Raw genomic sequence first — 139111 nt, forward strand, 5'->3', positions numbered from 1 at the left:
GCTTCCTACACGACATTGTAAAAGTGCCTGAGTTATAGAATTAGACAAAAGAAACATTTACCATTCCAGCTATTAATTACGTTTTGTAAAAAAAACAAATACAATTTTGTCGAAATTAAGATACTTAATAGGAATAATTCTGACGTCTTTGAAATTTATAGCTGTTGCCAACTCAATTCAAAATTTCATGAAGTGGATTCGAGAATAGTTCAGATTTTTTTTTACTGTTTGTTATGCTAATATACCTATACATTATTAAAGTGTTCTAAGAAAAATATAGACGCTATTTAAAAGATGTTTACTTAAATGATGTTTGTTATAATTTGGATTTTACTGAAAACTCAATCCAGGGTTGGACTTAAAATCTAGACAATCTCTGTGTTATACCTAAGTATAGTATTTTAATTACAATTACATTGTAAATTTACCTATTAAGACAGGCTATATCACATCTTGTAAGGATAATCTGCGTAAACCGCATCACACCCAAAATCTAATTCATAATCAAAAGATTTCCTAATAAAATACTTAATCAAACTCATTGAATGAAAAGAAAAACTAAAAGGCAGCCTCATTAAAGCGTCTATCTGGCGAAAGGCTAACCGTAACCACTGAAATTTCAAACAGTCTCAATAACGTTTGAAAGAAGAATTGTGCTTTATATAATTACTAACACTTGTCTGAAATAAACTTTTTCTTTTTCTTATACAGATTTTTCATCTTTCCAATTAACGACAACTGTTTGTAACATCATAACATGCACAATCCCTTAAGCGTCATATAGAGTTTACACTGTATTTAAATATGTAATTAGTTAAATAGAACCTGATCCATTGGTTTGGGATTTAGCCTTACCTATTCGATATTATATTTGCAGCAGAGTTCGATCATATTTCTTTCGCCTGACGAAATTTTTTGGCACATTGGTCCAAAATATTGTTTGCGTCACGATATTTTATACAAGAAGGACTTCGATTTTGTACAAATTTAATGAATTCCCGTTTCCATTTCGTTCCCTACTAATAAACAGCAGAATATTATGGACCTGAATGTATTAAAATCAGAACCAAGTTCGCTCCTGTCTTCATATTGTACATACAAGTTGAATACCGATTTCCAGTTACCAAACAATGTCTTGACTTACAATAAGAGTTAGGTATATTGAAGTTCCTTCCTACTTTAGAAATCACACTTAAGGTAATTGTAACTTATATAGTGCATGATTTTTTATACTCTGTAAGTAGTTAAATTTTAGAGTTAAATATCTTGTAACATTACTTACTATTCTACACCCACTTTACCTAAGAACCACTTAACTTATACTATAACTTTTGAGAATTAGGATATACCCTATAAATTTTGACGGTACGAAAAATAAAGTGTTTTTGAGAGTAGTATATATAAAAAAATTATTGTAAAAAGCGTTAAGTACCTAGTAAAATACGACGCAAAATTTCATTCGTTTATTTAAAAAATCCGTATCACAAATGCCTTCCTGTCCTGTCTAATCCTAATATCTTGGAATTTAATTTTTTTCTAGGACTGTTTTTGAACGTGGACGTGTTAATTTGTTAGTGTACCTTACCTTAAGGTTTATTTACGTGTTAACAGGCATGGTAGCTACTTAATAGTGGGACGCCATCTTGCCTAGAGAAGCCTTTTGGTGGGTCTTGATTATGAAAAATTTGTTTGAAATTTAAATCCAATATTTAGCAAGTTAAAAGATAACGATTCGTGCAAGTCACGGAGACAGTCTGTTCACATTTCTTAATGATATAAGAAGTAAAACATATAAATAAAACACATCCCAGACACGAAGACGTGGCAGGTTATTCTCCGTTTGATTCATGACCCTATCCCCCAAATTACTTCTGCGCAATGCGCAGTAAAGTGTAACGTTGGACTTCGGCGCCCAGAGTGTGGACTATTAAATAAAGTGTCAAGTTTGACTTCGACTTTCGAATACACAATTTAGATATGACTTTTATTCCTTCTAGACAATTAAGCAACCCACCACTGCCAAAGATCGCAATCATTTATCATAGTGAATTTAAAGCAGTTCTTACTAACTTTTTATATTTAGGCGCCAAAATTCAAATAGCAATCGTGTCATAATATAATGTGTCAAAGTGGCGGTGATACCGCCGCTAGCGGGCGCGAGTTGTATTGGATCGCTCGAAAGTTCATAATGGGTTATCAATGTTGATAAAAGAAAATATTGTTTCACGAAAAAATAGACCCCGTTTGTATTTATTCCTCAAATAATATTTTTAGAGCCTAAGAAATGTGGAACGTAATTTTAAAATCTTATTTTAAAGATGCTTCTCAGTGTTTAAAACCATATTATTTACAATATTTGCGGGAATCATCGGCAAACATTCACAGGAAAATCTACACTGTGGTAAGTTGATTAAAAGTTTGGAAATATTTTAGTTGTAAGTTGAGTAAAATTTGATTTACATTCAACATTGAGATTGAGGTTAATATATCTAGTTAATTTTCAACAGGCTGCAGTGTGCATTTATAGGTTCGTATTAATTAAGGCTACATACTCTTAACATATTGTGACTTACTCAAGTGCAATATTTAACGGATAAACGCGTGAATTTATTTTATTGTTGATAACCAAGTTCTTTTAAATATTTTTAATAAGTGTAAAACTACTGCGAAGCTAATTATATTTGTGTATGTGCAAAAGTCTTATTATAATTATTATTTTAACTGTTGTTTGTATTGCGTTAGTCACTTATCAGTATAATGTCAATGCTTTTCTGACCTCAAAGGTATTTTTAAGCCTCTATCAAGTATCTTCACAGTATTGAATCATATCATTTGAAAACACATTTCGGAGCAGTGAAAATTAGATTAAATTATTAATTTTTCAAATATTTTAGGGTAAATTTCATAATAACAGATTTTTGAGTACCATGAATAATAAACTGATGAATGGAAATCTTCGGGACACAGACCCAGAATTGTATAAAATTATTCAAAATGAGAAGCATCGCCAACAGAGTGGTTTAGAGATGATTGCGTCTGAAAATTTTACATCAATTCCTGTTCTGCAATGCCTGAGTTCCTGTCTTCATAATAAATATTCCGAGGGAATGCCAAATCAAAGGTAAAATACAATATTTTTTGTATCTTAAATATAGTTTGGCAACCACCAGTGATGTGAAACTTCAGTTTCTTTTAAATTATTATTTTATTATTAGCTTGTTTTTATTATATGCTAAATTAACACATGTAAATGTTACTTTGCATATGATAAAATACAAAGGGTAACATATAGTAAAAATAAGTTTAATTTTATTATTATAGGTATATAAGCATAAATGAAATCAAAATAATTATATGTAGGTTTATTAAAATATCTGATTTATTGGTGTAGATACTATGGAGGCAATGAGTTTATTGATGAGATAGAAATCCTAGCCCAGAACCGAGCTCTAGAAGCTTATCGTTTGAATCCCGAAGAATGGGGTGTTAATGTTCAGCCTTACTCTGGTAAGTTGAAGTGTATATATAGATTATAAAATACACTGAACAATTTATAAATTATCTTATAACGTGAATATCATTGTTTAAAGAAAAGCACATATTTACAATCTATTGTTATTATTATTTTTAAGACATTCTTTAACAAATATATATGCAATAACTTAATATTTGAAAAGTAGTTCAAGGTTTATGTAAATGTAGAATAGTACATGACAACATGTAATATTGTTCTTTAATTATCACAAGTGTTTATACAAGTTGTAAACAAAATTATAAGCTACCAAAATATAACAACCATATATGTAAATATAAACACCATATGAAACTACTGACTAAAATTAATCACTGGTAAACACACAAAAAAAAATTAATTGTTTGAAACTGAAACATATATTTACACCATCTGTGATAAAAAAAATATTGTATATTTATTAGTTAATAATCATTCACAAAAAAGTCAATACCTATTAAATAACTATTTTTCTTGCATAATAAGTTTTTTATAGTAGGTTAGCGCTCTCTTATCAGTTATTTCTTCAGTATTAAACAATAAAATGTATGGAAATTCAACCTTGAATATTAAAACTTAATTTAAATACATATTGTTCTTATTTCTTAGAAGCAGCTATTAAACTAAATTTCTAAAAGAAGCAATATATACAGATTAGTACTTTTAATATATGACATCTTAAACAAGTATACATATTTTCATATGAATTTTTCAGGCTCTCCAGCAAACTTTGCTGTGTACACGGGTGTTGTAGAGCCTCATGGAAGAATCATGGGATTAGATCTTCCTGATGGCGGCCATTTAACCCATGGATTTTTTACCCCCACTAAGAAAATATCAGCGACATCTATGTTCTTCGAAAGCATGCCTTACAAGGTAGAGTGTCCTAACATAACTAGCAAATGAACACCGATCTTCTGATCTCTTATCACCAAAAATTTATTCACATTTTTAATATTTTATTATCTTATTTTAATTTTAGCCATTTATTCCGACGCGACTTATAGTGTTCCAATGGGAGATTATTCCAACTCCAACTCAATTTCCTGATATTATAAAGATATCGTATATATATGACCAGATAAGATAGGCTATGTTTCTCAATATATGTTACGTAATCTATGTTGATTGCCATACCATTACATGCTCCATATTAGGTAGTAATAGAATGTTGTTGATTACTAATAATGTTGAGCTTAAATAGCGAATGGTAAATAATCTCAAATAAGCCCGGCTGTTTTGTTAAATACAGAGTGCTAAAATTAATATTTCGAAAGGGAGTACCTTCATTTTTTTAAAGTACCTAGGTTCAATAAGGTTCAACTTTTCTTCCAACCATAATTTTAAAGTCTAACAATTAATTTACCTTTATGTTATGAAAAAAAAAATTGTTTAGCTTCTTGATGTCCGCAAACAACAAACAAAGCGGTTGTTTAATTTATTAACCCCTTGCAAAACCCTACCCCTTAAGCGGGGGCGAGTTTATTTTAAAAGGAGGTCGCAGTTTATTGATACATCATAAATACAACCCACATATAGGAACAAAAGTATGGTTAAAAATAGCGCGCTTTATACATATTATTATAATTTTATAGTCTTTTGCATGGATGGCGACATTAAAATGGTTAAGAAACGACTCTTCTTGATTATTCATGATTATTCTTGGAATGTGTTTTTTTTTCGTAAGTAATTTCAGCCACACTGAAAAAAATATTATTTCTTCGTAGGTGGATCCTTCCACAGGCCTAATTGATTATGACAAATTAGCCGAAACGGCAAAATTGTTCAAACCACGCCTTATAATAGCTGGGATTAGTTGCTATTCCCGTTGTCTGGACTATAAGAGGTTTAAGGAAATCGCCAACGAAAATGGCGCATTGTTAATGGGTGATATGGCTCATATTTCTGGACTTGTTGCAGCAGGTAAATAATGGTGTATAATATTGGTTATATATAGGGGTTGATAAATACCAACGGATTTTTTTTTTAATTTTACGAATTCTTCGTAAATTCGCAAAGCTGGTTTTTATGGAACACAGTCCAAATGGTTCCGATTACTTCAATTGTTTAAAGCTCTGCCAGGAGGCTCGCGAATACGTTGCAGGCATATTAAGAATTGCTACATAATTTTTCCTAATATGTTTGGTAAGTTTGCTTAGTTTTTGACGTCAAGGGGATATGGAATAGAATAGAATTTCGTACACAGCCCCGACGACTGCTAGTTATAATCTAAATTTCAATCAACACATCGCTTATGGCATATCTACATAGCACGAAAGCAAATCAAAATCAGGTCGCTTGGATTTTTTTTTCTACCATTTAAACAGGTCACAGCAAAGTAGGAACTCTATTGTTTGAGAATCTCGCCCACAACATTTAGGCTAAAACTTGTTATTAACGCACCACAAAACTAAAACGATTTCCACATTTGCCAGTTTTATTTAAAAACTCTAAAATTCAAAAGATTTCTCATTCAATATACGTATGTAAACATTTTAAAGTTACATTAAATAAATCTTTGCATTCAAAATAGTTCTTACATATTACTGTGAAGACAATTTAATTGATTTTTATTAATCGCTTCGCAATTGCTATTCATTCACTTTACTATAACTGTGATTAATTATTATTTAATTTAATTTTACTCAGTTATAAAGCAGAAAACATAAAGAAAAAAATCTGAAATAATAAAACTATTGTAATTTATCAATCAGTCGTTATTTATTATGTTACTTAAACTGCGTTTCAAATATTTAAACGGTATCGAAACAAATTTTGTACACCAAACTAAACCAGTAAAAACGAATAAACATAATGATAACATATGAAGGTTTAATTATGTTAGAAAATAATATTTTTCAAATTCTAACATTAATCGTGATACTGACTATATATACGTATTACAATGAGAATAAATATAATGTATAAACATAATTTATATACAGATTTTAAGCTGGGATTTCTTTCTTATTCGGATAACATATATATATGGAGTTTTAATTTTACAGGCGTAATACCTAGTCCTTTCGAATACTGTGACATAGTAACTACGACCACTCATAAAACCTTACGTGGGCCAAGAGCGGGCGTCATCTTCTACCGCAAGGGGGTTAGGTCAGTGAACGCGAAAGGAGAAAAGATTATGTACGATCTTGAGAATAAAATCAATATGGCGGTGTTCCCTGGACTTCAAGGTGGACCGCATAACAACGCGATTGCAGCTATTGCGACGGCAATGAAACAGGCTACCTTACCAGAGTTTGCTGATTACCAACGACAGGTAAAGTTCAACGGACGATTTAGATTTTTTGCCACGATATTTGAAATATATGTTAGAAGTATTAAACGTGGACAGTTAAACTTCTTGGTATGTAAACATTTTAATCGCGCACATGATTTGAATTTATTTGATAATTTTTGTACCTTAAAGAACATTTCGTATAGTCAAACCAACCTGGCCTTATAACCCAAAAAAATGCTGAAGTGAAACTTCTTTAGAATCGTTGTGATTTCAAACCGGATGCAACAGAAAAAGCTATACTAAAAAGAGACAGAAACATAAATTCTTAAGATTTAACGTGGGAGAAAATGAGATAGGAGTTCGTTTCGTTTATCTTAAAAAAAAAATTGTATCATTAAAATATACTGTTTTTAAAGAAAAGTTTAATACATTTATATGAATATTGATAGTAAATTTTTTTTATTTATATATGATTTATTATAAAAACTACTTTTATTCATATATTTAATTCCTTTGACATATGAAGAGCAGCCTGTTTTAAATATTGTGTAAAACAAAAATTTAGTTTAATTGACGGAGAATTTAGCTGCCATTTACTCTCGTCTGTTCTATGCCCTTGATTAAAGAGGCTGGCTTATTTCTATTTTCAGGTAATTAAGAATGCCCAACGTCTCTGCGAAGGTCTTATATCTCGTGGATACAAAATAGCAACAGGTGGAACCGATGTCCATATTGTGTTAGTGGATGTTCGCAATGTCGGCTTAAGCGGCGCACGCGCAGAACGTATATTGGAACTATGCAGTATCGCCTGCAACAAAAATACCGTCCCGGGGGACAAGAGTGCCTTGAATCCTAGCGGGATTCGGTTAGGTAACTATTTTTTTTTATAGAACGGGGCAAATGGGCAGCAGGCTCACCTAATATAAGTGATACCGCCGCCCATGGACACTCTCAATGCCCGGGCACGCGAGTGCGTTGCCGGCCTTTTAAGAATTGGTACGCTCTTTTCTTGAAAGACCCTAAGTCGAATTCTATTCAAAGTCCTGTAGTTTGGCTTCTATGAAAAGTCTTTTTGTTATTAATTGTTTCTTAATAGGCTTATGAGGTTGCTATGGTACAATTCGAATTTGTAATATTTAGCAGCTTCTTAGGTTATGACAATGAATGTGTCCAATCTTCTACAATGCCAGAAATTATATATCTTATGTGGGTTACAATAATTAAATAACCATAATTATTATATAATTGTGGCGATGATGTAGTCCATAATAGTAGTCTTTTTGTTTAAATAAAAAACTGATTTATAAGTTTAATTAATTAATATAATGTTCGTTGAATAGTGCTGTGTTTTGGATACGTAATAATCAAGGCATATATAATTACTTTAGCAATTTACGGCAATTTAAACCCCTCGTCATCAAAAGTAAGCAAAGTTCTAAAAAAACATATGTATACGTATGTAACGTACGTATATATACGTATGAATCCTTGAAAATGCATTTTGTTTTTAAGCATAGACAAGGTGTGGGTAATGTGTGTAAAAAAGTAACTACTGTTGACGTAATCACCAAATAAGAAAATCAAAGTATATAGTGATTACGTAATACTTAATTGGCCCGATGTACAATAATATTTTCACCGATTTTTCAAATACGTCAAAGCATTGCGTGATTGTGTTATCGCAAAAACTAATCAACTGTAACATAAATATGTCATTTAATCAACCTAACTCAATAAACAATATTATTTTCAAGTTTATTAATAATAAATATTGATAAGGAATGAGATGTTGCTTAGAGGAGTTATCTGAACAAACATACTTATATTTTACTGGCAAATAAATCTAATGCCGTATTTATACTTCTGACTAGTTAGTTTACAACAAAATTTAACTTAATGTTATTAAAACTACTCATTGAATGCAAACTAATGAACTATGTTCTAAAATAAATATTATTTGAAACACCAATAAGTGTCTAAGAAACTAAAACTACCAGCTAACAACTAATATACAAAAAAAAGTAAAATACACACATGCTTAACCAAATTGTCATTCGTAAATATTTGAAGTGAAACTTCTTTATCGGCGTTGAGAAAAAACCGTCACATTTTTCGGTTACGCGCAATCTTTTTTGATTTTGAATTCGAATAACAAAAATAGAAAATAACGTTTACAATGATATTAATAATTCTATTACAATTGATATATTGATATTGATTTCTTTAATAATCTTAGTAGTATTAAGGTATTATGAAATAATTGTATTATTTGTATTCATATCATTGATAATAAAAGCCTTTTGTTAATCTTTACCTAATTTGACTTTGTTTTTCGAAAAATAAGGTCATAAAAAAGTTTCACTCCTCACGTGTACACTAGTTTACACACACATTTTTTTAAATTCATAACAATTTACTTCCATACATCAATATATCATTTTCATTTCAGGAACACCGGCTCTAACTACCCGTGGCCTCAAGGAGACAGACATCGATCGAGTTGTTGACTTTATAGACAAGGCGTTAAAACTCGCTGTCGAAATTACAAAGATATCTGGACCGAAACTTGTTGATTTCAACAAGGTGATTGAAGAAAACACTGATGTTAATGCTAAGGTGCAAAATTTAAAGGAGAGCGTTGAACAATACAGCCGAACCTTCCCACTGCCTGGATATGAAGAATATTAGTTAATAATAATTTGTTGACCATTCTTTATTACTATTTTTATGTAATTAGCACTTAGGGGGCGTCCATAAATTACGTGAGGTGTTTAAGGGGGGGAGGGGGTCGAGTCAAATCTCATCTAATCTTACGTTGGAGAGAGGGGGGGTCTCGGCAAATATCACGCAATTTTTTTCTGATTGAAACAAAAAAATTATACTTACTATTTTGGTCCGTTTAATCCAGATTGTACATCCTTAAGATTTAATCTTAAGCGTAATCGTAATACGATTAAGATCACTAGTCGTAAATAAAAGCACGAAGCAAATTTGTTTTTTTTTCTTTTTACAATAACAATCCAACGCGTTAACGTAAGAAACTCACATTTTGAAAAATCTCACGTGAGATTGGGGGATGGGGGAGGGGGTTGAATAAAATCTCACGACATCTCACCAGGGGGGAGGGAGTTGCAGAAAATAAAAAAAACACCTCACGTAATTTATGGACGCCCCCTTATGATTATATTGTTAATAGAGGCTGCACCTTATTGTTAAACAACTTGCCTAATTACACTGTTTAAATTAAAGACATATGATTGTCACACTGTTAACACAATTTTGTATGAATATAATTTTAGTTGAAATCATGTAATTTAGACTAATTTGTTTTTTTTTCTGATAACGGGTTGTCATATATTTAAATCACTCTGTATAAGATATGTTATAAAAAAATGTAACTTATATTTTGTTGAATCATATATCATCCATTACAGTTGAACCTGCAAGTGAGGATCCTAAGGACCCATTTATTGGTTGTTATCAGTATAGAAACTGCAGTATGCAACAGACTAGCAAATTTATTCTTTGAACAAAATCATTTACTTAAAACAGTCTGAAGAGGTTCTAAAATAATAACAATAAATGTTTTCTTAGCCTGGTATGTAATACCCCTACATCACCCATCTTACACACTGCCAATGTTTATTCATTTTAGGTCATTAAACATAAAATTTCAAAGTTGTTACATGTTCCATTGAAATAAATGTAAGGAATCTCTTCAATTAGTAATAAAGCTATTTTTATAGTCGTAATTATATAATAATTATATATATATTTTTAATAAATAACTGTATCTCAGTACTCATTTTATTTAAAAAAGCCAGATATTGTTGATTTTAATGACTTCGAGTTATAAAAAAATTTAAACCGGACTCCTACATAAGTGTAGAACAAACGAAGGAATACGTTGATCCATTATTTTCTTACGCCATCCTAATGCATAAAAAGGAAATAAATCAATGTTTATAGTGTAGGTACGTAGGTTCACTGGCACTGTTTTTTCTTTCAGCGAATATTGTCTTTAATCAATAAAAATAAAATTTTTAAAGGTTCCCAATACTTGTCGTGTAATTATCAAGTATAAGTAAAAATATAATTTAAAATAATGATAACAAACGCAAAACCAAGACTATATTACAATTGTTAAAAGCTGAATATTCATTCAATGGACTCAGGACCCCAATTTTCCAAATTTAATTTAGTTCACTTGATTTGGACCATTCTATTTAATACTTTTATAATTATGAAATAAAATTATTGTTCTTAACGCCTGAAACTTTTTCAGTTTGAGTTGCAGGCCATATGTCCAAATGTACTTTCTTACTTATCTAAAGAAACTCTTGCGTATCTTCCTAGCATCCAGTAAAGTCTGTGCTGTACTTGAGCTGTAGCTGTTGGTTTTTACATTTGATATGTTGTAACACCCGAAACTAATAATAATATGAATCCACAATCTTAGATTGAAATAAATCTTAGATCGGGCCGTGACAGTCTAACGATCTTCTATCTGCATCCCAATAACCAAACCCTACGAAGACAATCCATTTTTGGCAACAGTTGATAGAATGCAATCTCTTCACTCTTTACACTCATATTTCATAATTTTCAATGTAAGCCAAATAAAGTAAATAAATATAAAATAAACCGTACAAATAATATTAAAATATACATGTCTATGTTTAAAACATACCAAATAGCTTTTTAATAATATTAAATACTGGTGTAAGTTAAAATCATAAGATAGGATATTGGCACACTAAACTGTAATTTTCATACAAAGGTCCTATCCACAGTCCACATACACCAATCCGACATACCATGGATAGCTTGTATCGACAGATGGCTATCCGTCGATTGGTTATTGTCACACTTTTATCAATATTTGGATTAAGATGTCTATCTCAGATGGTCAAAATGGATTGAGATAGGTCGTTAATGTACATGGTTGAACTACTATATTTGGTCTATACTCTATGGATGTTATATCCAGCACGTAGTCTGTTGCGTATGACGTTTGTCGACCATATATTTTTGTGAAAATTGTGATTGTGTTGTTTTTGTACAAAAAATGATTACCATTATTAAAATAAATGATAACAAAATAAACGAAATCTTGTAGTTGTTTCAAACATAAAACCTTTTACAACTTTTACTACATAGCATAAGGTTTTCGTATACTGTGGCGTATTACTGAATTCGTTAAAACTTAGAATTAGAAACAATTATTTTTTTATACTGCTATTTTTAGTTAATTGTTACAAACATTTTACGTTTATTATGATATTAACTTATACATGGGACACACAAAGGATTAAAAACTGAACGATATTATGTATACATTTGTGTGGGGTAATAACCACCTGGGCCTCAGGAATTTATGGAAAGTATGTTTAGCACGACTGGTATGGTAGCAGCACCGCAGCAAGCGACGGGCCAAGTCGCATCAAACGGTAGCACCACCCTTCCTAGGTCACATCATCAGAGACCAGGTAACTAGGATTTCATGTCACATTTGTTCAAATTGTAAATGTATAACATATTTTGACCATAATTATTGGTTAAATACATGGTTGTTGTTTATTTTGTAATCATCATCATTCATTAAGTTTATTAATACAACAACTATATATGTTATATTTAATCACCTTAAAAAATCTTCCAGGCCGTCCACCTGCAGCTCCTAAATCTTATGACTACTTGTTAAAAGTTTTACTTGTGGGGGATTCTGATGTTGGGAAACAAGAGATTCTGCAGGATTTAGAGGATGGTTCTGCTGATTCACCTTTTTGCAGTGGCAGTGGTATGTACATTGTTTGTTAATAATATTTTGATATATTGATTCATGAAAATTTGAAAACAGTAGGATCCATTAAAATTATGCTGAAATCAATATACAATATATGCTATAAATATGATTTAGCATGGACAGGTGAGCTGGTGGATTTCAATTTTGGTTCTATTAAAAAATATCTACCTTTACTTTTATACCATCGTCATTAAAATAATATGTATGTTGGTCAATTTTAATTGTAGCATACAAAACAACAACAATCCTCTTAGATGGCAAAAGAGTGAAACTACAACTCTGGGATACTTCAGGACAAGGCAGATTTTGTACAATCATTCGTTCATATTCAAGAGGTGCTCAGGGAATTCTACTTGTATATGACATAACAAATAAATGGTCCTTTGACAGTATTGACAGGTGGCTTGAAGAAGTTGAAAAGGTAATTAATTATATGTAATCAGGTAAATGGTGCTGTGAATATTATATTTTATAATATTAATTAGTGCTTTCCAACTAGAAAATCTTACACACATTGCAAGCTACAAAAGTGATGTAGATTGGTACTTGGGTAATATAAATATATCCAGTATGTACTTAAATACTTAAAATTATCAGTCCTGTTTGACTTGTTTAGTAGTACATTCAAGGTTATGATAACAGTTTTTAAATACTTCACACATTGCAGTAATTTTTCAGAAGAATAATAATGTGTTTTTTTCCACATGTTTATTTAAACATTTAATTATTGTAAATATGTTTTTAATTGTTAAAAGCAAATTGTGACAGGCTGTTTATTTAAGATTATGTGGTTGTCACTTTTTAATTGCATTCATAGTGATTTTTAAAGATGTCATATTTATGGATTACATGAGAGGCTTACAGAATTTTAATATTATTTTTTTATAGTTTATAATTTATATGGCATCATTTAAAAAACATGTAAAGTTCCTCTTATATAATTGAAATCAGGGTTTGATGTAATTTGTCTTTACTAACATCTCTAATTAAGCCCCTAACCCAAAGGAAACTAAGACATCCTAAATATTTTATACCAAACTGGTTTGAACCTACCATTCAGTGTGCCTTTTGGTAAAGGCTTTCAGTTCTTTCCAGTGTTATGTGCCCTGTATCAGTGTACATATTTTGTTTGTATAATGTTGCTGCGTTTGCTTTCACATACATGTATATTCTAGCACGCCCCAGGAGTACCAAAGGTGCTAGTGGGTAATCGGTTGCACTTAGCATTTAAACGACAAGTACAAGAACGCGACGCTGAAATGTATGCAGCTAAAAATCACATGGCCTTTTTCGAAGTGAGTCCGCTCTGTGACTTCAATATAAGGGAAAGTTTTTGTGAGCTCTCGCGGATGGCTCTACATCGTAATGGCATGGAGCGATTGTGGAGGAGCAATAAAGGTAATTTCTTACTATAGTTTATAGTTGTCATAACCATATTAAATAAAATATAAATGATTGTGGTTTTGTGTTTAATCCCTAGCAGCACAAGTATTGAGAATAGTAGGAAAGAGCAAAGCATTTCATCAACTTGCTTTAAATATTTATCTATAATTTAGATATAAAAAAATAATCTTTTGCATATAGTCCCGTCAATTTAGACCAAAAAATGAGAGTCAAGTTACATAAAGTCCCAACAAGCTGAATTTCAGTGAAATTGTTCAAATATTTGCCGAAAAACGCGAAAAACTCTTTTTTACCTTTGACCTTGAATTAATTTTTTTCCTTACAGGGGAATGATGGGGAACTTCTAGACATTGTTTATAATTATGTTTTGAACAATTTCACAGAAATTCAGCTTGTTGGGACTTTATGTAACTTCGAATGTCTAAATTGACTCGATTAATAAAGAATACGGGGTTACGGACAATAGCTTGGCTGTGATAAAGCAATCTCTTGTGAAACACATTTCAAGATAGAAGAAACCCTTATTTAAAGACAATTTCGTTTCCTAATTATAAGATAACTCCAACTTTATTTATTGGTTTCTGTTATATAACATTTGTCTTATGTTCAATATGTAAAGTGAAGCAAACTTTAACCATATTAAAATAACCCTAATTTTCCATTGCCAAGTCCAAACTTTATATGACCTTTATATAATATTCTTACAATTAATTAACAAATGTATACAAATAAATGCTGTTTTCAAATGTCAAATCAAATGCTATTTGCAAAGAGTAAGTTTCTTCTTTATTCTTCTCCACACGAAATTACCTGTTGGAAGGGGCAACTAGAATCATCTTTATATTTTATTTAACGTTCAAAAGTGCCATTTTAGGTGGTCTAATAAATGATTTGACTGACTTTTCATGTGTAGACTAGACCTTTTACAGACCACTATAAACGCCTGTTTAACCACATGGTAACCATTGCTCAAGTTACCTACAAATTGTATTATATTTTCAGTCCTCAGTCTCCAAGAGCTATGTTGCCGTGCGATCGTAGCACGAACATCCGTATATGGACTCGAAAGACTTCCCTTACCGAGCACGCTCAAGTCTCATCTCAAGTCGTATGCGATATCAGCCGCTCCTTCGAGACATCGTGCTAGGCCCTCGAAACACTCGCATCATACACGACTCAACTGTACTGGGAGAAATTCTTGCAGTATCACATAATGGTTAGTTAATAAAATGGCGTCATTATTTAACAAATTATTAGACTTTCTGGTAGTTTTCAAATTTGTTCAAGTTTCCGTCATTCCTAATTTTGTTATAGAAATGCATGACATCAATGATGTATTAAAAACTTTTCATAACGTTCTCGAAGTTTTTAATAAGAACAGATTAAATATGAGATTGACCATATTTGTATAAAGAATTTGAACTTTTTATTCCACTAATTTGTCTAATGTACAATATGTAAGCGTTTGCGTCGAAATGTATATGAATATTGTATCCCCATTTTGTAACACCCTGCTTCTCAATCCTAATATATGTTGTAATTGCAACGTGTAATTTTTTGTTGTTTTAGGACACGTGCGTATTAATTGTATTAAAATATTTTATAGACTGAATTTGTATTCCATCAATTATCTTAGAATTTCTTATTTCTTGTGACAATGACATTTGCATTACGATCACTATTTTTCAGTAGTTGCAACCACAATTTTTGTCTATGAATTTTGATGTTAGGTATACTTCAAAGTTAGACATAGATTATGTTCTTTGTATTTTTTTTGCAATGTATATCATTGGCGAATACTAGCGAAATATGCGAGATTCGAATTGACAAAATACTGGCTGTAATTGACAACGGATTTGTGACTATTGTAAGCTATTTAGGGTACTTAACTTGTGAATATGTGTTATTTATTAGTATTATGTGAATATTTTGTAGCACGGCATTTCGCCCTCTGTCCATATTATTCAAACTTGTGTATTGTCATGTGCCTAGTGGTAAGGTTAGACTATGGTGCAATTTTTACAAAACTTCATAGCTTCATTGATTCAGCCGTGGTGCATATTTTTGAGCCCATAAAATAATAACAAAGTCCATTATTGTAAGCAAAAAAACACCAATTCTCTTTAAGTCATGTAGGGTTAGTATAAATTTTAGCGAATTGTCGAAAATGGAACTCTTATATCGAATAATTGTGACTCTTCATTTCGCTTCCTTGATATACGAAACAATTGACGCTGCCATTTAAAATGTCAAACAAAAAAAACAAGGTTTATATTTTTTTACGGATTATGTTATATCATTTTCGACAAGTCGTTGAATAATTTACTAACCTCGTGGATAAAACTGCACATTCAATTTTAAATTCATGGGGTTCAATTATTTTTTACGCCGTGTGTATCTTTAATACTGCGCAAAACTAATAAATTTTGTTAAATCCGTCCCTAGGTAACGATTTCTTAACTATCTTTAATAAGTTAAGAAATATTCTTTCGAAAACAATGTTGAATGAACGCTAATTTCTGAAACTGTACCCATTGCATGTTTAATAATTACCCTTTAATCTATAGGATAAGTTTCATGAAGTACATGTATTTATTAATCCTAATTCCTAAGTCATAATTTTAATCAATTTGTATTCATCAAATTTTGTAGGTGCGAAAATTACTCAAACCAAAAATATTTTCATGTTATTTTTTTGTAAATAGTTCCTTCAAAATTATTTTGATTTGTTTATTTATATACCCTTTAAAAATTAATAAGTTATCTTTTGTACATAGTATGGTTTCATTTGAACTATTTGTGATAATTTTAATATAATCCAAATATACTTAAACCAGCTAAAAGTTCGGTGAATACAGTCATAACGTTATCACTTCTATTGTAAGTTGTGAAATAAAACTAATTTAATAAATATGTGTTATTTTATTTAACAAAGCAAAAGAGAAAGCTCTCTGGAAAACCAAATTTCATGATATTATGTTTTCGACCAGTCCTTTTAAAAAGTTTTAGAACAATCGAAACGATTTCATAGTTGGCATAATTGGGAAACTAATTTGTCAGTCTAAAATCTAAATCATAGTTTACGTTGGGATGTCCGTTGTATCCTTCTTTACACTTCGTTTTTTGTATATTAGTTTACAAATGCACGAACTATAAATGATATTTAATATAAATCTATCACTGAAAATAACAGTTTCTTATCCAAAGCTTTCAATGTTAATGCTGTTATAAGCGAAAAAATTAAAAATGAAAAGTGCAAGCAATTAAAGAGAGACCTATTTTCGTGCATGTTTGAGAAAATATGCGCCACTACCAAGACACTAGACGATAATTACAGTGTGCAAAATTTTGCTGACACAGCGTTACCATGCGCGTTGAAAATAAATCGATAGAAAATCACATGCGTACTAGATTGCTTAAACATTCAACGAAACTATGTTTTCACTCTCACTATCATTGCTGTAGTGCTATAAATAAAACAAATGTTTACCAGAACAAAGAAATGTAACAAAATTATGATTCGCTTAAATAATTTCTTGTATGTATTTAATCTACGACAAGGCACAATTTTAATTGCCGTCCATCAAATCGTGAGTATTTAGTATTGAATAAACTAGAGAAAAGAATCTTAACAAACAATGCTTAAACATTTTTACAGGCGCTATCTTCGTTTTTGCTTATAATATTATTAGTTGGTATATCTCATCTTGGAGAAATGTTACAATTGCTTGACAATGATATGAAAGATGACGAAGAGAGACGCGGATTTTATGGCGTAGGATATGGCGACCAAGTCATATTTCATGAAAGTGATGTAATAAGTACAAAGAACCATGCAAGATTTGTAAAAGCGCAGCATCTTGCATCAGGTTTGTTGTAAGACCTAATTGATTATTAATAAGTACATATAGAAGTTTAATAAACTTTCATATTTTTTCAGTAACCGTCGTTATTTTGTATACAAGTACAATATTAACGGCTATTTACCTTATGTGTTCAATATCTCTATTATACGGTGCCGTGAAATATAAGAGAGAATATGTATTACCTTGGATAATGGCAGCTTGCATCGCAGTAGTATTACTTATTAACTTCATCATTGTCTTCGATGGCTACCCGTGCATCATAAATCTATTCGGTGGTCATAATATTTACCGTAAGTATCGTAAGAGGAAAAGTTACTTACAACTAATTAGATCAGTTTAAATATATTCAATACAAATATTAGAACCTATACTACAATTGCCTCACTACGGGAAATTAACTAGGTGGTTTTAACATAATGCATATCCCTTTTTATTATTAGTACCTGGATGACCGGTATTTTTTTTATAAATTGTGTTTTTTGGAAATTATATTTAAGTACGAATTACATACTAATAAAATGACGAATGAATAATATTTTTCAATCTTACCGACAGAATAATCAAAAATAAAACACGAATTAAATGACATTTTCTAAAAATGATTCCTAGCTAGAACGATTTATCTCCCCCGAATCCCCCGTATACTAAATTTCATGAAAATCGTTGGAGCCGATTCCGAGATTCTAATTATATATATATATACAAGAATTGCTCGTTTAAAGCTATAAGATATGTACATAAAAGGTTCAAATGTACCTACGCTGAACCCATTAAATACATAATATAATATTAATCAATTAAGGGGCTCATGACAATTTCGTTTTCAGATTTCGGTTGCACGTTATTCGTTCTAACATTTATTTACGCCATTTGCGCAGTCAGTAGTTTTGCACTCGAGACTGGCGGACGTTGTCATGAAAGTATCACCAACAACGACGAAAGAGGGGAGAGGTTGCTACTCTTGGATCATGCAGCTCATTCCAGTTTACTCTCAGCGGCGCAATTAAACAAACTTTCGCATGGCACTAGGACACACTTTGTTTAAATCGCCTTTAAAGAGCTTTTAAATAATCAATATTTTAATAAAGATTATTATCGTTAGTATCGGTAGATAAAATATCTAGCAGATAATTATTTGGTTGTGTCATGCACAAGTATGTCACCAGCTTTACTGTGATTTGATATTAGCTGGTATTAAAATGTGATCGCTTATTATAAATGTTTATTTAAAATTAAAAGAATACATAGGTTCAAATTATATTTTTCGTATGTTAAAAATTACATTCAGCTATGTGTAAATGAAGAATATTTATTTAATTTGGATTTTACACCTCATAATTCTGCTAAACTAAAATAAAAAGATAAATAAAAATATTGTTTTTAATGAACAAACACTGTTGGTAACTTGGAAAATAATAATAATTACAATGTAAAATATTACTAGTACAACTATTATGCTCATAAAATTAATAACTACAAAATAAAAAATATAATATACCTTTGAGCAGTTATCATAGGATTTAATTTAATTACTTATTTACTTTGTCTTCTATAATTTATCTTATTCAATAAAATGGAAGACATTTATTTAGGTGAACAACCTATACATAGTCATTTCATACAAATCTTAAATAAAAAAAAAAGGTATATATCTTAATTCATTATTCTACAATACTCTTAAATCATTTACCAATACAAATTTTAGATTTGTTTCACCTTAAATATATAATGGTAAATGAATTGTTTTTCTATATACCTATTCAATAAACTATGTCAACACTGAAAAAGCAAGAGAATATGGCACAATATACAAACAGGCCTTTTTTCAACCCCAACGACCATTCTGTAATGGCCTCTGAATTCCTTTAAAACCTCTAGCTAAAATAAACTTTTCTGAAGAATCTGAGCGGCTTGCTTTTGGTTTTAAAATTTTTATGTTTTTGTAAAATCTTTCTAAATCCATTTCTAAAATGGGCACTTCTTTTCCATCCCATACTTTAAAAAGTAGATTTCCATCAACTTTTGTAACAAGAGCAGCAAATCTAATTGCCATATAACACAGACCTAAAATTCTATCTTTATCTAATTCTCGTATACCTGTGGCACTAGGGGCCATGTCTGAAAGCACTAAATCAACTGGCTTCCCATCTAAGATATTTACCACTTTATCGTGAGCATCTATTGTGGAGAAATCCATATTACTTAATATAGTTGCACCCTGTAAGCATAATAAAAATAGTAATGGTTTTAGGAACAATATCAATATTAAAAGTTAATGTCATTTTTTTTGTATTAAGAAAAAAAAATGTAATTCTTATACCGGTATAGGAAATATTTGCAGCTTGTCAATTGATAACACAGTCCCCTTTGGTTTCGTTGAATCGGCACCATCAGCATTAGTTTTTTGTACTGCAACTTGAGTCCATGAGCCAGGTGAAGCTCCCAAATCAACAACAGTGAGACCAGGATGTAAAATATTAGTTTTCTCATTCATCTCTAATAATTTAAAGGCACTCCGACATCTAAAATTAAATCATTGAATTACTGTGATGTTTTACACTCTATCATAAAGTAATATCTATTTATAACAGTAGCTAGTACAATATACCTGTAGTTGTTTATCTTAGCCTTTTCTACGTATGGGTCTGCTCTTTGACGACTTAACCATTGTTGTGAACTTTTTAATCTCTTGAGGCACTTTATCAAAAAGCACATTTTGGAAAAGTTTAGATCTCGTCGTGTTATCGAACTGGATATAATCATATTTTGAACCTTAATCCTTAAGAATTAAGATTCACTTTTTTAGTCAAACAAAGGAAATTGTGTTTATTATTATACAACGTATATTTTTATCAGGCACTTTATATCGCTAATAAACATTAAGTAGCAGTTTTTAATTTATTGTAGATACATCTTCTCTTTATTAAAAATGCTTTAACTGATCAAATGTATAACGAGTAGAATAATCATATTCCAATTATTACAGAAATCATATTTTGGTTCACACTTCACAGATCAAGTAGATATAAAATAAAAAATTGCATTCATAATCGTGTTATGACAGCTGTGTGCTGTCATCTGTTAACCTCAAGTCTCAGATAAAGTAGATTTAGATGAGACTGAACAGATTTACATTTTACCCCAGGGTTGACTTGAGACTTGATGATCTGAACCTTAGGATAAATTATTAAATTATATATGTGTATGGATAAATGAGACAGATTTTTACATAAGTGTTTTTAACTACAAAATCTTTTAACAATTAAAAACTGTTATTAAATAAGTTACATCCAGAGCTAATCTTTTTCTTAACTAACGTAATATGTACATAGTACGTTTAATGAATTTATGGCAATTTTTTAAGGATAATAATGTCGTCAAAACGATTGCCAACTTAACTTAACAAACTATGTGACTCGACGATATCGATGGCGTCAGAAAAAGGCCTACATGTTCCTTAGTTTTCCATTTAAGTGTGGTTAATTGTTCTTATTATAATTATAATAATTTTATCGTACCGCTTAGGTCCTAAGCATTAGACACAGTTTATAATCTTTTTACATAGCACACATAGTACAGATAGTCTGTCTATTATTAAAATTAATTAGTAATCTGTGTGTACAACAGATTTTGGCGGGGAGATTCTTTTTGTTTGTTTATTTAATAGTGAAATTTTAATATTATATTAAATATGTATTAAGTATTACAATTTCTGGAATAAGCCTATCAGTAATGATCTATTTGCTACTGTTATTCCTTTTAATTATATTTAATAATAACTTCTACAGGGCAAATTATTTATGTGCTGCATAGAATTTAGAATTATGTGAACCATCAACCAGTGCTTAATTTATAATGATATTGTTGTCTAGAATCGCATTTATCATAAGTGAGCAGCATCTACATTTTGAGTGCGTTTATAAATGCTTTCTTAATCAGCTACGGGGTAAGAACACACAAACTATGAAGTACCTAAATGTTGCTGAAAAAAATGATGCAGCAAAAAATATTGCATTGCATTTATCACGTGGAACTTCGCGAAGGGTAAATTATACGTTTATAATACATATTTTATAGTAATATACGTAATATGAATAGGATAGGTTAGGTTTCCTAGACTATAATAGCATAGGTTATATGTACTTGCAAAATATTTCACTATAAGTATGCTATGTTGTAGTTATACTGTGTGCATTAAAATACAATTTTATTCTTTTGTTGTTATAGAGGGAAGGTTTATCGCAATATAACAAGATATATGAATTTGAAGCTGAAGTTTTGGGGCAAAAAAGCCAAATGGTAATGACATCTGTGTCGGGTCACCTTCTTGCTTTGGAATTTGTTGGTGCTTATAAAAATTGGCAATCTTGCAATCCCCTTACACTTTTTGATGCTCCAGTTTTCAAGTTTTGTCCAGAAAACTATGAGAAAATTAAGGTACAAAGTATTGCATACCTAACCACATATACTTTTTTTAAAAATTTATGAGCTTTTTGAAATTTAATTAAGCACTTTCATTAAAATTAAATACATATAATTTAGAAGTTTTACTTATGTACATACTTAGTTTAGTTGAGCTTATATGAATTATATTAAAATAATTCCAGAAAACATTAGAAAGAGAGGTCCGTGGTTGTCAAGGGCTCATTATATGGACAGATTGTGATAGAGAAGGTGAAAACATAGGTTTTGAAATTATAGAAGTATGTTCTGCTGTTAAGAATAACTTGAAGATTTTCCGTGCAAAGTTCTCTGAAATAACAGCAATTTCTGTGAAAAGAGCTTTACAGAATTTGGAACAACCTAACAAAAATATTAGTGATGCAGTTGATGTGCGTCAGGAGTTGGACTTAAGAATAGGTAAGTTTTTCATACTTTGAAAAAAAATGTTGCTAATGTATGCGGCCTGTGACACTTCAATGACGTATGTAGCTAATAGTACCATTATTGCCTTAATATATATATTAAATCTTATTATGAAGCCGAATATTAGTAATTGATATATAAATATGGAGTAAAAATGAAAGAATAATAAATTTGATATTATATCTTCAATTTGAAATACTCTCTCAGGATATTGCAGGTGCTGCATTCACTCGGTTCCAAACACTACGTCTCCAAAAGGTATTCCCAAGCACTCTTGCCCAGAGCCTTGTGAGTTATGGTTCTTGTCAGTTTCCAACTCTGGGATTTGTGGTGGAGAGATATAGAGCTGTTGAGAACTTTGTTGCAGAACCGTTTTGGAAATTAAAAGGTGATATTTTACAATATGCTAACTGTACTGGTTTCACTTGAGTTAGTTACGTGGTTATGAGATACAGCCTTCCTTGATTTGAAAGAAAAAAAATGTGTGCCGTCACGGGACGCCTGGCAGATGTGAAACATCGACATTATTTTGTTAAAGTAATAAGCAGAAAAGAACAGATTGTGATAGGAACTAAATATGTCATAATGATCAAATAAAATATTACGATTTTTTTCCAGATAACGATGTCTATTTGTTGAATAAACATTATTTTCATTAAATATTTTTAATGTGAAATTTACTACTGCATTTAGACTGTATATCATATAGCGTGGCGACGCGTCGCCACGGCATGCGTCGCCACGCCAGAAATCGGTTTTACGTGCGGCTATAGATGTTTCACATCAAAAAAATCATCATCTACCTATCAATAAAAATTCATAAAAATATGTCAAGCTGTTTCTGACATAGTTATGAAATTAAGAAAGTTTAAAAGTTCGGGATGTAAGGGGATTAAAAATTATTAAAATATTATTGTTGGATGATGTTTCTTTATGTTGAAATAATGAAGAAAAATTAAATCCCGTAATTTTTTTAAAATAAAAAATAAATATATTCCTAAGGGCCTGTTTCACAATGTATGGATAAAGTACCCAATAGCTATGCAACACATAAATTATTCGAAAGATAAAAGTTACGAATAAGAAACTTCGCGTTTCATGACGAATAGTGCTATCTGACAGTCGTGAAACTCAACAAACATTAGTTTATCCTACCAATAAGTAATAAATAGCTTATTTGGAATTTATCTGGACACTGTGAACCTTACCAAATTTAAAATTAAGATTAAGAAAATTAAGAAAAAGAGATTACTAAGGTTTTTCGCTATATGAGTGTTATTTGAGCATGTCTAAAGTCCATTGCTGAGCAGCCATGACCCGCACAACTTCAAGCCAATAGACAATATTTAAATTTCGATCGATATAACGATTAAAGAACTATATGTTTGTAGCACCCGTATTTTTATAAAAAAATTAAATAACTCTCTATAGTAGCTTATCATTAAAAAAAATCAAATATACTACTACACGCAATACTCGTCGAGCGAGTAAGCTTATAGCCGAAGCCGCATATAAATTATTTGAAGAAATCTATTAGGTATGAGGATGTGCAATTATTTAATAAATTAACATCTAAAATTCGCAATATTGGTGCGTTTGACAAATTCAAAAATCCATTAAAGATGCATGTTAGAGTGAATATAGTAGACTACAATTGGGACGGCTAATGGCGTGTATCTCGCTCGTATTAAGTTTCTCATATATAAATAAAATATATTTTTATAATGAGAAATATAGTCCTTTAAACATAAATTTCCAGTAAATCACACAATGAATGGCTTAAGCGTCGATTTTAATTGGGAAAGGGTGAGGCTGTTTGATCAAGAAGCTTGCCAGGTATGTATTAAATATTAATTAAAGAAAAATTAATATAAGTTCTGATGAACTATATGAATTTCTAAAGCTTCTCATTTTGCATCACTTGTCCACGTCATATCTCTATCATAATAACAAAATTCATGTTTTAATTGTTTATAAAGATAGAAAGAATCTCTTTAATCAAAAATGGACCCAAGCCAACTTTAAGTTGCTGTCACCAGCAACACTGAACACTGCTTTGCTACCAAAAAAAATGATTTTGTTTAGATATTTTCTATATGTCGAAGTTACAACATTATGTAGTCAAATCGCGACGGTATTCAAAAGATTTTTTTTAAACAGAAACTTTATTAGCGAATTATAAAAATAGTACATGTGTTATTTTAAACGATAGATATTAGACTCCTATTTAAACGGTGGTCGATGCTAGACTGAAGTTAACATGATTACATTCTCACAGCTAAAAACCCTTACATGATAAAAATTATGCAAAACTAAACATTCGTTGTATCATTTGTACTAACGCTTATGGTGCGTTCTGGGTATATGCGTGACAATGTAACTATGTAGTGTCTTGCGTAACTTATTTATTTTAATTACCCTTAAAAGGGTAAAACAACCACAACCTTACGAAGTATTTTACGATTAGCCTGAAATATTTCTAACAAGCGGTCAATCCTGGCTTCGATGTCATGTCAATGTAACCTCTGTATTCATAAAAGTAGTCATACGAAGAACGGCACGGGTCAGCTAGTTGAATATGTAATAGATTATAATAAAATATAATGAAAAAGTTGTGGTAGATTTTTCTCAAAAAATCAAATATATCTAAAAATGAAAGATCGTGTGTCAGGCCCAGAAGTCTGAACCCACTTGCCTAATAAAAAAAAACAAATCATCATAAACAAATACAACATTTTGAGGCTGAAACCTAAAAGGTAGCGTCACTGGTTTTAAAAAAAAAAGTATTACTCTTGTATGTATAAATCAAATACGGCCATTATACTTCGCGAAGTTTCGACTCAGAATATTACACAAATAGTCATGCGTTAATTAACCTCGTCCATATACATACTATAAGCCTTTAATAGCTAGCTAATGTTTAGTTTTAATTTCATTTCCAATACATTATTTAACAAATTTAATTAAGGATTCAAATTTAAGGTTATACACGAGATATGTACAGAGAGTCCTCTTGCTACGGTAACCGATGTCAAAACGAAACCTAAATCAAAATGGCGACCTTTGCCGTTAGACACTGTGGTAAGTATTTACTTAATATTTACACCATTTACCTATGTAGGGCATTCTAATGCAACCTGTGACTTAAGTGCCTTTTCTTTTTTGTCAAACTTTGTTTACTGTGTGAAAAAAAGAGGCAGAAAATATGTGTATGATGAATGTCGTTTTCAAAGTCTGCATGCTTGTCTTTAGATAATGGGTATAATGAAACGAATGTTGTCCCTAATTGATTTATCATGACATCTAACGCATTGCTAATTTTCAAATGCTATAATAATACAAAATAATGGAATAATTCGCGTTGTTTCTTTTTTTACTATTTACGTACACCAAAGATTCGAAAAAAACTACAGATTAAATTTAATAGTAGCCGAGCTAAATTCCCGATATTTTGTACATATAATTTGGCGATATTCTACACTATTTAAAATGAATAATATGTTACATTGGTAAAAATGCTCTCATAACATTTTAGGAACTTGAAAAACTGGCGTCAAGAAAATTAAAAATTAACGCCAAAGAAACTATGAGATTGGCGGAAAAGTTATATACCCAGGGTCTGATAAGCTATCCTCGTACAGAAACAAACGAGTTTCCAAAGGAAATGAACCTGGGGCAACTGGTGGGTCTACACACCAGCGATCCCAATTGGGGTTCGTTTGCGCAGAATATTTTGGATAGCGGTGGACCTACTCCCAGACAAGGAAATAAGAGTGATAAGGCCCATCCGCCTATTCACCCCACAAAATATACTAATAGTGAGTTTTTTTTTGTTTTTTTTTCTGCTTTACTTGTGTAGTGACAACTAACATCTTGCCCGCTCTACGCCCCTGACTTGCGAATTGGTAGTAAATGTAAATTTACAATTTTATTTTTTTGACGTTCATAAATGTACTTGTTTACCTAGATGAATAAAGATATTTTGTTTGTTTGTTTCTTTGTTTGAACAAAAATAATTAAAGAGCATTCTTTCGTTTTCAAATTAAAACCGAGGGACAGTTTATAATTGGCCAGTGACTGCTTAAATTATGTACATGTCCTGGATACAAATCCATTGGCCGGGTTATCAAATTTTTTAATAGTTTATTCCATGACCTGAATACAAGTCATTTGGCATTGGCTGATATAGGATTAATATACTTAAATTAGCCTGTGTTGCCAGATTTAAGCGGCAACGAGCTACGCCTATACGAGTTCATAGTTCGTTCGTTTCTCGCCTGTTGTTCCAAAGACGCACAAGGCCAAGAAACCACAGTTAATATTAATATTGCCAACGAAGTATTCTCAGCCAATGGGCTTATGATAACCGCGAGGAATTATTTGGACGTATATCCATATGATAAGTGGTCGTCTAAGGAAATTCATGTCTATCAGGTTTGTATGCCCCATATAGCATATGGATTTTTTTATACGAAAAAACAAAAACTAAACCCTAACAGTTTATTTAGATATTTTTTTTCGTAACTTTAAAATGATCTATAAATACAATAACAAATAACTACTTTAAATAAATACATAAATAAAATATGAATGCCATTTTAGTCGGGACAAACATTCAACCCGTCAAGTATAGATCTCGTGGACGGAAGTACGTCACCGCCAAACTTGTTAACGGAAGCGGATCTTATAGCGCTCATGGAAAAACATGGCATTGGTAAGTAATTAAAATTATTAACATCAATAATTCATAAAATAGAGCTTTGGCCATCAAACTTCATAAATTGTTGTATTTCAATTATAAATAAAAGACCTTGTCTGCATCAATGGCTTTTTATCTTGGGCAGAGAAAGATTGCTTTTAAATTACGATAACAAATCTTAAAGGGCCGACAACGCAATTGCGAGCTGGCTTTGATTGTCCATTCACTTGTGCCTCCTGCACGTCTGCCCCTATCCTATAAAAAAATTCAATAACATTGTGGGATTTCTTCGTTTTATTAGGCACGGACGCAACACACGCAGATCACATTGAGACAATAAAAAATCGATCTTATGTAGCATTAGCAGATGCTATACATTTCGTCCCAGGCCTGTTGGGTATGGGACTAGTCGAAGGATACGACGCGATGGGTCTTAATATATCAAAACCGCATTTGCGAGCGCAACTTGAAGCTGATTTAAAAGCGATATCCGAAGGAAGAAAGCAGCCTGATGCTGTTTTAGCAGAACAGGTATGAAACGTATGTAACAAACCTTAAAAAAGCTAGCAGTGCCACCACCATTTAAGGTCAATTGGTACTTGGCAGAATATACCAGCTTCCAAGGTTGTCTTCCTAATTTCCCCGACGCTTGAGGTGCAAGACCTCATTTTGAATAATCTATTTTTTTCTTATAAAAGCTCACGAAAGGCCACTGCCACTGTCTGTGCTGCCTGCATTGAGTAAATCTTCTTGATCAATTAATAAAATTCTTCAAATCAATTGAATTCTTGGTTATTAAATTGACACAGTTCGAAAATAGTTATATAACTTATACTATGGTATTAAATTTATTTCCGAGATTTTAAATGCCTGGGAAATTCTCATGATTGCCATTGGAGATTTTTACGATTTACTGTGTCCATCACGAAATCGTAATCAAATAACTTCAGCATTATGTACTGGCGAAAAAGCGCTAAAACTTTTGGAATCTCACCTCAGCGATACAATTCAAAAGGTAAAATGTAAATGAAACGTAATTAATTAATCACAACAATCGTCTGTTATTATGGGTATACCGCAAGGCTTCATACTTGGTCCCTTCTTATTCCTCGTATATGTGAATGACCTACCATTTCTTGAAAAGGAGCTTCACAAGATAGTTCACTGGTTTGGTACAAATAATCTAAAGAAAAGAAAACAAAATGTATTAAATTTGTTACGGCAAATATAAAAATTAGTAATGCTCAAATAATTATTATGAGGAAATAGTCTTTGTAGATAATGCGGTATTCTTGGGAGTTAGATTAGATAGTAAACTCCAGTGGGGCCAACACATAGAAGGTCTTTCGCATAGGCTAAGTTCTGAAGCGTTCGCAGTGAATAAGATTCGCGATTTTACGACTGAAAATACAGCAATTAAAAAAAATTAAAATACTCGTTTATTTCAGCTGTTTTTATAGTATCATGTCATATGGAGTTATTTTGTGGGGTAATGCTGCTGACATTAAATCGATATTTGTAGTACAAGAAGGGTGATCTGCGGAATATCCCTACGTGGGTCAGTCTTACAAATGTTGTGTAAAACAAAAATCTTGGAGATTAAAAAGAGTGGCGGAGAGTTTTTTGCCTCTTCTCTTCCCTTCTACGCCCTTAATTTGTGAACTGGTAAAATTTGAAGAATTTAACATGTATTTATTTTTTAACGTTCAAAAGTGTATATTGCGCTACTTACCTATATGTATAAATGATTTTGACTTGATTTGTCATTTCTCCAATAATGTTTCTCACGGTTGTCTGACATTACAGGTTGCAAAATACAAAGAAGTATACTTAACAGTTACAGCGGAAGCAAATAAAATAGATGGCGCTCTTGCTGAGAGATTTTCCGAAAGGCCGTTAGACTATACACCTAGTGAGATTGGCTCTAATAATATGCCCTCTGGTAAATATATATACGCGACCACTATTTACTAATACTTTGGCTTACGACAAATAATTGAACCGTATTTAAATTTAAGACCTATGATATAGTTGTGCTGTGCGGCGTGCTCGATTTTCTCTGTCTGTCTGTCTCTCTCTCTCTCTTTCTCTCATAAAAAGCAAGGCAAATATTTTTATTTTTTTTTATCATGCAAATGTTTATCACCGGTGCTCGAACCAATACAGAATTACTATAAATAAATTTTCAGTGTTCAAATGTCCGAAATGTGGTTCGGATATGATACTGCGACAGAAGAAAAACAATGCAGATGAATTCTACATGAGTTGTATGTCGTACCCAAATTGCAAAAATGCTGTCTGGCTGCCTTCTATTGTTAAAACCCTGCAAGTCCTACCAGACACATGTCGTACAGTAAGTAAATGCTTTATTAAATAATTTTCCCCAAATCATATAATATAATAATAATAAGTACATAGTAGTACATTATATATTAAAGGAAAATTTTAATATAAGAAATTCGACAAGTTTACCTTACCTTAATAGCGGGTTTAATGGTCGCCTAAATAAGGATTATAAATAAAAATGAACCGCAAAGTATGTTGCTTAGCGCAAAACTAAGTCGTCTGACCAATTCGCTTTTGTAGAGAAACATTTTAAAAATTGCTTTGAAAACGTCTATGGGGTTAGGTAAAAGAAGAAAAGAGTCTACAAATTCTTAGAAGACCGGCATCGCACTCGCGAGCCCTCTAGCATCGAGAGTGTCCATGGGCGGCGATATCACTTAACATCAGGTGTGTAACCTGCCCGTTTGCCCCATGTTCTATAAAAAAATGAACGCCTTATTAAGCTACTGGGCTGCGACATATATACACATACATAATATATTTAATAAAATAAAGATTGCCGAAATAACTAAATGATTTTTTTTAGTGCGGGCCGAATTACAAAAAGGTTAAATTCGAATGGCGAAATAACTCAATAAATCACTTATACCCATCACCTTACACTGCATGTATTGGTGGTTGTGATACAACTTTCTTAGAACTGCTAAGAATAAACTTGAATAGTGTCCGATCTACACAAACTGATAATAACCAACATTTATCCAATAGAACAACAAATGCTAATACAGGACAAAGTATACGTAATACAAGTCAGAATTTACCTAATATAAGACAAAACTTACCTAATACAGGGCAAGGTATACGTAATACGAGTCAGAATTTACCTAATATAAGACAAAACGTACCTAATACAGGGCAAGGTATACGTAATACAAGTCAGAATTTACCTAATACTAGACAAACACAGCCAAGGCAATTTACTCCGCCCCTTAATACAAATAGAGGTCAAATACCCACACAAACACCTAGATTACCAGTACCGAGAAATGTGGGAAATGGTCCACGATTCCCAAATCCAAATCCTGGCGATAGTGATGATAATAATGTTATTTGTGGGTGCAATAAACCGGCCATTTTGTTGACTGTCAGAAAGCAAAATGCAAACTTTGGTAAGTTTTCAATCGAATAATCTAGTATTTATACTTAATCTGATTTCTTATAAAATTAATCTTCTGAAATTTCTTTCACATTAGTTTTTATCAATCCATATTTTGTTCTTTAAAATTTGTAACTGTATCATAGCTTTATTGATACGTGTAATTCGTCTTGTACTATTGAAATTAAATTCATCTTTTTAGGTAAGAAATTCTACAAATGCCAAGCAGGCAAAGATAACAATGGTTGTGATTTCTTTCTATGGGCACCGGAATCGGTAGATTCCAACGTTCAAAGTGATGCCTCATGGGGCACTTCAACACCTGGAGATTCTTGGGGTACTTCTGCCCCGGGTAGTTCCAGGGGTACTTCTGACCAAAACGATTCTTGGGGTACTTCTGCCCCTGGTAATTCCAGGGGTACTTCAGACTCCGGTATTTCAAGAGGTTGGGGCGTCGCATCGAGTTACAATAGAGATGACTTTCAACCCAATGAAGATAATGTTATGTGTGAATGCCGGCTTCCGTGTAAAAAGTATGTACGAGTTTCTATGCGATAACTAATATTACTATTCTGAAAGAAACGAGATAAAATTATAGATTTCCATTTATCTTTGCGATAGTTTTGTCAAGTACGAGTATCTATACAAGATAATATTAGATTAAAGGGTTATTTGATATTAAGTGGAATAGAGATAGATTGCTTTCTGAATGAAATAATTAATATCGTACCAATTCTTAAAAGGCCGGCAACGCACTTATGAAACGTTTGGCAAACTGAATGTCCAGGACGGCGTTATCTTGACATCAGATGGGCCTCCTGATGTTTGCTGCCATTATATAAAATTAAAAAAATATATTTTTGGAATTTCTATGAAAATCTAGGTTATCTGAAAAACCAGCGTGGATAGCTAGATTTGAGAATAGCATGTTCTATCTATTTCTATAAATATTAGTATTTATGATAACGTAATTTCTTAATTACAATAATTTCTAATGATATTGTAAAAAAAATTGCTGTCGCAAATTATCTAGATATACATAGAACAGTAACCAAAATTGGTTGCCAGCGAAGCTCTTTATCGTGTTGTAAGGAAATAACCCTATATCATTTTTTCTATCTGATAGGATAACTGTCCACAAAGAAGGTCCGAATAAAGGGCGTCCCTTTTACGGCTGCCCCAAGGAGTTCAACAAACGATGCAATTTCTTTCAATGGGCAGATGGGGAATCTTCAACCAGCTCGGGTGAATTTTATTTTCTATGAGAAATACGTCCATAGACGATTCCGTAATGATTGGATGTTTGAATAATGATTGATGTTTGCGTTTAAAAAAAGGGAATGTATGGTTTTATGAAATCACGGTAAAAGTGAAACTTTTTTTCACATTACACATATTTAACTAAAAATTTTTGGAATAATATTCCATTAAGGGTATACAAATCGCTTTACCAATCCTAATATTATAATTGGAAAATTGGAATGATAATGGGAAACCAAAAAAAAAATCACTTTAATAATTAACAACATTTACACTAAACACTGACAGTAACAAACAAAATAGCGTGGAGCACTGGCACAAATTAATAATATTAGTCTAATATCACGGTCAGCTGCTGCGAACTATGTGCGCCGCCATATTGGCCTAGGCTGCTATGACGAGCGCCTTTCACTTTATCCCTACTCCGCGGCCGACCGTCACGCGACATGCAACACACAGACGAAAAAGTTTGAGTTTCACTTTAAAATATTAAATAACGAATTAAATTATCATTTAGAAAAATTAAACCGACTTGTTAAATTTTGCCAAATGCATGTCAACCGAATGCGATGCGGAAACATTTTAAAAGCTACTGAAGCTATTTTTATGAACATGGACTATTCCCTGAGTTGTTTCAGGAATTAACCTATTTAAAACATAAACATCAGAGCAGTGGTGGTCCAGTTGTTTTAGCGTAGAACCTATTCGTAGAGGTGTTCATTTCGATCCCCGGCTGTAAACCAATGGAAAAACGTCCTATAGTACTCAATTTCGCGTACATGAAAGCCGGAATATCATTATCATACGTATTTCTTTGAAGCCTAAATATATAACTCTCACTTTTCAATTTCAACAATTATCTTACACATACATACATAGATAACCGTTTTTTATTGATCGTTATTTAAATAACTGATTGTCTCAATGTTAAAAGATAAAATTAACTACATTACCAAAATCATTATTTATTCCTTTTCTCTTTTGTTAATAGTCGAAGCCGATATAGTATCTTATCCATTTTTGAATTATATATTTCATGGACGAATTGCTGTTTGAAGCGAAAAAAAAGTAAACAAACGAATTTAAACGCTAACTTTTTTAAAATTTAAATCAAAAGAGTTTTATAACATAGCAATTGGTCAAATTTGTCAGTCAATATTAATATTTTGCAGAATGGGGAAACAGTACCAATAGAAGAGGTCGGGGACGTGGACGCGGGGCCAATTCTAGTTCGGATAGTCGTAGAAAGTGTAGCGTATGCCGACAAGAGGGACACACAAGAAACAGATGTCCCAATAATCAATAAATACAAATTCTCGATTGAGCATCGTTTTTATGTATTAAACGTATTAATAAAACTACTTTTGGTATTGTTATCGTTTAATTGAATTGTACCGCTAAGAATAAAATATTACTTTGTTTTCTAGTTTTTTTATTTATTTACATCTATGGATAATACAAAATTTATTGACGACTCAACATACAAGTACTAACGAGGAAAATCAAACGTAATTTAATTATTTGTTAATTTTAGCTTTATTATTTTTTGTAAATTGTAACAATATGTACGTTACCTACTACGTATTAGTGCGAAGTTCAATGACAGGTTGGCGTACTTAAAACGTCTTCTTAAATCTTAATATATAATTGAATTGAATTCTCAGGACAAAGTTTCATAAAGGAGATAAATGTAAAACACAATTTCACCATTTATATTTTTTATTTCTCTGTTTCAAAGAGCTCATACTCTGAGATCGCTGTAATTCTGCCTGTTGCTCAGCTTCCACGGTCTTATCTGTCATCATATCGAGCAACACCTCGAACTTTAGTCGCAACATATTATTCTCTTCCTCAAGCTGCTCCAATTCTTTTCTTAATCTCATATTCTCTTTGTGAGTTAATCCAGCCTTTCCTGAAGCTACAGAATACGAATTTGAATTGAACACGTTAATAATCGACCGTTTGAGATGATAATATAACTTCAAATAATAATCGCGAGCCCTCTGGCATTGAGAGTGTCCATGGGCAGTATCACTTAACATCAGGTGAGCCTCCTGCCCCCTGTTCTATAAAAAAAAGTAGTCGGGAGACTTATAGTAAAAACTAACAATTACGCAAAAAGCCCATCAACTAGATGCCCTCAAATGATGTTATAAATAAATACACAATAATAATAATACAATCTCATGTAGAGCTGAGAGATTTTAGAATTGTAACTTCCAAGAAAGAAGTAAATATAATGTCTCACCTGGTATCCATTGCCCATCCTCAAAGGATATTTCGAAATCACCAAATTTTAGTTTAAGCGGTTGAATGTCAATAGATAATTCTTTTGCAGCATAATCACTACCGAATTCATTTCTTATCACCGAAGTATCAAATTTTCTTACCGGAATACTTTTAGGTGAAAACTTGTTACTAAATAATGGCATTTTTATTGAATACGTTTTCCAACGCAAGCCATAACAACTAGTATAAAAACAATTGTTCATTCAGAAAGTAAAGCAAGAAACATGTTGTCATGGTAACGAAATAATAAAACAATATATTGCTATTGACGTAACAAATTTAGTCGTGTTTCTTTGCAGAAGTCGCTCCCATTCATGTATTGTTTTTTGGCTACAAATCATTAAGATTTACGTGTGTTATTTACTGAACTACACTACTTGAATAATCCTTCTAAGCTATTAATTATCACAAGATTCCTGAATATTAAAAATCGGTTAACATGTTACATACGAAATTCTATTTATACATAGGCGATATGTTGGTCAAATAACTTTGGCGAAGATCTCAACAGACAGACAATTAAAATATCGAAGTATAATATATCAGTGCCGGATTACCCACGTACCAAGAGTAGCAAATGCTACGGGCCCCGCGAATTTGGGGGCCGTACCCGAATATAATAATACCCGTAACTGTAATAAATAAATATTAACTTATATAGCAGCTTGCCTCAATTCCACTTAAAAAACAAAACTCGAATCCGTCACGTTTAATATTAAATATAAGTAGGTATTTTACAAACATTGTTGAACACTTCCAATAAAGACTTCCTTAAATATAGTAACACTATGCTTTGCTTAATATTGAAAGTGTAAATATCTCTAAATTTGCTGATTATAAATTTTTTTTAAAATATTTGTAGCGGTTTTGTTTTATTTAATACCCTAAACTTGAGAAGCAAATTCTATCAAGGGGCCCCCTTAATTCGGCACTTTTCAATGTATAGTTAGTTATACGTTACATTTTTTTATCCAGGGGTTTCGTGTAATGCGAAGAGCGATGTTGTTGATGGATGGATTAAAAGAGGCTGATCCCCTGATCGTTGTAATGATAGATAAAAATGCGATCATTATGAAATGTTATAGAACATGCTAGGTATGTTCTAATAGTATATTCCATAATTGTACCAGTACATTATATTATCCGTAGAATAAACTTGGCTTATTAAAAAATATCCTTTTTACGTGGATAGTATCGCAATAAAACAACAGATACTTTAATACTGATATATTATTTTTAAAAAGGTAAAACATCTGAAATACGTATATAAGAAAAACTGTAAACATTCAAATAACGTAAACAACTCTCAAAATAAAAACCTATCTGTAGTTTATGAAATGACATCATCTCAATTTTATCGTTTGTCTTGATTTATATTGATAAAAGGATCGTATGTTGGTCACGCCTTCCACATATCGTTTTTGTCTAGGCCCCAGATACCATAATGTTAATTATAAATACATAGTTAATATGAAAGTCTCGAAATGTTTTAAACAAACAGTTATATAACGAAATTAATAAATATTTAACACGGCTTATAATTACTGTTTATAAAAATATTATACAAATATTCGGATTATTTTATTACAAGATTATGACATCTTTCGTTTGTCTGTGATAATAATTTTTAATCTTACAAATTTTTACTAGCAATACTACAAATAGTCTTTTATTTCAGTCAGTACTTAACTGTACTCATATTTGCTCAAATTTAACCTACTAAATACTTCAAATAATAATTTAATACTTCGGAAATTTAAATAAAACGATCACACAGTTAAAGATACAACACACATACATTTTAAATATAAATAAATCAACGGGCTTAGATAAATGATTTTTGTTCGTCGTCGATAAAATTACAAAACTCTTAAATGATTCCACATTGAATAGCTTCATATAAGGCCATTCAAGTATTACGTAAGCAGATATTCAGCAATTTATCTCCTCCCTCTCCTCCGCCTTCCTCTTGTCAACAAAAGTAAGCAAAGAACTCATAAATAATAGAGAAAAACGTATTCATTTTGTAGGAACCCTCGAATATAAATCGTTCGTTTCGTTTTCAAGCATAGACAATACTATGCTTAGACCATAGACTTAGTATATACTAAGTCTATGGCTTAGACATATGCATAGACAATGACAATGGTAATTAATATGTGTAAAAAAGTAAATAATTACTGTGGAAGTCATCACCTAATAAGAAAAACGCAGACGGCAGACCCCCCATTGTGCTTACCTAATACTTAAACGGCCCCTAATGCAAACCTAAGCCAAAACAACAATTTGTATAATCTATAACATATTTTTTTATTTAGAAATAAAATTCAGCGTCGAGACTTATACATATGTTATTCCCACTAAACCTCGACTCTAAAACTTACTAAATAAAAAATATTTATATTTTCGTTATTACATCGCAAGAACAACAAAAAATTGAAATATTTTAGAATTGAAGTTCTCATACAAAGTTCATGTGTTTCATATAAAAAAAAATTAAACAAATTTGTTGGCAGTGAAAAATAATACAGAACCTTTTGAAGGTTTACGTTTTAAGTCTACACAACATAACAGCTGGAATGATAAGAATTACCGCACCGATGGTGTAGGTGACAGCTGCGCCTGAACACCAATATACTGAAAAGAATTGAAAAATATGGTTAAACATAAATTTATGTTCATGAACTTTTAGAATATTTTTGATGTAGTACCTAAAATCAGAAACCAAGTTAAGCCAAACGAGAATTACTTTGAATTTAAAACTTCCAATTTCAGGCCAAATAAATATTATATGAAATTTTAGTTCTATACATTTTTCCTATCAATGTTTCCTGGAAAAGTTATTTAGTATAAGCGGTAAATTATGCAAAAAAGAAATTGTATACTGGCCAAACTAAGACTTAATTAACGTGTTGTTTAAAGTATAAGCTACGTTTGAATGCCATTGACGTTGGTAAACCAGGCCGAAACAATCTAAATATCTCTTTGATGAAAATAACTTTTTAGTAACCTAAGGAGAACACAAATGAGTGTTTTATTATCTATCTATAGATATAGAAATGGGTCAATAAAACAATATTTAAAAAAAATGTACCTGTAGAAGCAATTAAAGGACCGGCGGCGCGAGCTAGGGCTCCGAGAGATCGTAATGTGCCCAAAACGGCCCCTCGGGAGTCTTCAGGTGAATGAGACGCCGCCATGGACGTCATACAAGATACCGCAAAAGCCGTTGCTACAAAATATTATTATTATTCGTTTTCGAAAAAATTGTGGATAATACACTTAATTTTAGAGTGTGAATATAATCTTTGGGGTAGTTGATTCGATCCCCGGCTGTGCACCAATGGACTTATTATAAACGCATTTAACACTCGCTCATATCCATATGCAATTTATCACATTGTTCTCCAGAAGATAATGAGGAAACTGTCATGCCTTAGACCCAAATTGTGCAGTTGAATTTTTATTTTGAGTCAGTAGATTACAATGTATTAACATGAGATATTCAGGAGATACATCAAATATTCAGTTTGAGAATACACATTACAAAATAATTACTCATCCAAGCCTCTAATTACCCAAGTAAGCATTAGGCCTTTAAGGAGTCGCAATAACAAACATAAGGGTGCGACCACATCTGGCGAATGAGCCGCGAATGTGCAGCTCGCGAGCCGTTTGCGAGATGCTCGCACTCATTTTTTAAAACAGTCACCAGATGTGGACGCACCGTAATAGAATATTAACTAACAACTGAATGAAAGCCTTTTGAAACCACCCATAAGGACAGTTTCCCGATATATAATAACACTAGCGGATCCGACAGACGTTGTCCTGTCTACACGTCTTTAATTTGAAATTTTTTTTTAATAAGCTAAAACATTCTGGACCATTTTGATGAAAATTATTATTCAAATGTTATGACAATATCTAACGATCCAGCACATGGTCTACAATAACACAATGATAACAAAACTTTTTTTTAATTTGATCGCAGCGCTAACCGTCGGGACAGACAGAAAATTCGAATATTATTTAAAATTTGACACTGCGATGTCTGTCGGATCCAATGTAAAACATTCCAAAATCAACAACTACTAATTAATTAAAAATTAATTAAAAAAACATTGTCCAGCGGACAAAATTGTGAATCTAAACCATTCCCAGATCCCCTTGAACACACACAAAAAATTTCATCAAAATTGGTCCAGTCGTTTAGGAGGAGTTCAGTCACATACACACGCACACAAGAAATATATATATTAAGATAAAGATCAAATTCATTTTGAATATTTTAGTTAATTAATATTAAATAGGTCATATTTTCCAAAACCTCACAAGTTGTATTCAAATAAAACTATTAGTAAAGTAAACTTTGAATAATATGTAAGCCGAACTATATGATTAGAAAATATATACTTACACAGAGCAAATATTACAAGCCCCGCCCATAACCAAGCGAGAGGGCTCATGAGAGCTGGTCGCTGGACAGCGGCTAGTGCGACACATAAGAAGGAGAGTGGAGTCAAAACCAATGCAAGTTGAGCCGCGCGTATAGCACCGCGCGCGCCTAGACGCCGTGACGCACCTCCTTGTAGGACACTCATAATAACACCTGCAAACGATATATAATTCATAATAAAATAGGTCGTAAAAGCTTAAATTGTACGCGTGAGCTACATATATCACCATTAAATAATAGCTTATAATAACACGCATTTATATCAATTAAAAATGAAAGCTCAATTAATAAAAAACGGATATAGTATTCTTAATTGAACAACCAAGTGCGTTGGAAAAGACAGACTGACTTGTATATTTTATATGTCTATGTATAGACAGGATACAGTTAACATAAACTACACTAGATGTCGCTACGTTACACATTTTGATATACAATCAATAAGTATTATCGTTCAATTTCTGTAACACAGTTTCTAAATTGCCTAAAAGCAAGAATATCTGTTTTTAAAATCACTTTTAACTCAAGTATCACATTTATTCTTAACCTGATTAAGGTATCTAATTAATATTTATAATATATTTAAAATTAATTTCCGGTTTTAGATCACATTAAAATACAAGAAGAATGAAAAAGATACATAATGTGTTTCCGTCTTAAACATTAGTTAGTAATCATGTGACGAGAAAAATATGATGATATTTATATTTCCGCTATTACGTCGCTTTATGTATATGTATGTATGTATGTAAAAGTCAGAGGCGCTACAATCTTTTTAGGTCTAGTGCTCAGATTTCTGTATCTGTTACATGATCATTTCAGCAGATCAGATCAGATCAGCCTGACACGCCGTCCACGTATTCGGTCTCAGGCCATATTTGCACAGCCGAGTATTCGAACACTGAAGCGACTAGGCCAATACTGCTTTATGTATTGATGTATGTATATTATATATGTATATAAAAAGGCAAATAAATCATAGTTTCTCTATGCGTGTTTATTAAATAACATTACGACATCTATTTACTTTAAATTCAGTTCAAACGTTTTTTCTAATCGTTCGTGTTTGAGTACTTTTCAATATTATCATTTACAAACTCAAAACAGTGATAAAATTTGACATTTATAAGTGTACGTAGATGACGCAAAACTTTTAAGAGAAACCATATAAAAGACCAAAAAAACGAATCAATAAAGGTTGTTTACCCGCGAGTGAGTCAATGACCTACAAACTCCACACAATACAATACACGTTTTTACTTACTTATCAAAATTAGATGCATTTTTAACCACACTGAATATTGTAATATGTAAAATGTAATATTTGTTTTGAGTCAAATAAAGGATTTTTATTTTTTTTTTATTCCTCACATATATTACGAGCTCTGCAGTCATAAAAGCATATGAATGTGAAATAGCACGAATTATTTTCAAAGGTTTACTAAGATTTAATTACGTAAAACGGCGGCCTTGATTGAAATTTGCATTTGTAACGAGTATCGTAATTCTGATAAAATACTAAAGGGCAAATACGTTTCGCATGAGTTTAATAAGAACGATTTATTTATAAGGAAAAGAAGCAATCTCTTCCAGGCAATCATGCTACACATTTTGAATGGGATCAAAGACATTTATATTTGACATTTCACAAAATTATTTACATATTTTTTATTACTACGAAATACATGTCACAAATGCCAAATCGAATCGCATTTACAATAAATTTTAGTCTACAAAAAATATCAGCAAAAAACTTACCTATCACTAGAAACATTTTACCCTGCTGCATGGCAGTGTATTTAAATGTATGATGCGTCAAAAATGTGAGAGTAAACTCAAGTCCCGAATAAATAAAGAGATAGATAAAGTAAATTAAACCCAACTTATACAGAACTTTGCTCTGTTTGGGAGTTAAGTTTTTCACAGCACTGAATCTCATTAAATGCCACGGGGACACATAATCAAGGGATTTTGATAGGCTTAGAGATAGTGACGTTCTTTTGTCCTGAAAGAAATTAATGTCAATGAGATGACTAAATTTACTCATACTAATTTATTATGTGATAAATCCAAGAAGATATTTCAAAATGAGTTTGTTTGTGACCAAAAAATTAAAAAAAAAAAAGCCAAATACATGCTCGTTTTGCTTATTAGTAAAATTCTGAATTGAGTTGATTTATGGGGAAAATATTTTATAGTTGAAACAGACCAAACGCTAATCATCCAATACCTATAAATATATCTCTTATATTATACCTTATGTTAAAAAAAACCGAAGGTGTCAATTACTACATTATTAAAAATACAAACCTTTGATAATGTTTCTGGTATACAAAAAGTGACAAGAAGTATATTTGCAACAGATAGGGACAGAGCATACAGTGCAGGTCGTTCACCCCACATGCCCCAGGAATGATCATTGTTTTTTGCAAACCAAGCACCAGCCAAAGGACCCACAATAAAACCAATTGAAAATGCCAAACCTATTAAAGCCTGAAACAAGAATTGTATTTTGAACAGATTTGTGTTTACATGAAAAACATTATAAAAGATTGGTGGTATACTATAGTTGTAGGAGGAAACTGTAAAAGATAATAGGATAAATTATTCTTAGTCCCTATACTAAAAATAACTAAGCTGCCGATATAGTAAGATCTCTATTTCACAAGTTAAACTATATGCAATATACCCATTTTTAATAAATAAAGTATTAAACCAATATGATTACATAAGTTACACTTTGTAAGAAATATGAACTGGGAATTAGGAATTTCCAACCAAGTATAAAATAAGAAAAAGTGTTTATAGTAGAAGTCTTATTTTATGTTAAAGTTTTACTCAACTTACCATGCCTCTAGCTCTATTTTTATCAGTGGAAACATCAGTTACAATTGCCATGCTAAGACTAACATTGGCCTTACTTAAACCACCAATAAACCTAGCTAACACAAATAGGCTGAATGAACTAGCATAACTCCATAAGCCATGAGATAAGGCTATTCCTATCTGAAATTAAAAATAAATTATCATAATTATTTAATTTATTAATATAAGCCTCTCCTTGTATACATATAACATTTTTTGAAACAAGAAAAGATATATTGTTCTCAAATGTATGATAGAATATACAAATATTCTAAACATAAGAGATAAAGGTTTATAAGATTTCAAAATTTAAGTTGATAATGATGATAACAATCTCAAGATAAATAAACTATGTCACATAAACAGTGAATTACGACTCACCAGACATAACAGTAATAAAGGCTTTCTTCCATAAGCATCAGAAAGGCTTCCTACAATTGGGCTTGTCAAGAATTGTAAAAAACTATACAAAGATCCTAGTGCACCTCCAAATAAAACAGAGGCAAATCTCTCAGGAGCACCAGTTATTTTCTGAAACCTTTGAACAGCATTTAAAAGAGAAGAGTATAAAGTTGTTTTATGACCTTCCTCTTTATTATAATAGTCCAAAAGTGATGGTAGCAAAGGCAAAATCATCGTAAATGCGAGCAGGTCCAAAAGAAGAGATATAAAAATTAAACCAATTGTGCTGTTGTTGGAAGGCTGATATTTGGTTACTTCAGACGTCGCTTCCTTTTTGAGGGATGAAATATCGTTTGCATCGTGAGCATCATACTTTCTCTTCCTTAAATCGCCATTTATAGGTACTTCTTCCTTATAAATAAAAATATGTTAGTTAATAACAACAGAAAAATAAATAATTTTAGGTTTATTATTGTACTAAGATTTAGTTAGGTAATCACTTTCTATTTCACAAAATGTTTATATCGAAATATAACTTCAGAATAAAGAAAATTACCTATAGTTTAAGATTTAAACATACCATTTTTACAAAGTGAAGAACAGCTTATTAAATTTTAGATTTATATTAGTTAATATTTAGTATAGCATTTACAAGAAAACATTGTATAAACTTTCACTTTTAACGTTTAGGTACTTTCAAATAAGATATTGGTCGTACTTGTACACCAAAGGAAACACAAAATATACTAACTTAATACTACAACGACGGATGAACACTGACGATAGACGAATTGACGACTGACTAGTGACTAGTGACTACTGACTACACTTAATCGTAGTGTTATGTGCTGATTACTAACTATGTTTAGGCGAGTGTGTATATCATTTTTAATGGTCTGTTTTGATATAGTATAAGTTGGTAATATATCTTCGGTAATGGGCTAATATGCAAATTGCAAAATGGCGTAAGAAATTCAATTTCTTGCATATTCTTGTCACTTTAAAATTATGAATGAGCTATCGTAATGAATAATGACAAACAAGATGTTTTATTGTTTATTTATCTGTATTTGATTCAAATTTTTTTTCTACCTAAGTAATAATTCTATAATAGACAATTTTAAGAGATTAGAGAAGTTACTGTACCTGTCTTTCTGAACTTAATTAAAATGTTCAAATTGCCATCAGTATTATACTTTAAAGTTTATTAGTATGTACTTTAAATATATTTAACAATTTAGATTAAAGATTAACTGCGTTTTCTTATTTCAGATTTATTTCGACTAAAACACTTGTATCCCTGGTCTTGTTATAAAAAAAAAACTGGCTGCGCTTGATTTGCAGCGCCATTTTGTTTCACTACAGTAAAACATATTTTGCGAGTGCTAATATTGGGTTATATTAACTGTTTAATATAATCTATTATGGGTGAAGATAAAGGTATATTTGTATAAAATATTTCGTAAATGTCCTTTTGTGTAATAAAATATTAAATATTATCTAAATATTGCATATTGCAGACCGCCGACGGAGATCACGTTCTAGAGAACGACGAAGGACTCGCTCTCGGTCTAGAGATCGCCGAGAAAAGAGAAAAAGCAAGTCAAGATCACCATCGAAACGATCACGTCGCCGCAAGCCTTCTCTTTACTGGGATGTACCACCACCAGGTTTTGAACACATTACGCCATTGCAGTATAAAGCTATGCAGGCGGCCGGTCAGATTCCAGCAAACATTGTGGCGGACACTCCGCAAGCAGCTGTCCCAGTTGTGGGATCCACTATAACACGCCAAGCGCGGCGATTATATGTGGGAAATATACCGTTTGGTGTGACTGAAGAAGAAACTATGGAGTTTTTCAACCAACAGATGCATCTTTCTGGGTTGGCACAAGCTGCTGGCAATCCAGTTCTGGCGTGTCAAATCAATCTCGATAAAAATTTTGCTTTTCTTGAGTTTAGATCTATTGATGAAACTACCCAAGCTATGGCGTTTGATGGAATAAACTTTAAAGGACAGAGTTTGAAAATTCGTCGTCCTCATGACTACCAGCCGATGCCTGGAACTGAAAATCCATCTATTAATGTGCCTGGTGAGTTTTTTAATGGCAACACCTTGTTTGCTTCCTGTAATTTGCTTTTGCATCTAAGTTGTTTTTAGAAAATTATGCTACTAACTGGACCTACTACCTTTTGTCCTGACATATCATGTATTAATGTAATTAGGCATGATGATAATGAAACTGTTGGCATGTTTTAGTGATAGAGTAAAATTATTTTTTTAGTGTTCTTTTTTTGCAATTTTTTGGCTTCATGATAGCATTCCTGTATGAAGCACTTGAAAACACTTCTTGAGGAATTATAAAATGAATACTGCAACAGATTATTCTCATATTTAACTACTTACTCCTACTCAAAGAACTCTGAAATCATTGTTATATAGGTAAACCATCTCATACACAAAACATATAGTTAATTGGAAGTTACTAATCAATGGTACTGTTGAGTTTATAAAAATATATTCTACACTAAACACATTTAAATTAATCTAGTAATATTATGTTATGTCAAAACCTATGAAACATCTTTTTTAAATAGGAGAGAGGAATTGTCTCATTTCATTGCCTGTGAATGTGGCTTGGTGCTTTACTGGTATCAGTTTTATTATTAACATATCACATTTTACATGTATGTTCAACTTTGGGAAATATTTTTTTACAGCGGGTGTCATAAGTACAGTTGTTCCAGATTCACCACATAAAATATTTATTGGTGGTCTTCCTAATTATCTTAATGAGGACCAGGTAAGTTATATAAGAATCATCATATTATCAGTATGTATTACAAAACGGCAATGTTCAAATGTTCATGTGAAAATAATGTTGAAGAATAGATTTAAAAAATACATATGAGAAAATAAGCAGTATTGGGATAAATCCAACTTTTGAGCTGTTCTTTTGGTTTGTGGCTAAAATGTAAAGTTTATTCAAGTTAAAACCTTTTCTACATTTGCATTGTATGTTGCAGGTTAGTCACAAAGAACATCTTTATAAAGTGCAATCCTGTGGTTAGGAATAAAGGAATTTAGTAATCCCAAAACCAATCGCGATCTTTTGTCCTATAGCTTTATACCTGCGAAAATCGAGAGACTAGTTTAGGTCCCCCTTAGGCCATAGATGCCGCTGTTATTTCAGGCGAGATTCAACAGTTGACAGGGCTACGGTGCTGCCAGCAGTTAGCCGCGATATAATTTCCGTTTCAGGTATTTCAGGTACCCATGATGAGCGTGCAATTGCGTGCGCTCAATACATTCTTTTTACATCTCACTGATAAAGTTTGCTTTTTGCCCCTCCCTAGCTTAGATTTGGCACATTCGCGGCCCTCGTGTCACTGTTGTCTCTCATTCTCACACATACGTCTTGTTTGAACGAGACGCCGGCACAACAAGGCAAGTCTCCTAAGTTCATATCTGATTATAACTTGCGCTTAGGACAGTCAGATTACTATTTCATAGCCATTGTCGATTACATTAGTGAACATTTACGGGTACAAATTATTAGTTCTGGAAAAACTAGATTTTATATAATTATTATTTACAAGTATTATGTACATCTGGTGTAATTCCCAAAAGAAATTTTCATTTAATGCATAATGTGACACAGGTGAAAGAACTTCTGATGTCCTTTGGACAATTGAGAGCCTTCAATCTTGTAAAGGATTCTTCTACGGGTCTCAGCAAAGGATATGCATTTGCTGAATATGTTGATATAACAATGACAGATCAGGTAAAAAAAATATAATCTGGATCATTTGTTTTAGAAAAATGTTTCTACATGTTCAAGTAAATTAATTTTTCAGGCTATTGCTGGTCTTAATGGAATGCAACTTGGAGACAAGAAATTAATTGTGCAGAGAGCAAGTATCGGCGCGAAGAATTCAACATTAGGTAATTTTAAATTTGCGAGTTTGCTTCACATCACACACTACATACACATGCACACTTGGCTTAGGCACCTAAAGACAGGCAAAAATGGCTTAAGTTGGGCATTAGGTTTTGGTCCGGATAGTAGTACTAATGGCAAAGATGAATTTTTGTATGATGTTTAATATAAAAAAATTCTTTATAGCTATGACGGGTGCGGCTCCTGTTACTCTACAAGTAGCTGGTTTGACGTTGGCCGGAGCTGGTCCGCCCACGGAAGTACTGTGCTTATTGAACATGGTCACGCCAGATGAACTGCGTGATGAAGAAGAATATGAGGATATCCTTGAAGACATCAAGTAAGTTATATCTTATTGTGTCCAGAAGGTGACCAACTAACTGGTGTTTTATATAATTTAATTTGTGTAGAAATGTTACCTTGTCCAAAAGTTTACAAGTCATTAAAAAATATATTTGTTATTACAATTGGTTTCTTACTGGTCTGTTTATAATGTACTTTTTTGTTTTCAGAGAGGAATGTAACAAATATGGTTGTGTACGCAGTATAGAAATACCCCGACCCATAGAGGGTGTGGATGTACCAGGCTGTGGGAAGGTATATTATAATTTATTTGGTTTTCAAAAACATATTTCATTTATTAAAAAATTTATTTTAAATTTAAAACACACAAAAAAATATCTAAGATACTAAATTGTTTATTAAAAATAATTATTGTTACATATTGTTAACTTATTAAAGTTAGTTTGTTTTTGCTTATTTTAGTTGGTTAGAAATTAATACTTTTTACATTTTAAGTTCGAAGCACCATATAAATTCTCAAATCACCATAACAATATATCGTTAACTTTCTGGTTTTTCTGTACGATTTTTTTTTTCAGGTATTCGTTGAATTTAATAGCATTGCTGATTGTCAGAAGGCGCAACAAACACTCACCGGGCGAAAATTCAGTAATAGGGTCGTAGTAACCTCTTACTTTGATCCTGACAAATATCATAGAAGAGAATTTTAATTCATTCTAATTTTGAAATTTCCATTACCATATTGACATGATTATTTACGTGAAAGTACATGTACCTTTAAATTTATTTAATGGTGAATAAATAATTAAATACATTTTTTTATTGTTTTATTTAAAACATAATATTATTAAATCTATATAGCCTTTTAAAATTATATTTAATTAATTAAATTGGAGAAACTTAAATTTACACTTGATCATTTTGCATAGCTGGCTGGTATGTGTTTAATGTACCGGTCTCTGCTGATAGTACCATCTTTCTCATGATTGCATAAAGCACTCCACCAACAAATAACATTCCGATGCCAGACATCAAGCTGATCGCCCAAGCAGGCACGGAGTTTCCATCTAAAAACAAATGTATGTACTTTAAATTGCAAATATGCATATATGTAGGTCGCGAAGTAACCCTGTCCAGTGTCCACCATTTACAGGGCTATATTTCTACAAGGATAAATCTAAATTTGAGACAAGCTGATTAGCTATGATGTACACAAATAAGAATGCATTTTTCGAGTTGAGTCGTACTTTAAATATACAGATATTAGTGTAAAGTGACACCTACAATCACCTTCATAACATTTTTTCTATGCAAAATAGTCTACTGTGATGAAAAACTTACGATAATATGTGCGGGTCATAACTCTTCTTCCCCGCAAGATTTTTCTTCTGGCTTCAACTTCATGGCTCAATGTGCTAAGAACCACTGAAATAGAATGATAATATGTTTAATAGTAATTTATTAAATAAAATAGTAATAGGCGTTTGTTAAAAAAAACACAGTATTTAATACATAATATATTTACAAATTTAAAAGAACGTAATGCCAAATAGGACATTAGGTAAAGTAATTAGGATAAGTATTTCTTACAATATGATACGCGTAATTCAGAATTAAACGAAGCTCATCGATAGGAATGGTAACAAAAATCATGTTATTAGTAGGTATCTAGGTATTATATGAATTCTAACGTGCATAAGCAAATTTGTCTAGTAGAATTGGCCTATGACACATTCAAACAACCTTTATTAAGCATAGCTATGTTAAGTAGGTACCTACTTTAATATGACGATAATGGTGAATCAGAATTTATATGTATAGGTTTTTATTTTCTATAAATACCTACATGTATCAACACCATCTAATTATGATATATCAAATAAGTAATATTAGTATTTCGACTTACCGAAAATAACTGCAAAATAGAACAATAATGATTTCCTTTGTGCCATTTTCACTGTTTATCCAATTTTTACTGCTATTTCTAGTAGTAGAAGTACGAAATGTTTTCACTCAAAACTGCGACTATAATGTTTAGAACAAGCTTATCTCTAAGATAAGATAGGAAAAGATTATATTTAGTAGAAGGGGCTTGCTGTGCTGATGTAGGTCGATTAAATGATTCACTTATTCTACTTCATAAGTACTGATATCAAGTCATGACAAAGGTAATAACAGGGTTTAATTTCTCAGAAGAATAAAAAAATCAGCTATCAAATTTCAGTCTCAGTTTTCTAAATATTATCCAACTTATTAATAGAATCGTTCTGGTTTGCATTGAAATAGTGATTTGTAATGAGTAAAGTAATTAATTATACAGAATTTACAGCCTTTACACAGAACTCTCCCACATTTAGGTGTGTATTACTGGTAAATTTTCCTTATTGGGTGGTATGTGAACAGGTTTCTAAGGCTAATTAATTCATTACTTTTCTGCCAGGAACCTACTAGCAAGCTCTAAACCATGTCAAATTATAAATTGAGTCACTTATTGGTTGGCCATGGTTATAAATGGCAAAGTATTTTCAATCTTGAATGATGTGAATATTATTTTGTCATAATTATCAACTCGTAATAAAAAACATTTTTAATAAATAACAACATTCTATTTATTTACATCTAGAATACAAATTACTAATCTATTGCTTAAAAATATTTTTTATATTTGCTTCTGATAAAACTTGAGCAGTTGCAGATTCTGGATTAGCTTTAATTGTGATTTGTTCAGATTCCTTGTGGCTAACAATAGCAGAAACAGACTTCTCTACTAATTCTGTATCTTGTACACCTTCCTCTTGCAGTTGTTCATACTTCTGAATCAGTTTCTTAATTTGAGTCTCTCCATACGGACTTAGCATGTTCAATCCTAATCCATGTCCTTGCGTATGAAATTTTCTGCAAACAAGCAAAGATTTAATATAACTATTTTAACTATTAAATAATATATAAAGATATATTTAATACAACTATTTTAAATATTGTTTGCAATCAATTCTGAAAGTTTTAAAGTCCTGGTAAACAAACCTATATTCTTGAAGTGATAGGCAAATTATTAAATGGAGAAGTTTTTGTGTCCACAGCTATTATACCTGTCTCATTTAACTATATTAATCTTTCCAAGCCAAAAGTATGGTCAATAAAACAGACGTGGAAATGCATCAGCTGTTAAAATAATATTATTATTAACTTCATCTTATGCAGAAAATGTGATTGTTTATTCATAATATTGTTAAAATATATTTTAATTAACAGCAGTCTTTATATGAAAAGCAAAAAGATATGAAAAAGCTTTAAGTTTTCTAGCAAAGACACTTACACCCTAATTGCATCTTCTTTATACAAAATTTGTCTTATAGGCTTATTTTCTGGCTTTGGTCTTGCAAACTTTGGTTCCACTAGGGGTGGGAAGGCTTGATATACATCAAACCAAATGGGCCTATCATCTGGTTTTAGAGCCCCATGTTTGAGCAATCCTTCAGCTCTAAAAATTATAGAAATGTATGAAAATATGTTTAGTGGTAAAGTTATTTATTATATTAGTATCTTTTGCTATGTTACTTTAATTAGTTTTTCATGTAGAGATAAGAACATATCATTCACAAAGGACCCCTTTTATTTTTTTTAAGTTTAAACAAAAAAAGCTTATGCAAGCATTTTTAATTCACTAATATTGTACCTCGTAAATATTGTTCCAATTCTTTCCAATCTACTTGTCGCCATGTTACTAGAGGGAAAGCAATTAAATTATATCCAAATAGTTATTTCTAAATCAATTTACTGTATACAATAACTTATTAATTTGAAAGACACTAATGGGGTTATTAAAATGTTGATAATGATAAAGTATTAAGGTAATAAAGTTTTGAGCAGACTTCAAACATAAGCTGTAACTTTGTCTAATATCTATTGCCAACCACAGACTGAATACTGGATTTAAATTGGGACGCGACGATCTGCTTGTCTTAGCCCCCCTACAAAATTGAATTGAACTTTAAAAAATGTATATAATAAACGAGCCAGCGGGACGCCCAAAAAGGGCAGTCATCGCAGCCCGTAGACACCCATTTGGGTGCGATGCCGGCCGTTGTTGCCGAAACAAAGGATTTCCTCCTAGATTTAAGGGTTTCTCAACTGAGGGGCAGAATAGAGGAACAAAATATTTGGGGGTTTTCTTATGCGAAACTTCAAAACCACGCCAAATAAGTTTTTTTGCAATTGTATACCAGATTCCTAAATTTGGAACTAAATTGAAGTACGAAAACAACGTAAGAATAGGTGTGGTCGTCCGGTCTTCTGTAACTTAAAACCGAATAAAACTTGAAATTCTCAATCCATTTTCTATTACAGATACGTAATGCCTTTCATTACCCAACAATTATCGCCGCTTCAAATAATCGTGCCATGGCCGCTCATCCGCTTGGTGATAGCATACTATGGGATTTCTCGACGGAAATCAAATTAGTCTAGAGGTATGTTGCCGAGATCCTATGGCGACACTGACTTTAAAAACTATTACCATACCATGGACTGACTATAAAGTTACGGTTTTTCCATTTAACAAAATGTATGCCAAATGCAAAGACATAAATGGAAGCATATAAATTTGTAACTATGTATTTCTAATTCAAAATAGCCATGAAAACTAAAGAAAGAAAAATATTACCAATAAGGTAATGTTACATATTTTAGGGTGTGCACTGAAAATTTAAATTATTAATGAAAATACCAATTTTCTGTATCATCATAGTCCTTTTTATTCTTAGTTATAAAATAAAGACATCACACAACAAAAAAAGCACTTGTATATTAGGATTAAATTTGCATAACTATTATATTATCTATTATTTACAAATCCAAAATAATTCAGATCAGTTATTTATTAAAACAGAATAATGTATTCTGTTCCATTGACATTCTTATTAGATATCAGATATGGCGTCAAAAACTATGGTTTTAGAAATAGTGATGGTCGGGTCATATAACAAAATAAAGAATAGGAATTCAAGCAAAAATTTTATATATTTATATGAATCTCTGTTATTTTTTACGCATTTATAGAAATCATTATATACAACAAATTACAATAACAGATTTATAAAGAAACATTTATATATATATTAATAATATTAATTATAATGTCACTTAGGGTAATATATAGTCGAGACTTATCGCTATGTTTTTTATTTCCGTATATCAAATCCAATATTAATCTCGACTATAACTCGGTAAGTTCAGAGTCTAGACGTCTTGTGTAAAGAATTTTAAGGCCAGCAATTTCATGTATGAAAAACATTGGACAATTTTATTTCTACCTTTCTTTCTTTCCTAGCTGGTACCTTGGCAAGAATTTTCTACTGTAGTTCACAAGTTTATAAACTTCTGCGCAAATAACGAATCTTGCCAATTTATTTGGCGGGAACTTTAAGTGTCTGTCAACGTCAATGGTCATTATAAACTTTGACATATGCACTGACGATGCGTATTTAAAAAGGTTTTAGTTTCAACTTGAGATACCATAGCTAATAAGCTATGGGTTGAGCCCGGAATACAAAAATAGTTTCTCATAGTTATGTTTTAATTTTATGTTATGACTGCGATCTATGTTTTCGGAAGCATCGCTTATCCGCCTGTCGGGTCAAAATGTCAGAGACAAAATTTCTATGTTTGAATACACGTAGAATGTCCTCGCGAGCCTCTTGAATACCTTCGCAGACTATTTTACTCCTTTGTATGTTTCCCTGTTGGTAATTAAACATTATTTAATGCACAAAAAAGGATTTGCTGTTTATGGGCGGTTGCGGCGTCTGTTTTAAATAAGTGACCCACACAAGAATTTCTAAAGAAAAACCTATCAAACAACAGTTGTTAAACACATAATTATGTGTTAATTTGAATTTTTCTTTCTAAAGAATGTGACTGTTACCTAAATTGTATGTTTTCATGAAAGTCAAAGTAAAATTAATTAATTTAGATAGGTTGTACAAATTGTATACTTATTAATGACCAAAAAAGACATTACATTAAATGCTTCTAATGCTTTATCTTGTTTTCCACTGTTTTCTGGACGACTTTTGGAGAATATTTGGTTATACCTTTGTATAACCAAATATTGTCCAAAAGTAGTCATAATGGTTCATTATCATAGACAATATTTAAGTTTTTTTTTTAAATTAATCAGATATTACATTTCATAATAGTCTGACTTATTTATAGAACATGAGCACATGTCAAGTGAAACCTCTCATAGACACTCTGCCATAGGGCTCGCGAGTGCGTTGCCGGACATTTAAGAATTGGTACGCTCTTTGTTTAAAGGGCCCTAGTCGAATTGGTTCAGAAATACTTCAGCGGTATATTCATTTGTCATTTTTGTTTTTCTATAAAGAAATAATCAATCATATTTCTATCAATGATAATAAATATTAATAACAATTAAATATATATTATACCTTTATAAGTTCAAGTAACGAGTGTGAGAGTGGTTTAAGCGCATTGTGAGCGCGACTTGTCTCTAACAGACGATGTACTCCCTCTAACTGTTCGCCGACATCCGCTTCTAAGGAAACCTGTTAAAAACACCATTACCTTAACTCTTTTTAGTGAAGTACTTTTTCCAATCAATTTAAAAATGGTGGTTAATTCATCTACCCCATATGCCTATGAATTCGTCTAAAATAGGCATTTAGGTTTTGCCATAGCCTACCTAAAATTCGTAATATACATAATTTATATGTATATTAATAAATTTAATCGTTCACTTAACAAATTTAAATGGTATGTTCTTGGAAAAAATCACTAAGAAATTGTTAACGAAACAATAGGTAGATTTCTTGGGTTGCCATCACTTGTTAGCGATAAGGCCGCCCGTTGCATCCCTTGTAATTTTTATGTATTGTATTGTTTGTGTTTCTTTGCACCGAAGTGTGAATAAATAAGTAGATTCCGAAAACAAAACGAAGAACCGATATTCCAATTACAAATAACATTAATAAAGAAGTTTCTAATGAGATCCTTGCGCTTGATGCGCTAACATTTTATATTAGGTGACATTTTGGTAAGCTTCAGTCTCAGCAGATTTCGATTACCCCCAAGGACAATCAACTTGCCCCCGTGAGGTGTGGGCCTCACGTTTGAAACACTGGGCTATCTATTGAGCGTCGATGTTTGAATGAGTTTAGTGATAATGTGCCGTTTTATACGCACAATAAAATTACTAATTACATATTATAATTTTATGTAATATATATATTGCTTTTCTGAGTATATAAGTGTTGGTTGGTGGACAGAAAAACTGTGTCCAAAATATGTTTTCAATACACTACTGTAAACTTTTGTTATGATTATGTATACAATTAAAAAAAAAAATTTTACCAAATCGTCCATCTGCGCTGTCAAATGATGCACCTTCCATCCCTCGGCGGAGACAAGCACGTGCTTCTGCGTTGCGATCGCTACGATATCCCTCGCGCGTGTCTCGCGTCGTTTCACATCGGACGGCCGCGTAAAGTGCAATGCCGTACTACGCCACCCGCAAACGTACGTCGAGGTTAGGGACGGTCCTTTAAAAAATTTAACTTTTTTAATTTGGTATTCAATAATGTCATAAATCGTGTATTTATGTCTACTTTATCGATTTGCAGTTTTATTATTATACAGTACTTTATTTATCGGGATTTATTTTTTATATAAATTTGTTTCCAGGAACGTTTTCTATTTCTCATATTTTTCAAAAAAAAAAAAAATAGACTAGTTCACAAATTGTGTGTTACGCGTCTCACGAGATAGGTCCCGGCTACATCGGTAATATTTTTATTTACAATATTCATGGGCGAGACCCGCCCTCTCAGTTTTGTTTGCCGCCTATATACAGGGCGTCCCACGGCGATGCCACACGGAGGGCAAGTACCTTAAATATTAATGATAGGATATTTTACTGAAAGAAGACATCGTTTAATTTTTAATAATAAGTAGAACTGCATTCACAGATTTTTTTAAAATCGCCTACCTCAACCGGGAATCGAACCCGCCAAATGTGACAGTAAAATTACATGTATTTTATAATAGCGTTTGAAAGGGCTTCTCACAAGCATTATTTTTTCCTTAATAACTTAGCATATTAAATGAAACTAAAAACATAAAATTAAAAAAATACATAAAATAAAAAGTTCATTTTGTAACTCCTGCACACTGTCGTACCGGTTCCTGTAAACTAAATCTTTTACATAACCCCATAAAAAAAATCAAGTGGGGTTAGATCTGGTGGCCATCTAATTTGACCAAAAGTGCCGCTCCAGGAAGGAATATGTTCATTAAGAAACTCAGCTGTTCTCCTACTGTTATCAGCCGGAGCCCCATTTTGCTGGAATATGAGATTTTGTCGAACTGAGTCAGGAAGATTATTATTAATCTCATTTCTTAAAATCTCAAGTATTTCTAGACATCTTTCCATATTCAGAGTTCCTTCGTAAAAAGTATTAAGAGAACCCGGTTACTTACAATCCCACACCAACCGTTGAAAGAAAAACGCACTTGATCATTAGTCTCGCGGATTCGTAAGGGATTCTGTCTGGACCAAATGCGATTATTACGCCGGTTGTACATGCCGTTGTTACTAAAGTTTGACTCGTCTGACCAAATAATTTTGATCCTCAAGGATGAGTCTCTCGATATGTTGGCAGAAATTCAGTCGTCTTTCAGCATCTCCCGGCCGTAATTTTTGCACTAATCGCCCTTCAACATAACTTATAAACTTGTATTTTTTCAGCACGCGATGTATTCTACTCTTTGAAATACCAATTTCTTCTTCACCATCCCTCACTGAACTCTTCCTCTTTCTCTTCGAATGTTGAGTTCATCATCGCTGACGGCATTATCTGCTGATGTGGTTGCTGTAAGCGATGATCAAAACATCCTAAATTTTTTAAATTATCCACCAATCTTTTCAACACAAATCGAGATGGTGTGTGTCTATCGAGATATCTTTCGCGGTACCACCGCAAAGCTAATGAAATGTCTTGTAGATCTTTGAAATGATAATGTTAATTGTTGGAAGCATGGCCAAGTCAGAGGAAATTTCTCTGAACAAAATTTTAAATAAAATGTAAAATTTTATGTTTTTAGTTTCATTTAATATGCTAGGTTATTAAGGAAAAAATAATGCTTGTGAGAAGCCCTTTCAAACGCTATTATAAAATACATGTAATTTTACTGTCAAATTTGGCGGGTTCGATTCCCGGTTGAGGTAGGCGATTTTAAAAAATCTGTGAATGCAGTTCTACTTATTATTAAAAATTAAACGATGTCTTCTTTCAGTAAAATATCCTAACATTAATATTTAAGGTACTTTCCCTCCGTGTGGCATAGCCGTGGGACGCCCTGTATATTTAATAATTTTATAATATAAATTTCGCAGAACCGTTTGCGTTTGCTGCTCCAGGTGGTGTCTGGACGTTGTGAATATATTTATATTGGTACGTTCGTATTCATATATCCTCAGAGTGATGCCGCTTTCACAAGCCAAATCCGACTGTCTTCTGCGAGCGTACTGAGGCAAATTAACACTGATCACTACATATTTTAGAAACTTCTAATGCTACTCCAGCAAGGTTGCGTTAAACGTTAGACGCTGAGGACGGGGAATAGAAAGAGACAGAACGAGAGTAGATGCGTCGCACACGAACGCATGCGCGTACCTGCTACAGGCCAGCGTTAGCAACGAATAGCGGCCAATATTCCAACGCAAGAGGGAGTGAGAAAGGTATACAAAGGTAGAAAGTAGGAGAGAGAAAGAGATTGAGTCGGTAGATCCCAAGAACATGAGCGTATACTTGCTATCGGCGAAGTAAACAGTGTAATATAGTGTGAATGTGAAATTAGCTGAAATACGTACTCGTATTTAAATTTACAACATTCATTATTTTAAGATGCTATAAATTGTGAATTGTATGTTAATAAAGTTTGTCTTAAAGAAACAATATTATATCACTAAAAAGAAATTTCTACCCCTTCCTATTTTAATTTCCACATTACCAAGTTTCACTTCCGTGCACTATATTTTTTAAATATATTTTATTGTTTATGTTAATAATAAATATATTTCTAGATCTTTCCTAAAAACTCTAATCGATTATTTTGGCGTATTTAAGTAGGAATCTTACGCTTGGGTATGACCGGGGCAGGCGGCGGCGTCGGAGGTTTCTCTTCAACTGGGTAGTCGCAGTGACGCACTTCACTTGTTAATCTGAAAATAGAACGTTATTTAATTATTTATAAAAAATACACAATTTAATTATAAGTAAAAAAAAACGTATTTTTACTGTTACCTTAACTTTGTTTTAAAGACTCATAAATTTGACTGAGCATCAGCCTAACAATTAACTCTCATCCCTGAGGTCCATAGGTTCGATTCCCTGCTGTGCACCAATGGACTTTCATGTGCGCATTCAACTATCGATCGAATCGGTGATTGAAAATATGTTGATGAAACCGGCTTGATTTAGACCCAAACGGAACTCTGACGCGACGTGTACCAGGCAAAGAAAATAATCGATTAATAACCGAGTATTTTTCAATCAAATTCGATTTTTCATCTGCCACTTCCCGACATTATGTCTGGTCTTTTATAACCCGGACCTTTATTCGGGAATAGATCCGCTGCTTTGAAGATGTATTGATATACTCCATGCATTGATGTTTTTTATAAAACATCGAAAGGATGATTAAATGATAAAATTTTTACAAAAACTCAAGTTTGTATTGAACACTATATAATTAAAAGTAATATATTTGTATTCAGCAGCACATATATCAAAAAAGACAACAAAAATACTGCAATGTGCTACTGAATAGATTTTAGGTGAACCCTCACCTAAAATCTATCAAAACGAGATTAATTTTGATGTTGATTATTCTATAACTTTAATTTGTGTTTATAATTTCTATTGTTTATTTTTAATTAATAAAACCACGATAAATAAATATTTAAGGTGTTTAATTTGAAATGAATTCAAAATTTAGGAAAATCGATTAATAAGAAATTTGATTATTTATTAATCGATTTTTCAAGATAAAAAAACAATCGATTAATAAAAAAAAACTATTTTTTATGCAGAATGTCACATCCCTAAAATATATCAAACCTAAAAGTTGCGGCGCCACTGATTTTTTTTATAAATTAGAGAAAAAATTCACTTACAACTGTTTCCGCGGCTTCTTCCTCGGTGAGACATCAGTTTGCCTTGGTGGCTCCGGTTCATCTGGGGTTGGTGACGACGCTGCTGACATGGTGGTAGACCCGCTTCCCGGTCCCTGGGAGGTCGTCACATCCTCCCACCCAGTGTTACTTATATATTGGCTATTCACACTACTCATTGCACTATTGTTCATAGTATTCACACTGTCAATGTTACCCAAGTTACTTAGACTGTTCAAAGTACCGACACGACTTATTGCACTAACATTTAAGTTACTTAAGTTATTCCCCACAACCACATTACCGATACTGCTAATACTGCTCAGTGTTGCTATATTGCTTAGGTTGGCAATATTTGATGTTATGTTGCCTATGTTCCCTACTTGGGATATAGTTGATATCGTATTCAATTGGTTTTTGGATGGCGACCTGAAAGGAATTATTTAATTTTACTGAATGTAGGATGGGAATCACCTCAGAGTATTAAGCCAAGTATTTCAAAACTATGTAAAAAAAATCATTTATTCTTATACGTAAAACATCGTACACGTATGAACTTTAAAGAGAGGGAGGTAAATAATAATTGTTCAAGTGTAGTGTATTAACAAGTAAAGTGTAGTAACAGCTTAACAAAGCATTTTTTCCTGTTAAATGTTTTTAATAATCAAGTCAAGGTACGCTAATACCATGAGATATATGAAACCCAACATATACTTACGTAGACCAATATTTTTAAATCTGAAAGACTCACCCTTCAACATCCCGTTTCCTTAAAATGGAAGGTCTGGGTAGAACGGGCGTGCTGGCAATAGTTGTTGTTTGGCGAACCTCTGATGATGTTTGGACGGTATTTACTCCAGTCGCTGTAATTTTATTTAAACCCTCGGTAACAAGATAATGTTTAGCTATGATTATAGGAATTGACATCTTGAATATAAATATGTATATATTAATATATATAATGATTGTGGCGTAATGAATATGGCACCTGCGAGTAGAGGACGAAAAAGTCTCTCAGTCGTTTCGAAATATTTGACAATTTCAAATTAAAAAAAATGTAACCTTTACCACTTTCTGGTACCAATACCAAATGAAGGATTTTTTTAATTTCTTTGTCGGATATTATTTGTTGATATGTCCTGCTATCGAATGTGTATGATTTGGAGTGCATGCATAGGTTTTTTCAAACAAATATGTACCTCCAATTTCATATCTTACAAATTTTTTTTTAAGTTTAATCTAAGGTATTATAAAAAATGTCTCTGGTCACCTGACTGCCAAATTTAGAAAAAAGGGCTGTTTCATTGACATTCCGATTCATTATGCCACATCCTGCATATTTTAATTTAAGGTGTTATAACCACAGCCTTATTACACCTTAATAAAAAATACAGTGTAAACTCTATAATATAACGGCACTCAAGGAACTGTGCATATTTTGACGTTACAAAGAGGTGACGTTAAATGGAATAAAGAAAATTCTATATTAGAAAAAAAAAATCTTTCATACAAGTGTTAGTAATTACATAAAACACAATTCTTATTTGAACGCTATGGCTTATAGTTAGTTATTTTGGCCTCACGTCTTTTGCAGCATCATAAAGTATGTAGTATTTTTTATTAATATCTTGCGATATCGAGGCATCTTCGTGATAAAGTACGTTCAAGCAATGCCAATGTGTTAACTAAAGAGCGGATTTCTTAGAAAGTTTTGTACCTATGATACCGATAGTCAGAATTTAATACGGGCTCAGACAATAAAGCGACAAAATAACGTATACATGTCCGTAGTTCGGTAGCCGGCGTCGCAGCTCATAGACACCCATTTTTAGTGGGTGCGTTGCCGGCCTTTAAGGGATGAGTATGCTCGAATTTTTGTAGTTTTAAGTAATTACGGCGACTAAAAAAGTATTTTTTATTATTTAAATATCGTTATTGTGGTTGGGTGTAAAGCAATCTAAAGTGTATCATTGTATGGAAAAGAACCTGAACCAAACAAAATTTATTGATTTCAACGCTTTAGGAGATTCGTCGTTAAATCGAGGGACGTTACATGGAGTTTACACTGTTTATTAATTATAGTACCTTGGGTTGTAATCGTATGCGCGTAGGGCGTAATCGGCCTTGCGTGGTGCGGATGCGCAGCTCGCGGCACTTCGTAATACAACTGTGGCGGAGCACTGTTGCCAACACCTCGTACGCCTACATTTGCTACACCCACAACCTGCGATATCCAAAAATGTAAAGAAATTAAACATTCAAATTTAACTAAAAAGAGACAAGTATAACCCTAGATACCATGATGATCCTATGTTCCAAAATAAACGTATCAATTTACATGTCTCCTACAGCAATATCTATATTAATTAATAAATGCTAAACTTTGAGACGAAGTTACATTTTGGGAAGACATTACACAATACTTTAAATATTATCCTCATCATATTCAAATATTATTTAATTACGAAAATATATATAAAAAAAATAAAACTTATATATGAATATTTATTACTTACACTTAATAATGTGATACGCGTGTTATCAAGTTTTCCAAAGTTTTAGCAAAACAAGTTTTTAAAAGAATCTAAAAAATTTAATATATAGTAAATACACTTTTTGTTTGTAGAGTTCTTATATTTATTAAAACAATTATTAAATATACACAAACATACACCATATAACATGGTATAGTTAAACGTATCGCAGGTTTACCCCGCTATTCTGCTGTAGGTAATTAAACAATAGTAATAATAACGTAGTACATAGGATTATGCAAATGTATGATATAGCGAATAAAGCCACACACTCGCGCTCCGACATATTGCTGGAAAAAGATATTTACCTTTGCAGGTTGATAGTTCCGCTGCAAGAGTGGTAAGGGCCTTGGGCCTGGAGGCGGTGGAGTTGGTGTTTTCGGTCTGGTCACACCACTCACTACACCAATTGAACCACGCATTGTGCTCGATATAACACCACTCGCTAGAAATTGATAATGGTGGCGCTGGAGTTATAAGCAGATATATAATTTCTTCATTACCAGCTGTCCCAGGGGTTTCCATTGTTAGGTAATGCTACAATAGTCTTAGCATTAGTGAATTTCTTTTAAAATCGGACAGTAGTTTATCAATTACAAATAAATGAAATCTTTCCTATTAGTGCATCAGTAAATATAAGTTTAAAAAATGTAATACTAATGTGGTGTGTATAACAGGACATCAAAATAACTTTTAGATATTCATGTGGTGTGAGTGTTGGAGACTTTATAATCAAAGTAAAGGTAGAGACTGATAAATGGTAATTCATATACAGATAATCAAATTGCATATAAAAACGTTATCTCTAATGGAATTTACAGACAGTGTTGGTAACACTGTCCGAATATAATAATTTTGTTGCAAATTTTTCTACAAATGTCATTGATAATTGATGACATTCTGGAAATCAATAAGAAATGGTTTTATTGAGACGTAAAAATTGAGTAATAAATATTTACAATATTTTTCTAATATAATTGGTAACACAATCACAGAATTTATCAGAATATGTTATTAAAATTTTCAAAATCAGGTATTAAAATAATCATATTTTGTTTATAATATTATGGTCAATATTATATAATCTTATATCTTTAAACGAGCAATTCTTGTATATATATATATATATATATATATAATTGGAATCGCGGAATCGGCTCTAACGATTTTTTCGTTTTCGGTTTCGGGGGCGATATATCGATTTAGCTAGGAATCATTTCTAGAAAATGTCATTTTATTTGTGTTTTATCAATATATAGAATTGCTTGTTTAAAGATGTCAGTCAAATAAAAACTTAAACATGAATATAATTATCTTTATTCGATAATTATATTCATATTTCATAATTTTATAAGTGTGTAATTCGTACTTAAATAATATTTCCAAAAAACATGATATATAAAAAGAAATACCGAGCTAAGCTCGGTCATCCAGGTCCTATATATTTAAATAGTACAAGAAGGAATCACTCACAACTCAATACAGTGGTAGTTGGCAAAGTGACAATAGCAGAGTGTGGAGACAGTGGCGTCTGAGTAGAATGTGGGGGTGTATGTGAGGGTGAAGGCGCTGGTGATGGTTGTCGTGGGGGCAGCCCGCGGCTAAGTCCCCGTGAGCCATACACTAATGCACCACGACCACGACTGTTTGCTGACCAACCACTACCTATACCAATAAATAAAAAAGTAACAACTTTAAATTGCAATTATTTTTACTCGTTAGAAAAATGAAAAATTATTATTATAATAAAAAACTAATATTTAAATATAGATGTAAAAGCATTGCCAACTGGATATTAAAATACATTTTTATCATGAATTCCCTATGACATAACCCAGAAGGGTTTAAAGTTTAAAACACTTACCTAATATGTTTAACTGAATGTAACTAAAATATTTTTATTGTAAGATTAAAAAACATTTGTTGTCTATTACATTGTTATAATAACCAAATTCCGTACCTCCAATAAAACCTAACCCATTGCTATTATACAAACAAAGATGCAAGTTGAGAGTTGAAAATTTTTGTTTCAAGAAATAAAGAGAACTATTATTTCTGCATTAAAAATATATCTCACCTTGGCTGATAGTAGCCTGTGCTGAAGCTGTAACTGGACGCACTGCTAGGGAAGCCCCAGCAGCTAGACCCCTTGGCACATGACTGGTACCCTTACTCACTAGAACACTAGCTGAGCTTACATTAACACTCGTCAGGACTGTAAATACATTTAAATAAAAATTATGACATATTTATATACTTATTTTATTATTACATATAACATTTCACTTTATATATATATATGAGTAACTCGAGTAGAGATTGGAATAACTCACCTGGTCTAGAGTTTTGATGTTGATTGGTAGGTAGCACTCTAACATTAGCTCCACCAAGAGTTCGTACAGAAGAACTCACAATTAAATTTCCTGAGCCACTAACAAGTTGTGCACCTACATTCAGCATTTGATTTCCACTTACTGTAGATGTTACACTTGTCTGAATAGTATTCAAAGATTGGGAATTATTTGGGTTTGTCACCTGACCTGATAGCTGAGTACCTTGGCTTATTATCTGCGTGCAGGGACTTAATATATGACTGCTTGTTAAGAGCTGTGGCTGTGTGAGTATTTGTGCATTTTGACTTAACTGATTTCCTTGACTAACAATTTGAGTACCCTAAAAGTAGTAATTACAGGTAAGAAGTTAATACACAACAAAATGGTAGTAACATTTTGCCCACTAGAAGGAACTCAATCATTAGAAAGTGGACGAATGTTACTTGGGTGGTAGAACTTTACCTGAGAAACGACTCCGGAAGAAATTATTTGGGCGCCAGTTGCTGTACGCATCAGACCAATCGGCCCAGCGCTAGAATGTGTTATTATTTGACTGGTTCCGGTAGTTTTACCTTGACTTGGTATTATATGAGTCATTTTAACATCTGCACTTGAAATATTCTTAACTATTGTTATTTTTTGTGGCGCTAAGTCGATTGGATACATTTTGCCAGTTGTAATAGACCTATCATTATCCAAGTTATTACTCATAATGTTGCAGTGTATGAAAGACTAACTAAACATTATATTGTTTTTCATGCAAAATTCATCCAAAAACCACATAACATTTAATTAGTTAACTAGCTAGTTTACTTTAAAACAATGTAGCTTTATTTCGAACTTTCCAAACGCGATCGTCTAATATAAATCGTAATTACTGACAGTTTACATTTGTTATTAATCAAAATCAAGCATAGACAACAACTTCTTCCTTTGTTCATGTTTTCTGTGAGACAAAAACTAAAAATGAGTAACTTTTTAGTTTTTGTCTTACAGAAATTGTCGTCAATCAAAAACCTCTGCAGCTTTTAAAGAAACTCCTATGTTTCTTCAAAGCCTCATATAATTATTAAATTTAATTTATATCGTAAGATTTATTTATAGTCTTTTGAAAAAAAAACAAACCATCTGTCATTTATATGACAGCTTTGTTAACTATGCTGTTCAATAATTAATAACCATCATTGTCCATTCCATTGTATTTGTTTATGGTATACTAACCATGGCGGGTCACGTAGGTGGCGGTGGTTTTACTAATGAAAATATACAAAGATATAACAATGAAAGACGAAGTAGTAAACAGTGGGTTAAACTTAATGTTGGTGGTACATATTTTCTAACAACCAAAACTACTTTGTCTAGGGACACTAACTCATTTTTGTATCGATTAGTGCAAGAAGACAGTGACTTAATTTCAGATAGGGTTAGTTTTTGATTAAATTATTGTAAACATGTTAAGGTATTATGTTTGTAATCCTTGAATAATATTGTTTCAGGATGAAACTGGAGCCTATTTAATAGATAGAGATCCTACGTATTTCTCTCCAGTACTCAACTACTTACGGCACGGAAAGTTGGTCATCAACAATGACATTGCTGAAGAGGGGGTTTTAGAAGAAGCAGAATTTTATAATATAACAGAGCTTATTAAGTTAGTAAAAGAACGAATATCTCAAAGAGAAACAGGACCTTCGAAAGACTCCAAAAATCATGTGTACAGAGTCTTACAATTTCATGAAGAAGAGTTGACGCAAATGGTTTCCTCTATGTCTGACGGTTGGAAATTTGAGCAATTGATAAATATTGGATCTCAATATAATTATGGTACTGAAGACCATGCTGAATTCCTGTGTGTGGTTAGCAGAGAATGTGGTAACAATCCAAATAGCAATGACATAGAACCTACAGATCGAGCAATGGTTCTTCAACAAAAGGGCTCAAGAATTTGAAATTACACTTTTGAAGTAGCAATACTGTAAGTGATAATTAAGACATTTTAAGTGTAATATTGTACATAATGTTGCATGAACTTTATGTGAAAGTGTTTTTAATTCTTACAACTTTAAGTATGCATTGCATAAATTCAGTTATATGATTTTACAGCTTTATATAAATTTATTCTGCCAAAGTGATGAATGATATTGTCTTTTCAATATTATTATTGTCCAAATACTCAGTTTCAAGAATGCTTAAATTATATTGTATGTAAAATAGACAAATATTATTAATTGTTTATCATAAAATGTTGTATGTAAAATAACTTTTATGGGTGTATGTTCTTTGGATGATTAAACATGTTTGCTTGGTTTTCTGATTAATGATTCTTATTATAAAACAGATAAGAATGTCTCCATATTTTAAAGAAAATAATATTGATATTATAGTTACTCGCTGAGAAAGATATATTTCATAATGTATATAATAGTGATGTTCCACATTATAAAATCATTGCTCAAAGAGATTTCAACCAAGTCTAAAGTTACATGCCCTTTAATGTTTTGGACTACAATATTTTTGTATATTAAGGTTTTGTTTATAACTTAAATAAAAGACACTGCCGTTATAAAACATTATAATAAGTGTATGATGTACTTATACTATAATTTGACCCATAAACATAGCAAACAAAAGTGTAGGTTTATCTTTAATGTGTGTAATTACAAAGTGCCTCCTTGTTAAATAACATTACATCTTTGTTTATCTGTATTTTAGACCTAAAATTTATTATAATTAATGTGAGCCATTACTTAAACAATTATGAGCCTTAATAAAGACACCTTGTTAAGCCTCTGAAAAATACAAATTGTGATTAGGTGGTAGTTATTATAAAACATAATTACTATGGTAATGTACATTTCTTAGATAAAAATAATAAACAATTATTGTTGTTGATAACTTTATTTCACAGTTTAAAGTAGAGAATTGACTGATGATTGTAAAGATTTATTTGACACACACTTCACTTAAGAAATATATTCAGGTTAATCAAATATAACTACATTATATGTATGATGCTTTTAAAAAAATAAAGGTTTTTACTATTAAAAACATATTTAACCTACACATTTCATAAAATATTGCATTTAACTGCATTAAATACAAGTCAACATGAGTATCTCCAAAGATACTTTTAAGAATAGATTAGAGATATATCAAAATACAGTTTCACTCATATTAGTTAAGGCAATGGGGTTTATTGTATTTCATAAAGAATTATTAATCTATCAACTTGCTTTAACAATAAGCTGCCTAGCACCAGTCTGCCATATATGTAAAATCAGAAAAAAGTTTATGGTCAGTTGTACTCAGAGGTCTTGGCTCTTTGGGAGGAGTGAGAACAGCTGCTTCAGAGGTGAACTCACTATCAAAATTACTGACGTCTTCTAGATTATTAATTGTTGGCACAAATGGTGGTTTCACCTTTCTCAAAAGTAACTGTTCCCAGTCAACATTTCTGAAGAAAGCCTGCTTTTTAACATCTTCAGCATCTCTCTCTGAGGAACCTAGTCGTCTTTCAGGATTTTTTCTTAATAATCGGCGCATCAATGCAATTGATTCCAATGATAATGTTCTAGGATATCTAACTTCATCATTTACAATAGAATCAAATACTTCTCCTTCATCTTCCCCAGGGAATGGTGATTCTCCAACCAACATCTCAAATATTAACACACCAAGGCCCCACCAATCCACTGCTCTTGTGTATGATGTCTCTGTTAAAACTTCAGGAGCCAGAAACTCTGGGGTACCACAGAAAGTGCCAGTACGATCACCCCAACCCATGCCCTCCTTGCATAAACCAAAATCTGCTATCTTGACATACCCCTCTGTGTCCAGAAGTAGATTATCCAACTTTAAATCTCTATAAATTATGTTATTTTCATGTAAATACTGTAGGCCTAATACTACACAAGCTGCATAAAATACTGCCCTGGGCTCTGTGAACACATCAGCATGTATATGCATCATAAGGTCACCACCAGCAGCATATTCCATCACAAAACACACATGTTGATCAGTTTGAAAGCATGCAAATAGGTTTACTAAAAATGGATGCCTAATGGCATTAGCAACTTCAAAAATGCGTTTTTCAGACAAGAGAGAATCAACCTCATCTCTAGCAATAATATCACCTTTTTTTAAAGCTTTAATGGCAAAATATTCATTTGTTGGTTTGTATTGAGCTAATATTACTTTTCCAAAATGGCCTCTTCCTAAGACACTCAGTAGTCTAAAACTATTCATTGACATTTCACCTGACTGCCTCCTAGAATCTGGTTCCTTACTCATTGTTTCTATGACTGATGATGACCTTGATGAAGACAGGCGCATATTACTTGTTATTTCCACAATTTGATCATCACTACTTGGGTATTCAAGAAGTAATTTAGGAGATGGAGATGGAGGATATTCTACTAAAGGAGTATTGCATGCAGAAGATTGTGGATCCTTTGCAATATAATTATCTCTAGTGTATGAATCTTCCAAAAAGGCAAAAGCTTCTTGTAACTCTTTTTCCATTCTAAGTGTAGAGACATTTGGAGGGGGTTGTACTGGCAGAGAAGGCTTTGGTGGTGGCTGTAAAATAGGCACATGTGGTATAGTTGGTAGACCCAATGGTCTAACACCCGCCATCCCCGTAAAAGTGGCATTGGTATTATCAATATCTTTATTATCATGATGTGTTTCAAAGTTATGGTGCTGGCTCTGACTTAGAGCATTTTGAATATTTTGAACAGATGGTGAGGACCTCTTTAACAATCTGCCTAAAACAACAGCAGGTATATGCATTTCTCCATAGGACGGTCGGGGGATGTTTTTGCCTTGTTGTTTGAATATTTTTCTCTGGCGTTGGAGTTTAGGTTTTCTTGATACAATAGGATTTAAAAACTTAATCTCTGCAAATAACAATCCCTGGGGCTCTAACTCTAAAGCCATGCCATGCCGAATATCATCAATGAACTCTTCTAGTCTCAAAAACTTGACAGCACATAGGCCTCGCCAGTCTTTCCAATGTATTCCAATTTCAAGTTCTCTCGATTTATCCAGCTTAATTGTGAATCTAAGAAATATAAATAAGAATGAGTTTTTTTTAAGTGTAAAAAAAAACATAGAAGTAGCCATGGTTTTATAGCAAGAAAATAAGTTAATGATAAAAGAAGTTAACAATACTGACTAAAAAATTAAATGATGCCACCTAGTCAGACAACAAATATGTGACTTGCCAATTGATAAGATGTAATGAGTAATCATATTGTCTAAGAAATTGTAAAGATTAAATTTCAAGGAAATAGATATGCAGTTAAGGGTAATTCTATAAAATATTTTCAAAGGTACTTCTCAACAGGATATGTAAAAAGATTGATGAAAATCAGCCAGAAGAACAAGCAGGCTTTAGAACCAACTACTCCACTTTAGATCATATTCATACCGTTAAACAAATAATGGAAAAATACAGAGAATACAATCTACCACTATACACTGCCTTCATAGATTACAATAAAGCCTTTGATAGCCTTGATCACAGCTATATGTGGAAGTGCCTACAACAAATGGGGATAAATAATGTGTATTTGAATCTATTAAAGGAAATATACAACCACAACAAAGCAAGAATCAAACTAGAGAAACTAGGAAGCACCTTCCAAATCAGCAAAGGTGTTAGACAGGGTGATCCTATCTCTCCGAAATTATTCCTAGCCGCTTTGGAAGGCATTTTCCGAAATATAAGCTGGGATCAAGTCGGTATAAATATCAATGGAAGATTACTTAGCCACCTTCGCTTTGCGGATGATCTGATTCTTTTTGAAGAAAACCCAGAAAAATTGCAGGTCATGATTGAAATGCTTACAAATGAAAGTATCAAAGCTGGACTAACCATGAATACAGAAAAAACTAAGGTGATGACAAACTCTATCAAGACAGAAATCAAAGTGAATGGAAAGATATTAGAGTATGTAGAAGAATATGTTTACTTAGGGCAAATAATCTCTCACGAAGACCAAATGTCTAAAGAAATACACAAAAGAATTGCTAATGGCTGGAGAAAATACTGGGCAATGAAAGAAATAATGAAGAGCAAGGATATGAATATAGGTCTAAAGAAAAAAGTATTTAATACCTGTATACTGCCCTGTGTTACATACGGATGTGAGACTTGGTCCCTTACACAGTTACACAGGAAAAAACTGACAACATTCCAACACGCAGTTGAAAGAAGCATGCTCGGCATCAAGATGAAAGATAAAATTCGAAACACTGACATACGGCGTAAGACAAAACTAACCGACATACTGATCAGAATAGACCAACAAAAATGGAGGTGGACAGGACATTTGATGCGTTCTTCAAAGAACAAATGGAGCAACATTGTCACACACTGGTATCCACGTAACGGCAAAAGAAGTAAAGGACGTCAATACAGACGATGGGAAGACGAACTAAAACTGACAGCAGGTCCAAACTGGAGGAGAGTCACCTTGGACAGAACACAGTGGAAAGAATTGGAGGAGGCCTTTGCCGAAAGGCACACTGTTATTAGGGACATTCTATAATTTTAATGTACATATATATAGTAACTTTAACAGTAATAAAGGCTATTTTATTTATTTTATTTATTTATAAGGGTAATTCTTGATTATAGTATGTATTATTCAAGCATAAAATACCTTGAAAAATACCTTTTATGTTTATGTAAGTAATTTAATACTTAGTGATGTAAGGCCATGCATTACTTATTCATCCTATAAAATAGGGCACTGTAATAATCTAATTAGTTACATGATGTTCTATCTAGGTTTGAGAGGCTAACATAATATACATTACATACCTCTGGTCCCATGCCTGCTGTGAACATGGCCTCCAACTAGTTTGAGCAACTGTATGATTGTCTAATTTCATTACAGCCATGATTTCATTACTAGTGTCTTCCTTGATGCTGTATGTATATTTCATCGAGTTTCGTATAGCAACTCCTTTGACAAAAGATTTAAGGTCTGAAGGACTGGCTAAAGGGTCTCGGCGACTACGTCCTGGCACATCTTCGAGTAGATCCTGGCAGCCCATGAGTCTAACTTCTAATGCTCCAGTTACCTGTACACAAGGACTTATTAATGGTGCAGGAGATATGAAAGGAGGTCTTGCATTTGTTGCTCCAGATAAACTAACATAACCAGGACTAGACCCAGTACTGCGTAATTCATGTCCAAGTTCTATAAAAGCAGCACTTTCTGCAGGCAATTCTTGTCGCCGCATATCTAGAGACCTACGCAGCAAGTCCAATTTTTGAGTTGACTCTAACAAGTTTGTTTGAGCTTCTTGCAAAGCTTTTTTGTCTGTAACTTTTTTATCACTTTGTAACAGACGTATGGCATTCTTAGATCCTTCAACAACAGCTGCTTCTATACGTAGACGATTTCTTAACTCAGCAATGCGTTCATCAAGTAGAGGGTGAATTCCACTCATATCCATATTTCTTCCATCTCCATTAGCTCCAGCATTATCACCTTTCTGCTGTTTATAAATTTTAGATATCCTTAGCTTTAAATACTCAATTTTAGCTTTTGAATCTGCAAGCATTTGATGAGCTTCAGCAAGTAGCTTTTTATCTCTTGACTGGTTGCTACTGGTGATACTTTGTATCATATTTTCGGCACCTTGTTTTACTTTTAGTTCAATGTTCAATTGTTTTTCAAGTGAAGCAAGTTTACGATCTGTCGTGCCTTCGCCCAGTTGGCGTTGCTGCTGCGCCGCCTCCGAAGCCAAGATGATCTCCTCATCATAAGATAAGTCTTCTGGCGATGTAGGGGTTGACTGACCGCGTGATAACAGTAATTGGGATTCTAACTCTTGCAAGTCAGACTTTAATTCATTCAATTTAATATTAGCTTGCTTGACAAGGTTTGCAACATCTGCAAGCGATCTTCGATCAGTGGCTACTTCACGCAATTTCTCCGCGCCTTCCTTAATTTTCAACTCTTTACGTATCTCTCTACGTATAACATCCTTGAGCTCTTCCAGCTTAGACGGCAATGCTATTTCTGGAATACATTCCGTTTTAATACCATACTTGACACCCAGTTCGTAAAGGACGGGATGACGAATATAATCACTGTGGTAATAACCTGGGTCTGCCATAATTGAGGATGCACTGTCTAACGTCAGTTAACCATAATTATGAGAGAAAATAACACTGTTATTGCTTTTCAATCAAAATTAAAAAACAATGTCACTACGATATACCACATGTATACTTTTTGTAGAAGATTTCATAATGGAAATAGAATATGAAATATTAAAACTGATGCCTTAAATTAAATTAATTACAAAACAATAAATTATAAACAAGTTGATCGGTCAACGAAACCAACGAGATGACCAGCGACGATAAAAATCTACCATACTCGCAGACAATAGACTTACAAAAGTGTGATCCACAGATAATGCAATCCATAAAAATACTATTGAGTACCTTATTTCAGTATGAGCAACATTTTTTAAATAAAAAATAAATGTAAGAATAGAAATTTAATCATGACTACTAAAAGTAATAAGTTATATATAAGTATAATATCGTTATAAAGGTTATACAATTATAACTTTCTATGGTTTTAATCTTAGCAGAAGTATTTAGACAGACTATCAAGCGATGGAAATAGTTTGACATATTTGTTTATTTTATAGTATTACTAGCTGAACCGGCAAACGTTGTTTTGCCATGTATATTATTTGTAAGAAATATTTTTTTAGGTCAATAAAAATAATTATCTACTATAAGTGTTCAAAAGAATGATTTATGTAGGGTAATAAATTAATATTTTAATAAATATTAATTTATTACCCTACATAATACATTAATATGTAGAGAATATATTTTAAATTACAATTCTTGCTAGTTATCTAAATATCAAAAATAAAGAATCAAAGAAATCAAATTAAAATAGGGGGTTGATTGTAAAGGGTTGAAAATTCAGGGTTGATGTATTTACTAATGCTGTATCATTAAAAAAATAAAAAAAATATCTAAAATTGAAAAAAATAATTTCGGGGTGGATTACCCTTAACATGTAGGGGGATGAAAAATAGATGTTGTCTGATTTTCAGACCTACCCAATATGCACACAAAATTTCATGAGAATCGGGAAAGCCGTTTCGGAGGAGTTTAACCACAAACACCGCGACACGAGAATTTTATATATAAGATATATCTTATGAGACCAGTTTTTAGAACCAAACACATAGTCAGCACACAAACATAAACTTTCAATACTTTCTCTGTCTGACATTTTTATTTCACTTCTCAACCGCTTGAACTGACGTTTTATCATAAAATTAATTAGGTTATATAAAAACAAATGAAATTAATTAAAAAACAATTGACTTTAACCTTTTCTATTTAAAGAGTAAAAAAATAATCATTTGGAGTCTGTAGAAGTTACAGTTTGGAAACATAAATTTAACATTCTCACACCCACCCCCGCAATCCCTATTGGAAATAGAATTTCGTAAAATCCTATTTGAGATGATTTCTGCATGACAAATAAAAGATTACTACCAAAGTTAAAGTCTATAGAGGTTACAGTTTGGAAATAAAAATTTCACATTTTAACACCCACTACCGCAATCTTTTTCGGCGGTGGGTTGTTGTAAAATCCGCTCTTAAATCATTTCTGCATCACAGACGACTCTAGCTAAATTTGGAGTCTGTAGGAGCTACGGCTTAAAAATAAAAAATTTAATTGTTAAACCACCCCCGCAACCCCCTGTGGGGTGAGCTACCGTAAAATTCGTTCATAGACGATTTCTACATCTCTTACAGAAGATTCCTACCAAATTTGGAATTTATAGGAGCTATAGTTTAAAAACGGGAATTGTTCATTGTTAACGCCCCCGCAATCCCCTTGGGGGGATGAATTTCTTAAAATCCGTTTTTAGTTGACCTTTACATAACGAAAGTAATATTCCTACCAAGTTTCACATTTCTAAGTCCTATAGTTCCCGAGATTTCGTGGTGAGTAACTATAGAAACTGGAATACTTCGATTATCATCGAAATATTTAACGTTTTATCAGACTTTTTTAAAATTTTCTTACATATGAACATTCTCCTGACAATTCTGAAGACAATAAAAAAAAATTAACCCAATCGGTCCAGCCGTTCTCAAGTGATCTTCTTCTTCAAGTGCCACTCCATTACTGGAGGTTGGCCGTCAGTTTTCTGAACCGCGTCTTATCCTGCGCCAGATGCAGCAACCCCTCCGCACTCGCAATACCTGTCCACTCCCTGACGTTGCGAAGTCTCAAGTGATACTCGATCATAGATACGGCAATTTATTTTTATTAAAAAATGAGAGTAGGTGTGCAGGGGTGCGTGGGAGTTGGTGGGTGGATGCGTGGAAGTTTGTAAGTGGATGCGTGGAAGTTTGTAAGTAGATTCTTAGCTGAATGTAAAAGAACATTATCCGTTTAGTAAACTCCGTTGAAATCCATGAAAACAAAAGAATCGAGAGAAAACGCTTGCAATTAGCGGGATAAAATATGTTCATATAAGTAAAACAGCAATAAAAAAATGAACAACAAAATGCCATAAACCATCTAGGAAAAATTTCGCATCGAATAGTGGTAGTTTCATGTCGGTACGATCAGTGGTTTAGGCGTGAAAGAGCCTCAAACGAAGACCATTTTCATTATATATATATATAGATAAAATAGGAGAAGATAAGATATCAGGATCAACTGTCTATACATTTTGATGAAACCTTATACCTCATTTACATTCAGCCCTGCCGCTGCCGGCGATAATTCCCTAAATACTCCCAGGTGCTAGGCGAGTACTGAGCGTCGGTGCAGAAGCAAGAATATAAAGTATAAACACACACTGCCGCTCGCGCTGCCGGCTCTTTGACTTCCGCACAAAAAACCGCCGGGAGCGCCGGGCATCGCGAGTGACAATGGCAGTGGCGAGAGAATGATTGCGCTTACATACTCGTCCTACCCACTTCCCTGCTCACTACGGCTGAATGTTAATGTGACATAAGATTATGAACATATCTTTATTGATAACAGATTATACAGATCATTTTTAAGAAAATAAATTTACAATATTTTGTAATGTTTTAGTTATATTCTTGTTGTTTCATTCATATGTTCTGGAAGTTTCAGGAATAAATAATCTTCTGGTGTCGGCGCATATACTTATCAATAATAAATTGCTAGTGTTAAGTATTAACGGCTGATTGGAGAACGTTTTTTTAACTACAATTTCTAATCTAATCTGTCATCAAAACTTTGTATAAGGCATACTCTAACTTGTCTTTGGAGTCTGGACTCTGTGGCTCAAATAAAGCTAAAAGATGGCTGTGTTTGTGTTACGCTTTCACTTCCTACATTCGCGAAGGATCTATTAAATATTATGAATTTGAATTAACTGCATATTCATTTAGTCATTTCTAATATTTTGACTATATGCGTTAATTGATAGCTGTAATCTATCTTTGTTTCATTACAAACTCAAAGAACATCTGTCAAACTCAAGTATAATTTCATACGATTCACATTTCACTGAGTGCCTACAATATATGTATAGCGTGGACTGTAGTAACATAATAAAACATACCTTCACAAGAATCGTGTCACTGTTTTAATGGAAAAGGATGCCTGTTAAAGTAGATATTACTCCACCCCCGCCAGCTAACTCCAAACAGCCGGGAGTAACTAAATCTCTTCTCTACAACGGCTCAAAGTTTCAAGGGCATCAGAAATCCAAAGGAAATTCGTATGAAGTCGAAGTTGTGCTGCAGGTTAGTAAGAAATACGCAAAAAGTGAAATAAAATAATAGTGAGCTGTATTACAAAAATATATTTATTTGTTAACTTCACATAATTGAATAAGTCGTTTTTTATGAAACTTCTTTGTTTTTCAAAAATTTAGATCCGTGTTTGATTTACAGCATGTCGACGAAGAGAATTCGTATCTTTGTGGTTATTTAAAAATAAAAGGACTGACAGAGGAGTTTCCAACTTTGACAACATTCTTTGATGGAGAAATAATATCAGCCAAATATCCGTTTCTAACAAGAAAGTGGGATGCAGATGAAGATGTTGATAGAAAACATTGGGTGTGTATGGTTTTATAATATTAAATTATGGGTATGTGGATAATACATTTTATTTATTGTTATGAGTAATTAACAAGTACCCATGCTATGTGTAACCTTATGTTACAATTTATTTAATAAAATGTGTGATTTTTTTTATAAATTTCAGAGTAAGTTTGAGTTATTTGTCCCATATTTGAAGACATTTAACTCTGATTCATTTGACTATGAATCTTTAGCAAAGGCTGATTATGTGTTTATGAGGTGGAAAGAACACTTCTTAGTTCCAGACCATACAATAAAAGATATTAATGGTGCTTCATTTGCTGGTTTCTATTATATATGTTTTCACAAATCAGCGGCAACAATAGAAGGTTATTATTATCACAGAAGTTCAGAATGGTAAGGAATGTTTTATCTAAAGTTCAATGAATTAAATTTAGGTCAATAGTCTTTAATTGTTTATTTATGTCTAGAGATTAAGTGTAATTTTGAATAACTGGCTAGTTTCAAAAACATAAGTAACAATAGCTATTATGTTCACTACAGAATTTTATTTGTATCAAATGAAAAATTGTTTTCATTCAGGAGCTTGGCTGATCATCCAAAACTTTAAATATCAAACAAAATATATTATGTAAGAACTTATTTGCCATTAAGTGTAATTCTAGTTTCCTTTAAAAACTTATGTATCATCTTTTTTGAAGGAGTACTTATTTTAAATCCTTTATTATTTTTTCCAGGTTCCAATCGCTGACATTAAGCCATGTTCCTGAACACAGTATCCAAATTTATGAATTCAGATGAAACATCTGTAGTTTGTGGATGGTTGGAATATTTTAAGAGTACATAAATGTTCTTTTAAAGTTTTACTCGGAAACCTGCTTAGATATGTAAAGAAAGATATGTTCTCCTGCAATTGTAGTATCGCTATTGATCAATAAATAATATTACTTTTGACATATGAACAATATTTAAACCTGTCCTTGCATATACTTTTAATTTGTATAATTTTATCCATAAAATCAGTAGTCAACATGTTTTATATTAATATTGCATATAATCAAAGTGGAGGGAGTGTAGTAGGGCTTTTTAATAAGCACTATTTGGAAATTATTGCAAATGTTGCCAGCTATTAATCAACTATAATTGTGATATAATGTACAAATCATTTGCATATAAGTTAAGTGTTTTTGATTAGTTACTTTGTAGACTGTTCTTTAATTATAGAAGAGGAGTTACCTATTTTTATAGTGTGTGCAAGTACAGGATTGTATGGTATGAACAAGTATAATATATTTGTATTGTAGATTATCCATTATCTGTTATCAGAGAATTGACTATTTTTTTTTTCAATAAAATGACTTAACATAACAAGGGTTTATTTATATTTCCATTGTTCATATAATAAAAATCTGGTAAAAAAGGATTTAGAATACCAAACAATATTTTTTCTTGCAATCATTTTAATATAACACATATTTACAATAAAATACTGGCAATGATAGAAATAATATGTAAGTATAATATATGTCTATAATTTGCGGGAGTTAGCGCGCTACTGACAAATTATTAATGTTAGCTTAGTTAAAGTTTTATATTTTTAAACTAAAACTTTTTTTACATCGTCTCAAACTTTTTGGTCTATGTAGCGCATGTCGCGTGACGGTCGGAGTAGGGATAAAGTGACAGGCGCCCGTCATATGTTGGGTATCGATTACGCGCTCCAAGAGTCGAATATTTGCGCGCGCTCCAGCCGCGTGAAATGGATTCGGGACGCGCGCCAATGTGATCGTTGGAGCGCCCGAACGCGGAGCGGACAGCGGTCCGTTCCGACCGGTGTTGATTTTTTACCACGCATCAGTCGCGCGCCATTTGGGACGGACATGTCGTATTTTTTGTGTTTGTTGCGCTCCCAATTATGGATAACCAAAGTTGCCATAAATTAATATGACTGTATGGTACAAAACAAATTGCTACTATTACTACTAACTACTGTGGAATAGCAAAAGTTCAGTTCAAGAAATAGTAGTGAAATGGGAGTCCCTATTCAGGAATTAAAGAAAAAATTACTGTGCTCCTATCATCGTAAAGAAGAGAAAAATGGAGAATATCTAAAAGCCAAATCACTGGCTCTGGTAATTATTATACAGATTTTTAAATTACAACTGTTAATTAACTCAAAACTGCTTCCATGATGAAGGGCCCACCACCGGAACAGTTGTCACGCGCGCCAGGCGCGCTTAGTTGATATTCTTCAAAGATTTGGAACGCGTTTCGCGGAACGCACTCTCGGTGCGGTCGTTCATGGCGCGCGCGCCAGGAGCGCGTAATCGATACCCAGCTATAGCAGCCAAGACCAATATGGCGGCGCACATAGTTCAGTTCGCAGCAGCTGACCGTGTAGACTGAAGACCGTGAAGAACTGTGTGTATAGACTATTATTCATTTGAGCCAGTGCTCCACGCTATTTTAATATGTATATATAATCTAAATAATTGTTAAGTATTATATCGTACTCTCTAAGACAGAGAATTCAATAAAAAATATTAGTTGGAGACTTAGTCTACTTTTATTAGTCCCATTATCATTCTAATTTTCCAAGTATTAAATTAAGATTTTATACCCTTAATGGAATATTATTCCAAAATGACCCTTAAGGCCTACAGCGAGATTCCAAAAAAAAGGGGCCCTCAGTTCGATTGAGCGGTCGAACCAAGCAGAATCCTTTAAAATGTATTCATCTATCAGACTATCATCAACAAATTAATGACGGCTTTAATGGAATCTGGATCCTATAATTTTAGGCGATAACGCCGACAGCAGCGGTGGGATCACATCTCCAAGAGACTTCGGGGGAGCTGATCCATACGTTAGCCAACGAGTTTCGATACGCAAATGACATGCAGAAATGGCGCAACTACACTTCGGACCAAGCGAGCTGTAACGCAGAGTACGCTACAATTAGAACGGGTATCGGTATGTTCTGTCATTAGACGGCTTATAAGAAGAACTGCTTCATAATTCTTAACCTAAATGTCAGCAAGTCGAGGCGGTTTATATGTTGTGGTTGGCTGGGTAACCAATTGTAGCAATTCTTTGAACGCCATGGTAAGAGTTAATAGTTCAGTCGAATTGACCGTATGGGCGGAAGATTCGTCGGAGACCGTTTTATGTGAGGAGGCCTCTGCCTCTTCTACTGACGTTATTGGATCTAGGTAATTGCATTGACTTACTATAACTGATCTAATTAAAGGTAATAATTATTTTGTGTATATGCATTCATATGTTTATGATAAAAAAAAATGTTTTTCCAATCCAATATCCTTCGTAAAACGTTGGCTGGCCACCATGCGTATCCTTGACCCTGGTCTGATGCCAAAAAACTAATTTATGACGCCAGTATTGCTGACGTCATTATCTTCAACAATTTAATGACGACTTTAATGGAATCTGGATGCTATATTTTCAGGCGTTAACGCCACACCCACGCCGCCGCAACGACAGCCATCATTCTATGATAATACATACATGTCATTCTTACTTGGCTTAACATGGCTACTGACTTAAAAATAATTATGACTTTAATATTTGGCTTTAAAATAAATAGGCTAATATATCGAAAGCTATGATGAAAATGGTACACAATGCAAAATAGTTATTCTGACATTCTTCCACAGCTTCCAATATACGTCATCGGGTAACATCGATTTGTTAAATGTAGGAGAAAACAAGCAGTCTATCTCTTTGACGCGCCCTCGCTGCTAAACCAATGTCTTAGGCCGAGAAGGCTGTACATATCCTGATCGTTAGGGTGAGATCTAATGGGACTAGCGTTCTGTTGTACTCTGTGTGGGTACAGCTGATATGCTGGATACAAGCCTGAGTAAGGGCAATGAATAAATTATTATTATTATTATTATTATTATTATTACATCATTGTATGATAATACCAAAAAATTTAAATCAAACAATTTTGTTACACAGTACAGTGTGAGAGAGTAGATTTGCATAGACTGATGCAGAGAGTGTGGAGAAAGTATGCAGATGGTTTGATTTACGAATATTAACTCAGTAAATATTGTAAGTTTATCTGGAAAAAGATATTTGCACTGGTTCCTGTGTGCATAAACAAATACAATTAACATCTCTTATTGTTTTCTTCACGATAGTAAAGAAACTAAATGTCAAATTCAACGTTTATGTTGTAAATTCGACACGCGTTTTTGAATGACTTAAATAAATACATAGTTTTAAGTAAAAAAGGTAAATTTCATTTTGAAATAATTAATTCTTTACGAATAAAACTTCTGGAAATCGCCATACAGATACAGGTACTAATAATGAATATAATAAATCAAATTTGAATCAAAAGGATATAAGGAAACATTCATTCTTTTTTTAATTCATCCATTTATTATTCCATTATTTAGACATAACTGAGTGTTAATTATTTAAGAAAAAAAAATATTTATTTACTAACAATGAAATTATAAATTTTTATGTCTAAAATAAGTAGGTAGAAATTATATAATTAGTAATATGTCTCATATCAACATAAATCTCGATAAAATATGAAAATTTACTTTTCGTTCATGGTGCTTTCGATAACGTATGAATTTTCCATTAAATAAAAAAGTGTGGCAAGATATTATCATACAATTCGTTCATTTATACTTTGCAATTTAATTATGATTAATTGTTTATAATAATAAATAAAAATATTATGAAACCGAAAGTATTCGATCGGTTTATTTTATTTACATATAAAAACTTAAAATCCTACAAATTAAAACACCAAGCAATTTAATTAAAAAAAATCATATTTGTGTGAACAAGTACAAGTTTTAACAGTATTTATTTCGTGATATTGAAAAACATCTTCAGGTAGTGACTTGAATTAGAAAAATAGATAGAAAAGTTCATATTATTAAAAATAGATTAACCTACCACTCTATCAAGATTTAGTAACTAATTTCTTACACTAAGCTTTGGTGGGATCATTGAATGGGTAGTTCCTTTGCCGGTAAAAAATAGTATCGATATTGACAATAAACGCTTTGTATGAGATAATTTCCTTTGACAGCGGGAAATACTAAAGCTAATTCCTATTACGAGTATAGACTCTAATTTGCATTTATTTTTAATTTCAGTACGTTGGGTTTGCAAACATACCATTGTCATGAATGCCTTCTTAATTAAGTACCTTGGTGGGTGTATAATTTACTGGTTAAAATCTAATCTCAATAAACACAGACAAATTTAGAAGCTATCATATTCCACAAATATGAACTATATCGTAAGTACGTAGACTACTTCTAGATAATGGGGCAAGCCTGTGCCGTTCATCGCTTCAGTTTTAAAATTATAGTAAAAATGGATTTGACTGTAAGATCTGACATATAATAGTTTGTATTCTTATTTAACATAGGGTCTAAAAATTATACATATTTATCAGAAACTTCTTGCATTATTTATCTACAATATAATTCACAACAACAAAAATATACACCAAATAATAAATTAATGAATATTAATACAACAATTTACATAATACAAAACAACGATAATACTAAATATTCAGCAGTAAATTAAAACTTTTATGTGCTTATATTATTTACAATAACTTAACATGGCTACTGACTTAAAAATAATTATGACTTTAATATTTGGCTTTAAAATAAATAGGCTAATATATCGAAAGCTATGATGAAAATGGTACACAATGCAAAATAGTTATTCTGACATTCTTCCACAGCTTCCAATATACGTCATCGGGTAACATCGATTTGTTTAATGTAGGAGAAAACAAGCAGTCTATCTCTTCGACGCGCCCTCGCTGCTAAACCAATGTCTTAGGCCGAGAAGGCTGTACATATCCTGATCGTTAGGGTGAGATCTAATGGGACTAGCGTTCTGTTGTACTCTGTGTGGGTACAGCTGATATGCTGGATACAAGCCCGAGTAAGGGTCAGGTATACCTGGATAACCACGAGGGCGAAAATAATGTGGATAGGAGTGATGGTGCCTCTTTGGATTCTCATGCATATTGTTGTATACCCCTCCGATTTGATTCCTTCCGGGCCAGTAATCTTGTAAGCGTTTGAATGGATAGTTTGGTGGCGGTGCGAAGTTATCATTAGGGTATCTGTAATATACTCCAGGTCTCCCTCGAAGAGATTCAGTTAATATGGCCTCTTTAGTTACCTCAGGTTGATTAAAGGGTGAAATATCGCTTAAATTGTTCGATACTTTGGGCCGGTTTCGGCGATATTGAAGTTTAGTACGTGTTCCAAGTACTGAATCTTCGACCGGATTTCTGAGCCTGTCCTTGGGAAAATTATCGTCTGTTGATACTTCAGCATATCTACTTATCAATTTTATCGCTTCTCCAATATCGGAGTAATCGTTTTCTGGGTTAAGTTTCGTTGTCTCTGCATTTTTTACTGTAAGAGATGACAGAGATTCTGGTTGATCGGCATTTGTTTGGTTTTTGTTTAGCGTCTCAGTATTAGTACCATTAACTGATCCATTGTCTTTAACGGGGTCATTAGAAGCTGCAGGCTCTTCATTTTGAATATCAGTATCATACAAAACGGGATCCACGTTTACGTGTCCAAAAACTTCCTCCTTTTGTCCTTTGTCTGTGGTCTCTTGTGATTCGGTAGAGATTTGTATAGGGCTGTCCCGTTTTGGTTTATCAGGGTATGTCAATAAGTTATTTAGCACATTGTGTGACAAAATATTTGTATTATCTACAGCAGTATCATTTTGGCGCATATTTTGCTGTTGCAATTTCAGTAGCTCTAGTTCAGCTTCAATGCTGGCATCATTTAATATTCCGTTCTCACCTTTTTTATCAATATTCTGCAATAAGAAACGGCTAAGTCAGTATAATAGTAAACACATTTTGAATATAACAGTTAAAATCATTATTTAAACAGTGTAAGCACGATCTTTTAAATCAAAGAAGTAGGTAACTTGTTATATATACCTGATGTGATTGAGGGTCCAGGCCTATAGGTATTGTCAGCTGTAGGGGACCAGGTTCTTCTTCCCCATAGTCGTAAAGATCCTCTGCATTATTAGAAGGTGTCGAATTCCCGAACAATGCATTCAGTTGATCAAGTAATATTCTTTCATGTTCGTCCTTATTTAATGTAACGGTCTGAAATAGAAAGCAAAATACATGTTATCAAAAACCAAACTTTTTCCTAGTTTTTGATAATTTTCTATTGACATATATAGCATATATTTTAATTTATCGCAAATTGCGTATTGTTATAACATAAGCCTGTTTAAAAGTTATATTGTTATTACTTCGTTTTAATTACCTGCACACATCCGTTTCTGTCGAGTCTCTGACCCTTTGGACAAATTAGTGGTGTGATAAAGAGTGATTTAGTAGTGATTCTCCTTGCTGGTCCATTGGGGTTACCGCTTTCCGGGCTTTGAAGCCACGTGCGCCACGCCAGTTCAGCAGCTTGTCTGTCTAGGGTACGAGGAGGTGCTCTAGTCGTTGCGACTGGTCCAGGAATTTCTGTTACATCAGTGTTAGCGGCATCATTTTTTCGAAGAGCGTGACTGGCATCTCCAATCTGACTGATAATATCGCCAGGGACAGTATTAGCTGCACTGGTCCGAACTAAATCAGCTCGGTCTACTTCTCTACCACGGTCAGTTACTTCCCCAACCGGACCGGTCACATCTGAAACCGGGCCGGTTACGACTGTAACCTGACCAGTCCCCTCTGTCACCGGTCCGGCGTACCCTCCGTCTTCTGCCTGCACCAGTGCGCACGACACCAGCAGTAACGTGAACCACTTGTACCACATCGCAAACACCTGGAATGTAATAAATAATTGTTATTAAATAGTAAAAACATTCGCCATTTAACAGAACAAATATCATTAGCGATAATTTAGCAAAGCCAGTTAGATAAGCTAACAACGATTAGCCGGCTAATTTAATTAAAGTATTAGGAATATAAAGTAGTAAGTAGTGTAATACAATACGTAGAAATGTTTAAACTGTAAGTAGGAATTTCCTACTTTAACATCATTTTTTGTAGGAACAAGGTAGTGATCGTTCTTTTTAAGAGCCTTTTTACTGTAGGTAGACTAAAATGCATATTTACCATTGCTATTAAATTCGATTAAAGCAAATATACTTTAGTAAAAGTCAGGGTACCGTAATTTTTTTATGGGCGCCTTTAAACACCTGTCATGTTTAGCTAGATGTCGTGAACGTTCTAGAATAAAATGATTCACAAAATGGATCAAGGTTCGGCCTTATTCATTGTATCAATACGTAGTCGAGATGCATCTACCGTCATCTATTCATTGGAACCTCACAATCTACCTGCTTTTGTGACGGATCTGATTCTATCGACAGTGACTTTCGATTTCCGACTTCTAAGATAATCTTGTGTAGGTTGATAAATAGCTTAGGATTGTATTTAAACTGATGACTTAACGAAAAATGAGAGAATTCAGATCATTCAGAATGTTGAAATCTGACCTTGAAGCCCTTAATGTGTGAAAGTGAAAGTACCTTAATGTATAGCGTTAAAATTATTTGTAATTTACACAATTTTCTCTTATCGCACTAATATAATTTAATACTACTATTTTGAACTAAGTGTTTTTGGCGTAATTTTTCGAATTGCATCTTAGCAACCGACTTCAGTTTATGAGCATCCAGTAGTAAGGAGGTATCTACGTCGCCACGGCCATCCAGATATGGAATGATTATCACACGTCTAGTAATTTTTGCATCAAAGGGTAGGAAGATTTTATAAAGATACAATGAGATTTTTTTACAATATATTAGTAATTATATGTACTGTTAGTTCCTGAAAAAGTTGTTGCCTAAATATACTTTGATAATTTGAGTGTGTAAATAATGTTTCCCTTGACCCTAGTCATGAACACAGTTTAGGCAAATTATTACAATCTGGTACATTAACGTATAATTTAGTGCATAAAACAAGGGCATTGGCTGTTGACCCCGCGATCTATCGCCGGCATCTGGCAATGATCGCACCAGGCGCCCGCGCATCGCACGCGGAAGTGCTTCACGGATTCGACCGTGTTTCAATAGATGCCTGATTGGAGCTCATTTCATTAATCCACCCTCCAACGGCACTGCCTTGACACAAAGCAGTGTTGTAACAAATTGCAGACACTCGGGATAATCCTGGTTATTAGGTATTATTAGCACGAACGATCCTCGAATGTTGAACCCTTGACATGCATGCGTGAACGAGACGACAGTCGCGGAACGGCGCGTACGCAGAGGTAGTACAGGGTTGCACACAAATAACTTTCCACTTACTCGAGTCGAGTGCTTCTCAGAATATTCGGAATAAGAAATTGAAAGGATAGCCATCGTTAATTACTCGTTCCAGTTAGGCTCGGTTGAGTGGCACGCGTGGCGAGTGACCGTTCACCACAAAGGCGCATCGCTGTTTATCCTCAATGCACTCTAATGCGCTTAACTATTTCGATATGTCTACTTCGTCTAATTAAAATGAATGGGTGAATCAACTTTAGACTAGTAGGGGAGCGTAAGTTATGGACTTTCGACTGTGACGGTCGGCTAAACATCAACCCTCCTTAGGGCTGACAGGTGGTATACAGATGGTCTTAACGCTTATTTATTTTGGTAAGGACTTTTGGGATTAAATATTTTATTGCAGCAGAGTAATAAATAGTAGAATTTATATATTGGATACAGGTATTTTTATACTAAAACATAATCAAATCGCTTGTGTGGCGCAGATGTATAAAATTATATTTTAAGAAACGTTACACGTAATTGTAGTACTTAATGATCAATTAGTTAATGTTTAATGCTAAACGGTGATTAGTATAATTAAAGGGTGTGTATATAAATTCTAACTTCATCAGTTTGATTCGAATCTCAATTAATTATGTTTCAACACGATCAATTGTTATTTTCGTATGAAATAAAATTACCTATAGCTTTTCAGTTCTACAGCTAAACCATTAATTCCTATTGTATGGTAATGACCAAACATTGATGTCGTGAAAGTGTCTACTGCTAACTGGTCAGCCACGATGTCGGTCAAATTTGCATATTATGAAGTAACGCACAATGTTTGTTTTGTCCAGGATATTCAAGAAATGCATCAGGCGATTGTTGAAGGTTAAGTAATTCGATAACTGTCAAAGAGACCTTATTTATGCACAAAAAAGAAACTATAGAATGTTAAGTGAACAATAAAAGATACTATTTTATACTGAAGCATCTGAATAATATTTAAGATAATAATAATAATAATATTTAAAATATTAATATTGTCTGATAGAATAAATAATTATTTTTTCGTATTGTCGTTTTTCAATTTGATACGCATTGAAAAATTTGCGGAATTTACTGACATTGTACACAAATAAACAGCAAACATTGGTAGAAAATGGCGCTAAGTCGCAAGTAGCAATGTCGTTCAGGCAATAAAGTAGTTCACGATTATCAGTATCACGATTCAAGTCCAAGGATCGTTTTTATTAAAAACTAGCGGGCTGTACCGACTAATTCATTTATTTAAATATATTCTAATTCAAGTGTACAATTTTAATTTGATTAAATATACTAAAATAATAATAATAATAATAAACTAATATTATGAAGGTTTTATGGTGACATAATTTCCAAGAAATCGGTCGGTTTTAAGTTCATTTGTTACAAACATCGAAATTTACTTTTTATAATATTTGTATACATATTGATAGGGTGGAGTAGTGGCTATAGCAAATAAATAAAACGTTAGTAATACTTGTAACATTGTGTTTACTTGTACAAGAGAAAATATATAATGAATCTATAAATGACAACGCACATCAAAAGTAATGAAAACATAATCCAAATTCAAACATCATCATAGACAATTATATGTGGACAGATTCCAACTAATATAGGATTTGTTTAGTAGTTTATTTTGCTTCAAAATGCTCGTATGTACAATAAGAACAGCTCGAAATGTGGTATGTTGTTAATGCTAATTAAAGCTTTCCCCAGAAGCTTACTAATTGAAGTTAAACAAATAACTGTACGAGGTACAAACGTAATTCCTGTTTGGTAATGAGGTGTATTATGTCATTTAAATAATAAATACTTGACGATTTCCTTAACTAAAGGTTTAATATTATTATTAAGTGCTGTTAGTATGCGTATTAAATAAGTATTAATTGTTTTCTACTATCACTCTCTTACATAAAAGGTTTGTAGTAGACACAACCTGTACAACGTAATAAAATAAAATTTAGTTTATTTTACTTACGTAAAATAATTACCAGAATTGTGATCGTCATTTATTTATTTCGATGGCCATTTATTTAAGCTTACAGACGTGTTCAAGAACGATGCTTACTTTTTTAAAACAAAGCTAGGTTAGTGTAATTCAACAACTATTTCCTTAATTTATTTCAGATTCTGGATTGTTCGATTCTTGAGCGATTTCAGATATTCAGTTTAAGGTTTATTTCATAGAAAAATATGCTTATTGATTTGAGACATGTCAAATATGTTAAAATGGTCTCATATTGGAAAGTTGAATGGACAGTATTAAAATGAGAATTGTAATGTCATCAGTGTATTTTTGGATGATCGCCCCATTCGAGACGGTGCGAACTTTGCTTCAATAATACACGTCTCATGGTTACGGTGCCCTCAAAATCCAAACTAATATTATACCTACTTGAGAATGCATGTTTTTCGAACAAAAATTGCGAGAAATTTGTAAAATAAGAAGTATTTTAAAACGGGGAAGTATGTTCCTTTATTATACTTATCACCTCTAACTCTTACTTTTGTATAAATAAGAAATATGATAGTGTATTGCAAAAGACGAAGACAGCGAATAGTCTGTAGTTGGTAGGTATAATAATTAAAATGCTGGTATAAAATCTTAAAGGTGAACTTGAATAAGTAGTGTTGTTGGACTCGTTTTACTAAATCATTGTCAGCCTTAACAAGACTGATTAAAATCAAGTTTAAACCAGATTTAGACAAGGGCGATGTTTACAAAAAGGGAAAATAAACAAATAATAACAGTTGTTGTTGTGATTTCAGTGAACTTGTAATTTAATTGGCGGCATATCGGGGCTAGTGAAAGATACGTAAAGATCATGAAAAAAGTTTAAAAAATAAAGTGTTTACCTTGAGGGAAGACGCGCGTGTTCGTACGCCGCTCACATTATAACCGGCTGTTGCGCATGCGCTTCTGGGCCACGATCCTGAAACAGAAAAATAATTAATCACTCAGCGCTCTACTCGAGCTTATAAACACGAAAGTTTTGATACAAACGCAAATGTGTATATAAAACGTTCACTGAAAAAGAATTTTCACGAGTGTTAGATTTTTATATCGTTCATACCGTGTATTTTTGCAAATTAGAGACACGAATATAACATGAGAAAAAAAAACTTTTTCTGCTAGTAGTCTTTGTATAATAAAACTGAAATAAATCACTCAAAAGTAGCCTTATAAATTGTATAAAAATGATTACTAAATTAAGGATAATTATACTAAAGATCTAAATAAGAATCATAAATTCATCGTAGGTGTGTCATGGTTGCAGATTTTAATTTATACCCAAACTTCCGGTTTCCACTTTCACAATAAAATAATACCAATTAAATGTAACCCCATGCATTATTCATTAAAACAGGTTGATAAATAGGTTTTAGTGTGTTTAGCCTTAACCTTTTCCATTCTTTTTTAAATTAGTCTCTGTTTGGAAATAGTTAATTTTCAATCGAGACCTTAGTATTTCGTCATTTTGTTAGTTAAGGTTATCGTAACATTCGAGAACATAATTGATTATTTTTGCTTAATTTTATTTTTATTTATTTATCCCAAGCCGATTTCTATATAAAATATTATCTGATCGTAAAGTCTTGATACTACTCGATATACCTTATCTGATTCCATTTCAATATACTGAACATAAATAATTATCGCCATATGTGTTTTTGTAATATGGATCTACCTCCTCTCAATTTTTTTTATTAATATTGATTATTTTATATATAAAATTGCTATCTTTTTCTAAAATTTGGTCGAGTAATGTTTCATTCATTTAACAGTGTCATCCATGTGCTTTACCGTCCACAATCTACCATATCGTACCAAATAGATCTTCATCAATCCTTCTGTATATACTATGAGTAAATTAAATTATTCCAAAACTTTAACTGCATGTGATTGAAACGGAAGACAAATTGAATATAAAACGTCATGTACAACCTAACCTTACCTACCAAAACTATATTTTTTATTATTATAATAAGAGTACACATTTACAAAGATTTCAGATTATATTTTTATGGATTCAGACGTGATACATCGAATTGATGTAAAAGTAAATAATATGATATTATAATCTGTGGTAAATAACCACAGATTAGCACTAAACTAGTTAATACAATTAAAGTTATTGTGTTCTGTGATCATGCTATTATTTAATAAGAATGTATGGAATTCGAAAAGGTGTTTTATGCTTTCTCAAACAATTTCTTCTTAAGACTTGTTTCAGTAAGTTCCTGTTCAGTGTCCCAGAGACATGAATCGTCTGGATCGCTTTCTAGTAATATGTGATGTACCTATTGCGCAGTGGCATACAAACACTAAGAAAGTGGTCCGTCCTCGTACTACCAAGGTCGAAACTATAAAGTTTTATGAAATGGAATACAGATCTATAAACTATGATCTTTAGTATGGCACAGAAAACACTAATACTTAGCATTGATGAAATTGACACCCGTTTTAGAATAAATTCATACCAAATTTATTTGCCGGTAAATATATACTATTACTGTCTATATTGTAACAAGTAAATCCGCAGCGAGTATTAAATACATATTTCAATAAAAGACTTGTCCGTTTATCTTTAATATATATAAAGTCGCAATCACCAAAACTTATTAATTGCATGTATTTTCTCATGCGTGATTTAGAGTAGTTAAAATAGGCAGTAATGTATATTTACTCCAAGGACAATTGCGCAACTTATTTGCTTTTATATAAATTTCAAGGATCGAAGGTAAGTTTCATTATAGTAATAAAAGCAAAACAAAGAATCACCACAAAGGGATTAGCCGTCATGCAGACAAAGAGAATGTCAATATCAGTTTGTATGGACAGTAAACACGGCTCGAGCGACTGGCTCCCGAGAATCAGCCATCGTCCATACAATTCTATAACCACTATACCTACATATCACATGCCTTCTCTTTATCTCATTTTTCAATAAATCACGTTAACCTCTTCGAATTTACTTAGTTATCAGCGAAATCGAATAATAATTAAAGAGTGTCTCTTTTGAACAACTCGCGGAGAAAACATGTGTAAATGGAACTTTATAGTATATTATTTAATTGCTATGGAAAACAATAATGCCGCATGAAAACCAAAGGATTTGGTTAATTACAGTTTAATTAATTACCAAGAGATATTCATTTCCCATGCATGTTTGAATTTAATTAAAATTTCAATCAAATTACGACGTTGATTAATTTATTTGTAACAATCATTACCAATAGTTTGGCGAATAATACATGATTGTGGTACGGGGTAAATAAAAAAATATTGAAAACTAAAACACAGTAATCTTTTTGTTTTACTCCCATTACAGTATGTAATTTTAATTCAATATACATAAGAGTAAATTAAATAATTAGCTGTCACCTTTTTTCTAGTCGCTAGAGACCTAACAAGTTGATGTGTAAGAAAGAATGACAGCAACACCAGAAAAATGCGCCAAAAAAGTCATTTTAAAACGAAATCCTTCCGAGTTAAGTGAATAATAGCAGACTAACTTGTTTGCACATAAAATCCTGTTATATTTGAAACAAATTTTTTTAATGTAATTCGTTGTAAATTGTTAAATGTGAACAAGAAGGTACCTAGTTATATCCAATATGTCACTTCCCAAATTTAGGGTGTAGGGCAGCAAAAAAAAAAAGATTAAACTTGCAAAATAATATTATTTTTTTTATTTTAGACACTGATTACTTTTTTTTTATAGAACTGGGGACAAACGGGCAGGACTCACCTGATGTTAAGTAATACCGCCACCCATAGATACTCTAAATGCCAGAATGCTCGCGAGTGCGTTGCCGGCTTTTAAAGAATTGGTACGCTCTTTTCTTCCCTAAATCGAATTGGTTCGGAAATACTTCACTTGTACTACTTATTACATAATATACCAGATAAGAATATTGATTAGTTTCAACTCTCAAAAATGTATTAAAAAAAATCTACCTTAGTTTTTTCACTAACTCGAATCTTTACACTCGTTCTGTCAATATTTAAAAACGTCTATTGTCTATCTCAAACTTTAAGCAAAATATGACTCCGGTTATACGGTTTGCAAATTTTGCTTCCCACTGATGCTGTGTACTCAAGTATGCATAGATTACGCGCCAAATTAGGAGTTAGGCTTGATTTGTTTACGGTTAGATTACTTCTGAATATGGAAACCTGTGCAATAGTACGTCCACGTGCAATGTAATAAAACGATTGAGATTCAAATTATCTACATGCGTTATTTTTTTCAAGTAAAGCAAGTTGTATCTGTAGCCATTTAATTTTTAAGTTTTTAGGCCTTGTCAAGTCCGTGGTGTATTATAATAACTAAAGAAATGCTTAAATGAAATTATTATGTTATTAATTGTAATGTTTAAAAGTTAGACCTGATTTATTGATTTATGATATTTGCCAAAAATCCGTTGAATACTTTTTTTAATAGAAAGGCCTTGAAAAACAGTGTGTGTACTTATGTACACGCGTTAGAAGTTATACTTCAAACAAATAACTAAAATGCAGTAGTGATTAACGATAAGTATTAAAATTAATCAAAAAGATTTTATTTAAATAAATAAATGATTAGTAAATACTATCACCGTCGTATATGAAATTGATTTAACCAAAATAATATTTATTTATTCACACTGTTTAATTTTACTGTTACGAAACTCGTGTTCTAAATATAAAAATACTAGAATATACAACTTGACCTAACTTTACGATGTCGAATTTAGGTGTTGGTGTCCGCGCGCATCGTAAAAATTCACTCTCATCATTTTTCTCCATTGCGCCAAAAGAAGTACAACTTCAAAAACATAGTTTAGTCCTCCAAAATTCTACGTAGACAAAGTCACGGGCTGTTCGTGACATAAAAGGCTGTTCACTCAGGTACTAAGGTGACTTCGTGACAAGCTAACTTGTTTGAGCAAGTAATAAAACCACAAGCCCATTTCTTGCTCATCAAAAACCTGTATTAGATTTTTCTCTATATTTATTATCATTAATTACAAATACATTTAAGTCATAGAAGCGGTCGCGTTAATTGAATGATAAATATTAAGAGCAAAGGTTACATGATAACGATATAAAAAATGTTAAATTTTCGTTCAATGGAGTGTAAATGGAGCAATTATTAATGCATCTAATAGGTAACGAGTTGTAAGCGATAACATTGATAATTTTCAGGGTTATATTGGGAGCGCGGAAACAGTATTAAGCCCCAGAGCAGTAAAGAAGTATATAAAAGAGACAGAAGTGATTAAATATATATTATAAATATATATGTTAAACGTGCCAGAATGTGACATCCCTGGGATATATGCGAAAAAAGGTCTAGATTCCGCAAGTTATGATCGTCTTAGTCGATTTCAATTGCGTATGTCAACTAGAAGATTATAAATCACAGTTACATGCCAGTTATATTCCTACAGCTGTCTAGTGAATTGATACAAATGACCTATATTATTTAAATTAAATGTTATTGTTTGTGCTCTATTTGGTACAAATTTTCCAAAGAATAACAATGTTACTACGTCAAATCTCTCTTGATAAGTTTTATATAGTGAATTAGTTATATTTACTACATTTTAATAAATAACCTGTTGGATAATATTAAAATGAGTTTTCTTCGTTTTCACTAACGTTTGGTAATCTCTTGTCAATACCATCAACGGGAAAGTTGGCAATGGCAACAAAATAAAAGAAAACCTGGTCAACACTACATTCTAACCAAATTTTTGTTGAACACCCCCATGAAAAGTCTAGACGAATTAAAATTTATATTATGTAAAGATCATAGACACAGATTTTGGTTTATAGAACATAGTACATACCTAACCTTTTCTACAATCTACTCATCGGAAAAATCTCGCCTATCAAGAACCTATTTTTTATTTTGTTGTAGATTTATTAGCGACTTTCAGTAACGGTGACGAAGAAGATACAATAGAAAAACAATTGAATCTAGTAATAAAATAGCATTATAAATGTCTTAATTCGGCCAATTTGTAAAATTTCCGTTGTTTATGATATGACTTAACTAAGGTTGTCAGTATAATAAATAAACAGATACCTAGAACTGGGCTTGGTGGATTTAAATATTGTATATCGAACTTTTATAATCGAAATCAATTTGAAATTGACGTCGAAGCATATTACTTTATTATCAAGCAATTTCTTTTTCAACTGATGCACTAGGCGGCTAAGAAGATTGGTTCTAATACTTCCATTTCAAGATAAATCGAATACCGACTGCTCTTGGGTATCTAAAAATAGTTCAAATTGCAAATTGAACGGCCCATTGATTTCGTTTGCTTTTTGTTCAGGCTAGATAATTCTATATCCTTTGTATGTATTACTATCAACTATTAAATTACACTAATCTCTTGAAAATAAAAATGGTTATCAATAATCTATTAGACGTTACAGAATCTAAAAGTCTAATACTTTATGTTTTAAGATTGATTAAAAGAAATATCTAGAATATAAAAAAAAATATCAAATTTAAAGTCAAAGTATTTATCTATCTGTGGCAGTACATTGAACTAGTCGGTTAGCTATTCATGAAAGTTGCTCCCGCAATGAGAATGCCAGCTGGCGCCATCGAGGACCCAAGACTAGTCATAGGCTGATAGTAGGGTATTATTGTATCGGATTAAGCTAATACTTAACTTTGTAAGTACTTTACAATCAATCAATCAATAATGCAACAACATATCTAAACGAATCTGTATCTAAGTTAATTTGGGTGTGACAACTTAGAACACTGGATAAAATGCTTTAAAACTTGATAAAATCAAACCATAGAATATCGTACTGTCAGATACAAAGATAATAAATATATGATATACTCTATGAATTAAACCGTAAATTATTTTGTAAATAATAAAAATATCAAGCACATACTGCAATCTTCAAGATGTAAGAGAATCAAAGTTGTAATTATCATCCGTTATGTTTACTGTTTGTTTAAATGTAGATAACATCTAATAATTTTCCTGAATGCCTAACATTAAATTCATTTATTAATAAAATGGTTTTATAAATGTTTCTGTATATTACAATGCTTACATATTACCCATTATTCTCCTTCGTTTAATATTTAGCACAACTTTAAGAATCAATAATAATATTGTCAGAAACTAAATTGTTCAAAGACTTTCATCATTGACTGTAGCACAATCATTATCTGCGAATAAAAATATGAATCATATGTCTTATTATGAATTATATTAACCATTCATACCCATTACAGAACAATGCTTCGCTTTTACTATTTCATAACTACGTTTACAATCGTTATACCATAGTATTGTCTAGGCCAAACAAAATATGTTCCATTTTACGAATTGTTTTTTTGAACTGAATTTTAAATTACGTATATACTGCTCTTTAAAAACTACAATCTTTTGAAAATTATTTGCCTGTTTTTATAATAAATTATGCCGTAGAACATTTTTTATTTTATTTATATACCGTTAATTTTAACGGTATATAAATAAAATAAAAATAATCAGTGGCGCCTTAGATTTTTGAATCTGTTACATGATCAATTTTGAAATCTAATAGGCAAGTAGGTGATCAGCCTCCAGTACCTGACACACGTCGTCGAATTTTTGGGTCTAAGGCATGTCGGTTTCCTCACGATGTTTTCCTTCACCGTTTGAGCAAATGTTAAATATTAAATGGCACATAGAAATAAATTCCATTGGTGCCGGGGATCGAATCTACGATCTCAGGTATGAGAGTCGCACGCACTAAGCCAACACTGCTCACTTTATATACCGTTAGAAATATATTTATTAGTATAAGTTCAAAATATGCGTATTATTTTTTGGTCTTTACCATACACAATCTTAATTATCGGTATTTTTATTGCGACAATTGTACAATAACTCATCGAAACGGTTTATTGTTTGGAAGTTTCAGCGAGATTAGCCTTTACGTAAAAATTAAGAACCTTTTTTTATATTAATTTAAATACTGTTATAATTTGTAGCGAATATATTGTGTTTTCACTTTCGATGATAAATTAGAACATTAAGAATTCCGCTCGCGGGCAGGATGTCACGTTCCAGCTTCCGTATTGGCGGCCCTTTATCGTCGCTGTTCTGCAATTGCCTTTACTTTCTATGGTTCGGAAGCTTACATCCTCATATCGTTACTTAAAGCAATTTTTAAATAAATTGAACCAGCTTCATTTATTTTTTTTCTATCTTGTTATGTATTTGTCCGGAAGGTAAGGTATCTAACATTACCTTCCGGACTAATTTTATTTCAGGACAATTCCATTTTTGTTAATTTCATGCCATCAAAAAAGTAATATAAACATACATTGGTTTAGTAGAAAACATGCATGCTGAAAAGATCTGGTAAAATTTAACAGACTGAAAACAATTTAAAAGGTGAAGCTAAGTTGAGTGAAAAATTTGTGACTTCATCTTAAAAATCAAGTGATTATTTCAATTTTTTACAGTTTGCATGTAATATGACAAACATGATTCAAGTTTGTTGTATGAGGATGAGTTTAACAGATAGATTGTTTATCACAAATCCAGTTATCTTATCTTACCGGATATATGCGCGAAGCTGCAAATCTGCAGCCGTCAATCAAGATGCTTGAAAGCCGTGCAACTTAATTGTACTAACTACGGAAGCTACTTAGCCAACGAATCAACAGCGGTGTCAAATTACGACTAGTAGAGAATGGCGTTAATGTCTAAATTAATTCAAATGATAGCTTGGTATATGTATATTGTCAAGACTTACAGACTGCAACTAATATTAGAACTCATACATTAAATCTTTTATACATAGCACAGGTGGAAGCTTCTCTGTGGAGATGTGACTGTAGAGGATTGTTTGTAACGTTATTTACAACTATTATTGTCATACAATAATTAATTTTATATTACAAGGAAGGCGCCCACTCGAAATTATAGTAAGTAATCAAGTTTTTAAGGTGTAATGTTCTTATTAAGCTAAATATCACGGAAAATTCCGCACGGCATATTCGGCTTAAAATATTGTTCAAGATTTTGACATAAATGTTAACTAAAAAACTCTGAATGCCGTGGTGATAAGTCATAATGAGTTAAGTATTTAAGATAATAAATAGGCGTCATATCTAACAACTAAGAATAATTTACTCACATTCTTGGACACCCTCAACTTAGAAGAACGGAAAATTCTCTTCAAGCTGATGTGTAAATCCACGTTTCATACTTAGAAAATATAAATACTTAGGGTTAAACTGAATAATAGTTGTTTTTTATATTCTTGCATTCTTGCATAAGCCAAAAACGCGTTTATAAAGAAAATGGAATACAACCAACTGTGTCTTGGGTTCAATTACTGGCGAAGCGATTGTTGTTTCGCCTTGATAGGCACAGAATGCTGATCACCTATCAAAATCATCAATAAAACGTTCCACAAATATTTGACATGTATTGGTAGGACTTCACAGAAAAAAATATATTTAATTACGATTTATACTGAGTTTTTAGATGAATTAATATTATACCTTCATAGCAAACTTAAAAAAATTCTCATAAAATAAATACAAGTCTTCACATTATGTAGCACCTGGAAATGAATATTCCATAAAATAAAATCGGATATTAGAACACAATAGAAAATATAAAGAATTTACACAAGCAAGAAGATACCGTTTATCTTGATGCTATTAAAATTAAATAATTTATCCATATCACATCCACTTGTGTCATTTACATCGAAAAGGATCCACTACGCGTTAATTATATGAACTATCTTTCAAAAATTGCGGCAGTATCAATAAATTTGATTTTATAACCATTTTAATCAGTAACACAAATTTTTATTTATTTGCTAAGTGATAAAAATATAATATTACCACCACGTCTATATATTATGTCACGTCTATATGTATATATTTATATTTCTATATATATTATAGAAAAGTAATAATATATTAAGAACTCTGGTAAACGTTTTAACAGTAGTAGGGTATATTTTTTCCAGCAAAAAATGTTAATGAGTGTCGACTTTTAATTAAGTTCCCATTTATGACAATCGTCTGGATTTTGCGTATAGTTAAAATTTTGATTTATTAATTTAGATAATCTTTGGATTTTATAAGTTATTTATTGTTAAGAATGAAATTGCAGAATCATCGGATTCGCCACCGGCGCATTAAATTGTTTATGCTCAGTTATTAGGAAAGGTATTAGTGCGGAATAAATGTTAATATTTTTGGCATGCTTCCCTGCAAATGAGGACGTTGTAACGTCTCACGAATTCAGGAAGTATACGAGCAAGGATGAACATGTTACATGGAGACACATAATTTATTATACACTGTTTATTCGTAGAAATTATTATTTAATTAGGTACGGAAGTTTGGGAGTTATTTAGTAGTTGCGAGTTGCCATTTAAATGATAACATTAGTAGAACAACTGATATGAACGTGTGTAAAAATCGATTTAAAAATACAAGAAAGTTGTCAGGTTATTTTTATTATCAGTATAGTTTACATGCCTTGTTAATTTGCGGTAATGTAAATACAAAGAAGATTATGTTATAATTGGGGTTTTCTATAACATAATGAATTCCAAGTATAACATGAAGCCATTATATTAAGAATTAATCTTCATCGTGAAAAAGGTAAAAGAGAAAGTACCAAGCCCAACGGTTCCATTGTGTATGTCATGTATGTCTATAATGTCTTTATTAAAGCCTGTTTCGGTCAGCTTATCAACAATAGTATTCCGATATTGTTCGTATAAACCAATATTCGTAGAAAATACAATAGATTAGGTGTGGTTTGGAAAGGTACTAAATGAGTGCGTAGATATATTTATATCGAGTCGATTTCTCAAATAATAAGATTGTATTTATTTTAGGAACTTATTTGAATTAAAAAAAATATTATTGATGCGTTATGAATTCATATTATTGATATTTGATTGTTGCAATAATTTAAACGATAAAACATACAATTTATTTCGTCCAGCAAATACATATCCTATGTAGAAGTTTGTAAACTTTCAAGGCAAACTCACGCATGCCACTCATACTTATTGACATATTGACAAATCCGTGTGCGGAAAAGCGCGAGTGTGTAGAATACATATTTGATAGAGCATAGAGTATAGACGTCATGGTCTCGCCTCAGTGCGTGACAGCTGACAAGTGGAAGCTTACGAGACACGCGACACTTTGAACCGCGAAATATTGCTTTTGATAAAATTGGAACCATTTTATAAGAGCCTCAAATTAGTACAAAACTCATTTAGTATAAATACAACTATATGAAATTTACATGATTTTTAAATTTACGGAATTACAGAAATTTACGTTAATTATAAAAAGTTACGACACTGCAGCGTATAATAAAAAATATATCCAACGTAAAGAGTGACCTTTTTTCGGAACTCCAATCAACTGAAGTCCTAAAATAATTGAAATTCAATTAATAAACATAGAAAAATGTTTCGCCAATCAAAATGTAAATATATTTTAGCCGCCATATTATGGTGATATATTATCTAGTTTGGTTAAGATTAATGTAGGGTGAGGCTGTAACTTATACAACCATATTGAAACGAGATATGTTGTGGTGTCGAATGAGAATTAATTTTATCAGACAATGCCTATTTACTATACTTTATTGGTAATAATTACGCCCTAAGGTAAAACAAATTGTGTTAATTAAGTTTATACGCACCCTTTTTATTAATTATACCAAAAACAGCAATTGTTATTATACAGACGTTTGATTATTATATTTTATAAATATTATTGTAAATTATTATTATTACCATATTGAAAGCTATGATAGTAGCTTTTAATGAGGTTATATTATGTGAGTAGAAGTGAGTTTAAAAAAGTATGGATATAGGCAATAACGTAATGTAACATACGATAGATTAGCAAGTAAGAATTATATACTATAAGTAACAATTATATTGGTTATAGTAGTTGATAGTTATATATGTTCAGTAATTCATTGTAACATAGAACTATGTTACTAGCCCCTTTGTGTCGTTCACCTCAGGTGTTCTTCCGTCTCGGTTAGACGACAAACGTAAATAAAACAAGGGAAGACTAAACATTTTTCCCCAGAGAGCATGCGAGGGCAGTATCATGATCAGATGCAGTTGCAATTTATTAGATTTCGTAACGCGAAGTTCATTAGAACTTGAACTTTTCTACGTAAAACCGATATTTAAATGCCTGGGTTACAATTGCAAGTTTTAAATACGTTAATTATACTATTAACTGATTAGACTGGGACTGTTATCACTTAACACTGATCGCAATCTGTTTATAATGTTATTTACGAAAGAGTTTGAGGTATGTATTTTACCTTATAAGACTATTTTCATTTTATGCTAAGTTCACAGGTGTTTTCAGTAGCTCCAATGGCCAAGTCTATGTCTAGATAAATGTTTTAAGCATGGCAATAACTAATCCTTCAGAAATTTGTAGTTTTTTAAGAATTTTGAAAAACATATATTTGTTGACATTCACGTAGTTAAAAATTACTTTAATAATGTTAACTTATACGACACGGTTCGTAATAGAGTTCGTTTTGGCGCAAAACAGTGCCGTTTATTTTTTTCTTAACACAGTTCCACGAGTTAACATCAGGTAAGTGTCAGATATAAAGTGAGGTACGGAGTGTTAGTCAGTGTTGACGCTGTAACTTTAAGATTAGTCTGTATTACTTATTTACACAAGTATTGTAAAAATTTAAAAATAATATATATATATATATATATATATATATGTATAATTATTTGTACATAATTTTAAATTGTTTAAATTTAAAATTATGTACAAATAATTATAAGTTTAAATACAATAATACATAACTATAATCCGTTAAAAAGTGTTTTTCTTTAAAAATATTGTAATTTTTACTGGATCCTGTTAATGAGTTTAATAGAAATACGATGGACAAGTTCTGTATTCTCTTTTCCCATCTATGACTAACAATAATCATTTAAGTCCAACCTATTGAAGAATATTTAGATAGCGTATAGCATCTATAAAGTGGCCTATAAATGCATAGACATTATCTAACTTTATATTACTTCCACCATTTATGGTAATAAAAGTTAAGCTAGCTATTGAAGTTACGAGGACGGCTCACTTGAGACTAGTGCTCGCAATTTCGGTTTAAGTAGGTCTGGGCTTTTGAATGAACCGATGTTCTTATCACGCCATGGGGATTTGCATACCTCATAGGTAGATTTGTAACTGGTTCGGAATAGTCTTAACTGTCTATTGTTATAACGCTAAAAGAATGGAATCGTTTTTTTTTCAAATATATGAGAATCTTTAGACAATGTATAATAGTATATGGCAGCGCTATAATTGTTACAAAAATTATGAAATAGTCTCAGTCGCATACATAATGTGGAAATACCAGTGGTTTCTATTGGCAATGGAAAAACAAAGAAGGCAGATAAGGATAACAGGTCTCTATGGGGTTGTCCCATGTAAAATGAGATTAAAATAGCGATAATATTTACAACAATTCTTGTTAGTAAAACAATTTGTACAGAGTCTAAGTTAGAGCCTAAATAGGTTTGGATGGATATTTGTAAGGATATTTTCTGTTAAGAATAATTGTAAAAACTTGATATAAATATTCTAAACACGTGTCAAGCTCATAATTTTGCTTGTACCTATGGCAGGTACTTGTCATAGGTAGATAATGTATGGCGGCTTTGACACAAACAATTTTAGAAGCGTTCGTTTATAATGAGAACTCTTGGGACAAAAGGTTAGCTATGTTGACTTATGAGGACATAAATAATAAACATAGAGGGGTCTAAGAGACTCTGATAGAGAGTGGTTGACGTGAAAAGCGCCTTTCTACAAATCTCTTTCAATTTTACTAATACAATTTGAATATAAAATACAAAGATCGTTAAAGAAAATTGGTAACAATTAATAAAACTTGTTACCAAATTGAAATTTTAAAAATAGAACACATAAAAACAGCTGTAGTTTTATAAACTAATTAAATATAAATATATTTTATAATTGTTTATAATTATAGATTATGATTTGATAAGAACTACGCCTGTACTGTATACGCAAATGTCCTAAAAACTTTTACTTCGGAATGTTAATTACAAGTATTAGAAAGATGGCATTAAATTTAATTGAGCTATCACTGTTATAGCTACTAAACAGCTTATTCCGATTTCAAACGAAAGCAGATACAATTATCCAAATTGAAAAACAAATTAATCAAACCATGAACCAAATTATGACTACCCATGACCAGAATTTGATTTTAAATTAATTGACATCGCCGTCAACTAAACAGGTTTAATACTGCAACTTATTTTTGTTTTTATGATGAATTACCCTGTTTGTAGGTTTAGGTAAAAACAATTTGTAGATTATCTATCTGCCAGGTGGCAACACTTTATCGACTGGTTTAGTAACTCGTTAACAGCCCACAGACTATCAAATTCTTACTTTCTATGAAAGGAAATCGAAATTATTGCATGGACACATTCCATTTCTCTCGCGGTAGTTTTGATAATGCGTTTTTATTTTTATCTCGTGATTGCCATGACGAAAGCATATGGTAAGTTGACTTCAACCTTAAAACTGCAAATTTATGAACAACGAAAGTGCTTTATTAAAAAACCACGAAAACGAGAATTTATGAAACCACTTTCAAGACTTAAATATTTAATAACTACTTTATCCTTTCAGTCTATAGATTTTTTAAAGTTTTTTATGATGACTTGCTTATTATTGATAATTATTTACGCCTCTAATTATACTTAAAAATGAAAAAAAAAATACGATATTTTTAAATACCTTGTATATTACTTTTTATTTATTTTCATGATTTATCTCGAACACGACTATAACAAGATTATCATATCATTCTTGGTGCTGAAGGAAGTTCGAAAAAATATATATGTTTTTCATGTTTATTTCATATTGTAAGGAACCTCTTTTATACTTATGGATATAATATTTTAGCAACGAAAAGACGTTATATCAGATAACTCTCATTCCCTCTAAGTGACAACAAATAAACGATCAAATTCGAAGAAATAAACATTATAAACAAACCATGCACTTAGTCTCGAATCTCGCGTGTTCTATTATTTACTAACCAAGGGTGCAAGTTCAATGACCTCGAGTTTAAGAAAATGACAACACAGGTAGGAAGAGGTAGCCAACTATTTCTTTAAACAAAGATAATAATGAAACTGTATCGAAGCGAGTGCGTGGTTAATTGCCGTTGATTGCCGAGAACGTATTCTAGTTTACCGAAGATGGAAGCAGTTCTTGGTAGTGGTATTAATAGCAAGCGGGCGGGCCTCAAAGTACACCAGTTTTAGATGTGTCTATTTAGAACATGTGTAAATAAATCTAGCAAGTCACTTTCGACCGCGCTTGTCACTTTCATTGCTTACTGCCGCTTGCCTTGTCCTGTGCCTACATACGACCTTATACGGCGACACATGAGACATTTATGAAGTTGATATACTGTATTTAATTTCAATAAATAAAAGTTACATTCTAAAGAACATTAGCATTATCAGTTGACTCTTTTTATCGAGTTAGGTCATAAAAAACGTTCCTAATCCATATCCCAACGAATAAATAATTAATAATATGTCGACTTAAGTTTGTGCTTTACTTATGATGAGCCGTCAATCATGTTTTATTTAAGAAACTATTGAGAGTTTCCAAAAGTTCAAAATCATAATTTGTAAGTTTTATTCATAATTTATATATACGCACAATTATGTTTACTGTTAAGTAAGATGTAATTGCTAATTTGATCCTATGATACAAGGAATGAGAGCTTAATGAAAATAGTTCAAATTACAATGTAGTGTTGGCAAATTCCTAACGCCTTTTTACAATTCTCACGTTAGCAATACAATATCTTGATTGCAAATCCATTTCATATTGTTTGATTGAAATTTTAATAGAGCGTTTACGCGTAACTAAATCCAAATAAAGTACTGTGACATAACAATGCCAGCTCGAATATACGATGTAATGTAACCGACATTGAAGCACAACGCTGTGACGAACCAAAACAAATGGAGACGACACCGTTACAATACTTCGCGGAATAAAAAAATACAGCGCAACGGTAATCTGTGTTTGCCGCTTAAAATACACAATATTTTGACAGATGTCAAAGTTTTTATATTGGTTCGCACTTACATACTCAATTTCGTAGAGATTACTTCGCACAAGAAAGCGCATCGGAAATTATCTTGGTCGTAAATATACGAATCTCGGTCGGTTGTCACCTTTACTGCACCCAGATGGCACAGTTCCCAGTGAAAACGGTTTTAGCGTACGCACGTAAAGATTGAATTAAATATTTCCTACGATAGGATCAACATTTCTCTACGTCGATCACGATCTTCGAATTTGCCAAAACAACAATAGCAAATAAGGAAACATCACCGTGAATAAATAAGAAAAAACGTTTCCTAATCTGAAACTAGTATGAAATGTTTTAAGAACACTTTATGCTTCTTACTAATTCTTTTTCATGCCATTATGTCTATATTTACAATGTTTATACGTTGATTATAGAAGTTTATTAATTATTTTAACTTTGCAGATAAAGAGTGTACCACATCAGAATCGGATCAGGTTTGAAGGACGGGAGAGGAAAAAAGTTACGCGGAAGACTATAGAGACAAGAAGTAGCTTCGTGGAAATCTTATAGAACGTTAATGAGTAATATAAACCAATGTTGCAGAAAAAGTGTGCAACATGTTGCTATTGTCCATGGAGACGGAAGGCGGCGTGGGAGCCGACCTCCTCTTGGGAAAATCTCACTCCCATATTTCGTTCACATGCGAGTGTATTGATAAAAAGTTAAATCACCATTACAAATCATGACCATATCAAGGCGAGCATTCTCGGAATATAATCGGTCGAATTCAATGCCGTATCGCTTAAGATTTTATACGCGGAGAAAAATAGCATTATGATGTGAACGAACTGGACATTGAATTTTTATTACTAAAGACAATAAATTTGCATATAAAAAAATCACTATAAAATATTGAATTTTTTTACATCACTCTTAATATGCAAGGTATTAAATTTATATTGCATAACCAACGAATTATATAAAGAATGTTGTTGCTAAATTTGAATTTCCGAATCTATATATTTGTGTTGTTTTGTTTTCACACCCAATTTTGTATTATTAAGGTTAATTATGCCAGTTTGGATATAAATATGATATTTCCTCATCATTCATACATCGTCAGATCACAAAGCCAACAAAAGTATATATGTCTGTATACTAATCATAAACAGTAAAACCAAAGTAGTATTTAAAAATAAACTCCAAACAAACAACTTTTATAGTGTTTACAGATTATAAAATGATTTGCTGAACTGTTTTAAAAGTTAATAAGAAATGTACTTTTTCCTAAATACATACAAATATATCTAATAACTAACCTTAAAATTTAATTATTAAAAAAATATTATTAAAAGGAGTCCCTTTAGGCAAGGTTCCGAAGATACTAGCAGCGTTCCCCCTTTGAATAGCTAGACTAATTCTTTGCGCGAGGTAGCTGCCAGCTCTTCGTTCTCCTGTGATGTCGACTAACCTTTTTGATAATTCCCTAAAAAGCCTTAACGCGCTAGGACCCCACGGACCAACGGTAAATTAGGTAAATATGCTAAATGTTTAACATTATTATGTCATTGCGACATACTTTGTGGTTTGTATTTTATTGTATTTCTTCCTATGAAAGCATATTTAACGGGTTTACCTGTTCCATATTTAAATCTTTCTTAATAAATATCAAAACTATGAATATACTCGCGTTTCGCGTACATGCGTGATTTGCGTGGTATCTGAAAGAGATTCCATTTTATATCGTCTGAATTATTGAAATTTGTTTTTTTATTAGGCCTTCGACTTCTTTAGGTTTAAGGCATCTTTATAAGACTTTCAATCGGGGATGGAACCTGCGACCTCAGAAAGTCGTTCGATGAAGCCACAATACTTTTGAATATGTACTAATAATTGTTAATAATGATGACAGTTAATTAATTTTGAATTAAATAAATTATTACCACATTAATATAACATACCTACATATACTACATTTTAGTAGGTAACATAAAGAAATCAAAAATCTTTTTTTATATAAAACAAAATATAATTCATAGGTTTACGTTGGAGATGGGCTTTTTGCCAACGAGACTTTTCTTATAAAGTTAAATATTTATATATCTTTATGAAACGCTATCTGGATAACATGGCGACCGCCAGCTGTGATTGGCGTTAACATTTCTTCCGTCAAAAAATTTGGCTATATGAATGCCAACAAAAGACAACATAAATTTGATTTCTCAATAATATGAAGAGTTGTCGATAATTTAAAGAGTTGAACAGGTTTGGTCCAATGTTCGGGCCAATGTCATACGCAAAAGGGTATTGTACCGATGGCTCAACTAGTAAACCTTCGCTTGCTCAAATGTACTTGTTCTCGTAAAAACTTCACGGCCATGGCTATTTCTCGTTACGGCTATCAATGACGGTTTTAAACTATTCGAAAACCGGAAAATATTAATTCCTTGTACGAAATTTTTAAAGGGAAAATCCGTATAAATATAAATTACGGTCGTAAGTACAGATTTGATTAATTCTTTTTTTTAATTACATTTAGCTATAATTTTTCTATATAAATTATTTTATATCAATCTAGAATAAAATAGACCAATATTAAAAGACATGACCAAGTAGGTACTTATTAACAAATGTCAAGTGTTCGTATCTCATAATACAAGTCCTTATTAAACATTGTCAGTAAGCACTGAACTTATATGACAATACGGTTTCTGTGTTACTTTACGTATTACACACATATATGTAGTTCTATATACTAAACATAATATTTATACTATAATTCTATATTAGTAGAAGGGTCTTGCAAATATATGTATATATTTAATTAATTTAGCATGAAAAACTTACAGTCAACAGAATAATAAAGTCAATTTTTGTAAAGACAATCTTAGAGGTAATCTAGGGGCTTGCACTAAGAAATACTTATACATAATGCAATACAATTACAATATGTATGACACATTGAACAATATTTTCTTAAAGCAAACATCTCTGTGAATGAATGCCGCATTTATTCCTTGACATTTGTAATCTAATTCAATTGTATCGACACAAATACTTTATTATACACACTATTGTTATGTGCTACTTTTGACAAGTGTAAAAATTCACACACATCTATCAAAAAGTATAACATTTGTGTTTAAATACGAAACACGACATGAAAATTCTCACTAAACTTTCTTTTATTTCCGAGTTAATTATTCATTGTATGCTTTACGAGGTGGAGTCAGTGTGAGAGTGCAACTTTAAGTCTAAGATTTAGCGTTTGAATTACGATCGTATATCTAAGATTTTTTGTTGTTATCTGTGGAACTATGTATGAAAGTGCGTAAAATATATTGCGAGGAAACCGAAATGACTTAAATAAAAATCGGACGTATTTGTTTTAGTAAGTTCATCTAATTGCTTATAAGCATTGCCGGAAAATTGCAGAAAAAAAGCCGAAACTCAATTTCTGGTTGAGAAACACATGTATGTCGCCCATTGGGTACAGGAACATACTTTTCAGTATTTTGCACAACTGAAAGGTGCGGTTGTAAATAAATAATTTTTTCTGTATAATTAAAGTATAGTTTGATAAATAATGTATAAATTGAAATATGGTTTATGAAGTAAGGGTTTAATTAAAAATAACCTTGTTTTAAAACTTTTCCAAAACAAAAAAAAACCCACGATATTATTTATTGTCTAAAACTCAGCTTGCTATTAAAAATATTTTTGCAATTGTTACATAATGACGAAACAAAATTGTTATTACATTTTTGTGTACACTTAATTTCAATTATAAAGTCTTACTTCTTATTGTTGAACGAACCGCTTACACCAAGAACGTCTGCAAGTATCCATTAATATAGACAATATAGGAAGCCATTCTTCCGAAACAGATATTGGTTAAGAAAAAGTTTACGTATCTGTTATTACTATAATTATAATCTATGGATTAAAACATAATATGTATACAATGACAGGAACTCAATAAACGTTCCAATATATTTGAATTTGGAATGACAAAAGCGATATCCCAATTATAAAGTGCGAATCATAAACACTTTTTTTAACCAATACATACACATAACTATAACAGTCCATGTATGGGAGAACACGGAACTAGGTATTTCATATAATATGCGCATTGGTATGTTGTCCTTTACAGTGAACGTAATAAATTAAGACAGGACACCTGTTGAAAGTCGTTTAAACCATATAGAACTAATATAAAGCTTCATAGCGCCTTCTTATTGTTAAAAAGGGGATTCGTTTTAAATACATTTTGTAACGTAAAGTTCAGTAGTGTGTTGTAAGTAATTTATTTATTTATTTAATGTAATGTATAAATGTAATCCTACAGCTAACATAAATTATATATAATTACGAACAAATACAATCAAAATATAGCTAAAGATGGAATATATGATACATTTTACTACAAGAAGATTTACAAAAGGGAACAAATAATTATTCTCACTTGATCATCAATTTTACTGTAACAGCACCTAACACACAAATTTGGTATTCATCGACGGTGCATCTAGATAAAATACCTATTACGCAGGTTTTGAATGGACGAATACCATTATAACAAATGTATTCTTTTTAATTACATCAGACTTCGGGCGAACAAATTGGTGGTAATTTTTATCTAATTTAAAAAGCACCTTAATTACTTCCTAATAAGGTATGTTTTTAATCCATTGCCCTACTTTGACGATCAAGCCCATCATCATACCATGAACATTAAGGAATATTTTACTTCTCGGGAATCAAAAGCGACTCAATTTAATTAACGCGCAAACTAACGTGGCCGTCAATTAAATATCAACAAACAATCAATCGAAATTTGAAAGTGTAGATTGGATCGTATTGTAATCAATAAACAATAAACGCGCGTGATTTTTTGATTTAATTGCGCGTCAGTTTAATTGTTTAGTAATGGAAATGATAAGAAGGTTAAGGTGAAGGGCCACTACCGGCTTGGTTTACGCATATTAAATTATAATAGAAGAAGAGTTTATTGGTTTAGATCCATTTTTTTAATAATGGTTAGAACCGTACCAGAAGTCGAAACAAATATCAACAAATTTATTAATTAAATAATATATTTAATTAGACTTGTTCCCAGTTATATTACTGGTATGATAAAATAAACTATAGCTTAATTTTTTTAGGAAAAATAAAATAAAAGATTTTTTTATTTATGCCTTTATTAACTTTTTACTATATATTTTACTAAACAGTAAAAAAGGAAATTGAATTATTAAATCGTATGTAATAATGCAAAATTAAATTAAGGTTGAAAATATTAATTACGATGTTACTCAATTAAGTTGAAATAACATTCATTTCAGATTTTTGATAAAATCCTTATATTTTAAATGATAACGTTATAATTCATATCGTGTTGAGTAAATCGCAATGTAATAATGATAACAAGTAATATGGCAATGCTAATTGATAATTGATTAAAATATGCAAAACAAATGCACATCAGATGGACGAGTCATGGTTTGTTGAATTGTATTGAAATTGATAAAGTACGGAAGGGATAAATAAATGAAGATCTCAGTAACACGGATACAAGATATCATTGCTTAATTAAAAAAAAATACACACAACGACAAAAAGAGAAAAAATAGTGGCGCTACTACATAAAGATATCAGACTTAAACTTCTGTATCTGTTTGTGATAATTATCTTTTAATAGACAAGTATGTTGGTCATCAAATGAGTGTTAATTGCGGACATAGAAATTAAATTCCACTGGGCCGTGTTTCGATCGCACGGCGTCAGAGTTGAGAGGCGCAAATTCTCACAATGGTGAGGTATTATACTACACTGATCTAACTGCTTCACAGGACGCAGACTGCTGTGAAATTTTTTGCTGTGGTAAAATAAATATTAATCATTAATATACCATAGAAGACCCAAAATATAAACATTTTCACAATTATGAAGAGAGCTCTTAATGTCGCACGTGTTAATACTTTTAGTTGCGTGTCCCGTCATCCCGGGGGGATGATATTCAAATATTTATGCTTAAATAGAAAAACATAAGCCGCCCTACCTCACTAGTTATATTGCATATCAGGGATTATTGTTTAATTAATTTGGAACATCTATCTAATTACATTTCTACCACTGGAAGGCTACCGTCTTAGTTTTTTCATTATAAATATTAGGTTATAACGTTAAGTTTTTAGGCAAGTGAAACTTATTATCGATTCTATCGAATAGAATACAGACAAACATTTTGTAAATATTTTTGTTTATCCGCTTGATACATATCCATTGCACTCCCGTTGCCCTGCATAACTAATACCAATACCCCTTTGACGCAACACCTTAATAAAAGGTGATGGACAACATATACCAGCACTTTTGACCGGATACCTAACATCAGACCGATCAAATCTCAGGTAGTATTAAGTATATAATATAGATAATTGTCGTGCACCTAATATCGGGCCGACTCAATTGTCATATTTAGTTAAGTTCTTAATTATTGTAGAAATTTTTGCGTTGTTTTTTTTTGGGATTCACCGCTGGCCCTCACTTAATTCGCTTTCAGTTGAAATTACGCGGATAACTGGATCCCGAATTACTTCAAAGTTCTAATTATCGACAAACTAGTATAGCTCTAGTGAAGTGTATGAAAAAATTAATATTAATGGAACATTTTTCAAAATGACAACATCCAATCTTATTTTATATACTATACTGTTTAACATAATCAAATGGCTGAATAATTTACCAATACTAGTTAGAATAAAGATATAACGGAATAATGTTTATTACGCTTTTAGGGTCTTATAATAAATATTTAATGAATATATATCCTGCAGTATTGGCAAAGTTTGTAAACATTTTATTGAGGAATTTATACTGTTATTTGTTGATACAACACATTAAGAAATATAATTATTTATTGTGCTTGTACGTTTTAATAAAAAAAATTCGTTTGAATATTATTGATGATGGTAATTAATTTGTGGGCAGAAATGCGGTTCATTATTGTAAAAACGTGTAAGATAAATCTATTGTTAAATAATTTAAAATATGGAAAATTAAAGTTAGTTTAGTGTGATTTTTTTATAAATAAAATATTTCGAATAAAAACTCCTATAGAAAGTCTTCTTCCGAGTGATATTTATATTTTTGCGTCGAATACAATAAAAATTATATATTTTGTATTAATATATATTAAGCAAACAACTTCATCTCCACCAGGCGATCCGTATCTTTAAAATACCATCGAATTTTTTCTTCCAAATTTTAGCAGTCCAGAAGGCGCGAAGATTTTGAAGTAATTAACCAACTCTATAGTTAATATAGTTAGGATAATACCAGATTATAGGGAAATTAAACAATGAATACAAGCTAATTACTGTGTAACGAGTATAAGGGTTTGCATGTATATGACATATATATGACAAATGCAGTAAACAGTTTGCGTCGCTTTGTTTGTATTCACCGTTATCGGAGGACAACAAAACAATGTTTTATAACACTTAAAAAATAGGCCTTGATTTTGTAAGAAGTACTTGATGTGAGAATAATGAGTACATATTCACATACTTAAAGTGCATTTTTAAGTTGACATTATTAGAAGTCGTTGGTTGTCTAATAATAGTCATTTGTCTATCTTAAAAAAGATAAAACAGGTAGTTTAAAGAATAGCTCATCGTTATCTAATTAGCCACGGATAATTATTATCTTTAAGGACAATAAAACTGTATGGTATAATTATATACGGAAATAAATTGTTTCTAGAGAACCGTGGGCACCATTTGCAGGTTCAATAATTTTAGAAAAGCCTTCAAGAAAAGAGTTCAACGCACGCGTCAAATGACAGAAAAAGTCACGAGATAAATATAATTAAGATGCAATAAACTACAAGACTCAATTAGGAACTGGTTTGCAGTTTAAAAACTATTACTAGTTTTATCAGACATTATTGCGCTCATTCAGTGCTTTAAATTTCTTTGAACGTTCTATAATAAAATGTTTTTTTTTTAAACTGTTATTAAGTGACATAAAAACTGCAAGGAAACGTCCGACCTTCGATAATAATGCAGTTCACGGCTCGATCTCCTCTCGTCCGCATAAATCAGCTGGTGTTTATACATAAATATATTGAAATTCAAAACGTACTTACCGTAAACAGACGGCCGTTTTGAAAATAAACCGTAAACCTCCAATGTGATCACAAAATAAACAATACACAAAACTGTCAAACAAAGTATCTAGAGAACTGAAAACTGTTTTGTATCACTTTACGAATCGAACGCGATTAAAGTTTCGGAGCGCGGGGAGAAATAACACGTACACTCCGCTCGGCGGTCGCGAGTTTAATGACGACAGACGATTCACGATGTACGAAATACGGATCGACTTCGGTCGCAATCGGCACGCTCGTACTGGACACGCAAGTTTTGATGTTTTGGGCAGAATAGTTTTCCTCCGGCATTTCCTGACCATTTTCATAAAAGCTTTCATCCTGTATATACTAAAGCGTAGGGGACCCCAAGTTTAAAATAATTTTATTTAAATAAATTATGCTTATTATTGGCAAGATAAAGTAATATATAAATATCTTTTTTCGGTATTACGAAAATGAGATTCGATATAGATAGGAACAAAGGCTAGAAACTATTGATATCGCAATAAGGTACTTTCTGGGTGAATATAACGAACGCGGCATATATTTGACGAAAAAAAAATTATTTTGTTAGTCAGATTATTTTTTTCTGACTATGAGCATCAGCGGAATTTGTCAACTTAAGGCTTTTAAATTGTAACCTTGTGTAAAAAGTCAACATGGTTTTGCTTTTTAGAATACACTTGCCCGGCCATTTGACTACCAACGAAATAGGGTTAATATATCCATAATATCGATGAAGGTTACTAGCAGTAAAATCTGTTAATAGATTCAGTATTTCGCTATGTGTAAAAGGAAATACGATTTCATTAAATCAATATTCTTTTACAGTAGCAGTTCGGTTGATTGATTTACATAATCTACATAATTACTGAATTTTTGTGTAAATATTAAAATGCAAAAGACGTAAAAAGATTTTGTTCTATAATGTATATCTTTAACATTATGTGATCATAATCTATTTATGTTAAAACACATTTAAGTCAGTTGTATTTTCTATATTTAACCTTCTTAGTGTTATACTAAATACATTACTATTAATAAGAAGTGAATAATATAAAGATAATTTTTAATAATATATAAATATTTTATAAAGGGTATTTACATATATATTCTTACCTAGCGTATGTATGGAGCAAGGACATTATGCTAGCTTTAAACGTACAATCAAAGTTTTGCAATTGATCAATGTGTTATTATTTCTACGATTATTATGTGGGCTAAGAGATGTATTAAATATACATTTTAATGATATCCTAATATTTCATTATGCAATACTGAGTTTAATCATAATATTTGCATTGAAGAAAAAAATGGCCTGAGGGATTACTTAATGTCAATTGTCACTGCCACAGATATTATCATTCAATAATGTTTAAACTGTGCTGAGGGGGTTATTTTTATGCGTCTATAAAGTTAACGGCGCTCCTAACAAGTAACATCCCGTCGGGATCACGTACAAATCCATTGTTATCACCTTTTGTGTTTGTTTTTACAATATCGGAGTCGGCCTATAAAATACCAGACGAAATTATTAAAATAATCAATCGATGAAATGAATGAATTTGTTAAATAAAATTTAAGCAGATTAATTATTGTTACAAAAGCTGTTATTCTATATATGATATTTGATTACAATAAATTTCTTTTGTAACTACAAACACACTTTGTCGCTACTCTTCGAAGACACACTTCTTAAAGCATCAGCTAGCATCGGAATACTCGTGATGTATCGAATGACGTTCAATTTCGCGGTCATTTGGAAGGAAAAGCTAAATGAGCCTCTAAGACGATTGGTGTGCGCAGCAAGGCGAGACGGTGTTTCAATCTGGGCCACCGCTTGCAATTCAATAATGCGAAATTTTGGGCTCTCATGGAGTACTGTTTTCACCTCTTGGCGGAATCTCCCGAGTACCATCTCTTTCCACTTAACCCTAATCAACAAAGAGCGATTCGAATCGTCAACGACTAGTCACTTTCCGAGCGAATTGACTCCTTGACGTTGCGTAGTGATTCAATATCTTCGCATTTCGTGTGGAGACTATTTAGAAGAGTCGTTCGGATTTTCAGTTCGGCAGCTGAATTTATCTTCGGACGTCCATTGTTCCACAACTGAGCGTTTTTAAAGGCATTTTTTGCCGCGCATTTGTGAAAACAGCTATTCATTTAAGTATTTCCGAACCAATTCGAGCCTAAATTAAAATAAAGGACCCTAATACTACAAGAAAAGAGCGTACCAATTCTTAAAAGACCAGCAACGCACTTGCGAGCTTTCTGGCAATATATGTCCATGGTTGGCGGTATCACTTAACAGGTGATCCTGCCCGTTTGCGCTCTGTTATTTATAAATGAAGAATCTAAAAGAATATACCTGTTATATATAAAATAATATTCATATTAATAAGTAGTTTTAACAGCTCGCGTGACTTAAAAATAAAAAAAACGGATATTCATTTAATTTATCAAATAATTAGTATAAATCTATTTCTATAAAAAGTTATAGACTACAGAGGATTCTTCAAAACTTATTTCTTACCCTTGTCATATGCCAGTTCAGCACTGTGTAGTGACATCAAATCGAAACTATGGTTTTCCTTATTCAATAGTTTCTCATCTTTATAAACTTTCACTTGAATACATTGGCGACCGATATCAATAGCAGATAATTACTAAGTATTTCTACAAACAGAATCATAGAATATATCAAATTAATAGTCCGAAAGGGCACACTGAAACTCAGTGTTGCTGGTGACAGCAACTTATAGCTGTGTTGGTTACCTACTAAGTGCTTGTGTTTGTATTTTGTTTATTAAGTATGCTATAATTAAATAAATGTTTTTTTATTCTTACAATATTCTTTGTTTAATTTATATTTGGGCACCCCAATATCTTGATGGAATTGTATATGGGATCAAATCACGTCACATTCTAATAAGTTTCTGTCCCCACACACGCCATCAACTTTTTAGGTTAAAGTATACTTGCTTCCTCACAAATTTCTCCTTCACCGTACAACCGTTGTTAATTGTGCACATAGACAGAAAGTCCATTGGTGGGCTGGGGTATGAACCTACGACCTCAGGGATCAGAGTCTCACACTGAAGCCAACATTGCTTGGATTTGCTTTCGCCTTTGGGAAAAATATTCCCTGCCTTGTTTTAGTTTTTTTTTTCGATTGTTATATCTACCATCTAATGCGTATATTAGTAATCAAGATTACTATAATGTTTTTTTTCAAATAATGATATTTGAAAAAAAAAAACAAAAACAACACGGGCATTGCATGGGCGCTATTAGCACAAAATTACTGACAACAAAACGACGCGACGTCACATAACATTTTACTTTCAATCCAAATAAAAAGTCGATGAAGTGTAACAACGTAATGTTATATAATTAACTTAATTGTTGTGTCGGTTTGGGCGCAATATATAATAACTGGACTGTTTGTAACAATAATTTTGGTTTGTAGAAAGCAGTTTCTCGATGTAATACGACTATGGAGAGTGGAGACAAATGTCACGATTCCACTTTCTTCCACGCATTATGTTTCTATATCAATATTTTATTCGAGTAAATTTTAACGCAATTTATTACTGAGTAATGCATTTCTACCGCGTTTATTTTTTGTTCTGGGGTTCAAAACTATGGACTCGTGTAATTGTGTGACTAAAAACTAGAGTCGCAATCTAAAATAGGTGTAACCTACTGGTTGCACCTATTTTAGATGTTGCGAGCAAATAAATCTCCCGAAATATAATACAAATATTTTAATACTATACGATATATCTTTACAATTAACTTGAGTGTACCAGTCACAACTTTGGTCGTAAAATTTTATTAGTTTACGTATTTAACACCTTTGTACATACTGATTGCATACCATTGTTGCATACAAATTGAATCTGAAAAATTATTTGCTATTTCGAGGGACAATAATTTGCCAATTAAAATAATTGAAAGGAAAGTTTTATTTAAGTTTTTAAGTGGAAACTTTCTTTATGTAACTTGAAGTTGTAATAATCTAATATTAATGTGCATGACAAATGCATTCAATATATTGTTATTTCTTTAAAAAAAGATATGTATTTCTTGTCAAAACATGGTATTTCAGTTCCCATAAACGATATGCGGACGTTTCATGCAAACTTGCCAATCGATGTGTTACCATGTCGTAAAATGGAAAAAAATTGTTATTTTAAAAGAAATTTCCGGTACATTTATTAGTGAGCCCTTATGTAATTAATGTGGCGATTCTGTGTTTTAGAAGCAGTTGACGTAATTAAAACGAACTGCCAGAGATGGATTTTTTCGACTTAATTACTACTACTTTGAGCGATTTCATTACTCATAAATTTATTCCATATCACCAGTAGAGGTGTAATTACGTTGAAGAGTGAATGTCAAAGCTGTCAATTTGTCAATGTCATAAACAGCCTGATTATATTTTAACATGTGCTTATCTCTTATTAATGTTTTATGCACTAATATAATGGGAGTTGTTATAACTTTATTACATCTTGATTAAATTTTAGCAATTTGCTAAAAGTACAGGACTTTGAAATATAACTAAATTCCAACGAATTTAATAATAACTGGTGACTAAAATGATTTTAAGATATTTTAAAGAGTATTGGCATCTGCTTTGTTTAATATGTAGATGATTAACGTTCTGAGGCTAACAAAACAGAACAAGTCTGTTTTTTAATGTTCATTTTACTTTTTTTTTCTTTTCATTTTAACAAGTCTATGCCTGACAGTTTTCAGTAGTAAGGACGGACATTTACAGTTCTGGCTAATTTGCTTATTTCCTGATTTTGTTTAATGTAATGTTTAATTTAATGGAAGTGGTAAGGAAATGTAATACTAACATTTTCTGAAACAGGTTTTAATAAACTTAGCTATAAATAATACAGGGCCTTGTTGAAGATCTGCGCTGATACAATTGCCGGAATTAGTAGAAAAAATATATTTTTCATCACATATACACTGAACATTTAATCGTAAAAAAGGCCTTATTTACAAACTGTAAAAAAGTTTTGTTTTAATCAGGTGTTACATAGGGCACAGCCGGAGTTGCAAGTGTGGCTCAGCCATCACTTTTTACCGAGTAAACAAAATTTTACCGCAAGAGAGGAAAGAGAACAATTATAGGACTGCCTTAGTTTTTATTTATTTATACTTCGTACATTTATAAACAAAATCGTACATATAAAAAAAGCAGATTACATAAGGCAACGGGCGGTCTTATCTCTAACATGCGATTTCTTCTTGACAACCCTAATATGGAACAATATAAAAAGAAACTCCTACAGAGGGTAAGAAGTATTATTAATTAACAAAAACAATAATTTAATAACAAAAACATCTCGAAAGAACATCAAACTATAACTCAAATTAAATAAAGTAAAATCTTAAGAAAACATATAAATAATAATACATATTTATAAACAAAAATGTAAAAGCTTATCCAAAGGTTAATTAAGTCAAAATAATAATTAAGCGTCTGATAATCAATTGGTAAGGAATTCCATGGTTTCAGGGCTTGTATGAATAAGAGGGATAAATCTATAATAATTTCTGCTACTATTATATAACTTGTTAAATAGCTGGGTATTTCTTATCAAATTTCGAAATTTGATTCCTGAGTCATTGCTGCTGAGTCACATGAATGAATTATGGATGTAACTTTTTTATTTCAATGCAAGCTGTCTATACTACCATTATAAAAAAAGGAAACGTGATACCACTAATGAAAAAAAAAATATGGGCAGTTTGTTGCCCTGAAAGTCATTCCCTCACTTGTCCCTTAGTCCAATAACATTTACTATAACGCCTGCTCATCTCAAATAAAACAATATTTTTATAAATTAAATACTGTGAACATATTAGAAAGATAGTGTTATTGTTTATATAAACTTTCATTGCCCTACGATGAATACGTAAAAAAAATACTATTTTAAATTATGTCCCGCAAAATAAAATCATTCCCTCACCGTATTACGGATTTTCGATTTCTAATCGTATCGAAAGAGATTTACGAACGTAACCTTAAGTTTTTTTTAACTGGCAACACTCCCAAACGTTTCAATATGGCGATTTCTTTTCATCAATAGGTGAGTTTGTGCAAAAAAATATTACGTTCAAAATAGTTAAGCATTACATTTATGGCGGTCATTACCTCACGTTACATTTAGGTAAAAGGTATTTTAGTATATGTGTTTATGTTTTGTGATTTTTATGCGTTTTTGGGAGTAAAATAATATCTCTAAACGTTAAAAGCAAATTGAGGTTATGTACCGGTATTTTTGTAGCTTTAGTTAAAATTCGTCATTCCCTCACGGTCATTCCCTCACTATTTTCAGGAGTGAGGGAATGACGGTTGTATGAGGGAATGATTATACAGTATTCTTTTAGAGTTTTATTTCTTTCTTTCGATTTGTGCTTCACGGCATTTCATTTTAAACAGGTATTGTATATGAAAGAAAAATGTCACGACAAAAGAAGTTGAGTGATGTAGAAAAGAAATTGAAAAAGAAAGAGTATGACAGAAAAAGGCGAGAAAAAGTGAAAAATAATACGGAATCATTGGAAAAACTGCGGGAAAAGGAAAGGTTAAAATATATAAAGAAAAAAGAGAAGGGTCAGGTAAAATCAGTCGTTGCTATGAATGCTAGAGAGCTTAGACAAAAGCGAAAACAATGGAAAAAAAATAGTAAAGTGTATAGGGATAAAAAAGATATAGCACTCAAAGATTTACAAAGAGTACTTGATGATACACCTCCACAAAGTCCATCTGTTTTGCAGCAAAGTAGAGAAGATATAGCTGCTCGTAATAGACGTCAGATGCGAAGACGACGAGCTATTTTGTATGCAAGGATTGTTAATTTGGAAAAAAGAGTGAAGGATGCAGTTAAGTTAAGCGAAAAATACAAGAAAAGATATTTGAGACTGAAAACAAAAAATGCTGATCCAGAATCGCCTACAACTACAGTAAATACGTTCTTAAAGAATGTACAAGTTCCGGATCTTGTGATGAAGAAGTTACTTTTCGGAGAAGCGTTATCAAAAGACCTAAAGACTAGTTACAATGATCTTGGAAAGAAACATGATAACAAGAAAAAGTATTACAACATGTTGAAGCTGAAATCATTGCACATATAAATTACTACATGCAGCGAAACCCATTCTTCAGTCCAGATGTCCCTCTATTTTATTGTTTGAAGTTACCTCAGAAGATATTTCACTGATGAAGGATCTCATTAAACAGTCCAGGACTATTCCTACATTCCGGGGAACACAAAAAATACGCCAGTTCGTATTTTTTAATAACACCTTACAGTGTAGAAGACTTTCGTGCATAGATTGCAAAGAAGATTGTACTCACTATCATTTGGGATACTTTCAAGAAAACCAGAGCAATCCTTTTAACAAGATGCGCAACAAACACCCTCAAAAGTCAAAAGATATTGACACAATCAATATAGATAATGAGAATCACCAAGTATCTCTACCGTCTTCTTCGCGCATTCAAAAACCTACTGACGCTTCTGACAGCCATCTGATTGTTGCTATTGGAGATCATGTCCTGATTAAATGGGGCAAGGCAAGTTATCCCGGTGAGGTTCTTTCTATTTTTGAAGATGGTTTAATGGTAAGGTGCATGAAGCGAGGAATGAAGTTTTGGAGATGGCCTACGGTTAAAGACGAACAGTTATATAGCTGGGACAACGTTATACAGAAAATAAAGACGCCAAAGTTAATTAAGGGGGGAAATTACGTCATTACAGAGTTACATGACATTGCAATTAATAATGATGTTAAGACTGAATAATCTCTTATTTAAAATACTAAAAAATACATGTGATTCATAAAGACTAATCAATATTAATAATAAGTAAAGTTTAAAAATTAGTCTATTTTTAAGTGAAATGTTAAGTACAAAGTTTAAAAAGTTTAGTAGTTTGATCATTTGTTACCTACTGTTCTATTTTCTTTAAAAGAATTTAATTTTGTTTTTTTTTTTTGACTATAAGTACAAAGTTTTGAGTTACATTTGTTTAGAATATGATACTTTAATGTTCAGTATAATAAAAGTTACATAATTTCATATATAATTATTTGTTTCAATATTATAAATATTTAAAAATCATTCCCTCACTCCCTTAATCATTTCCTCATTTAATTTATTTTTGAAACTCATTTTATATAGACCCTAGACAAAAATATGGAAGACTATTGCTTATAAATAAAACTCTTATAGCTACATTTTAGATTTCTGCAAAAAAAAATATTTTATATCAAACAAAAAAAAAATTTAATAATACCTGCAATTTCGAAATTTGATAAGAAATACCCAGCTATACTGCTATTTAACAAGTTATATAATAGCGTCTCGGCTCTTTCATACCTGCCAATTTCATTGGTTGCTAATACACATAGTAGGCTTTAAGAAATGTTAGGCAGAATAACTATTAATATAGTGTTTAGTTAGTTTTAGGTTTATGTGAGTTAGTTGATTAAATAGTTACTGTAAGTGCAATGACTTTAGTGAATAGTTAGTCAATCTATCTTGCTTTAGTAAAAGCAATTAAAATAGTACGAAAAGTATTTGACAGCTAATTTTCTTAAAAGCTCGGGTGTGCGTACGTTAATAAAATTAATACTGACTAAATCTGATTGCAATACAAGTAAATTTATAATAAATCTTTTAATTTCAGGTGTTTTTGTCAGTCTATATAAAATAAGAAAGTGTGTTGAGAGTGTGACAGAGAGAATAAAACTTTTAAAACTCTTTGGCACGTTACTTTGTCTTAAATTGTTGTTGATTTTATTTGGTCTAAGTTAATTCGAGGCCGTGTTGTAAATTGGTTATATTTTCCTTAGTAACCGTACCGGAAGTCCTCTAATCGTTATGTGGCGGGCATCGGGAGGAAGTTGTTATGTCAATTGAATTTATTACTTGTGCTAGCATACAATTGTGTTATGACGCCTTTATCTTATAACTAGGGAGCTGGTGAACAAGATTTCTCTCAAGTATGATTTTCTCGTGTGGACTTTTTAATTGCGATGATTATACGATAAGAAATATAAAGGACCACGTCTGGTTTTGGTAGCGCTGCGTTGTCAATTGAGCCCTCTTAAATATTATATGCTCGTCTCGAAGGCCGTACGCCTTTAAGGTTAATACAAATACAATGTCAAAATTAAAAAAAAATCAAAGAGGCAGACATAGACTAGGGCTTTTCAAATAGTGAAATTTTAAGATTTAAAAATGTATATATAAAATGCAGGCTTGGCAGACCTGCAGTTCGTTTAAAAACTCTGCGAATGACAGAATAATAGTCTACCACCATCGTAGCTCTGCGTTTTCTATTAAGAATATTTTTTGTGTCTGCCTCTTTGACTGGGCCTGGGCCACTGATATTTCGAATTTATGAACTACTACTATGTTTGTTTTTCGGATCAGTATTCATATTATTTTCGCAGGTCAATAAAAAATTCTAAACAAATGGTCATACTAATAATAATGTACAATTATATAGCTAAATGCTTTCGACTTGAACTACAGCAGTGTAAAATATAATTTCACCTAACAAAACAGTTCTCAGTTTTCCTCAGTTATGAAGTAATTACGTATTAGACCGTTGTAAACAAATTGTTATATGGCAATAGACAAAAAGAAAAGACGTGAGTACGTTTACACGAAGAATATTAAAAATACAACAAAATAGTATTACCCGTTAATGGTAGTACAATTAAAATATTTACCTTTTTAGATTTATTGGCACGGACAAATCTAACCCAGGCCGATTGTTTACAAAAACTCGATTCTCCATAATTGTGGTAAGAATGTGTTGGCTTTTGAGGAAAACGTATGTAGGTTTTTAACCACAGTATTATTTACAAACGGCGACCGATAGATGCAAAGGAATAGATAGTTATTAAACTCTCCGTATTTGTATTTGATTGCCGAAGAGTTTCTTGTCAGTTCTTCTTGTCAGTTATACTCGCACTTGATTTAAGCAGTGGTATTAAGTAAATTTAGAAACATTACTCACGTGTAAAAGTGTAAAACAAATTATCTTTTATTTAATTGTTTCTGTAGACATAAACAAATAAACAATTTCTTTATGTATACAGATAATCAATATTCAGCTATTTATAGTTTTATTTAATTAATTCAAATAAAAAAATAAATAAAATCTAAATATTTTTTGACTCAAGGTCCTACGTATTAAGTGAGACATAGATCCTAAAACAAATCTTAGGGAGCTTGCCAAATAATTAATTCATAGTTTTATTTGATTTGTATGTACTAAATGCGTAGAAACCCGTAAAATTTTTGGCATTTAGGAACTTTTAAACATTTCTGTGAGCTAATGGCAATTACTAAGATGGTTGTATTCAAATGTAGCATCAAAAACCGTAATTAAATTAATTAGCCATCGTTTTCGTATCAATGATTACAAAGTGTATTTTTATGGAGTCCAATCAATATTCTAATACCTGAGTTGTAGAAGAGCATCCGGTTGACTAATTGGCTAGGCACTGGCTCTACTCAATGTTCTTTCTAAAGGTCAGTAGCCTTATTCACATCTCTTTTTAATATTTACCAAAAACTTGTTTCATAAGGAATCTAACTGAAATGTTTACACAACGATAATGACTTCAATTTTTGGCTATGACGCGAGTTATTTAACAACAACAACAACAACCTTACTTCAGTTATGTAACACATAAATATTTTAGGTATTAATTAGAAGCGTACACCAAATGTAAACAATCGACATACAAACAAAAGTTTTATTTAAACATCTCCATACAAAAACCGCCACCGAACTTAACTCGCTTTAGCCATCATCTTACCGACAGCTATGGGCATTGTTTTCTTCTCTATAAAGAGAAAACAGGTATTTACAATATCGATTTTTTTACTCTATTTAGGTTATTCAAGGCCCTAGATTTTTTATTCTGTTGGGGCAAAAACAGAAACACCTTTAAAAAAAAGTGGCAAGTGTACAAACTTTTAAGTCTGGCTCTTAGAATTTCGAATAGGCAAATAGGTGATCAGGCTTATGTGCCTAACACTCGTCGAGTTGTTGGCTCTAAGGCATGCCCGTTTTTTTAACGATGTTTTCCTTCATCGTACGAGAGAGTATTGAATGCGCACATATATAATCCGTTGGTTGCCAACACAGCCGGGGTCCGAATCTACAACATTAAGGATGAGGACAGTAAATTATCTCTTGAACAGTTTTGTTATGGTTTTGCGCGAATAAGTCTACTGATCGTAATCATTGGAGAAGCTCTAACAATGTTAGATACTGGTTTTACTTCTAGCGTTTTATTAACTGTATCTGGAGAGCCCTTCTACATATAATAGCTTTGTATTTATAGATTTTTGTTTAATATGGTTTCTTATTTTTTTATTGATAAAAGCTTTAAAAAACATTGGTGAAATAACTAACATATATATTTTTTAATGTAACATGAACAAATTATCGAGGCAAACATGACATACACGAAGATATAATACAAATAATTTTTATTATGAATTACCTCTACTAATTTTTGTCGACATGGTTAACAGTGATTAAGAAGTGCAGTCTTTTTTTTATAGAACAGGGGACAAACGGGTAGAAGTCTCACCTGATGTTATGTTCCCATGGACACTCTTAACTTAACTGAACTCTTAATTCTTCCCTGAGAGCCCGCGAGGGCTTTGTCGGCCTTTTAAGAATTGGTACGCTCGTTTTGACCTAAGTCGAATTGGTTCGAAAACACTTCAGTGGGCAGCTGGTTCCACATAGTGGCGCAGCAAAAACTGCCTTAAATAATGCTCAGATATGGAATTTCGTATTCTGCCTTGACGTGTGACGATGAAATTCAACAGGTATTAATCCCAATAAATCCTCTGAACAGTATTCATGGTAAATGCGGATGCAGAATGACTTCACATCTCTATGCAACGCCAAGGAATCAAGCCTATCGCCGTCTGCTTTGGGTTTTGCCTTTGCTGCCAAGTCCTCATTCATTCATTCAAAACAATCATGGCAAAATAAATAACAGTCATGCTTCTTGATTGTAGTAACGGTGTACAGTCAACAAAAATATTTAAATTTGAAATAACTCCAGTTCGATCATATGTGTTCCATTTAAAGTGACCGGTATTCCTGTGTCTCATGACACACTTATTGACTCCTAACAGGCCAGCGTTTTAGTTTCGAACTAAGCTAAAGTGCTTATTGGAACTTCCTCAATTGTTAAATTAGCCTGTCACCCACATACTCTGTTTACCGATGATTCACTGTTTTGCATCTAATTGAAAAGTTCGATGGTGTATTGGTAAGGAATATTGATGTTGTTTGATAGTTTGAAGTACATTTTAGAGGTATGTTACGCTCTTTTATCTATTGATTATGATTTAAGTGAACTTTACTATTGATTACTAATAAAAAAGTGTTTTTCCTGTTTCGAGCATATTTATAGCAACTCATTCCGCGGCAACGAAACACAGAAAACTAACCTAAGTAACCTTTGTGGAACCACCTGCCCACTGAAGTATTTCCGAATCAATTCGACTTAGGGTCCTTCAAGAAAAAAGCGTACCAATTCTTAAAAGACCGGCAAACGGCATGGACGGCGGTATCACTTAACATCAGGTGAGCCTCCTGCCCGTTTGCCCACTGTTCTATAAAATAATAATAATGTATAACTCCCTACTTGATTACAAAATAATGAATGCATTACTAGTTGAGTGTTTTGATTATTGGTAATGGAGTGTGGTAATTAATATAATAAGCTGTAGACATACATAGGATTTTCTTCCAATTGCCAGACCCACGAGTCAAAAAGGTGACATAACGTATTGTTTACAAAATACAATAACCAGTTACTTTCTGCAGACGTCCCAAATGTTTTGGACTACTATCCTACTTGTATAAACGTGAGAATTTAAATAATTGTGTGAATTTTGAATACAAATAAAATTGCAGTAAGATGCTGCTACGTCTCTATACTTTTACAACCTTCTTACATTGCGTAACTAACATACTCACAAATAGTGAGGGATAGGTAGAAATTTGTCTTTAGAATGCTAGTGCGATAAGACTTGAAAATAATTAGCGTGGAATAATGTGTGCAGTTTTTTTTATAAGTGTACCAAATGTATCGATCATATATAAATATTATGTATTGTTATGTATCTACTAACATATCTTATCTAGAATATAAAACGTTTGCACCGAGTTGAACTGATAGTTTAGCCTGTAAAAACGATACATCAACTAATAAAGAATATACACAAACCTCATTCCATCAATTGTCATTATGACATATAAACAGTTGAATCACATCTCCTGATTTCAATACGCGAATTAAATTTTATTGTGTCTCAATACGTTCACATACTTTATGTATTTTTAACGAGTATTAATATAATTTACGAATCAAGGGCAATTTAATCTGAAGTATTGTCCGTTTGTTTTATGTTACAAAATCCTTGAGTTGTTGTATTAATATTGTTCTGGAATGTTCTTTTGTTCGATTATTCTGTGATGTTGTCTGGTTAAATTAGGTGAAACAATCATATACAATAATTTTGTTGCCCGATACTCTTCTACATTTAATTATGTACGCCTTCTGGCTTTTATATTTCACATTAATAATAATAGTAGTAGCAGAAAACTATAAAGTCTGGCTTAGTACAATATTGGGGAATTGCATAAAGAAATTTAATATTTTAAAACATATTTTCATATAATTAGACCAGAATTCTGAAGATAAACCACTACCATACAAAATACTTCAATACATACGGTACCAACATCAATAATACTTTTAACATTTAAAATTCGAATTCCAGACTAGAATTTAGGATGATTTAATGCCCTTTAATAAAAATAATTACAAACGCATTACTAGACTCGCGCATAGATTTTAACAAGCATTTACAACTGAGTCTTGAAAACTTGTTTGGGTTTGAATCATCCTTTCTCTAGTGAGTGCTGACTAAGCGCATGCTGCGCGCTCGCATGCTTTCCACACACGAGTAAGCACGTGACGGATTTCAAACCACACGTGTTGGGTGTGTTCCTTTAATTCCTTAAGAGTTAGATATAATTCATATGATATCCTTCTTAATAGAATAAAATTTTATAGCCTTCAAACAGTTGTTAATTAGGCGTGAATAGCATTGAGAAACGGAGGCGGTGTCCTATTGATAAATGTTTACAACTTGATAAGATAATATAGGATTCTCCTAGGCGCTTCATACCAGTACAGTACCAGAGTATATGCTATAGGATATTTATCTAGGTAGACCATAAAATCTGCCAACTTTTAACTGCTATACAGGCTACGATTAGTGCAGTTACTATGCTATTAGCGTAGTACAGTAGCCTGCAGTTACAGTTACAGTTAGCATAATGCTAAATCAGTCAGGTTAAGGAAAATTAATAAATGTGGTTTTTAGTAAGAACTGATGTGATTTATAGTAAGTTATAAAAATTAAAAATTCACAATTTTCTCAAATATCGACAACAGTCAACACACCGAGCCCTCTAGCGTTTTAGGTGTCTATGTGCATTAGAATTTTATTGCAAGTGACCCGCCTGCTCGTTTGCCATCGTTTGTCTCATACAAAAACACTTGACGTTTGTTACAGACGTTTATATATTAGTATTCCAAATTTGAAAACGAACGTTCCAATTAAACACGAGTAGCAAACCCAACAATCAAAGTATAAACCATACAAATAAGTTCACAATAGCTGCTACGAACTTTGGCATATTGCACTTTGACTAAGTTTCAGTAACGCCTTGAATATTGCGGTTTACGTTAAGTTTATAACTTTTAAAAGGCATTGCAATCCAATTGTCAAATGGAATTTATTTGTGATAATCTGTGCTTCTAACTTTAAAATATCAAACATAAATCCATAGATAAAGAATGTTTTCTAAAAATCTACATAGCCGGCTGTTAGTAATTTTTGCAACTGTTTTGTAGTACGACCGAGGCTTGGACAATCACGTGACTTACTGTGTTTACAAACCATAGCCAACATGCGTCACCACCACGTGTCTAATAGCACTATGTTTTCGTTTGTTTTATTACTATGTACAACTACTTTTAGATATACGTTGATAACGCTTACATTTGTACGTAAAATTGAAAACAATTCAAATTGCTACGTTTAACACATTAGTCGATAGAATCACAGTATTTAGATTCATGATTTATCAACTAAATATAAATATAGGTTATCTAGGGCACTTTAATAAATTTAATATTTACTTAATTTAATATTTCTTAACATATAACTATATACTAAAATATGCTAATTCTTATTAGCATATTATATATAACATCTTAGTTACAAAAATTGTCATATTATTTTTAGTTTTTTTCTTTTTTAAGATGTAATTCAGTTATCTATAATATGAGACTTAACCTTTATGTTATTCAAGTATTGAGTGAAATTTTTGTAAGGCGTTAAAACAATAGATCAAATAATATATGAAATCAGAATAAAAGATGTATCTATCTGTGATTTTTTTTAAGCCTTTAAGTTAAATTTTTCTGATAACTCTTAGCCGTTTCAATTAATTATAAGTACTGATTCTAATATTGACACACAACACTAGCTAAAATTAAATCTACTTATCTCGTCATTTCGAATTTCGTATATTCACGTATTTAATAAAATTTTAAAATAATATTTTAATTCGTTAATGAAAGACAATTCTTAGATATTTTATTGGATCCAACGAATCGAACGAAGTTTACCTGCTTAATCGAAGACCTTTTTCTCGAATGTTTTCCAGTTAAACTAAGTAAAGTCGTGGGAAAGTTGTATGCATATTTAAACTTTATCATTATGAATTACTTGCGAACATTAGAATTCTCGGTACCTAATTACTTTGAATGTAAGTCAGGCTTATCTCAAAAATTGTTTAAGTTCACACAGTAAATGTTTTCTTGGAAATGATAACTACTTACAAAACTTAATTGATATAAATACGAAAGAAAGGATAATTTTTTTTAAATATATAAGTAACAATTACAGTAATTTGTGAATGTATCAAAACCTCGCATTCGACATTTGAAACATATTTTAACAATATGTGTGTATGTGAGGCAATAATGTATACGTGAAGCAAACGCTGAGGAAAAATTTATTGATATTTCATAAATAAATGTTTATATCATGTAGTAAGTTGTAAGTAGCCAGTTCAAACAATTTGTATAAAAACTTGGTGATTGAAAAGAGTGGCGAACAGTTTCTCGCCAGTTCTTCTTGCCCGCTCTATGCCCTTGACTTGCGAACTGGTAGTAAATGGAAGAAATCGCTCTAAAGCGATAAGGCCGCCAGTTGCTTTTCATTAAATTATGTTTAATATATTTTTTTTCACCTTTTATGTAATGCAATGAAGTGTTATAAAATAAATAAATAAAATAAATGTAAATTTACAATTAATTCTTTTTTTTTTGACGTTAATAAGTGTAGTTGTTTACCTAGCTGAATAAAGATACTTTGTTGTTGTTGTAAGTATTTAAAGGTTTCAATATTCAACAATGAAAGCAAAATCGCATAGATATCATAGAAACATAAATCAGGGAAAGTCCACGCACTGTTAATTTTAACGAAAAACATTCCGTTATAATAAGTATAATACTTTCTACCGTAAACGCAGTTAAACGCGACAGTATTCGTTAATGATGCTTACTCGTTTAATTATCTCTAAATCCCGTAAATTTCCAGGTGTTAAGGGATTATCGGCCATTAAACAAATGAATACAGTAATCTAGAAAAGTGGGTCATGGTCGGGTATCCGTATTGCCTGTTGCTTTCGACCTATTTCTGGGTCAATCTAGGCCTTTTAAAGCACAATTAATGTTCAACCTGTTTGTTTATTTTGTTAGCAGAGACGAAGTTGAAAAATACGTTTTTGTTGCTTTCAATTTCTATACAATACAATTAGTTAATGAAATTAATAAAAGGAAACTGCGTATTTCGGTTGCCATGGCAAAACAGTAACCGGTAAAAATAATGTGTTTGTTCTCTAGAATATATATTTTATACTATCATTATAGATATATTTATAATAGGCAGCTAAAACGTGAAAAATGTAACCTTTTTATAGGATATTTTTAATTGACGAAAGTGAAATTAGGAGCTACAAATTATTATATGTAACTCAAATATATTAAAAGAAAATAAGTAAGAATAAATACGCAAAGGTACCGTAATACGTTTGTTAGTGTTTTAAAATACAAATTTAAAATAACCATGACGAACAAATCCTTTTGCCTCGCATTCTATGACAAAGCAATTAACTTATCTGAGCATGTTAACAGGTAATGTGTTTTAAATCGTACACTAGTTGAGTCACGCCAGAATATTTTTTGCACAAGAAAACTCTATCCCTTTCTCACATGGAGATTTCTTAAGGAAATGATCTGAGTGACTCACGACCGTGAAACTAACCGCAAATCGCAAGAACTTGTTTGATCTATACATATAATTAAATTGGGCAATTGTTGTATGAGAGGAGATAGCATCAGAAATAGCTGTCGACTAAACTAATTTTTTGAATATTACTTCTAAGGTAACATATACCCTAAACTTAGCGTTGTAGATACATATTATACTTTATGATATATTACATTTTTAATGTAGACCATTTTGTATTTAGAAATTATGTGGTGTTTAGTTTTTGTATCTGAAACACAAACACAAATCTGCATTATACGAAGAGTATATATTTAAATAAATAATAAATGCTTAAAGATCAATCGATAGGAACATGAACAACAGAATAACAAAAGCGAAACGATATTCTATTAATTAGACGTAATAGAGGCCTGGAAAGGGTTTTTTCAGTAGGGCTTTGTAACCTTTGTAAAATAATTTCACAAATATACAATTTGTATGAATTACATTACGCGCTGGTTTTTCATTTGTTTTTTGTGGCAAAATAAATGTCACTTAATACTGTTGCAAAGTCGGAGCAAGCGGCTAGTCTTATATTTATTAAGGCTTATTATAAAGCTTGACTCATGATCTGAGGCCGTGAGTCGTGATCATCGGAAGTTAAAAATGCGTGAATTGTTCCCTTTTGTCTCTGTCTTGATACAGTATTGGAAAGTTCATTATTCTGTGATATAATTTCCTTTCTATGCCTTTGCTTAGGTAAGATTCGTATTATAATTGCAAAGAATAATTGTTAATATGGCCAAAGAGATACTTTGTGTTGAAAAATATCGTGACAATTTCTTTAACCTGATGAAAATCGTAAATAGAAATGCTACTAGTTTATAAATATAAATAAATAATGTCCTTTATTTAGAAGATTAGTTAAATATTAATAATAATAAAGCCTATAATGTTGTTAACAAGTTTTACACAGAGTAGTTTCGTGTGGTAAAATTAATTTACTTATGACTACTATCTAAACAACACATTTTGACTATTAACTAGAGTTTAAAGACTACTAACTAGAGTTTAGTATAATAGATACTAACAATTTTAATATCTATTGATTAGTAGTAGTAGTGTCCTCTATGTCTCTTTCCGTCTAAAGGGTACCATTCTGTGATAAGTTTTGTCTTGCTTTTCTCTCATCATATGCCCTGCCCACCTCCACTTCAGCTGTTTGTATATTGTGTTCACAACATACACAATAGTTAAATATTATGATGAGTTAAATAATGTTTCCAGCATTAATGAAACAAATAATTATTTAGGTACTAAGAAACACAAAGTTGTTAAAACACTAAAAAGTTTTCTCCGTTTTTCTTGCTTTTCTCTCATCATATGCCCTGCCCACCTAAACTTCAGCTATTTGTATATTGTGTACACAACATACACAACAGTGAAATATTATGATAAGTTAAATAATCTTTCCATCATTAATGAAACAAATAATTATTTAGGTACTATACACAAAGTTGTTAAACACTAAAACTACACGATGTCATTATCGTTGTAAAGGTTAGATATTTTCATTGCAATTTGTAATCCAGCGTTAGATTTCCATTACAATAATATGCTATTTCTAACAATAAATGGCGCCTAAACAACTCAAATTACAAAAGCCAATAACCGGAAAATGGAAATATTAATTGTGAAGTTCGATCCATATTAGTTGTGTAAGAGTATTCTTTTGTTCAAACAATTAAATTTGATTGAAACTGTCTATGTGCTTTTGGAAATAAAGTATACGTAATTGTTCAAGTAACAATTAACTGTTAAGGACCGACTTTGAGTACCCTTGAAACACATCTCTTAAGATGATGGATTAAATTTGCCAGTGAAATAAAATAAATCGAGGCTATTATGTAAAATTAATTCACAGCTTCCGATGGCGTGCTTTATGATGAAATGATAACAGGACGTGATTTAGAGGAACAATATCGAATATTATGTAAAAGACTTTCAAACTTAACATAATGATATCCGGTTAGGGTGCTGGGGAAGTCCTGCGGCTAACAGTTACGTAATTGGTTCAGAAAACACCAATTTGTAATATTAAGTAGTTTGTGAAGCAATATAACATTTGATTTATTATTATTGTAATTAAGTTTTTAATGAACTTGTGGATTTATTTCCGTATTGTACTTCTAGCGGGCTTAGTCTCCATGTTTAGTAATTTCTTCTAGTTATGGATATATTCATTTTTAAGAACAAATGATTACCGATCCTTAAATACTTGTCACAGTCAGATAAACATATATGTAGTTACCCAGGTTCGTGCAACACATGAGCTACTGATTAAATACATAACATAAAAATGCGTGATATTGTCATAAAAACGCAAATAAAAAGCAGTGAAAAACATATTTTCTCGAAATAAAAATGAATGAATGAAAGACCGCTTGTTGGTTTTATTGAATAGAACCCACACAAAGGTCTAGTCTAGACTGCTACTTTATAAATTAACTTACAGTAAAGACAGTTCGAATAAACATACATTAATAAATCCCAGGAAGGAGCCAGTGTAATTGGGTTAAGATGTTCGGCGATTTAGTTTGGCGTGAACTCGATGGGAAATGACGCCTTCCGTATACACATGCAAAAGCAGGTTGAAAGATCCTACATTCATTGAGGTAAATTCAATAAAAGGCTTTTTATATATATATTCGTCAATCGTATTTCATTGTACATACTTAAGTTGGGAGGTTTTTGGTAATTTTTTCCTACAAAACAATAGTAATTCCAGTCTATTGTGTAGTTTAATCGAAAAAGGAAAATATTTTTAATAAAAAATCAACTTCTGAAAATAATGTGAGATTCAGAAGTTTATAGATTTCAAAAAACAAAAATATTCTGTGACTTCAGTAAAATTATTTATGAAGAAAATACTGTTATTAGTACGCTGTTAGTATATTGTTGGTTAGTATATTAAGAAGATTCCAGATTCAATCAAACTCGAATTATACAAAACACTTGTTTTATTAAGGTTAATTTAGGCAACATGCTTTAAATATTGTCTTTTGCTTGAGTCAAGCTGTGACTGATCATGAATTATTGGGAACATTCATTACATATTATGAGTTAAAATAACGGTGTTGCATAACTCAAATCAATTATAAGAAACTGTATTTACATAGACGTTTTCATAACTGTGAAATGAATTATTGTTCTTAAATCGGCCACTGACCGATGCAGCTTAATATTATAATGTAATTTTTGTTTGTTATATAATAATAATATAGCCTTCCGAAACTCAGTCACGTGATATATTTGAAGTTTAATATATTTCACTTGGAAAAGGCCTCCTCTAACCCTTTCCACTGTTCTCTATCTTTTTTTAGAGCGATGCTATATAGATATATATATATTGTTTTTTTGTTAGGGGGCGGTGGTCTGACCTTCCCGCGGCGACCAATCGTGGTGGGAAGACAGGAAGACTTTTGTTTGTTACTGGGCTACTAGAAAAGCCAAACAGTTTTTGGTATTATATTATCTTGGCAGAGTGGGGCAACTGCAAGCATATACTAGGAAAAACCATTGGCGCTAGCACCCTGTATATTTGACCCAGATATCTTCATGGGTTTCCTTAATATGCTTCCTTCTAGACAAGGTCAATTTTAGGTCGCAGACATGCCGGTTTTCTCATTCAAACTACGCTCATCTAGAAGCACGCAGAAGTTTCACCCCTTCGTTGTTGACATCCCCTGGTGCTAGGATTCGGATGGTGGTTTCTTGTATTAACAGCAAAGAAGTAGAACTCCTAGGCCCTTTCGTCTCTCCTAAACAGTTCAATATGGGTTCTGACATCCTCAATTTACACACATTTAAGAATGCAATTTTGAAATTCGTATTGCGTCATTTTCTTCAAAAGTATTTTGTGGTCTTGAAATAATTATCAGAATTCACCGATGACACATCAATGATTAATTAAAATTGTAATGTTTACTATTAAATTAATAAACTGAATCTAGAATAACAAAAGATTGTTTTGATAGTCGATGACAGATCATGAGAATTTGCGAAATGTAATATTTGCTAAGGTTTTAGAAAGTGAAAGTGCGTTTATTTAGTTGAAAGTGGTTTGTTGAGTGTTTTTCATTCAATTTTTAAATATTTCTGAATTACTGACATAATATTTTTTTCTACAATAAAGCAAAAACTAAATAGAGTCGTAGGCAACACAAACTTTTTCGACGACTCTTTTTAGACGGGAAATTGGTAATTTCTCATTATCGAACTTCTTAATTTCGGATACTCTACCAATCTATACCATATTTCGTTGCACCATATTCAACGGCATAAATTGTTCAAAAATGTGCAGCCGATTAAGCAATAGTGATGCGCGTCAAATCGGCATTCCGGATCGTACGGACCGTTACGGACCCGGACGCAACTTGCGCAAGAGCACGTCACTAGTTTATGTAATATGATGCATTGTGCTCTCACACGGGGTGATTGGCAATCTTCAATAGCTTCTCTCTTGAGGCACTTGATTAGTGTTGACTGGTCCTAACTTCGTAGTGCGTTTGAACTTTGTGCACTAATTAATTTTCTTTCTTTGTATATTAGCAGTGAAGGAGAATAGAGACAAAATAGTTAGTTATCGTTTTATTGTACCTTAAAGTACCTTACAGTAAAAGTGACCAAAATTAAATTTATTATGTTATAAAATATTTTTAAAGGATACAATAAAATGAAGGATTTTTTTAGGTTGATTTCCTTTTGACAACGTTTCGTTTTGAAGGTGCATTATTTGAATACATTGAATCGTATGCGTATGTTATAATGATTTTATTTTTTAACTGCAATTTGTTTGCACTAAAACTAATTTACTAAGAAAGATAATTTATCATTAATAAAAAAAAAGTTTCTTTATTTGACCCAAAAACAAATACTACATTTCATATATTACAACATTCATTGTGGTCAACCTTATATATAATATACATCTATGAGCACTAGCGTTTAAACTAGGTCTAGCCTGTACCTTAAACGCTAGTTTCTTCCAGTGTCATCAAGAAATTGGTGATTTAACCAAATGGAGGTGGAATCAAATTGAAATTGTTGTAGTTAGTTAGATTGGTGTAAGTGTGAAATTCGACAAAATATTTTTATGTATTTATTATTATTTTTTTATTTTTTTATATTTTTATTATTATTTTTTTATTTTTTTGTTAATTTTAACTTTAACTATGTCCTGAAGTGGTTAACGTTTAAGACTGAAATAATTTATATTTTTTTAATAATGAAAAACAAGCGTAGTGTAGGTGGGTCTCATTTAAGTTGCAGAGTCGGGACCGCAACAGGCGCCGGCGCCGCGGCCTTGACAATGTCGCGACCGCTTTCCACTTTAATTTACGGTGAACCTACTTATGGGTCCGTAGTTATAAAATTACACAGATCAGTCAAGTTAAGCAACATAATTTGTTTCCTCGGACCAACCTCGGACTAAGAATTTGTCTAGCTATTCAGCTGCCAGTGTCTTGGAAACCTTACCCAAAGGGACTCCTTTTAATAATATATTTTAATTATTACATTTTAAGGTTAGTTAATTTTTTAATCCAAGGTTACTTGTAAAAGTAAATGTGGAAATAAATAAATTAAATTTTATACTTGAAGTTGATAAATCCATATTAGATTCCGCCACTAATATCGACCCTTTTTCGCACTCTTCTACTGCTTTATTTCAGAATAAAGTTAAAACTATTCATGTCCTAAGCCTTGTTTGTGATCTTCCTTCTTTATTATAGCTACTAGTATGATTGTCGTTCCCCTAGTTTATAAATGTTTTGCGTTTATGTTTTGTTTTGCTTTGTATTAACTTTTTGTGTATATGTCCAATGTATTTACTTTATGTTTAACTTTTATTTTATTTTGATGATGTATCTCTTTAGTTTCCTTAATAAATAAATGAACAATAATTTAATCAATATGGTTAAACACATTTTGATTTCATATTTTGTCGAGTAAGATCATATGTTATTTGTAATTTATTTTCGAAGTGAGATATTAATAATAAATAAGTGATTTTTGAAATGGGCATTTTTTATACTCCATACCGAACCCAGAGAAGAAGGTGGCCGAGTCCATCCCTTTCCCCTTACCCCAGGCTTACTCCAGGGTCTTCCCTATTTAGAGAACTTGGTGGTCCACTTATTTGGATATATCCCCCATCTAAAAGACATTTTTAAAACGCTATTTAAAATATGTGATTTTAAAAAATTGATCTGGATGGGGTTCCATAAATTATTTATCAGTGTTAGAATTAAATTGGATCTTGGAGATTCGCCAACACGTTTATACGCATCAAGCGCTCATATAAAATTTATTCCTTAAAAATGCATTATTAGAAATGTTTTTTTACATCACAGTTTAATATTACTTTTGCTTTTTCATCATGCCTTCTGCTGATAGAAGACAAATCTTTGTTTTTAATTTAATTTATTATTCTTTATTAGTCAAGATGTCATATGGTGTAGTGGTTGCAGCTCCTTACAAACATTGTGTAAAAAAACTTGGAGATTTAAAAGAGTTCTCTCTAACTCTTCCGTTCTACGCCCTTGATTTGAGAACTGGCAGTAAATGTAAAATTAGATTCATTTAATGTATACATATTTCTTTTTTTTGACGTTCATAAGTGTACATTATGTTACCTATATGAATAAATGATTTTTGACTTTGATAAAAAAAATGTTGTGTATGGCGCGTAACACTTATAGATAGCAAGCTTATTACTTAGATAGAAAATTACCGACGATAGCGAACCCTTTAATATGCGGCTCCAAATAGTAAGAAGACGTATTAATATTAATTATTACCCTAAATAAAGTATTTCCGACCGCTCAGTTTACTTACAATTTCTCGACCCTAGCCACTGCGGCCTACGCGCCAGTCAGTGTTTATCCTTTCAGTTAGAGAAAACGCATAACAATTAACTCACTACTAAAATTTTATGAAGATGTAGGTCGAAATAGTTAAGTCTAGAAGTAGTTTTGTTTTGTAAGCAAATTCAAGGCAAAAAATCAGGGTGGTTAAAAAGTTGTCCGAGCGATACGACATCTACTATTCAAAATTCAAGCGTACTCCTCCCTCAAAGGCCGGCAACGCACCCGCCAAAAATGGGTGTCTATGGGCTGCGATGACTGCCCTTTTTGGGTGGCCAGCAGGCTCGTTTGCCCCAATATTATATATATAAAAAATAAAACATAGTATAATGAAAAACTGGAATTCCTAATAATGATTAATAATAAAACATAATCGTATAGCCTTCAACAATCAAATTGTCCCTTGTGGGAACCACTGCAACAGATTGTCTATTCATACACTAATGAAGAATACTAAATAGAGCTAACAGATCTTCATGGACGTAATTCCAAATATGAGATCTTTCACCTTGATAAAAATATGAAAACAAAATTAACAAATTCAAACGTAAGGCGTTTTTGTATTAAATTGACTTTGAAGCCAGGCAAACGCAGAAAGTACATATACGAGTACAAGGTCTGTACCTATCTCATGTCAGTTCCAGATGCTCAAGAGTTAAGGGTCATTTACATATTAATTCCCACTGAAACTGACAATCACAAGCGGTCGACGGCTTCTACAAACTTCAACGAACACCTACAGGTTAATTACCATGTATTCGTTGCACTAAAGGTTTCTTGTAAAAATTTAATGAAATTGAACAGTAATTCTATACTAGTAGTGATATGAACAGATTTGTAATAAATACATTATCGTGAAAGCTTGACGGAAGACGGAACTACATTGAACCTTATAATGTAAATTGTCATCAGTTTCTGACAAATACGTGATTTTTAAATTTTTTCCCGGGGCTACGGCATACAATCTATACCAAGGTAATACTGAAAATGTTTAGAAAATGAAAAACGGAAAAAGTGTTGCCAATACTTTTATTGTTTTTCGAAGTAATCTCCGTTCCTCTTTACTCATCGTCGTATTGGATTTCGTCGAAAAGCAGTGGGCCCATTCTTTCTTAGGCATCTATGGCATTTTCGTATACCGTAATTTATGTAATACCTCGATTATCTGTTCTTTTTATCTTTAGTACTTGGGAATAAATGAAAGTCGCAGGGCGCAACATTAGGACTATATGGCGGATGACACATTATCTCGATACCTGCCATAGTTAAATATTCCGCAAAACGGACTGTTCCGTTTTGCGGAGTGTGCTGAAGCGTGGTCATGGGCGATTCTCCTTCACTGCTTCGAGGGCGCTGCTATCGATTTTTTTCAAGACAACAGGCAAACAGCGATTGACATACTAGTCTTCAGTAACTGTCTTTCCATCTTCTTGCACAACTGGTGCGAAATAACCTTACCTACCAAAGTTAAAAGCAATCATCTTTTTTCCCCTGACCTTTCTTTACCTTAGTTGGCCTATCCCCAAGGGACACCCACTGAGCTGGTTGTCTTTTGAGTTCGGGTTCGTTTTTTATATCCAGCTTTTATCACCTGTGACGATGTCAAATAATAATAATAAAAACGTAATAATAAGGCTAATAGCGTCTAATATTTAAAAATAAATTTAAAATGATTGTCCCGGTGGCAGGGTAAATGAAAGTAATGACATAGTTTTTTATCTATAACGTACATGGAACGCTCTAGAATACTCAGGGAAAGTAGGAAAGCATCTGTAATCCAACCGTCTTTATAGACTTCAGTATACTGTTTTATATAGCTCTCATATTAAAAACAAATCATAAATAATGAAGTTTGGAGAGGTTTTTCAGATACATTATCTAAATCGCTGTTGATACTACACATGTGGGTTTAATAAATAAACAGACGGATGAATCATGTAAGCTCTTCAATAGGTATATGTTAAAACATATATCACGTATATAACTGTCTGCGCAGTTATGAGGTACAGATAATTCAGCATAATATTTAGAAAAGAAAACTTTCGTGGTATTAAATATTTTCTAAATCTTGGTCCGACGTGGAAATTAATGTTCCAATAACTACCCAATGGACACAATTAAGGTAAAATATAAAAAAAACAATTTTTTTTTATTCCTTTCAGTATGAATATTAATTTTTTTTATTGATTAAAAAGCTTGGCACACTGTTACATCGCAAAGAAAAAGAAAATCACTAAATACAATTTTAAATTGTGACAAATTATGATTTTATGTATCATTGTCATCAATTCACGCATTGATATGACCAATTTTTTACCAATATTTTCTGCAAATAATTTGAGTAGTTATTCAAAATCATGACCAAAAATAATACACTGAAGGATTTTGTAACATTCGCTTGTACGGTTAAGAAAAACATCGCCAGTTTCTTCACACAGAGCACACCATATAGCCCTAAAATCTACATGTGTGAGGCACAAAATACTGATCAGTAGAAGGAACAGTTAACTAATACTTTTTTGCCCCACTGAATTTTTTTCAGTAGTTTATTATTTTTTTAATTTGTACTAATACTCAAACGGAATCTCAAAACAATACTGAAATAAATAGACATATCCGATGACAACAATGTCCTAGCGTTGTAACTATAGTTGTAAAAGCGACCTGTTAAAGACTATGTGCCATAAATTCTTCATCTGCTAAAGGTTAACCACATACATTACAAGCAATTTTGTTTTATGGTAATACTTTGGCAGATTGCCGGACAGCGAGCTCGGAGGTACTGATGAACATCAAAGCTGTGCGAAAGATTTGAGGTATGAAATGAATTGTGATTTACGTTGGATTCGGTAGTTACGGTTAATATTTTTGAATTTGGAACGTTTCCTGATTCAGAATGACCCTGGAAGTACACGAATTATGTATAGTGAAGGTTTGTGTTTTGTTTCTAAATATTTATTCTTTTAAAACATCTTATCGAGTAGGTACGCTATTAAAGTCAATAAAATAAAATAGTTTCATGAACATTTATTCATTTAATAGGCGAGTAGGTGATCAGCCTTCTGTGCCTGACGCACGCCGTCGACTTTTTGGGTCTAAGGCAAACCGGTTTCCTCATGATGTATTACTTGACCAATCGAGCGGATGTAAAATGCGCACATAGAAAAAAAGTCCATTGGTGGACCGCCGGGGATCGAACATACGACCTCAGGTATGAGAGTCACACGATGAAGCCACTAGGCCGAAACTGCTCTTACTTAAACTCAATAAAGTTCATGTTATTCATGTTAAAGGCTTACAAATCCTTATGACAAAGTACCCACAATAGCATATAAAGACGTATTACGTTACTTCATTAGTTTGAGACTATTCTGTTTTCCTTACACTATACGTATGATTTATTTGTTACCTGTGATTTTTCTGATACTTATTAGACGTACCAAAATTCATAAATTATACTTAAGCGGTTTAAGTATATAATATCCGCTGACACATTTTAGTACAGTTTACAGACTATTTATTAGAGAAGTCGTGAGGTAATATTTTCATATACCACTTTTCCCCGAACTATGGCGTTATTTTATGTGTCAAACCGGGAAAATTTATGTGCCACAAGGGAAATAATCCATTAAGTAATTTATATTAATTTTTCGATTTATTTTAAGAACTTCATAACATTCATGTGGCTTGGGATTAGGGTCATATTGTTAATTTTCCACACCAGTGAAATAGCTATTACTTAATAATTTATATGAGCCTTTGGAATTGTCTCACAAGCTCGTTATTTAATACTTACGAAGGTTGATAAGTGTTTCGGAACTTGGGTTACAAACCAGGGGAATTATGATCAGGAAATTAGGTCTCAAAATCTTGAGGATCTTTCAACTGAAACTGTTTTACTGGTTGTTAGAAGTCCGATTCTTCTTGTGCGGATCCTTAGCTTAGGCAATTAGAGATGACAGTACTTAGAGCCATTTAAGATGTGATGCTACGATCGCATGCTAAGTGTAAATTAAGTCTTAACAGTTCTTAATCGAGTTGGAAAGTCGAGAAAACTTATGCAGAACATCAAGCAACGAGAACTTGCGTACCTGGGCCACGTACAGATTTCTGTCTTTATACAAAGGTATAATATACTCAGTAGTATTTAGAAATATTGGCAGTGAAGCAGTGTTGGCCTAGTGGCTCCAGCGTGCGAATCTCATACCTGAGGTCGTAGGTTCGATCCCCGGCTGTGCACCAATGGACTTTCTTTCTATGTGTGCATTTAACATTTGCTCGAACGGTGAAGAAAAACATCGTGAGGAAACCGACATGTCTTAGACCCAAAAAGTCGACGACGTGTGTCAGGCACTGGAGGCTGATCACCTTCTTGTCTATTAGATTTAAATTTTTTTCATGAAACAGATTCAGAAATTTGAGGTCAAGACCTAAAGAGGTTGTAGTTTACCACTGATTTATTTAGATATCATTTATATGATATTAGATAATTAATAGAACGAATAATTCATGTACCCATACTATTAAGAATTATAAAGAGTAAATAATTGAATTCTTGTATGTGAATAAATTTATAACGAACAATGCCTATTTCATGT

The 139111-nt window shown here is 32.1% G+C and overlaps 14 protein-coding genes across 17 annotated transcripts; 7 read left to right on the plus strand and 7 right to left on the minus strand.

The window, feature by feature from the left end:
* The first annotated feature begins 2119 nt into the window (after window positions 1-2119).
* On the plus strand, window positions 2120-10069 carry LOC111002823 (serine hydroxymethyltransferase). Of its 2 annotated transcripts, none has more exons than XM_022273073.2 (8): window positions 2120-2401; window positions 2895-3121; window positions 3392-3507; window positions 4227-4387; window positions 5239-5434; window positions 6520-6791; window positions 7403-7622; window positions 9202-10069. In XM_022273073.2, exons 1-8 carry the CDS (start codon window positions 2285-2287, stop codon window positions 9438-9440), a joined length of 1548 nt encoding a protein of 515 aa, XP_022128765.2. In that variant the 5' UTR covers window positions 2120-2284; the 3' UTR covers window positions 9441-10069. The 2 variants fall into 2 exon arrangements, with proteins under 2 accessions (XP_022128765.2, XP_022128766.2); XM_022273074.2 differs by having other exon boundaries at window positions 2399-2527.
* A 1700-nt stretch (window positions 10070-11769) lies between these two features.
* LOC111002815 (ras-related protein Rab-40C) lies at window positions 11770-16875 on the plus strand. The gene is made up of 5 exons (XM_022273060.2): window positions 11770-12241; window positions 12415-12552; window positions 12786-12979; window positions 13734-13956; window positions 14965-16875. Exons 1-5 carry the CDS (start codon window positions 12130-12132, stop codon window positions 15174-15176), a joined length of 879 nt encoding a protein of 292 aa, XP_022128752.1. The 5' UTR covers window positions 11770-12129; the 3' UTR covers window positions 15177-16875.
* Window positions 16876-17339: 464 nt separating this feature from the next.
* Window positions 17340-19250, plus strand: LOC111002836. The gene is made up of 4 exons (XM_022273091.2): window positions 17340-17552; window positions 17621-17831; window positions 17903-18118; window positions 18656-19250. The coding sequence occupies exons 1-4, from the start codon at window positions 17445-17447 to the stop codon at window positions 18871-18873; spliced, it is 753 nt and encodes a 250-aa protein (XP_022128783.1). The 5' UTR covers window positions 17340-17444; the 3' UTR covers window positions 18874-19250.
* A 38-nt stretch (window positions 19251-19288) lies between these two features.
* Window positions 19289-20852, minus strand: LOC111002851 (rRNA methyltransferase 2, mitochondrial). Its single transcript, XM_022273110.2, has 3 exons — window positions 20437-20852; window positions 20149-20350; window positions 19289-20046 (listed from the first exon to the last, which is right to left on the minus strand). The coding sequence occupies exons 1-3, from the start codon at window positions 20589-20591 to the stop codon at window positions 19654-19656; spliced, it is 750 nt and encodes a 249-aa protein (XP_022128802.2). The 5' UTR covers window positions 20592-20852; the 3' UTR covers window positions 19289-19653.
* Window positions 20853-21516: 664 nt separating this feature from the next.
* Window positions 21517-33516, plus strand: LOC111002856 (DNA topoisomerase 3-alpha). Its single transcript, XM_022273121.2, has 16 exons — window positions 21517-21872; window positions 22056-22265; window positions 22436-22688; window positions 22912-23082; window positions 24454-24530; window positions 25677-25775; window positions 26230-26512; window positions 26917-27128; window positions 27297-27408; window positions 27695-27924; window positions 29200-29335; window positions 29583-29746; window positions 30266-30848; window positions 31038-31368; window positions 31962-32080; window positions 33268-33516. The coding sequence occupies exons 1-16, from the start codon at window positions 21684-21686 to the stop codon at window positions 33399-33401; spliced, it is 3303 nt and encodes a 1100-aa protein (XP_022128813.2). The 5' UTR covers window positions 21517-21683; the 3' UTR covers window positions 33402-33516.
* Window positions 33517-33791: 275 nt separating this feature from the next.
* Window positions 33792-42855, minus strand: LOC111002817 (major facilitator superfamily domain-containing protein 10). 2 transcript variants are annotated; one of them, XM_022273066.2, is made up of 8 exons: window positions 42691-42855; window positions 42090-42521; window positions 41691-41849; window positions 41154-41336; window positions 40602-40848; window positions 38805-38996; window positions 37479-37616; window positions 33792-34013 (listed from the first exon to the last, which is right to left on the minus strand). In XM_022273066.2, exons 1-8 carry the CDS (start codon window positions 42691-42693, stop codon window positions 33799-33801), a joined length of 1569 nt encoding a protein of 522 aa, XP_022128758.2. In that variant the 5' UTR covers window positions 42694-42855; the 3' UTR covers window positions 33792-33798. The 2 variants fall into 2 exon arrangements, with proteins under 2 accessions (XP_022128758.2, XP_022128755.2); XM_022273063.2 differs by lacking the exon at window positions 33792-34013 and adding an exon at window positions 35597-37021.
* Window positions 42856-43340: 485 nt separating this feature from the next.
* Window positions 43341-47168, plus strand: LOC111002801 (splicing factor U2AF 50 kDa subunit). Its single transcript, XM_022273040.2, has 8 exons — window positions 43341-43550; window positions 43631-44203; window positions 44832-44914; window positions 45773-45895; window positions 45969-46056; window positions 46238-46391; window positions 46564-46648; window positions 46933-47168. The coding sequence occupies exons 1-8, from the start codon at window positions 43535-43537 to the stop codon at window positions 47062-47064; spliced, it is 1254 nt and encodes a 417-aa protein (XP_022128732.1). The 5' UTR covers window positions 43341-43534; the 3' UTR covers window positions 47065-47168.
* LOC111002803 lies at window positions 47080-48419 on the minus strand. Its single transcript, XM_022273042.2, has 3 exons — window positions 48261-48419; window positions 47696-47779; window positions 47080-47421 (listed from the first exon to the last, which is right to left on the minus strand). Exons 1-3 carry the CDS (start codon window positions 48304-48306, stop codon window positions 47261-47263), a joined length of 291 nt encoding a protein of 96 aa, XP_022128734.1. The 5' UTR covers window positions 48307-48419; the 3' UTR covers window positions 47080-47260.
* A 519-nt stretch (window positions 48420-48938) lies between these two features.
* LOC111002802 (28S ribosomal protein S23, mitochondrial) lies at window positions 48939-50219 on the minus strand. Its single transcript, XM_022273041.2, has 3 exons — window positions 50031-50219; window positions 49671-49835; window positions 48939-49249 (listed from the first exon to the last, which is right to left on the minus strand). The coding sequence occupies exons 1-3, from the start codon at window positions 50072-50074 to the stop codon at window positions 48994-48996; spliced, it is 465 nt and encodes a 154-aa protein (XP_022128733.2). The 5' UTR covers window positions 50075-50219; the 3' UTR covers window positions 48939-48993.
* An 873-nt stretch (window positions 50220-51092) lies between these two features.
* Window positions 51093-63280, minus strand: LOC111002831 (mucin-5AC). Its single transcript, XM_022273083.2, has 12 exons — window positions 62875-63280; window positions 62413-62752; window positions 62157-62294; window positions 61553-61744; window positions 60388-60524; window positions 59631-59769; window positions 58297-58408; window positions 57549-57974; window positions 56512-56594; window positions 53726-53913; window positions 52804-52920; window positions 51093-52092 (listed from the first exon to the last, which is right to left on the minus strand). The coding sequence occupies exons 1-12, from the start codon at window positions 63121-63123 to the stop codon at window positions 51940-51942; spliced, it is 2274 nt and encodes a 757-aa protein (XP_022128775.1). The 5' UTR covers window positions 63124-63280; the 3' UTR covers window positions 51093-51939.
* Window positions 63281-63593: 313 nt separating this feature from the next.
* On the plus strand, window positions 63594-64726 carry LOC111002832 (BTB/POZ domain-containing protein KCTD5). Its single transcript, XM_022273084.2, has 2 exons — window positions 63594-63835; window positions 63909-64726. The coding sequence occupies exons 1-2, from the start codon at window positions 63635-63637 to the stop codon at window positions 64359-64361; spliced, it is 654 nt and encodes a 217-aa protein (XP_022128776.1). The 5' UTR covers window positions 63594-63634; the 3' UTR covers window positions 64362-64726.
* A 243-nt stretch (window positions 64727-64969) lies between these two features.
* On the minus strand, window positions 64970-70807 carry LOC111002830 (serine/threonine-protein kinase N). The gene is made up of 2 exons (XM_022273082.2): window positions 69242-70807; window positions 64970-67474 (listed from the first exon to the last, which is right to left on the minus strand). Exons 1-2 carry the CDS (start codon window positions 70546-70548, stop codon window positions 65662-65664), a joined length of 3120 nt encoding a protein of 1039 aa, XP_022128774.1. The 5' UTR covers window positions 70549-70807; the 3' UTR covers window positions 64970-65661.
* Window positions 70808-73728: 2921 nt separating this feature from the next.
* LOC111002833 (glucose-induced degradation protein 4 homolog) lies at window positions 73729-75880 on the plus strand. The gene is made up of 4 exons (XM_022273085.2): window positions 73729-74209; window positions 74360-74527; window positions 74676-74908; window positions 75250-75880. The coding sequence occupies exons 1-4, from the start codon at window positions 74063-74065 to the stop codon at window positions 75311-75313; spliced, it is 612 nt and encodes a 203-aa protein (XP_022128777.1). The 5' UTR covers window positions 73729-74062; the 3' UTR covers window positions 75314-75880.
* A 2185-nt stretch (window positions 75881-78065) lies between these two features.
* On the minus strand, window positions 78066-110329 carry LOC111002854. 2 transcript variants are annotated; one of them, XM_045629246.1, is made up of 6 exons: window positions 110148-110329; window positions 86690-86766; window positions 81841-82350; window positions 81501-81674; window positions 80467-81373; window positions 78066-78388 (listed from the first exon to the last, which is right to left on the minus strand). In XM_045629246.1, the coding sequence occupies exons 3-6, from the start codon at window positions 82339-82341 to the stop codon at window positions 78246-78248; spliced, it is 1725 nt and encodes a 574-aa protein (XP_045485202.1). In that variant the 5' UTR covers window positions 82342-82350; window positions 86690-86766; window positions 110148-110329; the 3' UTR covers window positions 78066-78245. The 2 variants fall into 2 exon arrangements, with proteins under 2 accessions (XP_045485202.1, XP_022128810.2); XM_022273118.2 differs by lacking the exon at window positions 78066-78388 and having other exon boundaries at window positions 78938-81373.
* Between the last annotated feature and the right edge of the window lie 28782 nt (window positions 110330-139111).

Source organism: Pieris rapae, chromosome 8 (genome assembly GCF_905147795.1).
Source record: "Pieris rapae chromosome 8, ilPieRapa1.1, whole genome shotgun sequence".
Taxonomy (NCBI): domain Eukaryota; kingdom Metazoa; phylum Arthropoda; class Insecta; order Lepidoptera; family Pieridae; genus Pieris; species Pieris rapae.

Excerpts from the sequence above, each read along its gene's own strand:
- LOC111002823 (XM_022273073.2), top strand. The coding sequence starts at position 2,285 with ATGTGGAACGTAATTTTAAAATCTTATTTTAAAGATGCTTCTCAGTGT. Across the intron at positions 3,122-3,391 it reads GAGGGAATGCCAAATCAAAG|ATACTATGGAGGCAATGAGT; the intron begins GTAAAATACAAT and ends TTATTGGTGTAG. Across the intron at positions 7,623-9,201 it reads TCCTAGCGGGATTCGGTTAG|GAACACCGGCTCTAACTACC; the intron begins GTAACTATTTTT and ends TTTTCATTTCAG.
- LOC111002815 (XM_022273060.2), top strand. The coding sequence starts at position 12,130 with ATGGAAAGTATGTTTAGCACGACTGGTATGGTAGCAGCACCGCAGCAA. Across the intron at positions 12,553-12,785 it reads ACCTTTTTGCAGTGGCAGTG|CATACAAAACAACAACAATC; the intron begins GTATGTACATTG and ends TTTTAATTGTAG. Across the intron at positions 13,957-14,964 it reads ATTGTGGAGGAGCAATAAAG|TCCTCAGTCTCCAAGAGCTA; the intron begins GTAATTTCTTAC and ends TTATATTTTCAG.
- LOC111002836 (XM_022273091.2), top strand. The coding sequence starts at position 17,445 with ATGTTTACCAGAACAAAGAAATGTAACAAAATTATGATTCGCTTAAAT. Across the intron at positions 17,832-17,902 it reads AGCGCAGCATCTTGCATCAG|TAACCGTCGTTATTTTGTAT; the intron begins GTTTGTTGTAAG and ends ATATTTTTTCAG. Across the intron at positions 18,119-18,655 it reads CGGTGGTCATAATATTTACC|ATTTCGGTTGCACGTTATTC; the intron begins GTAAGTATCGTA and ends TTTCGTTTTCAG.
- LOC111002851 (XM_022273110.2), bottom strand. The coding sequence starts at position 20,591 with ATGATTATATCCAGTTCGATAACACGACGAGATCTAAACTTTTCCAAA. Across the intron at positions 20,351-20,436 it reads GCTAAGATAAACAACTACAG|ATGTCGGAGTGCCTTTAAAT; the intron begins GTATATTGTACT and ends ATTTAATTTTAG. Across the intron at positions 20,047-20,148 it reads TGCAAATATTTCCTATACCG|GGTGCAACTATATTAAGTAA; the intron begins GTATAAGAATTA and ends TTATGCTTACAG.
- LOC111002856 (XM_022273121.2), top strand. The coding sequence starts at position 21,684 with ATGATATTGTTGTCTAGAATCGCATTTATCATAAGTGAGCAGCATCTA. Across the intron at positions 22,689-22,911 it reads GGAGTTGGACTTAAGAATAG|GTGCTGCATTCACTCGGTTC; the intron begins GTAAGTTTTTCA and ends AGGATATTGCAG. Across the intron at positions 32,081-33,267 it reads GGAATCTTCAACCAGCTCGG|AATGGGGAAACAGTACCAAT; the intron begins GTGAATTTTATT and ends AATATTTTGCAG.
- LOC111002817 (XM_022273066.2), bottom strand. Across the intron at positions 40,849-41,153 it reads TACCAGAAACATTATCAAAG|GACAAAAGAACGTCACTATC; the intron begins GTTTGTATTTTT and ends AATTTCTTTCAG. Across the intron at positions 34,014-37,478 it reads TCCTTTAATTGCTTCTACAG|CTTCAGGAAAGGCTGGATTA; the intron begins GTACATTTTTTT and ends CGTATTCTGTAG.
- LOC111002801 (XM_022273040.2), top strand. Across the intron at positions 46,057-46,237 it reads CGCGAAGAATTCAACATTAG|CTATGACGGGTGCGGCTCCT; the intron begins GTAATTTTAAAT and ends AATTCTTTATAG. Across the intron at positions 46,392-46,563 it reads GATATCCTTGAAGACATCAA|AGAGGAATGTAACAAATATG; the intron begins GTAAGTTATATC and ends TTTTGTTTTCAG.
- LOC111002803 (XM_022273042.2), bottom strand. The coding sequence starts at position 48,306 with ATGGCACAAAGGAAATCATTATTGTTCTATTTTGCAGTTATTTTCG. Across the intron at positions 47,780-48,260 it reads CTATTTTGCAGTTATTTTCG|TGGTTCTTAGCACATTGAGC; the intron begins GTAAGTCGAAAT and ends ATTCTATTTCAG. Across the intron at positions 47,422-47,695 it reads TATGACCCGCACATATTATC|ATGGAAACTCCGTGCCTGCT; the intron begins GTAAGTTTTTCA and ends ATTTGTTTTTAG.
- LOC111002802 (XM_022273041.2), bottom strand. The coding sequence starts at position 50,074 with ATGGCGACAAGTAGATTGGAAAGAATTGGAACAATATTTACGAG. Across the intron at positions 49,836-50,030 it reads ATTGGAACAATATTTACGAG|AGCTGAAGGATTGCTCAAAC; the intron begins GTACAATATTAG and ends TATAATTTTTAG. Across the intron at positions 49,250-49,670 it reads AAAGAAGATGCAATTAGGGT|AAAATTTCATACGCAAGGAC; the intron begins GTAAGTGTCTTT and ends GCTTGTTTGCAG.
- LOC111002831 (XM_022273083.2), bottom strand. The coding sequence starts at position 63,123 with ATGAGTAATAACTTGGATAATGATAGGTCTATTACAACTGGCAAAATG. Across the intron at positions 62,753-62,874 it reads CTTCCGGAGTCGTTTCTCAG|GGTACTCAAATTGTTAGTCA; the intron begins GTAAAGTTCTAC and ends TACTACTTTTAG. Across the intron at positions 52,093-52,803 it reads CGTTACTTGAACTTATAAAG|GGAAACATACAAAGGAGTAA; the intron begins GTATAATATATA and ends AATTACCAACAG.
- LOC111002832 (XM_022273084.2), top strand. The coding sequence starts at position 63,635 with ATGGCGGGTCACGTAGGTGGCGGTGGTTTTACTAATGAAAATATACAA. Across the intron at positions 63,836-63,908 it reads GTGACTTAATTTCAGATAGG|GATGAAACTGGAGCCTATTT; the intron begins GTTAGTTTTTGA and ends ATATTGTTTCAG.
- LOC111002830 (XM_022273082.2), bottom strand. The coding sequence starts at position 70,548 with ATGGCAGACCCAGGTTATTACCACAGTGATTATATTCGTCATCCCGTC. Across the intron at positions 67,475-69,241 it reads CAGCAGGCATGGGACCAGAG|ATTCACAATTAAGCTGGATA; the intron begins GTATGTAATGTA and ends TATATTTCTTAG.
- LOC111002833 (XM_022273085.2), top strand. The coding sequence starts at position 74,063 with ATGCCTGTTAAAGTAGATATTACTCCACCCCCGCCAGCTAACTCCAAA. Across the intron at positions 74,210-74,359 it reads AAGTCGAAGTTGTGCTGCAG|CATGTCGACGAAGAGAATTC; the intron begins GTTAGTAAGAAA and ends TTTGATTTACAG. Across the intron at positions 74,909-75,249 it reads TATCACAGAAGTTCAGAATG|GTTCCAATCGCTGACATTAA; the intron begins GTAAGGAATGTT and ends TATTTTTTCCAG.
- LOC111002854 (XM_045629246.1), bottom strand. The coding sequence starts at position 82,341 with ATGTGGTACAAGTGGTTCACGTTACTGCTGGTGTCGTGCGCACTGGTG. Across the intron at positions 81,675-81,840 it reads ACAGAAACGGATGTGTGCAG|ACCGTTACATTAAATAAGGA; the intron begins GTAATTAAAACG and ends TTTCTATTTCAG. Across the intron at positions 81,374-81,500 it reads TGGACCCTCAATCACATCAG|AATATTGATAAAAAAGGTGA; the intron begins GTATATATAACA and ends TTCTTATTGCAG.